At 37.6% G+C, this 132,755-nt stretch overlaps 12 protein-coding genes, 2 non-coding genes and 3 pseudogenes across 18 annotated transcripts; 5 read left to right on the forward strand and 12 right to left on the reverse strand.

Moving 5' to 3' along the window:
* The window catches only part of LOC147949971 (F-box protein At1g11270 pseudogene), a 1,078-nt pseudogene extending 399 nt beyond the window's left edge, over positions 1 to 679 (reverse strand).
* A 10,126-nt stretch (positions 680 to 10,805) lies between these two features.
* On the reverse strand, positions 10,806 to 11,937 carry LOC104708939 (MADS-box transcription factor PHERES 1-like; annotated as a pseudogene).
* A 286-nt stretch (positions 11,938 to 12,223) lies between these two features.
* LOC104792797 (pentatricopeptide repeat-containing protein At2g15630, mitochondrial-like) lies at positions 12,224 to 14,383 on the reverse strand. Of its 2 annotated transcripts, XM_087459625.1 has the most exons (2): positions 13,247 to 14,372; positions 12,224 to 12,984 (listed from the first exon to the last, which is right to left on the reverse strand). In XM_087459625.1, exons 1-2 carry the CDS (start codon positions 14,298 to 14,300, stop codon positions 12,938 to 12,940), a joined length of 1,101 nt encoding a protein of 366 aa, XP_087315751.1. In that variant the 5' UTR covers positions 14,301 to 14,372; the 3' UTR covers positions 12,224 to 12,937. The 2 variants fall into 2 exon arrangements, with proteins under 2 accessions (XP_087315751.1, XP_010517324.1); XM_010519022.3 differs by having other exon boundaries at positions 12,224 to 14,383.
* Positions 14,384 to 17,328: 2,945 nt separating this feature from the next.
* Positions 17,329 to 19,750, reverse strand: LOC104792805 (ferredoxin--nitrite reductase, chloroplastic). The gene is made up of 4 exons (XM_010519034.3): positions 19,211 to 19,750; positions 18,740 to 19,094; positions 18,365 to 18,653; positions 17,329 to 18,281 (listed from the first exon to the last, which is right to left on the reverse strand). Exons 1-4 carry the CDS (start codon positions 19,578 to 19,580, stop codon positions 17,541 to 17,543), a joined length of 1,755 nt encoding a protein of 584 aa, XP_010517336.2. The 5' UTR covers positions 19,581 to 19,750; the 3' UTR covers positions 17,329 to 17,540.
* Positions 19,751 to 22,195: 2,445 nt separating this feature from the next.
* On the reverse strand, positions 22,196 to 23,024 carry LOC104792814 (uncharacterized). The gene is made up of 2 exons (XM_010519046.2): positions 22,621 to 23,024; positions 22,196 to 22,535 (listed from the first exon to the last, which is right to left on the reverse strand). Exons 1-2 carry the CDS (start codon positions 22,982 to 22,984, stop codon positions 22,444 to 22,446), a joined length of 456 nt encoding a protein of 151 aa, XP_010517348.1. The 5' UTR covers positions 22,985 to 23,024; the 3' UTR covers positions 22,196 to 22,443.
* Positions 23,025 to 28,355: 5,331 nt separating this feature from the next.
* Positions 28,356 to 29,159, reverse strand: LOC104708961 (uncharacterized). Its single transcript, XM_010425618.2, has 2 exons — positions 28,699 to 29,159; positions 28,356 to 28,605 (listed from the first exon to the last, which is right to left on the reverse strand). Exons 1-2 carry the CDS (start codon positions 29,075 to 29,077, stop codon positions 28,514 to 28,516), a joined length of 471 nt encoding a protein of 156 aa, XP_010423920.1. The 5' UTR covers positions 29,078 to 29,159; the 3' UTR covers positions 28,356 to 28,513.
* Positions 29,160 to 31,352: 2,193 nt separating this feature from the next.
* LOC104708970 (uncharacterized) lies at positions 31,353 to 32,261 on the forward strand. The gene has a single exon (XM_010425628.2). It carries the CDS (start codon positions 31,353 to 31,355, stop codon positions 32,259 to 32,261), a length of 909 nt encoding a protein of 302 aa, XP_010423930.2.
* A 9,546-nt stretch (positions 32,262 to 41,807) lies between these two features.
* Positions 41,808 to 42,779, reverse strand: LOC147949972 (uncharacterized). Its single transcript, XM_087511627.1, has 3 exons — positions 42,577 to 42,779; positions 42,206 to 42,399; positions 41,808 to 41,914 (listed from the first exon to the last, which is right to left on the reverse strand). Exons 1-3 carry the CDS (start codon positions 42,777 to 42,779, stop codon positions 41,808 to 41,810), a joined length of 504 nt encoding a protein of 167 aa, XP_087367753.1.
* A 2,567-nt stretch (positions 42,780 to 45,346) lies between these two features.
* LOC147949973 (uncharacterized) lies at positions 45,347 to 50,293 on the forward strand (annotated as a pseudogene).
* A 36-nt stretch (positions 50,294 to 50,329) lies between these two features.
* On the reverse strand, positions 50,330 to 51,636 carry LOC104792820 (uncharacterized). Of its 2 annotated transcripts, none has more exons than XM_010519052.3 (3): positions 51,296 to 51,636; positions 51,026 to 51,138; positions 50,330 to 50,640 (listed from the first exon to the last, which is right to left on the reverse strand). In XM_010519052.3, the coding sequence occupies exons 1-3, from the start codon at positions 51,476 to 51,478 to the stop codon at positions 50,352 to 50,354; spliced, it is 585 nt and encodes a 194-aa protein (XP_010517354.1). In that variant the 5' UTR covers positions 51,479 to 51,636; the 3' UTR covers positions 50,330 to 50,351. The 2 variants fall into 2 exon arrangements, with proteins under 2 accessions (XP_010517354.1, XP_019084099.1); XM_019228554.2 differs by having other exon boundaries at positions 50,330 to 50,645; positions 51,296 to 51,571.
* An 11,120-nt stretch (positions 51,637 to 62,756) lies between these two features.
* On the forward strand, positions 62,757 to 64,230 carry LOC104792826 (thioredoxin M3, chloroplastic). Of its 2 annotated transcripts, none has more exons than XM_087459644.1 (2): positions 62,757 to 63,139; positions 63,588 to 64,230. In XM_087459644.1, the coding sequence occupies exons 1-2, from the start codon at positions 62,845 to 62,847 to the stop codon at positions 63,902 to 63,904; spliced, it is 612 nt and encodes a 203-aa protein (XP_087315770.1). In that variant the 5' UTR covers positions 62,757 to 62,844; the 3' UTR covers positions 63,905 to 64,230. The 2 variants fall into 2 exon arrangements, with proteins under 2 accessions (XP_087315770.1, XP_010517366.2); XM_010519064.3 differs by having other exon boundaries at positions 62,808 to 63,139; positions 63,585 to 64,230.
* A 497-nt stretch (positions 64,231 to 64,727) lies between these two features.
* Positions 64,728 to 67,182, forward strand: LOC104792841 (uncharacterized). The gene is made up of 2 exons (XM_010519085.3): positions 64,728 to 64,979; positions 65,067 to 67,182. The coding sequence occupies exon 2, from the start codon at positions 65,077 to 65,079 to the stop codon at positions 66,547 to 66,549; it is 1,473 nt and encodes a 490-aa protein (XP_010517387.2). The 5' UTR covers positions 64,728 to 64,979; positions 65,067 to 65,076; the 3' UTR covers positions 66,550 to 67,182.
* A 3,828-nt stretch (positions 67,183 to 71,010) lies between these two features.
* LOC104792850 (E3 ubiquitin-protein ligase MBR1) lies at positions 71,011 to 76,392 on the reverse strand. 2 transcript variants are annotated; one of them, XM_087459669.1, is made up of 9 exons: positions 76,120 to 76,392; positions 75,846 to 75,987; positions 75,652 to 75,767; positions 75,168 to 75,234; positions 73,319 to 75,055; positions 72,507 to 72,557; positions 72,089 to 72,187; positions 71,871 to 72,017; positions 71,011 to 71,358 (listed from the first exon to the last, which is right to left on the reverse strand). In XM_087459669.1, exons 5-9 carry the CDS (start codon positions 74,987 to 74,989, stop codon positions 71,224 to 71,226), a joined length of 2,103 nt encoding a protein of 700 aa, XP_087315795.1. In that variant the 5' UTR covers positions 74,990 to 75,055; positions 75,168 to 75,234; positions 75,652 to 75,767; positions 75,846 to 75,987; positions 76,120 to 76,392; the 3' UTR covers positions 71,011 to 71,223. The 2 variants fall into 2 exon arrangements, with proteins under 2 accessions (XP_087315795.1, XP_087315792.1); XM_087459666.1 differs by having other exon boundaries at positions 75,846 to 76,392.
* A 1,409-nt stretch (positions 76,393 to 77,801) lies between these two features.
* Positions 77,802 to 79,817, reverse strand: LOC104792866 (UDP-glycosyltransferase 73B4). The gene is made up of 2 exons (XM_010519127.3): positions 78,559 to 79,817; positions 77,802 to 78,364 (listed from the first exon to the last, which is right to left on the reverse strand). The coding sequence occupies exons 1-2, from the start codon at positions 79,544 to 79,546 to the stop codon at positions 77,901 to 77,903; spliced, it is 1,452 nt and encodes a 483-aa protein (XP_010517429.1). The 5' UTR covers positions 79,547 to 79,817; the 3' UTR covers positions 77,802 to 77,900.
* A 17,079-nt stretch (positions 79,818 to 96,896) lies between these two features.
* LOC147949974 (small nucleolar RNA R71) lies at positions 96,897 to 97,003 on the forward strand. The gene has a single exon (XR_015565508.1). It is a non-coding gene; the product is annotated as a small nucleolar RNA R71 (small nucleolar RNA).
* A 7,181-nt stretch (positions 97,004 to 104,184) lies between these two features.
* LOC147949975 (uncharacterized) lies at positions 104,185 to 106,660 on the reverse strand. Its single transcript, XM_087511659.1, has 5 exons — positions 106,258 to 106,660; positions 105,466 to 105,993; positions 105,333 to 105,409; positions 104,900 to 105,276; positions 104,185 to 104,749 (listed from the first exon to the last, which is right to left on the reverse strand). The coding sequence occupies exons 1-5, from the start codon at positions 106,658 to 106,660 to the stop codon at positions 104,185 to 104,187; spliced, it is 1,950 nt and encodes a 649-aa protein (XP_087367785.1).
* Positions 106,661 to 110,059: 3,399 nt separating this feature from the next.
* Positions 110,060 to 110,165, reverse strand: LOC147949976 (small nucleolar RNA R71). The gene has a single exon (XR_015565467.1). It is a non-coding gene; the product is annotated as a small nucleolar RNA R71 (small nucleolar RNA).
* Positions 110,166 to 132,755: the final 22,590 nt, after the last annotated feature.

Here is a 132,755-nt window from a genome sequence, read left to right on the forward strand (position 1 = left end):
AAACATAGTACCTTGGGTTCTTCACAGTTGGTGAACCAATAAAGTGACCCATCTAAATACACGGGTTTATGGTAAGCGTTGATCTCATAAGAAGAAGAAGGGACAACGTACCTCCATGCATTGGTGGTAAATCGAAAAGCTCACACGTAGTAGCATTGTCTAGGCCAAATACGGATGAGTTATATAACCAAACCGGCTTGTACGTGCCGGTTACTTTGTCTCTACCGAGTCCAAGCTTAGCACTTGGGAAGTTGACCTTTTTTCTATCGAACAAAGGGATGTGGAGCTGTTGATAGCTGCAAAGAGGAAAACTTTGATACCATCCAGTTGCGGGATTCACCACGTAACTCGGATTGTGGATACTGGAGAGGCATAGCATACCGTCGCAGCTGCCATAGCAGAACAAGGGGCCCAAATATGGGAACCTTACCGTCCAAGCTATTGATGACCCGAACTTAAATGATTGATAATCTCTTAGTCTCACATTATCTTCACCATTGACAAAGATGAAAAGGACATCGACACCTCGTGATTGCCTACAATGGTCCAGACGTCGTTCCTTGAATTGTCGAGAATCGATTGTCGATATTCAATTCTTGCACACAGACCTGTATACAAGGAGAGACTGGATGGTAAGTCTCTCGAGGACGATGAGCTCTACAACATCGTTGGGTGGCAATTACACACACGGACGAAGTCTTTTCAACGACATTAAGACCCGTGCTACAGCACGGGTTGAAATTCATTTTATTTCTATTGTACTTTTTATATAAAACTAGATAAGAGCCCGCACGATGTGCGGATTTAACAATTGTTGAAGAAAATAAATCCTAAATCTTAAAAAAATATTTGAAAATATATAAAGAAATTTTATTTCCTAAAGTAAATTTATAGATCATTTAAGTTAGAGAATATATGTATTTATCTTCATACATTTATTTATATTTATATATTTTTAATATATTATAACAATTATTACAATAATCTAAAGCTAATTTATATCCCACTAAAACTTTTGCCAAATACTCATCCTTACAAATATTATATTGTCAAATTTCAAAAACGTTTCACAACTTATACAAAATATTTTACATGCAACATATTCATCAAAGTAACATTTAATAAGTAACCACGTATAATTTTACTCTATGTTTAACCATTAAAGATATGTTCTTACACCCAAAATTGTTTTATTGTTAAAGTATGCTCTTTATCACCACCTATAAAATGTCTTCTAAACAAATTAAACAAATTTTATGTTGCTTTACTTTCATTTTGGCATAATTATAGTTCTTATAATTACTAAAATTGTTTTGTGACATAATTTCTTTAACCATGAATTTTTTTTACTCCAAAAATATTATGGATGAACAACTGGTAAAAATTATCTACTCGATTACAATGATTTTCTGACTAACCCAATAAAAGTTGAGAAAGTGAAAAAAAGTTAATATAATATAATAAAAATAAAAGTTTGAAAATTATAATCAGGATGGTATATATAAGTCTTAGATGATTCAGATATACAAAATGGAAAATTTATATACAATCCAAAACATGACATATGTTATAATCACGTTAAGGATCAACAACCTATTTACTCTTCAGAAATATCCAATTGTACCAATACAACTTAAAGCTATGACCTCGTCTCAAATATTCTCGAATCATAAATTCTCAACTTATTTTTACCTTCATAAAAAATTTTCATATATTTCTCTATATACCTGGTTTAAACGGTTTTATGAACCTAATTCGATAGAAAACCACAAAAATCCAGTTTGAAACCAATTTTAAAATGGTATACCGTTCCAACTTCCCAAATTTGAAACTGCTTCTCAATTACTCGATCAAGCAGCTCTTGTCAATACCGGAATCACCAACATTATTCAGAAATAACAACTCTAAATTTTGACCAAAAACATCAACCACTGCCTTATCTTCCAAACTTATAATGTTAATAATTGTAGAATCACTTTTGGAACCTCCATCAGTGTCCTCATCCTCGATTAAATTAGCGGGCTTATATACTTCGATTTAATTGCATAGCTTTATTAAAAAACCCGCACGAATCAAAGACTCACGCAATAGATCAACAAAATTATAAAGGAAAAAAAATCAAAGATCTAAGCTTTCGATAAAAACATGTAATGTTATGTAGATATAATGTTATTTTCTTAATTAGCCCTCCTATTATGTTTCAAAAATAATAATTCTTTTGACATAACTTATGTTATTGTTTTAATATTTGTTATTTACTATTTATTTATTAATAATCTAATAATATACATTCTTAGTGAATAACTTTTTTGTTTATACATGTCAAAATCTTATTGAGAAAACACTTATAATATAAGTAACGTACAATGGAAAACAGATTAGTTTTCTTAATTTTCTTTTTTTGATTTAGAATTTTTTTAGATATAAATATGTAACTTTTTTTTAGTTTTGATGGTATTTTCTTAATTATCTGTTTGAGAAAATAATTTTTTTTTGACACTTGTCAACATCTCGTCAGTGTACTTGACACGTAAAAAACCCGCACGAATCAAAGACTCACACAATAGATCGACAAAATTATAAAGGAAAAAAAAATCAAAGATCAAAGCTTTCGATAAAAACATGTAATGTTATGTAGATATAATGTTATTTTCTTAATTAGCTCTCCTATTATGTTTCAAAAATAATAATTCTTTTTACATAACTTGTGTTATTCTTTTAATATTTGTTATTCACTATTTATTTATTAATAAGCTAATAATATACATTCTTAGTGAATCAATTTTTTGTTTATACATGTCAAAATCTTATTGAGAAAACACGTATAATATAAGTAACGTACAATGGAAAATAGATTAGTTTTCTTAATTTTTTTTTGATTTAGATTTTTTTAGATATAAATATGTAAATTTTATTTAGATTTGATGGTATTTTCTTAATTATCTGTTTTGAAAAATAATATTTTTGACACGTGTCAACATCTCATCAGTGTACTTGACACGTGTCATGATCATGTTAATAACTAATTTGGAAACCCTACTTTATATAGTAAAAGTTTTAATATAATAAAAAAAATTAGTTCAGACTTCAATTTAAACTTTTTTCCCAAGACTGTCAATCGGTTCTTCATGATTTTTGTTTTCTTCGTTTTTTTCGCATGTGCCTTCACAAATTTTGTTGCAGTACTCAGTGTCCGAAATTGGCTAACCATAGAGACATAAAATTTGTTTATTTATTTTTTGTGCAAACAAAGACATAAAATTTAATTTGTTAGGTTATATAGTATAATATAAGACCAAATATGGATGACACATAATATATTTATTTTACTATGTAGTGGTTGAGAATCTTTTGTAAAAGTGAAACTTTGATATGGATGACACATAGTATATTTATCATAGTTTTTTTTTGTGATTTCTGATCGTTAAAATTGACACGTGTCACGATCTGATGAGTTACTAACTTTGATATTTACTTCGTTAAAATTGACACATATCACGATCTAATGAATTTTTAATTTTGATCTCTAATTATTAAAACTAACATGTGTCACGATCTAGAGTTAGAGTTACTAACTTTGAGATACAAGGTTTATATAATAAGATATAATTTATATTATTTTTATTAAAAGTTTTTTTTGGATAAAACATTATGCAATAAAATCATATGCTAAATATGAAGGCTTGAAAAAAACACCTATTTTGTAAGTTTTATATCGTTAATGATTCTAGATGGGTTGTAACCATTTATAACATATTTGTAACCATTTATAACTATTTATTAAAAATATAAAATCTACAAAAACTATGTTGTGTACTTTCCTTTTATTAAAAAGGGATTTATAGGATACGGATTGAGCAAACCGACTCGGAAAAGGAAGTTTGAACACTTTCTCCCTTTCTAGCCTTTCTTTCTTTTCGTTTTTGTCAATAATTTAGTCGGAAAATACTCTACAATATATATTAAAGATTTTATCAATTCAATTCAATTCAATCAAATACTAGAATTATTATTATTATTATATTTAATTTTGTCGTCAGTCAAATACAAAAATTATTCAATTGAGTAGAAACTCTAAAAATTGATTATATATATTCGTAATGTTTATTAGATTAGTTACAGAGTACTATGATATTTTATTAGTTTACAGAGTAGTTAATTTAAGAAAATATTTTAAATTAGCATCAAACAAGTTTAAATACAATTATTCTAAATATATATATATATATATTAGGAGTTGTTCCGTGTTACGCACGGATTTGTCTTCGTATTTTTCCATAAGTTTTGTTTTTAGAATATAATTGTCATTTGTTCCATTGGTAATTTCTTTTTCTACTGTTAGATTTTCATTTTTTTTTTTTGCTTTTTTAATTGGAGTTCTTTTTCTATTGATAAAAATGGTTTATTTTTCGGGGAAAGAGTCATGTATCTTAAGTAACTAAAACTATATCCTCATGTATAATGAATACCATTAATCATGTTTACTTTATCTAATAACAAAATTAAATGTTTACAAGCTTAGACGGATTCTCTTCTATAATTAGGACGTGTTGTTTCGGGATGTAACCACTTTGCAATACATTCATGGTGAAATTTGTGATTACAAATTAGATGGTTTGTGTAATGTATTTGTAAACATTAAAATGACACTATTAAACATTAAATTGGTCGATCAATATTTAACCAACTTCGACAAAATTTAAATACAATAATTTTGAATAATATTATAAGGTTTATTCATGTGTCTTTACTCTCTAAAAACCATGAATTCAAACTTCAATAGTATTTTTATTTAGATTTAATTAAAATCCAAAAAATATGAGATTCCATAGAGATTATTTTTTCTATAGTTTTCTGTATTTTAACAATATATAAAATGCTATAATATTTATTTTTCTTTTATTCACTGATGTAACTGTAACCATAAATAGTAGTCTATTAAAAATAGCCTTCATAGCCTATCTAGTGGTTTTAAATGAAAAATTAAAAAAATAAAGATCACCTTTTGGTGATTTTATTGACTTCAACATTGTTAAAGGAAAATCCTCATCTTCTTTGTCTTGAAGACAAAGACATATATGCTAAAGTTGAATTGAAGTCCCATATCACAAGTTAACTGAAGTCGGAAGTCAGTTACAAATCACCTAGTAATTAAAACCTTGTTTCCTTCCACATATATTAGAGATCTGATCATCTATTTTAAGCATTGAGTCTCCCTATCCATAGTAGTAATCTTAAAAAATATCAAAGTTAGAATAATATATAAAATAAAGGAATTTATAATTTTATTTTAAACTCAAAAAAATCATTTTCTAAAACAAAATATACCTTTGTCTGGGATACATATCTTATGCTAAGTTGCATTGTTCATTTTTGATAGATGTCATCGTGAAACTCTGGTAAAATCTCTGTGAAATTGTAGGATGGAAAGAATTCTTCCCTATCAAGAAAAACTGTGACGGATTCCTTTGACTTTATAAATATGTCGTAGTGTACATGCACGTAGGCTTCATGGTGTCTTCATGTTGTAATTAACCTTTACGAACACGTTGAGGTAAAACAGACAAATGTCATTACACCTTACTCAATATGTTGAGAGAAAAAAGCTTAAGAGGAGAAAATAATAGTAACTAAATTTTTTACTTGATTGTTTGGTCATTCCGTAAAGGTTTTCTCCACCACCTAACCGTCCAGACTACTACTTTACATGCTTGCATAAACTTCAATTCCTTGTCTGAGATCTTGATCCTCCGTTTTCATTTAAAAAAGAACTGTGCAATGAGCAATTTCATTTACATGATCTAAAGAAAAAAAGTTTCAGAGACATGAGACTTTCCTAGAATCATAACAATAATTTGAGTACGAAACAGAATACAATCACATCAAAAACATATTAAGGAACCAGCCAGTCAACCACTAAAGTAGGCAATTTGCCGGTTTTAAATTAATGGGCATTATAGAATTTTAGATAAGAAAATTAAGAGATCAGAATATATATTTATGACTAAACATTGAAAAATAAGAGATTAGAATATATATTTATGACTAAATGTAAACTAATTTATTGGAATTTAAAGGTGATAATGGGACGTGACTAAAACAATATTTAGCCTTACACGGTTTATTGAATCGACGATAAAGAAGTCAATATTAACCATGTTATAAGTTTGAAATTGTGAAGAATACGCATGGCCCATTAGTAGCATTAATTCAGTTTTTTTGTGTCTTCCTCAAGACATTAGAATCCTTTTGTTTTTTTTAATTTTTGTCGTCTAATAAAAACCAAAACCAAAGAAACAGAATACATTGAGACTTAAAAAATAAAACACAAATACATTTAATCAGATTCAGCCCTCACTTGATCTTCAACCCAAGAAGGCCTTCCAAGTGTTAGGTAGGACTGAAACCTTCCATCACGAGTAACACTCTTTGCAATAGCTGCAACCACCTTATTTGCAGAAGATGCAACTTGATAGCATTTCCAAGAGGAGAATTTTGAAAGAGCTTCATAGATGTCCCCCAATACTAAGTAGTATCGTGGCCATTCTCTAGGATTGTTAATTGCGTCTATAGTTGTAGCACTATCCATAGCAACCTCTACTCCCGTTACCCGAAGGGTCAATAACGCTTCAAGAGACTATAAGACACAGCGCAATGCCGCTAGGATCCTATCATTCATGGCTAGTAACAAATTCATGGCATGATAAATTACTTGTCCTTGATCATTCCTTGCAATCCATGCGCCATGGAACAAGCTTATACTATTACGCCATGAAGAGCCGATATTGTATTTTTAACCATTCCTGGTGACGGTTTACACCAGTTAACCTCTAAAGTAGGAAGATTTTTCCGCCATTTGTTTATGTAATGTCCCGACTGTCACCTCTCAGTGGGCCTCATGTACACTCCCAGTACATGGGCCCACTTTCTTTAATGGGTCTCACGTCTTCTCACTAGGTCTGTGAGCCTATCTATATCCAACGGCCGGTTTGCTACGTCCGGGAAGTTTTAAAGACTTGTTACCATCCCTAAAAATCACTAAATGATCTTTCCTTGTGTTTTGTCCTCACTCGCACAATTCCGACAGTCACTTCCCGGAAGGTCACCCATCCTGAGACTACTCTAGCATAAGTACGCTTAACTGTGGAGTTCTCTCAGGATCCTTGAGCAAAAAGATAAGTGCACTTTGGTGACATAGGTGGCGAAATCAGTTCTTTTAAACCTCTCTGCAAGTCTCTGAAACCGGGGTGTCACAATTCACCCCCACTAACAGATCGTAACGTCCTCGTTACGCACCAAGACCACCATCCTCGATGGTGTGAGCCCACTCGACTCCACATTCGTCTGGGTTTGGCTCTGATACCACTTGTAACACCGTGACCATCACCTCTCAGTGGTCCTCATATCCAATCCCAGTCAATGGGCCCACATTTCTTAATGGGCCTCACGTCCTCTCATTGGGCTCAGAGGCCTATTTTATTTTTTCCCTGGCAACTACTCCACCAAAATTCACACATCGCACTTGTTATTTTATTACACTAGTTTTTACTTAATCGAAAGCACGATATAGCATAAACTAGTAATGTCATCGCCACAACCTTAAGTAAAACTTCCTTACCCCCCCCCCCCCCCCCCGAGAGATAAGGATTTAGCATACCAACCTTGGAGTCTGTTCTTCAACTTATCCCCAATGAAAGCAAGGTGGGCTTAATTTGATCCACTAAAAAAATTTGGCAGCCCTAAATAGGTTCTTGCTCCTCCCTCTATTGCAGTATTTAGAGTCTACTTAACCATATGTTTGACTTCATTAGAGGTTTTCTTCCCAAAAGTTATAGCAGATTTCAAGAAGTTAATCATTTGACCAGATGTCTTACAATATAGCGCCAGGTAATTGAGTATCTCTTCACATTCCTCCTTTGTTGCACGGCTGATGAAAAGGCTATCATCCGTAAACAAGAGGTGTTGGATTGTTGGACACTCCGTGTTAAAACGGAAATCAGTGATGCGAGATTGCATCTGTCGCCTATTCATTAAATGTACCAAAGCCTATGTGCAGATTATGAATAGTAAAAGTGACAAAGAGTCCCCTTGTCAGATTTCTCGCTCTGGTTTAATAAACCTTAATCGCTGCCATTGATTAGAACTGAGAAAGTTACTGAGCGAACACAATACATTTTCCCCTGTACCCATTGAGCATGAAAACCCATCTTGAGGAAGAGATGCTCCAGGAAGTACCACTCAACTCTATCATAGGCTTTCGACATGTCAGACTTGATAGCAATGAAATCTTCATTAAACTTTTTGTTTATTTTAGTGCATGAATTATCTCATGAGCGATCAAGATATTATCTGAGATCAGCCTTCCTGATACAAAAGCACCCTGAGTTTCCGACACCAGTGCTCGCAGACAATGCTTAAGACGAGTGCATAGAACCTTCGAGACTATTTTATACAACACCAAAAAAAGACTTATGGGTCGCATGTCCGACGTCTAGTTTGCATTTGGCTTCTTTGGTATAAGGCATAGTTGCGTATGATTCCATTATTGAGGAAAATTTCCTGTAGTAAAGAAGCCTTGCACCTCAGTAATAACATCTTCTCCTACAATTGAGCAATAACGTCTAAAGAAAGCTCCCGTCCAAACATCAACACATGGAGCATTGTCTCCTTTGATATTGAAAGTTGCTTGCTTAATTTCCTGAGCTGAAATTTTTGTTGTTAGTTGCCTATTCATTTCTTTTGTCACTCGCACTTCCATCCCATCCATCAACTCTCCAAAACTCTTTGGATTCCTCGAGAGGGAATTAGTAGAGTTTATTCTCTTCCAATATGAGAGTGCTATCCTAGATCTTGCCAGAACCTTTGTTACTGTCTTTCCTGAACTTGTACCCCCCCCCCCCCTCCACTGAGATTATCTCTTCAAACATAAATCTACCTCAAAACTGCACTTCATCTCCAACCAATCTAGTAATTATTGGTCTATGGTTCGAGCCCATAAGATCAAGATATTTTGTGTTTGTTCTTGGTAATAAGTCAATTCATCCACTGTTACCAAAACATCTATCCAAATGACATTGTACCCACACATCTTCCCATCTGCCACCTTAAGAAATTTGATTCCCAAAGCTTGGAACCTCCTTAATCCTGCAGCTTCTTGCCATCGTCCTAAATGGGAAAAAGGAACTCTCTCGGGTCTTGGACCTCCCAATTTCTATGAATTATCCATGATTTCGTTGAAATCCCCTGTACACATCCATGGTTCATATCTTTGTATGCTAATCCGTATGAGCCGCTCCCATACCTCCAATCTTAAGTGTCTTGCCAGATCGCCATAGAAAAAATTTAATGTTCCTTAAGTGATTTTTATATCAATCATCCTCGAGTTTGATTGTAGAACCTCCACTGAGTACATATCTTTCCAAAACAGGGCCAAACCCCCACTTAAACCAACTGGATCCACAATATGGACTTGGTCATACCCCAACCAATCATTAACTCCAAAAACATGATCACTTGAGTTTTATTCTCCAGGAGAAACAAAAAGTCCAAGAAATTTTCACGAAGCATTTCTTTCAGACGTCAAACTATCGAGGTGCTTCCAATTCCTTGGCAGTTCCAATTGGTTATACTCATTGATATGCAGGTGTTTTCTGGAGAACCACCAAACTAGCTTGTCGCGAGTCGCATACAGTCGTTTTATCCAAACCTTCAAACACATCCCTTAAACCGTCACCACTACCTAGATCCCCAACAGAGTCCTCAACCACACTCTCTCTGACAGTCATGTCTTGCTTCATGAGCTTTGCTGAACCTACATTCTCCTTTTCCACCTTCCTTTTAGGGATAGAAATTCCTTGTAATTATATCTAAGAGCTTCTGATCTGAAAACATCATTGTCTGTGACCATATCTTCCCTTTGTACCATGAATGGACTCAGTGAGTCCTCATTCCCCTGGATCTCCACTGTCCTATTTCTTGCCTTTGTACAGCTCTCTGAATTTGTATTTACACCAAGATGTTGGTATTCAAACACCAGAACTTTTCCTTTACTCAGACACTATATTAAAACCGGAGGAGACTCCAACCGCAACAATGAGTTTTGAACACGAGTATCAGACGCAATGGAGTCAAGAGTCATACACAAAATTTGTTCTCTTTGTCCTACTAGTGTAGGATCACCTGAAAATTGATATTTCTTCATCTCTGTTAAAACCTCCGATGTAACCACATTTGATTTAGGGGCAAAACCAGGGGGGACTGATTAGTGGAGAAGTGGGAGGATTGTACCAGCCAGATCCACTGGGAACCGATTATCCCGGGTAGAGATTTTGATTGAAGTCCCCACTTCCTCCCTTTGCTTGGAGATTTTGAAGTATATTTGTCAAATATCCATAGTAACAGATGATTTTGGTGAATCTTATGATATCCCGAGAAATACTCGGAACGTTTTTGCAAACATCTTTCTTTTTAACAACAAAACTATAAATTGATCCCTTCTTTTAGACATTTTTATGAAAATAAAAATAAAAATAATTATAAAAAAAGTTTAAGACACTCATATTGAGTATCACCAATAATGATGCTCTAATCAAAGATATGACCTCTATTTGGGTGTCCCAAAGTTACGTACTAGTTGATCATCATTATAAACAATACTGAAAATGAAATAATTTAATGGTTCATAATTTCACAAACAATCAAACACAATTTCAAATAAAGATCAAAAGTTTTCAAGGTAATCATTATTGAAGCAGAGAAAACATAGTTGAAAAACTTGCATACAAAACTTAAAACATATACCAGCTCTAAATCTAGAAATGTTGATTGTTAACAGATGGCCAAACCTTATTGATATCAAACGACCTCACATCAGCATTATCTTCCTCATCATTACACTCTCCAAAAAAATTTCCATTAAGAGGTGGCTCTTGGTGGGTATCGTTGTTGATTGATACATTGTTGCTCCTCTCGAGAAATTATGAATCGTCGATGCTAACAGTGCTTCCTCCATTTACTCCAAACTCATGGCTCATGAAATCAGAAAGGTGTTGCCTTGGTTGCCTCATAGACATAGTAGGATTATCAAGCATGGCATGATCTTTTAACTGTTGAGAGATTGGCCCATCAAAACCATGAAAGGTCAACATTGGGGACCCAACTGGGGCTATATCCAAATCAGGGTTTTCGTTGCTATTGTTTCCTTGGTATAGAACATGGTCATGGTTTTTGTTGTGAGATATCATACCCATCCTGATCTCTTGGTCGTTTCTTGGCTTAGGCGTTAAAGGATCTGGAAAAAACCCATTTATCAATCAAGTAATGGCTTTGATTTTCCCTTAGTGTATTACCAATGCTAATTATTTTTGTTTCTTCATCAGTCTTCCAAGATCTCTCATCATATCTGGTGTTCCTGGGTTCCTTGAAATGTGCCTCAAATGGAAGAATCGGTGGATAGCGAAGAGGAGAATATTGCACAAATTTTAGCTCTTTCCTGCGAAGTATGATATCATCCCTTGAGAAAGATATCAACGCGAAAATCTCACTTAAGTCAAGATCATCAATTCTTCGACCACGATGCAGTTGCACCATCAGCTGATCAATGACGTAACCCATGTGCTTCTTATTACTCTTCAAGAATTGCTCGTGAACCTTCTCTTTCTTTTCTTTCAGGTATGACTCAAGATTCATCTCTTTTTTCTTATTTTTGATCTCCGGTAAGGAAAAGAAAATTTCGAGGAGACCATGAGCCTTCTCAACAGACGGCCACACCATTGGCTCAACCTCCTTAGGGCTGAACATGATAATGCACGCCATTACATCACACAATATCATAAGTTCTTTTACCTTTTTCATTAACCCTACCCTCTTTTTCTTCAATTTCTCCTCTCTTGATTTCTCATTCTCTACCCATGCGAGTTTTAATTTTTTTATTGCCATGGTCACTCTTTGATTTTGATTTTTTTTACTGTATGTGAAGACACGCAAGAGTTTATTTAAATATTCTTTAAACTTTAAACAAGGAATAAAATCCGTAACACTAGTGCTAGTCAAAAGAAAAAGATACATTGAATAAATTTGAGAAGATGTAAAATTAATTATCATATATTTAACACTATTTAATTTTTATTTTCAAAATCAAACCAATAGAGTAACACTTAAATCCGAATTGAACCATCAACATGTTCTGATCTTTATGTGGTTGTGTTCTATGGAATTAAACTCATTTTACATAAAATTAATTTTACTTCTAAATTTTGCCAAATAGTAGTCATAGTCAATACATAATGAATATGATTTTTAATTCATACTTTTATGATTAGTTAGTGGAACCGCAGATCTTCCTTACTGACTTTTCAGCAGCTAAATATGCATCTCTTATGTAAAAAGATCATGGCCTAAGCTTACAATGGTCTTTAATTTGCCATGACCAATCAATTAGCAGATTTTTCTGCATCCAAATTAGACATTGCCTCAATGACAGAGCAGAAGGAGCTGTCATTAGGAGTAATGCCTTCACTTTTCATTTCCCTTAGTAGCTCCTCTGCGAGTTCACCATCCTGGTTTTTACTCAAACCTTTTAACAAAGCATTGTAGGTGAGAAGAGTAGGATTAAATCCGAGACTCAACATCTCATCCCGAACCATAAAAGCATGCTTTGTATCCCCTTTCTTACTATACCCACTTATTAGAGTGTTGTAACTAATGTGGTCAGGTTTGATTCCTCTTCTCTTCATCTCCCCCATCAGCTCACGAGCTTCCTCAAACTTTCCTTCTCCACAGAGCCCTCGCATCAAGCAATTGTATGTCACATCATCAGGATTGACATTCATCCTGTCCATCTCCTTAAGCAGTGAAAACGCACGGTCCATGTTGCCTGTAGCACAGTGACCATCCATCAAGGTGTTCATCATCACAAGATCAGGCTTCATTCTCATCCCTAGAACTTTCCCAAACAACTCATCGGCCTCCCTAGTTTTATTTCTTCTACAAAGGACATAAATAAGCGACGTATAAGTAAACTGCGTAGGCTGAACTCCATCAGTCAGCATTTCATCGTGCAAAGCAAATGCTTTCTTTGCATCTCCATGCTGGCAATATCCATTAATTAGTATATTGTAAGTAACAGAATCCAATGCAATACCCTTCTCTCTAATCTCCCTTATCAATATTTCAGCAGCTTCTATCTTATTCTCCATGAACAAACCATGAATCAATGTGTTGTAAGTATAAAACGTAGGCTCCATACCTTGTTTCACCATCTCATCCCTATAAGCAAAAGCAGTCTCCAAATCCCCATTGTTACTACAACCACGGATCAAAATATTATAGGAAACAGAGTCCGGAACCAACCCAATCCCTTTCATCTCCCTCAACATCTCAGAGGCTCTTCCTTCATTACACATCCAAGACAGAATCGGATTATATGTCTGCAAATCTGGTTGAAAGCCTTTAGATTTCATTTCATTGATAATCAAACGAGCTCCTTCGATTCGTCCTCTCAGAGAATACCCTTGAACAAGACTGTTGTAAGTGACAATGGTAGGCTTAGTTCCAAAACTCTCCATGATCCATAAAAACTCTTTGGCCTTCTTTAACTTCCCTTCTTTGCACAATGCATTGATCATTATATTGAAAGTGTATACATTTGACTTAATCTCCATCCTATACATATCAGCATAGAAGACCCAAGCACTCTCTGTACGATTCAACCTTGATAACAAACTCAAAATACAGTTACAAGTTTCAGTTTTGAGATCAAAACCTTTCTCCTTCATCAGGTAAAAGCACTCTATAGCTTCATCCACCATTCTCAGTTGACAGCAACATCTAACTAGAAGATCGAAAAGAATCGTGCTTTTCGTCTCCAATCGATCACGGGCAAGCACCAGTTCATCGAAAAGGTCTCTAACTGAGTTCTTATTAAGAGCTTCTTTCAGCAACTGAGTAACGGGTTTGGGAGAAGAGAGCTTAGAGACAACAGCGATGGCTAGACACTGTGTTTGAAAGTCCAGGCGACGCAGATCGATGTGGTTGACGAAGTTGAAGGCTAAATCAGGAGTCTTGACGAGGTTGAGCAGAGTTGTTGATACAAGCCAAGGTGTGAGTTTGTCTGCAAGGTGTTCGACGAAATGCCACTGAGAAGATCTTATCGAGTCGAGCAAAGTATGATAAGTTATCGGCGGTGAATCTGACTCGGTGATTGACGTTAGGGCCAAAGAAGAGATACATGAGGCGGTAGGACAATAGCCGGTGCCGGAAAGAATTGAGATTCGGTGGCGGGGGAATGTGAACCTTCTCATGGCGCAGGGGTAGACGAATTGAAGAGGTTCACGCGGTTTATAACTGATGATGCAATCTTTTGGTCCAATTCGCGGTTTAATTTGGGATTGGTTATTTCATTTTAATGTTGAGGTTGATTCCGAAGTTTTGGTTCAACTTCAAAGTAGATGTAATTACAAAACAAACCGAAATTAATTCAGTACATTTTGGTTTAAAAAGTATCTATTTAGATATACAATTAAAATGATACAACATTTTAATTGATTTTTTGTTAAGTAAATTATATAAACTTTTGCTTAAATATTTTAAAAATAATTTTATTAATATAGTAGTTCCGTAGCTTGTGGCATCCTCGTCATTATTTAATAATATAATTTATTTAATATTTTATAATAGTTAGAAGGTTACATCAATAGTGAATAAGACAAATATGGAATTAAAAACATGTCAACAAATACATTACTAACCATAAAAGTCAATGATGAATAAGTGAAATTACACCTGCTTTTATACGAGAGCCTTATTATTGGCTAACAAATAATTAAAATCTGTTAGTTTTGATTTTCATAATCAGTCTCGATCTAATGAAATTGTCATTCTTTTTTTTTTTTTGGACAAAAATATACTTCATTCGTTCAAGCCAAAACAAATACAAAGAAGCAAACATCAACTTTATAGTTGGATACAACAAAGATCAATACTAGAACTCTTTCAAGAGACTGATAGGTAACATAGATAGAGTAAAACGACCATAGATCCATACATCGGAGACAAGAACAAGATAGCAGCTTGTCACAAGCGATTGAATAGTGAGTCGAAACCAATTCCACGAAGATTTTGGGAGATTGTTGAATGGTCACATTCCAAATAGGAGATAGTGACGTTGATAAGGGATCCTTGGCCTTGGTCAGGAAGGAGGTCGAAGGTCTAGCAAATGTTCTTTCTATTGAAGAGGATAGTTGCAACAAAGGTTTCTTAGACGGATAAAAAGGTTTTGGGATTAGTACTAGAACACTAAGATTTTCTTTCACGAGGATTAGATGATTGTATTTGTCTAAACTAACTATTGGTTTCAACACAAAGTGAGGAAGGAGTCTTCGGCCATTCTCAACAAGGAAGTGAAGCAGCAATAAATTAGGGTTTGACAGCTAAATAAGTAGAGCAAACCTGGGTCAGCTTGTTGTAGAGGCCATATCCATAAGATCATTGTTGGACCGAGAAAGATAAATCAGTGGGCCAGAAAGTGATGGGCCTACCACAAAGGAGAAACCCAACTTAGCAATTAGGGTTTTGCCTTGTGCTTACTGCCTTTTCAACGGAACGAGCGGCTGTAAACTGTCCCGATTTAAAGTCACCAACGGCAACTGATCGGAGACGGAGGCCTCCGTCGGATATGAGGAGAGGTTGGATCTTGACAGAGTAGTTGTTGGAAAGGATCTGAAGCGTCCAATTGAATGGGTGATAACTCTCACCATCTTTCTCGAGTAAATGCATTCGGAGAAGCCTAAGCTTCCCGTCCAGAAGAGAGAACCGTCGTGTGCCGTCGACGACTCCACCGAACATGGCACATCTGATGGTCCAAGAGGGATGCCTCCTGCCATCAACGAAGTCCGGTGTGAGCGTTCTTCTGGGGACTTGGATCAGATTTGTAGGTATATGGTTGAGCGAAGAGAGTATGATTCACCTTGAAGCTTGCAACGCTTGAATAAAAAAATTGCCCTCATAGAAGTTGTGAACAGAGATGGAGATGGGAGGGCAAACGCCGGACCCCATTGTCTTCTGCCGTCGTTGAGGGACAAAGAGGGAAGGAAGGAAGGTTTGTGGTGGTTGAGACAAGGTTTGCAAGGATAACAATGAAGCTGAATGCATCGGAAACCAACTAAGAATAGCAAACACTAAACAAAGCAAGTAGATCAGAGGAGCAAACTCCCGACGCCGGCGTTTTGCGCCACCTCTGGCGTCAGAAACCATGTTCGGAGAGAGTTTCTCGATAGTTGTGTCTGGAAAAAAAAATCTACGTCTAAAGCAAACTCAATTAATAATCTATTTTGCCAATAACACATGAAATTGTCATTCTTAGTTATCATTTTCGTGATGACTTTCTAATCGTTTAAAGCTACTAATGATACTCAATATATATATATATATATATATAAAGTTTAATCAATTTGTTACGTCTATGTAAATATGATTTTCTTAAATCGTGTGTTAATCTAACACCAAAATATATTTGTCATTGTTTATATCTTGGTATTTTTTTATGAAGATTGTTTCTAAGAGTTTGGGGGATTTAACAAAGATGGCTAAAAACTGAGATAGATGATTACTGAGAAATTGAGATAGATAGATGATTTTGGGGAGATTTATGTTTCCAACAATGAACGTTTTAACCATGAGATAATATTAGTTGTCAATTAGAAAAGAAAATCATCACACATGATCAAAACGTCTTTAAAACTGAAATTAGATAATCATCTTTTTCACGTCTAAAGAAAATAAAAATTTTAATTATGTATGAGATTCATACATAAACAAATATATTTCTAATAATTTTAGTTTTTTAGTATTTACAAATTTTTCTCTTTGCTAATTATGCTTTCTTGTCTTTTATTTATTTTTAATACTAAGTACAATATAAGTTTGATATGATGCACATATTATTTTGATATGAAAGTTATGTCTTATTAATATTTTTTTTTTTGCACCAAATATGTCTTATCCATTAACAGGAAGTACAAGATTCAAATCTGATTTTAAATCCGATTTTCTGATTATGTAATATAAAGCTAAATTGTATTATAAGATGTAGTGCGTGAAATTTAAATTCGGTGAAAAAAATACCAAATAAAATATAAAATCAATATGCAATGTGTTACTTATTTTTCAACTAGTTTTAACTAGTTTTAAATATATTTTGTCTACCCACGTAAATAGTGTTTTATAAATTGTAGTATTAATTTAATTTTGGTTACTATATTTGATTTGGCTTTGATTCAAGTGATTAGGTCAATTAATTAAATCAAATGTGTAGGTTGCATCAAGACAGAATTACGGTAAAGAATCATAATTTATACTACATTAATAAAAACTAGATATTACAAAACAACCAAGGACAATGTTACAAAGTTACAACAAAGGGGAGCTACAAAACCCAAAATTATGGGCACAAATACAAGTATCAAGTATCAAAGTCTCAAACCAGTGAGAGAACCATTCATAGGCCTCTTTGACTTATTAAGAATCCCAATAGCCTTTTTGAATCAATCTTCATTCTCTTCTCTCTCTCTAGGCACGGCACCAAACTCTTTGATTAGGATCTCAGCCACCAATGGAACCAAATCCGTGACACGAACACCTTTCTTATAGATCTCTCCTATATGCGAGTCACTTCCTATACGTCCCCCGACATACACATCGGCTCCCTCAACTGGCTTTCCTTCATCACCACGTGTCAAGCATCCCATAAACCCGATATCTGCAACTTGGACTTGTCCGCAAGTGTTGGGACATCCTGTCCAATGCATCCTTATCGGTCTTGGCACAGATACAAGTCTCTCTACTTCTTCTGTCACTTTTAAAGCTCTTAGTTTTGTCTCGATGATAGCTTGTCCACAAAACTGGTTACCAGTACAAGCAACTAAGCCTTTCATAAGGATAGATGGCTCAGGTGAGAACCTGTTCTTGAGAAACGGCTCTTGAAGCAAAGCTTCAGTTTTCGAGGTTTCCACATTTGGGATAATGATGTTTTGCTCTACCGTGAGTCTAAGCTCCCCTGAGCCGTAGGTGTCAGCTAACCGAGCAAGCTCATCCATGTCATCAGCTTGTAGCCTACCAACCGGAACATGAAGGCCAATGAAGCTAAGACCTTCTTGTTTCTGAGGGTGGACTCCAAAATAGTCTCTCCTCTCCCATTGTTTATTCACAAGATCCTCTGAAGATCCTCTCTCAAGTTTCCCATTTGGCATTCTCTTCTCTACTTCAGCTCTAAATCCTTCAACACCCTATACATTTTCGTTTGCAGACAAAATCAACAATCAATAACTTCAAAACAAGTAAATGATTGCAAGAAGAAGAATGTACTTACAAGTTCATCGATAAGCCACATCATTCTTGTCTTCTGTCGGCTTCCTCGAGTTCCAAGATCTCTGTAGGCCTCTAGAACAGCTTTGCATAGTGGAAGAACATCATCAGCAGAGACCCAAGCATCAAGAGGAATAGCTTCTTCACATCTTTTGGGACTAAAGAATCCTCCAACAAGCAAATTGAATCCAAACCGGCCATCTTTAGTGGCAGGCATGTACGCTAGATCATTGATATGTGGATGCTCATAGAGATCATGAGTCCCCACCACACACACATTCCACTTTCTTGGCCTGCAATTAAACAAAAACAAAAACCCTTTTAGCTAATACATTCACATACTCAATCTTAGCATCAACAACCCAAAAATGTAACTCACAAGTTGGTGAAATCTGGATTGCCTTGAGAATTAGCAGTGATAAACTGAGAAAGAAGATTCGTGTAAGGCCTAGTATCAACAATCTCCTCCGGGTCAATCCCAGCTATAGGATTCCCAACAGGGTTCCTAACATTATCCATTCCACTTTGAAGACTCGTTAACCCGACAGAAGCAAGACCTTTCAAGATCTCAGGCACATCAGGCAACACAACACCACGGATCTGCCAGTTCTGTCTAGTTGTCACATCAGCACAACCATCTACACCATACTTCCTAATCACACTCGCTAAATACCGAGTCTGTGCACTTGTAGTCACACCATTTGGTAACTTCAACCTCATCATAAACTTACCATCTGCAACAACAACACCAAAAATAGATAAATCCAAATGTACTAAAGATTAAGAGTAAAGACAAAACCTTTCCACTATTAGATCCCACAACTCAAAAACAGAGGATTAGAGAACATACACTGATGCTTTCTACGGTGGAAGAGACCAAGCCACTTGAGTCTAACATCAATATCATCTTTAGAAGACTTTTCACTATCAAGCTCTTCCATTGACTTCTTAGCAAGCTCTTCAATACCATTCTCCATAAACAGCTTCATTGGCTCTCTCTCGATCTTAACCTTCTCCTGAGGATTGATCCCTTTTCGAAACTTCTCCTTGAGAATATAAAACCCATCTTTCAACTCAACCCTTGGCTCAAGCCGATCTGCGTCGACGGATGCGGTGGATTCGGCAGGAGCGGTGGTCTGAGCTGCAGCGACAAGAACGGATCTTTTGGGTTTGGAAGAAGGGAGGAGAGGAGCTGTGAAAGTGAGAGAGAAAGAAGTCATGGCGGAAGAAAGAGGTAGGAGAAGGTTTGAGACGTGCGGCCATTTTTGTAGAGGGAAGAGATGAGCTCTTGAGTAATCCAAAGGGTCAAGTCTCTCTGAATCGCGTATGTTGTGAGGATGAAACAGACACTTGTGATTTCTCTCTTTGTTTTTTATTCTTTTTGAAAAATATATTTAAAATTTTGTATTATTAATAATATAATTTATTCACTTCGTCCATTGACTTTGTGTCAATATACTAATTAGCACTTTTTCCTTTAATGATGAGTACTCCACATGAGATATTATTTGATGCTTCGATCTTTAATAATATTTTTTCTTATCTTATATCTCAAACATAAAATGTTACAAAAAATCATATAGAAATTTTAATAATAATATAACGTCGAAATTCAAAGGCGCAATACATTTTTTTTTTAAAAGATTGAATAATAATCGAGTTTAAATGAATATGATTTACTACAGTCTTTTACCAAAAAAATGTGTCTATGTGCTCATTAGGGATTTATAAAAGGTTTATGATTCAATGATTAGAGAAGATTCAAGGCTGATGTGCTCATAAGATTTAAAGTAAAAATGATTTATCACAAAATATCACAAGGTAGAAAAAAATAAAAGTGTTGATTAAACAACTAAGACAAGTTGTGAAGCAGCATCTCAATCTAGTCGTGTGTGGTATTATGAATGGACTACTTTGAATAAACAAATGATATATATATATATATATATTTTTTAATTAGGTATTAGTCATAGGCGTTCTTTAGCGTTATTCTAGAGACATGAACCAAACATCATCGCAACGTCTTCTTTCTTGACAACACCAAAACGTTAACATTGTTTATTTTCTCATACTTCTGCCTTTAGATTATTTGCACTATGCATGTGACTTCGGTTCTTTGGTTTGGTTGATTCGATTAACCGAGAAGATTAAAGACATGTCGAATTTTTATTATTTTTTTTTTCTAAAACAGACATGTCGAAATTATCTATAAATGAAAATATTCGGCTCAGTTCACGATTAATTTTGGTTCTGAATTTCAAAAACAAAATTCTGGTTAATTTCTATTATTTTTGATTAAATTCGAGTTTTTGAGTTATATTTGGTTTGATTCGATTCAGGTATTAGTGAAAATCGGTCTTAATTAGTGCTTTCGACCCAAATCTATTTCTCAGAAAGGAAATGATTATGTTGGTATAACTATTAAGGATTGAAAGAAAAATAAAATTTAGGTTTGTGTCATCCAAATTTTATCACTTAGGAATTAAAAAATAGCTAGTGGCTCTTGTAGCTATTAAAATCTTAAGGACATAACATATGACTTCTCAGGACGTCTAAATAACAAAAGAAACAAGTTGAGAAAGACCCTTCCCCGGTTCGGCCTAAGCCGCCAGCCATTCATCAATCCAAATTTATTCTCCACCGCTACTCCCACGTGTGGCTTCCACACTCCCTCCTCTCTCCTGGCTACTAAAATATCTCTATCACATCTTTTGGAATAATCTGACCACGTGAATATCCATAAATCAAAACTTGACCAAACATAAAATCTATAGAGAGCCTCAAGACTATATTATACACATCTCTACGTTTCGGTGTTTTATTATCTGGATTAATGTTCGAGTAGTAGAGTTAGACCATTCTCTAGGAGGCCCAAATAGTCTCCCCTGATATGCCCAATGCAATTATATGAAATAAATGCCACTTGAAAGTTTAAAGAAACTCTTGGTTCAAAAAAAAAAAAAAAAAAAAGAAAGTTTAAAGAAACCTAAATGCAGAATTGAATAAGCATCTCAAATAAAATACTTCTCTGCAACCAAAGCCAAGTTTCATTAATTAAGTCATTAAGACAGCAATACTAGCTCCCCAAAATACAATTTTGGAGCATTTGGCGTAAAAGTTCCTAAAGGATTATACAATTTTTTTTATTTTAAAAATTATGATTGAAAATTATATTATTTCTATCCAATTTAAATTTCTTCTTTTAAATTTTAATTTATTTTTTAATTTTCAGACTTTTCAGACATTTGATTTTTTTTAATTAATAAACTTTTATTCCGTTACTAAAAATATATTAATATAATAGTGACAACTTAACAGTAACTATTTGATATTATAGCGATGTATAGTAATCACTCGTTAACCAGTTGTGATACAATATAATTAATCATTTATGATCAACAATCGTCATTAATATTTGTGATTTATGAATTAACGATAACGGTATTTTGTCATTATACTTTTTGTCATTTATGTAATGTATATTCCTACGTCAAATAAGATTTGATGTATATGTCCAAAAAGATTATGTTTTGGAAAATTTTATAGTTAATATTGAATAGAAAATATAAAGAAGAAAAATCATTGAAAAAATTATTATATGAGTTATATATTTCATAAAATTAAAACGAAGTTTAAAGTACAGTACATAATTAATTATTCCTGATCGGTAATCATCATTAATATTTGTGATTTGTGAATTAGAGCTAACGGTATTTTGTCGTGATATTCTTTTATCATCTCTGTACTTTATATTCCTAATTCCGCAAATAAGAAATATTGTCTATGTACGAAAAAAAATTATGATAATTTTATAAATATTGAATATATAAAATAATGAAAAAGTTATATGTAAATTTTATATTCCATAATATTAATATGAACGTTGAAACAAAACAACAACAATATAATTAAGGTTTTTTTAACTCACATTAAGTTTGACCGTACTAGATATTGTCTTATCCTGAGTACTTCACAAATCTCACTTGACTTAGACTAACGGTTGAATACAAACATTAATTGAACACTTTGTTATATTACAAAAGTGCCATTCTTCGGACTTAACTAGAAGAAACTCTTATTTCATCAATTTGGTTTGCCGGAGGAGTGCCTCGCCGAACACGCGACCACCTTAGCCCATTGTTTCAGCTTCTTCTTCATCATCTTTCCATCATCACCTTTTCAAAATTAACTTACTTAAAATCAAACAAACGAAAAAAAAGAAAAGAAGAAGTGATTCAAAAAAAAAACTGACATATACACCTTTGTTGACAATAGTCATGGTGCTAGAGTTGCTGACGTGAGGTTCCGACGCTGATGACGAGGTCCGAGACAAATGGTTGTTGTACTGTCTGTGAATTGCGGTGTACAAATCCAGAGCTGGGATTGTTTTGGAGAGCCTCGGACTAAAATCAGGAGAATCTGGCTCAAACCCAAACCCTAGGTCGAAGCAGCCTTTAAGCTCCTCGATATCGTCGTTTGTGATGCAGCTCTTGCTGCGACGAAGGCGATCAGATGGATGCCTCTTCTTCATCCGCAGCCAAGCCTCGTCGCGGTTTACCTCCGCTGGCAAAGACTGTTGCTTCATCAGAGGTTTTGGCGGCTGTGGCTGGTTGTGGTTCGACATTGTAGCTGCTAGGTTTTTCTTTTGGTCTTTTGAGTGTATAAGAACCACTTCATATGAGGCTATATAAACTCTATTAGTCGTATAAGACTAATATAATATTGTTTATTGAAACGCTTATTCAATTTACTATATCATATACGACTCATTTATCACCACACATTTCCATATAATTTAGTAGAAACTCTATTAACCGTGCTGCTATGGAAAAAGCTTGATATATTTAACAATACTATTTAATTTCGTAATTAGATATCACAATATGCATTAAAAAATAGCTAGATGTTACAATCATCAAACACATAACAATTTATAAATACTGTATATATGTTTGTAATATGTTTTTGATTATTGATAGAAAATGTGTTCTTATTAGAATTTGTTAACTCTCCAAAACCAGAACTCTTCAATCCCATTTTTGGCTGTTCCGTAATCTGCTAGTTTAAAAATGAAAGAAGAGGAGGGACATCTTTTAGTTTTCGGGAATCATTATGGCTTAGAAGTATGAGAGAAGAGGAAAATACACTTGGGTAAGAAGAAATAAATTAATAAACAAAGGCACTTCTGGCTTTGAAAAATAGAAAGCATTTTAATTTTTTTTTTTAACAAACAAACTCTTATATTGAGAAAAAGAAAAACAAAATAACTTAATAAGAAAAAATAAATAAAAGTAATTAGAGGCTTGTATTGGGCTTGGAATTGGAAGTATTAATGGGTTATAATTAGTAACAAAAAAAAGTAGGTTGAATTCTAAAACGGAAATTGTAAACCAAAGAATACATTAAGGCTGGTGTATGGAACTAAGGATTTTAAGAGATTTTGGAATATTTTTAAATCCCATATTATTTAATTGATGATCTTTTAAAATCATTTGAAATCCTATGTTATTCAATGTGAAATTTATAAAAATTATTTACAATCTCTTGTTATTCAATCAATAATTTATAAATCTCATTTCAAATCTACTGTTATTCAAAAAATCACAAATTTTTTTTAAAAAATCTATTGAATGTGATTTTAGGAGATTTTTGTAACTTTTTTAGTTCAAAAATATGTTTTACAAAATCACACATTTAAAGGTGAAATTTCAAACTATTTCTTCGATATACAAAAAAAAAAAAACTTCTTCGACACCGGCAATTTTTTTTACAAAACGCCCTCTCTCTTTCTATCTTTCTATCTTTCTCTCTTTCTCTCTTTCTCACTTCTCTCTTCTCTCTTCTCTCTTTACTCTGGAAAAATCCTAAAATTTGTTGATGTGTAATTGAGTTCATCTTCTGTGTTTGACATGGGCTGCGCCCAATATGCCACTCGGTCCAACAAGACATATTAATTTTATTTGGCCCGATATAATTGGGAGAAAGTCACTAACACTCCGCAGAGGGCAATCTCGGGAATTCACAACGAAAACCCTAGAGTCACCTATAAATAGCTCAAGACATTTATTGACAACCTCATTCTGATTCTCGGACATTACCCAGAGAGCAATACTTCACATCGAAAACAGAGTTTATTGCCTTTTGTAATTCGTTTCCATCTTTGAGATAGTCATTTTTCTGGTCGTCAGCTTGCCTGTAAGCTGACGAACTCTCACTCTTTGTAATTGACGACCTCATTTTGTTAATAAAGGACTTGCTCAATTCTTTCCCCGCAAAATCTTATTTATTAGTATTGTGCAATCTCCGGTACAAACATTCTGCAGGAATCAATGGATGGTATCTGGAACTTTATCATAGACAAAAGTAAATTGTCTTGTATCTTGATTCTTTTCATCATATACAAAGCTTCAAATTCTTTTGTAATTAACCTCTTGGGTACTTTTGATTTTGCAAAAACCCAAAAAAAACTGCAGATTTGATTCACATTTTGATGAAATTGGTGTTAATTTGATGGTATGATATCAAATTCATCAAACGTGAATCAAATCAAATTGGTGATAAAAAAAAAAACTTGTCTTTATATGAACCCATGATAGCAAATGCTTATACGAATCAAATTGGTGTTAAAAAAAACACAGCCAAACATGTGTAGCTTGTGGTAATCCAGTTACGGAAATCACTCCCGTTGTAATTGAGTCTGTCAAAGCTGTTCCTGAGTTCAGCATCCTTATTAGCTTGAGCTGCGTGTCTAGGTCTGTCTGAAGCTTAGCTGATTTCGATGTCCTGTGGTGGTTCCTCTCTCCAAAGCAGTGACCTCTGAAAAGAGCGAGCATGTTGATGAGACCTCAAACTTGGTCAAAAAGAAGTCTGAGAAAAACGGAGAGTGTCTTCCATCTCCGCGACTGGAAAAAAATAATAGTAAAGTGGTGGTTACTCTTTCAAGATCCGCTGCTGCAACAAGCAAAAAAGTTGAGAGCAACTTATCCAGTAGAAAATTTGGTGGTTACTCTTCCATCTATTATCCTTTTTGCATTATGTTTTTCGTCTCTTTTTAGTTAGATGAATCTTCTTGATGTATGCAGTGTCTTTTGCTGCCTGGTCCACCAGTTGTCCGAAGGACTTCATGGCTAAGTTGCTGCGGGTTGTTTGATGCTATAACATGATCTGATAGATAAACACAGGTTAGTCTTTATCTGGTCAAGACTCCTGATTACTAATAACTCCCATGGCCTACAATTTTTGATATTCTTCTGATGGTTTCCTTGAGAAATGTGATTCTTCACATGACGTACGTAATGCATATGTACTCCGATCACCATGTATTTCCGATCACCCAAATGTGATTCTTTTCTTTCCTTTGTATATTCTAAAATCACCTAAAATTTAATAATCAAATCTCTCCAAATCCCAAAATCCAAATCTCAAAATTCTGCCAAAATATCAGAATCTCCCAAAATAACACTCAAATCTCTCAAAATCTTGAAATATTAAAATCCCAGCAAATTCCGTAAAATGTCAAATTCAATACACCCCCTAAGAATCAATGAAGCTTTGATAGCATTTTGATAAAAAAAATTTCTTGTCAACAAAATATATTGATTAGCTCTGAACAGCCTATTGAGAGGAATGTTGTTTTACATATGTGATATAATGCAGGATGGTGCAAACTTTTTGTGCCACCGCTTTTACATTTGCACTATGGAGTGTAAGAGAGAAAAGCTAAATTTGTTAAATCTTTCTTATCAACTTTGATGAAAGTTGTATTATGAAATTTTTTATATTGAAGCTTAATAAAAGTATAAAATAAATTGCAAGTATATATTGAAGATAGTCTACATTTTTTAATGTGGTATACTGGTATGTAGTGATTTTATCAGTCATATATACTTATGTGTTGCAATTAGGCATATCAAGGGCTAACCTAGTCAATCCGCTTGAAATCCGTAAAATCCGCACATATTTGAGTTCGGCTCAATCTGGTCCAAACAAATTCCAAGCTTATATGTTAAAACCTGGTCTCGCTTTAACAGGATTATAGGATTTTTTCAAACATTTTAGGGTTTCTCTTTAAGAAAGAAAAATAAACTTTTAAGTTTATAACATCTCTTGAAACTAGTATTCATTAAACACAACTTATTTTTTTAAAAAAGTTTAAAACCAAATAAATTGTTTAAACTTACACGGACTCTTCTTAATGCACTCTAAATCTTTCTCTCTTTCTATGCATTCAAATTTTTTTTATCATCATCAAGTTTTGTATGGATAAATAATATTTAAATTTTCTTGAATATTAACATATAAATCATATAAAAACATCACATATAAAATTTATAAAAATATTAAGTAAATATGGCTAACATTATAAGATGTAAATCCATCCAACTAAGTCTAAAAGAGAAACAAAATATATTTAAAAAGTTTTTCTTAGCCTCAAAAATCTTTTAGCCTTAATGGATCAAAATTTCCGATTTGTTTTGGACATATATTTTTAAATCCGAATATGGTGGTTTTCACGATTATACTGAATTATCCCACAGGCTTGGCCCTACTAGATATGTCGGCCCTATTAGGTATGTCTAATCGCAATTGGTATCATTGTTATGAAGTCAATAATGTTTTCTGTAATAGATATATAACCGCATTATAAATAATTTCAAATTAATTTATAAAACTAAAGTTAAAAGATGTATAAATTGAATAGAACGTTAAAATAAAAACATTAAACTATTGTAACAATGCTTAAACAAAATTATTTAATATAAATCTAATATACAAATTATTTTATAATACTAATATAATTAGATAAAAGATTATAAATCACGAGATGTGATTCCAAGATCGAGACAATTAACCACGCCCTCTTTGTGTGTCCATGTTTACGTAACATTTGGGAGTTGCTTCTGGTTCCGGTAGATTCAGAGGGTATTCCTTACGATTCTGTGTTTTCAAATTTGGATTACACTTTTTTGAGGGAGCTATGAGAACGACGATAACATTTTCATCTACCATGGATTTTATGGTTGTTTCTGAAAAAATAGGAATAAAAAGGGTTTTTTCAAAGAACAAAGATAGAGTCATTTATATCATTTCTCAGGCCTTATGCAAAACGTTATTTTGGGAGGAGGCGTAAGCTTTCTCGGAGGTTTCCTTGGGCACCTCGGCCTTTTTGGCAGTCCCTGATCATTTACCTTGTTGTCAGATAGATGGTTCATGGAAAATAATAAATTTAAATTCTGGCTTGAGATGATAGTGTTGTGACGGGGAGGATCAAACTTTAATGTTGGGAGCAAAATTCCTTTGACAAAATCTTTCCCCTATATATTCGGAGTTAAAAGCAAACTGATATGAGCCATGGAGAGTATCCATGACCGTAGGATCTTAGATTAGGTTTCGAGACAATTGTGCAGAGCTAGTTGCAATGGTGCAGATCTCTGAAGATAACCGAGTGTTTTCCAACCTTGTAGATGAATTCAGCTTGTTCAAGGGTTCCTTTCTACTCATTATCTTATCTAAGATCCCACGATCATCCAATCTGAAAGCATATTGCCTTGTTCGGTCTTCCAGATCGCTTATCTCTGAAACTACTTTTGTAAAAAAATTTCCTCCGGTTTGACCACCAATTTTAAAGTTTGATTGACAAAAAAATATATATAAAAATTTTAAGCCCAAACTATAAATGAAATTGTGATCTTTTGTCTAGACTTTTGTTTTTTTAAGAACAAATTTCTTGGTTTTAACTTTAATTTTATTTCTCTAGTGAGGCTGGCAAAAAATTAATATTTTAAATTTAAACTTCTTTTGCTTCTATCATTCGATTCATATATTTCTTTTTTGATCATATATGACATTTTTTTACAATATTTTTGACTATCTATATATTAATATTTTTGATGTCCCTTAAATTAGGGACCCAACACGATTACTTCATCTCTTGTGCCTTAGGACCGGCTCTGGTGCTCGTTGCAGTTATTCAGCTAGAGACAAAATGGAGCACAGAAACAAACACTCATAACAAAATAACAATCGATAATTTTGTTTTAATTTGGTTCACATGAACTTGGAGAAGACAGTGTCTTCTCTAGTAACATTTAAATACGAAACATTTAAGACTATTTTTTTTGCATTATATCACAAAACTGTCATTCTTCTGACATCACTTTATTTTCCCGGAGGAGTGCCGCACTGAAAACCCTACCACCTTAGCCCATTGTTTAAGCTTCTGCTTCATCGTCTTCCGGTCATCACCTTTTTTAAGTTGCTCCTCAAAACCGGAGAATATTCAGACAAACAAACAACAAAAACTGATACCGAAACTAGAATTCACACATACTGACATACCTTTGTCGACGATTGTCGTGGTGCTGTTGGAGTTGCTGACTTCATGTTCTGACGCGAATGAAGACGTACGAGACAAATGGTTGCTGTACTGTCTATGAACGGCGCAATACAAATCGAGAGCGGGTATTGTTTGAGAGAGCCTTGGATTCAAATCAGGTGATTCTGTCTCAAACCCAAACCCAAGCTCGAAGCAGCCTTTAAGCTCCTCGATATCGTCGTTCGTAACGCTCTTGCTGCGACAAAAGAGATCTCCTGATGGCCGTTTCTTTTTCTTACGAAGCCAAGCCTCCTCGCGGTTCATGTCTGGTGACCACGAGTGCTGCTTCATTAGTGATCTCGGCGGTTGTGGGGCGTTGTGGTTCGACATTGTATTGGCCATGTTTTATTTTTCTTTTGGTTGTGTAAGAGCCATTTCTCTGATATGTAAAATAAAAATGTTAATGTTGTAAGAAAAAGTGAATGGTTTCGGAAAGAGTAGGCTCCTAAATTTTATATTAGTTTTTTAAAATGGTAAAGCCATATTAAAATCCATATTTTGGGGTTGTTTTAGTATTAATAAGAAACATATCGCCAGCACATTCCAGTTATATTACCTTTAATGGAGAAACTCTATCTCTAAAATGTGAATATATGAGGAAAAAATTAAATTTCAATATAGATTTTATTTGAACAACACAGTATGTGACGCATCAGCAATTATTTAAATTCTATATAGAGGGACATTTAAGAAATGAATTAACATCTTGTTGAGATATATTTATAAAGAAATTTTAGTATAAAGATAACCTTCTTAGTTTTTTTGTCAGACCGTTTAGGCAGTAAAAGATTTATGCATTCTATTTTTTTTAATATATCTATGCATTCTTAATGATTAAGAAAATGGTTTGCTGACCAAAAAAATAAATTCTATAAAAATCAGTTTCAATATATATATATTTTTTTTCTATTAAGTTATGACAACTTTGAGAGATGTGCAGGAAAAAAAAAGTTAAAATATATTTTATATTCTTTTGAGAATTGGGTTATATTATAATCCAAACGAAAGTTATGGTCAAGCGAGTAAAAAATATGTAAACTTGTCGTGTTTTTGCTGATTTGATTACCATTAGTTGTGTAACGACCATTGTGTCTGCCAAAGACAAACTTTTTTCGGAAGAGATGTAAAGCTAGGATTCAATAATATGGGGTTGGTTGTCACGGTCGTAAGTAAGTAAATAAACAAAAATAAAGTAAATAATATATATAAGACAAGCGTTGGGCATCAAGGGAAATCGCAGGGATTTGATGATCTATCTATCTAGGAAAGTTTAGGATTAGTTTGTTTATCTAAAACTCGGACTACGAAACACGAATGAACCGTTAACTTATAGTTCACAAGCTAACCGTCTAAGATCCCTTAACTTCGAGACTCAACTGTCGCAGGCAACGACGCATAGATTAAACCATTTTAAACAGGTTCGATTTTTAATCCATGAAGTTTCATAGGTAAGGGGTATGTGCTTCCTATGACACATCACACATCTAAGCTAAGTCAAGCAAACATGCAAGTTTTTTGCGACAAACACACACTTTAGATCATAGTTAGTTTATGACGCTAACTTAAAGCATTAAGCAAAAACTTAAAATTAAAGAATAGAATAAACTAAAATATAAATATAACAAACCCTAAAAATTGCCACCTAAACTAAGATCATCTCTCCCCTTTGATTATCCCTTTAAACCCAACTAGAAAAGTACTCTAGCATGTTTAAGAGAATCATCAAAGCTAGGTTTAAACAATTCATAAACTTAAAATAATAAATAGAGAAAAGGGTTTTAGATATTACTTTAATGATTGTTAAACAAAGTGTAGGATCTTCTTCCTTTAGAAAACTAAGAACAAAGCAAATAGAATGGAAAGAGTATAGTGGATCTTCAAAGGCTTCGAGAGAGGGAAGAGAGAGAGCTTCTGGACGTCGGCTGCTCCTCTGGTTGTGTCTCTTGGCTGCTCCAATGATTGCACACCAGGTACTTTTTCGGCACACTCTAAAACCTAGGTTTAGAAGAGTATTTATAGGGTTTTTGAAGTACTAGGGTTTTGTAAGGGTAAAAACGTCTTTTTTTGTTGAGTGCAGGACAAGGGGCGGCTGAAGAAGAATCTGGACCGTCGTGACTCCTCCGGGCCGGGCCATCGTGATGGTTGCTTAATCGGGCCGTCATTAAAGTCCACTTGGCTTCAAAGTTATCCTCTCGTCGGTTTATAGCACATCTCGGTAAATCGGACATAACTTCCTGGTGAGTGAATGGATTGAATTTGTTCAACTTCGAGGAGAAAGATGACTCTCTCAGATTTCCATAGATACCAAGAACGTTAAAATATGAGTTCTTGAAGTTCTTCAAAAGTGTCCCGTACTATAAAGCTCTGAATCTGCCCTGAAACGTATTTTCCTTGTCTTTTGGTTCTTTTTGCTATAAAAACTGTAAAACATTCTTGCAACCTAAAATACTTGATAATAGTCATTAAAGCCTTAAAATCATACTAAACTCTATCTAAATGCATACTAAAACTATAGCTAAAATGGGAAAAAGAATGATGTTATCATGCTTCATCACCTAGTAGAAGGAGTGACTTTTGGAATAGCTTAAGTGACACAGTACGGGGTGTGGATGGTCCAATGATAGTTGGGCGTGATTTTAATAATATTCTAAGGGTAGATGAACGGTATGGGGATAATGGTCGATTGTCGTCAAATTCTCTATTTTTTGGGGAATGGATCAATGAACTTTCCTTGATTGATATGAGCTTTCAAGGCAACCAGTTCAATTGGAGGAGAGGTAGGGCAGAAAGGTTCTTTGTAGCCAAGCGTTTGGATCGGATATTGTGTTGTGCTCATGCTATGCTGAAATGGCAGGAGGAAACGACCACCTTCCTTTTTTTGGCGTCGCATCATGCACCTCTGTATGTGCAAATGTCACCAAAGAGGAGAAGTGATCCGAGGAGGCACCCATTTCTTTTCGGAGCAGCTTGTTTGACACATTCGAGGTTTAAAGAGATGTTGGTTAACTCTTGGGATGAGAGCAAGACAACTCTGGAGGCGCTTCAGGGTTTGGAGAGGACCTTATGGAAGTGGAATAGGGAAGTTTTTGGAGATGTTCAAAGGAAAAAGAAGGTATTGATGAGGGAACTAACAGAGGTCCAGTTGGAGTTGGATATTGTGCAGACAGATGTTTGTTTAGCCCTTGAGGTAGAGCTTCTAAAGAAGTTTGACTTAGTTCTGAAGCAAGAAGAGATCATCTGGTTTCAGAAGTCCAGAGAGAAATGGTTTGCACTTGGTTATCGCAATACCAAGTTTGTCCATACCTCGACTATCATTCGTAGGAGGAGGAACAAGATAGATATTCTGAAGAATGATGCAGGTCAGTGGATGTCGAATGCAGTGGAGTTGGAGGGGCTGGCTACAACTTATTATCAGTGGTTGTACTCTTTAGAAGATGTTGATCCTGTGGTGGAGCGGCTGCCTGATGAGGGTTTTCTGCGAGTGCCTACTGAACACCAAGATGCTTTGACTAAGCCTTTCTCATAGATGGATGATAACATCATTATTTTACTCATATTAGCTAGAGTTTTAATATGCATTTAGGAAAGATTTTGATAAGATTTCAAGTATAAAAGGTCTATTACCAAGTATTTCAGGTTTCAACAATGTTTTACAAGTTTTATAGCAATTTGGACAAAAAGACAAGGAAAACATGTATCAGGACAGATTCAGAACTCTTCAGTACGAGCCACTTTTGAAAAACTTCCAGAACTCACATTTTGACGTTCTTGGTGTCTATGAAAATCTGAAAGAGTCATCTTTCTCCTCGAAGTGGAATCAAGTCCCATAAAGCCATCCGAAAGATATACCTGATTTATCGAGACGTACGATAAACCGACGTAAGGAGAACAATCCAGCCGATGGACTTTAGACCTGACCAGCGACCATCACGGGCCCAGTCCAAGTTTCCACCACGGTCTAGAAGCCTATCTCGCCACCCCTTGTCCTGCACTCAAGAAAAAAATACGCTTTTACCATTACAAAACCCTAATCCAAGACAAAACTCTATAAATACTCTTCAAGACTTAGGGTTTTGGTGTGCTTCCTTGGTGCCTCCTTTGTGCCTCTTAGTTATTCACCTACGCATCTAGAAGCAGCCCTAGAGACATCCCTAGACCTCAAATCAGCCATCGAAGTTGGTTTATATACAGCTCTCTTGGAAGTCATCACTGTTGCCTTTGAAGTCATCAAAATCTTTCTAGTTTTCATTAATTTTGGTTTCCTACTTGTTTAAGGAAGAAGAATCATCCACTTTGTATCCCAAATAAGATCTCTAAGCTCTTTTCTTATACTTCTAATCTTTTATCCAATATTTTATTCATTTCGTTTTGATTTGCATTAGTATGTGTGAGTAGTTTACTTGTTGGGCGTTAGGGTTTCAAAGGGGATTCAAGTTATCGTTTGTTTAAGGGTGCTTAGATTTGGTTTAGTTCATCTTAGTTCTTTGTTCTAGGTTTATTCTTAATGCATATTGCTTGATTAGCTAACTAGTGATTGATCATAGCCGTTTTACACATCACAAGTGTTATAAAATCGCTAGCAATAGCCTAGACAAGTATTGTGTTATAACTTGCGTCAGTTGAGTTATAGAACTTTACAGATTAAAATCAAACTTGCTTTAATTTCTAGGATATATGCGTTGTTGCCTGTGTAAGTTGAGTAACAAAGTATATAGACTTTAGATAGGTGATTAGCGAGTAGCTTATCCTCGTTCTTTCGTGTTTTGTAGTCCACGAATGTGTAGCCATTGAACTTCCATACCTATTCCCTTTAGGCTTAGACCGGTACTTGATACCTTGAGAATTCCCTACAGCCCAACATTTCGTCCATTTATATTTTCTTAGTTTATTCGCATTTAGTTATTTTTTTCTTTAGTAACAAACCCGACCAAAAATCCCCATCTTATTATTGTTTTTTTTGCCATATTCCTCTCTACGCAAACTCTTAACGTGATTTATTCTTCTCTGTGGGATTAATCCTTAAATACTACTACCGATCAACTGTGCACTTGCAATATTCGTGTGGTCTTTTGAGGTAAAAGATTGAAGTGAAATTCCACACACATCAATGGAAATAGAAAATGATATTTGTAGTATTGGTCCGTATAAAGCTCCTGGTCCAGACGGGTTCTACCAACACAACTGGGAGGTAGTTAAGGCGTCAGTGACATGCTTTTCCCTAGAGTTCTTTCGGACAGGTTGTTTACCACAAGGTACAAATGACGCAATTCTGGTTCTTATAAAAAAAGTGTTAAAACCGGAGAAGATCACGCAGTTCCGCCCCATAAGTCTATACAATATGCTTTTTAAAATAATTACAAAGACTCTTGTGGGTAGAATCAAGGGGGTGATGACGATAGTTATTGGACCAACGCAAAAAAGTTATATCCCAAAGAGGTTGGAGACAGATAATATTATCATAGTTCAGGAGGCGGTGCATTCAATGAGGAGGAAGAAGGGGAGGAAAGGATGGATTCTCTTGAAACTAGATTTGGAGAAGGCTTATAATAGAGTTTGATGAGACTTTTTGGAGGATACTTTACAGGCAGTAGCATTGTCTAAGGAGTGGGTTCATTTGATTATGTAGTGTGTTGCAGGACCTTCAATGAGCCTGTTGGGGAATGGGGAACGAACAGAACCATTTAAGACATCTCGAGCTCTGCGCCAGGGTGATTCATTATCACCATATCTATTTGTGCTCTGTATCGAACATTTGTATCAAATGATTGAAGTTTTAGTTGTGCAGAAGTAGTGGAAACCGATTAAGTTGTCAGGTTCAGGCCCCCATCTGTCTCATATCTGTTTTACAGATGATTTGATCCTATTTGCTAAGGCCTTTGTGGCACAAATCAGAGTGATACAGGGTGTGTTGGAAAAATTATGCAATACCTCAGGTCAAAATGTTAGTCTTGAGAAGTCGAAGATTTTTTATTCAGACAATATGTCTAGGGAGTTAGGGGAGTTGATTAGTGATGCAAGTGGGATTCAATCATCCATGGATTTGGGGAAGTACCTTGGTATGCATGTCTTTCATAAGAGGATTAATAATGAGGTGTTTGGTGAGGTATTGGCAAAGGTTACTTCGAGGTTGCGAGGTTGGAAAGGACGTATGCTGAGCTTTGCGGGTAGGTTAACATTGATGAAATCAGTCCTCTCATCGATTCCTTTGCATAGGATGAGCACTATTAAACTTCCTCAGTAGACTTTGGAGAGACTAGATAGAGTATCTAGAGATTTTACATGGGGGAGCACTATTGAAAAGAGAAAACAACACTTGCTAGCTTGGAAACAAGTTTTGTCGCCCCAACAATGAAGGGGGCTGGGGGATTAGAGTAGTGAAGGATATGAATAAGGCTCTAATAGCAAAGGTGGGATGGAGAGTTTTACATGATCATACTAGTCTATGGGCACATGTTGTGAGGAAGAAGTATAAGGTTGGGAGTGTTCAGAACCCTACTTGGATGAACTCCAAGAGTAATTGGTCCTCTACATGGCGAAGTGTGGGGCTAGGTCTGCGGGAAGTAGTCAATAGAAGCCTGAGTTGGGTGGTGGAAGATGGGTGAACATTCTAGTTCTGGAAGGACAAATGGCTATAAGGGGAGTCGTTGGTGAAGTTGGGGTGTTGCCCCCAGGTCATGAAAAGTTAACGGTTCGAGATCTATGGCAAGATGGTCTGGGATGGGATGTTGCTCGCATAGCGCTTTTTGTGTCTGATAATATAAAACTTGAGCTGGTAACAATTGTTCTAGATAGCTTCACGGGAGCTATAGATAGGATGTCTTGGGTTGAGACTACTAATGGTTGTTTTATTGTGGGATCTGCTTATCGTCTGTTAACAAAAGTGGAGAAACTTGGTCAAAATATGAGTTCTTTTTATAAACGTATTTGGCAAGTTGTAGTGCCAGAGAGAGTTAAAAAATTTTGTGGTTTGTTGCACAGCAGACAATAATGACTAACACAGAGAGAAAGCAACACCACCTTTGTGATTCTGATGTCTGTACAGTGTGTAGCGGTGGGATGGAAACGATTATGCATCTCCTGCGTGATTGTCCTGCCATGGCTGGTTTATGTAGCCACATCATACCACCAAGCAAGCGGGTGCGTTTTTTACAATGTCTTTACTTGAATGGTTTTACCATAATTTGGGGCAAGGGATGAGTACTAGAGAGGGGGATTGGTCTACTATGTTTGCAATGGCCGTTTGGTGGAGATGGAAATGGAGATGTTGTGATGTCTTTTGGGTGCAAATGATTTGCAGGGATAGGGTCGGTTTTGTTAAGAAGCTTGCGGTAGAGGTGACGGAGGCACAATCGCTCACTCTTACTCATGCAGGTCCAGGGGCACTTGTGATCAGAGAAGTTGGATAGGTTGTATCTCCTCAAGGTTAGTTTAAACTTAATACGGATGGGGGTAAAGAGGTAATCTAGGTCTGGCATTTGCAGGAGGGGTCTTGAGGAACAGCGAGGGTGCATGGTGTGGAGGTTTTGCAGTAAGAATTGGGTTATGCTCAGCTCCGCTTGCGAAGCTTTGGGAATATATTATGGTTTGAAATTTGCTTGGGAGACGAAAGTTACGCGGTTGTAGGTGGAAGTGGACTCGCAACTTATTGTTGGTTATCTCACGACAGGGATTGGTGATTCTCATCCTCTGTCCTTCATGGTACGCATGTCCCATGGATTTCTTACGAAAGACTGGATAGTCCGTTTTCTTCATGTATGTTTAGCTACCTATGTTTTCTCTCTTTCTTTAAGTTTTTTTTTTTTTTTAATACAATTTCGGAGTTTGTTGACGGTATGCCACATGCAGATGTTGCTGGTCATTGTGTCAAAGATATATCCATGTGTAATTGTTCTTTGGTCTTTTAATAAAATCTGAGGTAATACCTAAGGTCCGTTACCAAAAAAAAAGTCTCTTCATCTAAATTTTGGATTTATCTTTAACCTTCAACAATTTTAGGTAATTTATTGCTTTATTAAGTTTACTAAACATTTTTTATTTAATGTGGGCCTTACAAGCCCAAATCAAAATTTCATTTGTATAACATTATTCGCTATGGGTCATGTGGCGAAGCTCACACATATGTTTTTGACTACTAATTTGAATTGGGATTGACTTAACGTTCAATAACTCTCCCTTCAAACCATGAAACATATTATTTTGACAATATCTGCCAGATTATTTTCAGTATGAATCTTCACAATACTTACACATCTCTTATAGTGAAATCATGTATCAGATTAAGTGAAGTCAAACGTTTATATGTTTTTCTTCCTCGTGGTGAAAATATTGGTAGAAAAAGCTTATAGAACTCTGGCTGTGACAAACACATCCACTATCTTTTGTTTAAAACTCATTTTATGTCATTAAACAATTTAACTAGAAATTTTCTTTGGTTATTTGAACAAGAGCCATACGTTAAGATCCGGTGGTCGATAGAGAGCAACTTGAAGAAATGAAAAGCCCAACTATGCATCCACCTATGTTTGTCATGAAGAAATGAAAAGCTCAACTTGAATGGCATGCTTGCAGTGCTGGCTTAACTACAAGGTAGAGCAGTGCCATCGCCTCATATCAAAGATCCAAAATATTATTTTGTATGAATAGAAGAGGTCCAAATTTGTTTAATATGAATAAAAGGAGGTCCATATAATTTTTTTATAGGAATAAAAGGATTTCAAAAAAAAGTTGTGCAAAAATGATGCATAAAATAGTACTAAATTTTCTTTCGGTAGAAATAAATAGAATTTTCATAAAAAAATTATATATATTAAAACGTCTATTTTAAAATTTGCGCAGAGATAAATGTTTGAGCCGGCACTGTGTACGGGATGCTGAGAAAGGGAGAGCATATGTGTCGTTATGAGGCTACCTTGTAGGCTTGCAAGTGCAGGTTTGCAGAATATATAGAGATATTTAATAGTAAATGAGATCCCATCATATGGCTAAAAGACAAAAAATTTGTTGTAAACTAGAGAATTTAGGAAGTGAAATCTCTTAGTCTTATTGATTAATGTCGAGCATACAAGTATATATAGTAGGAGTACAAGGGCTAAAGCCCATAAAACAATCGAGTACATAAGATAGGCCATGGGCCGCGAAGCAATGGCCATGGGCCGTAAAGCTATGGCCGATGGGCCGTACATGTGCGGACAGTAAATGGGCCGTAAGGCCATGTCCTAACGGACTGTGAGCGGGCCGGTCTATGGAGTCCACAAGTGTTTTACAACACTCCCCCTTGGACGAGATGACCGTGCCATGTTGGATGGGATCGATGCAATGTGCTTAGGGGATGCTGCCTCATTAAAACCTTACCAGGAAAACCCAATGGGACAAAACCTTGGTGAAGGAAAAAGAGTACAGCACACATTGCTCCCCCTGATCCAAACATCACTCCAAGTCCTGAAGTCTCCGCATCCCAATCTTGTGCGTGAGCTTCCTGAACGTCAATGTCGGTAATGCTTTGGTGAAGAGATCGGCTGAGTTGTCGCAGGACTGTACTTGCACCACTTGAACTTCTCCGGCCTTTTGTAGTTCATGTGTGAAGAAGAACTTCGGCAGTATGTGCTTCGTCCGATCTCCCTTGATGTATCCTTCCTTGAGCTGGGCGATGCAAGCCGTATTGTCCTCGTAGATGACGGTTGCTCCCTTGCTGTCTTCTAAGCCGCTATCCGTCCGTATATGCTGAGTCATTGACCGCAACCAAACACACTCACGGCTGGCTTCATGGATGGCTAGGATCTCCGCGTGATTTGATGATGTGGCCACAAGAGTCTGCTTCATTGAACGCCAAGAGATCGCCGTACCGCCGTGCGTAAACACATAACCTGTTTGTGACTTACCGTTGTGTGGATCAGATAGGTAACCTGCATCAGCAAAACCAACTAGACAGTCTCGGTTATGGTTAGTATAAAATAAACCAAAATCAACCGTCCCTCGCAGGTACCGTAGTACGTGTTTAATACCATTCCAGTGTCGTATAGTTGGACAAGAACTATATCTTGCTAGGAGGTTCACGGCAAAGCATATGTCCGGCCTAGTATGACTAGCCAGGAACATTAACGCTCCTATAGCACTGAGGTAAGGCACTTCAGGTCCAAGAATTTCTTCATTGGCCTTCTTAGGAGCAAATGGATCTTTATCCAAGTCTAAGCTTCTCACAACCATTGGGCTAGTCAATGGGTGAGCTTGCTCCATATTAAATCTCTTGAGTACTTTTTCTGTGTATGCCTTTTGATGCACAAGGATCCCATTATTTACGTACTCAAGCTGCAATCCCAAACAGAATTTTGTTTTGCCTAGGTCTTTCATCTCAAATTCTTTCTTGAGGTATTCTACAGTTTGGGCGATTTCCCCAGAGGTACCGAGGATGTTTAAATCATCCACGTAAACTGCTATTATCACAAATCCTTTGTTTGCAAACTTCTTTATGAATATACATGGACTGATTGAGTCGTTCTTATAGCCTTTCTTAGCTAAATAATCACTTAAGCGATTATACCACATTCGACCACTTTGTTTCAGCCCATAAAGCGATTTGTCTAGCCTTATGCAGTATTGGTCTCGAGTACCATTTTTACATTTATGTTCTATACCCTCTGGTAATCTCATATAAATCTCATTATCCAGTGGACCATATAAATAGGCGGTTACAACATCCATTAACCGTAAATCCAAATTTTCTCTTATGGCCAGACTTATTAGATATCTAAAAGTCGTTGCATCCATCACAGGGGAGTATGTCTCCTCATAATCTATGCCGGGTCTTTGAGAGAATCCTTGTGCTACAAGCCGTGCTTTGTATCTCACTATCTCATTTTTCTCATTTCTCTTTCTTACAAAGACCCACTTTTGTCCAACTGGTTTAATGGTAGGTGTCGTCCTTAAGATCGGACCAAACACACTTCTCTTCTTTAAAGAGTTTAACTCCACATCAATGGCTTCTTTCCATTTAAGCCAATCTTTACTTTGAGTGCACTCTAATATGGATGTGGGTTCTAGATCCTCATTTATCTCAAGTGCTACCTTGTTTATAAATATTTCATCAATGTCGACATTTTTCCGGTTCCATTTTATTCCAGACATTATGTAATTGATTGATACTTCATTGTTATCAATTCCTTCAGGTTCTTGAAGTTCAGCGTCCTGAACTTCACCTGGTACATTAATTATTTCCGCGGTCATGTCTGGTTTGTCTATAATTCCCTGAACCTCGGTCTGTTTTGCACCTTTAGACTTTCGAGGATTTTTATCTTTGGAACCTAATGGTCTACCTCGTTTCAAACGTGGTTTAGACTCTGTAGCAACTTGTTTATTGTGTTCCTTTTGAACATCAATACGTACTGGTGCATTGCAAGCTGGTATGTACGATTTTGTTACTCTTTTTGGGTCAGCAAAAGAATCTGGCAATTGATTAGCTAGCTGTTGTAAATGTATAATCTTTTGAACCTCTGCATCACATGCTAGAGTTCGAGGATCTTGCCAATTTAAGGATGTTTGATTCCATTTTAATTCTTTGACCAGCTTGCCGGTCTCACCACCTATAGTAGGGAATTCGGACTCAACGAATTGACAGTCCGCGTATCTGGCCTTAAATAGATCCCCTGTCAATGGCTCAAGATACTTTATTATGGTGGGAGACTCATATCCCACATATATTCCCATCCTCCTTTGAGGTCCCATCTTAGTTCTCTGTGGTGGAGCAACGGGTGTATAAACGGCACAACCAAATGTTTTGAGATGGGATAAGTCTGGCTCTTGACCCAATAATAGTTGGGATGGTGAATATATGTGTTCACTAGATGGCCTGATGCGTATGAGTTCTGCTGCATGTAAGACCGCGTGTCCCCAAGCCGACACAGGAAGCTTCGATCTCATTAACAATGGTCGAGCTATTAATTGTATACGTTTAATGAAGGATTCAGCTAATCCGTTTTGTGTATGGACATGTGCCACAGGATGTTCCACACTCACCCCCATGGACATACAGTAATCATTAAACGCTTGGGATGAAAATTCACCAGCATTATCTAGACGTATAGTCTTTAGTGGAAAGTCTGGAAAATGTGCTCTTAATCTTATGATTTGAGCCAACACCCTAGCAAATGCTAGGTTCCTTGTGGATAACAAGCATACGTGAGACCATCTGGTTGATGCATCGATCATAACCATGAAATATCTAAACGACCCACAAGGTGGGTGTATTGGTCCACATATGTCACCTTGTATCCTTTCCAGAAAATGCAAAGTCTCTTTTGTGACTTTTACTGGTGATGGTCTTGTAATGAGTTTCCCTTGTGCACATGCTACACAAGTGAGATTTTTAGGGAAAACTCTTTTCTCTTTAAGGTTGTGCCCATTTGAACTCTTAATTACTTTACGCATCATGTTCGAACCCGGGTGGCCTAACCGGTCATGCCATAGAGTGAATTGTTCAGTGAACATTTTGTGCTTAGCCATGTTAGCTTCTATCATGTTTATCTTAGCATGGTATAAACCAGTGGCTAGTGCAGGTATAGTCTCTAGGACCTTCTTTTGGCCATTTACATTTTCAGTAATGTATAGGAACTCTTTAGTTCCTTCACCCTTGGTTTCAACATGATAACCATTTAATCTTATATCTTTAAAGCTCAATAAGTTTCTCTTAGAGCTGGGTGAGTATAGGGCATCACTTAGTTCAATATGTGTGCCGTTAGGCAACAAAATGTGAGCCTGGCCGTAGCCTTCTATCATGTTGGCTATACCCGCAATTGTACTAACATTTGCACTTTTCATTTTAAGATCTATGAAATATCTTTTGTCTCTTAGTATAGTGTGGCTGGATCCACTGTCCACTACTAGTTCACTCATGTCCTTGGCCATTTCTATAAAATAGGACATAATTTTGTATTTTAATGAGACAATTATAAAATAAAAGAACCATTGCATTTAAATTAAATAATCATCCAATACAATAAAAGAAAATAAAGCATAAAAGCATTGAAATTAAAGCGCATTAAAACGAAAATCAATAGTCATCTTGAAGGCAATCGGAAGTCTATAGCAAGTCGTCATTCTCATGATCGAAGTCTCCTTCATCATCGATGTACGCATAGTTGGCTTCCGGATTTTTCTTTAGAACTTCTTGGTATGCATCAATGAGGTCTTTGGGAGTTCTACAAGTCTTGGACCAGTGGTTTGACATACCACATCTGTGGCAGACCGATTTGACCTTGGTACGTGGTTTAAAGGACGTATGGCCCTTACCACCACGTCCGCGGCCTCCTCGGCCGGCCTGTCCGCCACGGCCACTACGTCCTCTGCCACCACGGCCTTGGCCGTAGTGTCTTTCTCTGTGGACATAGTTGGTCTCATGGGGCATTTTGGGCTCCTTAGGCTCCATTGTAGTTTTCTTTCCCAAATCAACCTTATTTGCTTCCGGTAATGGGGCTGTACCGGGAGGTCTCATAGCAGAGTTCATCAGCAGCAACTCATCATTCTGCTCAGCTAGCAGTAAACATTCAATGAGTGCCCCATAATCGGCAAAGCCTTGGTGCCGATACTGTTGCTGAAGAACTCTATTGTTAGGGCTGAAAGTAGACAAAGTCTTTTCTATCAGCTCCCTTTCAGTCACCTCTTTTTCACATAACCTAAGGAGTGAGACAATCCTAAAAAGCTCAGAGTTATACTCCTCCACGGATTTGTAATCCTGGATCCTTAGGTTCTTCCAATCAAACTCGGCCTTTGGAAGGAGCACCGTCTTTTGGTGCCCGTAACGGCGTTTAAGCTGTGTCCAAAGGGCGAGTGGATTGTCTATAAAGAGGTACTGGCTCTTGAGACTCTCTGCAATGTGATGGTGCATATGTTGGAGACACTTATTCTTTTTCTTATCAGTGCTCTCAACTTCCTCATCAATGCAACCAGCTAGGCCATTGGACCTTAGGTGGATTTCGGTGTCTTTGACCCATTCCAAGTAGTTCTTTCCAGAAGCTTGCAAGATGGGATAGTCAAGGCTTTTGAGGTTTGCCATCTGCATATAATATAGACAACCGATAGTTAGCATGCAATATTTGAGACCGAATCATGCAACAAACATTTATTCAGGTCATGCGGTATTTGAGACCGAAACATGCCTTGGGCCATGCGGTATTTGAGACCGAAACATGTCCTTGCCCATTATAGATTTCGTATGGTTTAAATTCATGCATGCAAAGACAACAAAATCAAATATGTATGCATGCAATAATCTCCTTATTTCTAGATAGGATTTTTTTTTTTTTTTCTTAAATTTCCTTTTAGTCTAGGATTTAGTAAATTTGTTTTAAGAGTTTTAGATGATTAGGAACTTGTCCTAACCAATATTTAATTTCCGATTTCATGTTTTAATTTTATAGAAGCTTAACAAAAGTTTTTAATTTAATCGGATATACTCTTAGAACATTAAAGTTAATTTTATTTAAATTTTAGGATAATGATTAAAGGTTTATAGAAGTTATCCTAATAATCCTAGAACAAGTTTCATGCTTGATTTTTATGTTTTCATGGCCGAAAATTTGCAGGAAATTTATGTTCAAATTTATGCTTAAGGAATCCTAAGAATTAGTTCATGCAGCCGATTTTTCTAACATCCTATACATGATCCAATTTTTTTTTTTTTAGCTATGATGCATGAATGATCCAAGTTTTAAATCCTAGAACAGTTTAACAATATTCAATTTTAACAAGTTCATGTTCTAGGCTCTTATGCAACAAGCAATCCAAACAACCAAATTCGATTTCATGTTTGACAAAGTTTGGTGCAATTTACAAACAACCTAACAGCCCTATGCAATCCGATTTTAAGATTTACATGGATATAACTTTATGGTTTGTTTGTTTATGTACTTGGGTATGTTAGGGTTTAATAGTTTGTTAATGTTCATGTTCAATATTAGGGTTCTAAGAGGGTTCAGCCATGTTTTTACCTTTCACCGGTTTGGATCTGACTGGATATGGACCGGGAGCTAACAGACCTCGGTTTTAACTCTCTCTCATTCACGGACCACGAACAGAATCACGAACCAGATCTCGGACAGAACCACGAACCAGATCTCGGACAGAACCACGTACTGGATCACGTACAGCGTCCGCGGACAGAACAACGAACAGGTTCCGCAGATGATGAACAGCTTCCCACGAACCGCTTCGTACTTCTCTCGTCCGGTATCACGAACCACGAACAGACGAACTCACCCCCGAACACGGACCAAGATCCTCGATCAAGCTGTCGATAGAAGCTTGATCACGAGCTTAAGGTATGCTCGTGAACAAGGAGATCTTCGAACAGAAAAGGTTTGATCTCGGATGGGAGCAAGAAAGAAAGATGGTTTAGGGTTTGTGGAAGAGAGAAGAAGATCGGCGGCTGCCTTAGGGTTTTAGGGTTTAGGAAGCGGCGGCTGCTTTTTTAGGGTTTAGGGTTAGAGACTATCGTGCTGATAACGTGTTGTAAACTAGAGAATTTAGGAAGTGAAATCTCTTAGTCTTATTGATTAATGTCGAGCATACAAGTATATATAGTAGGAGTACAAGGGCTAAAGCCCATAAAACAATCGAGTACATAAGATAGGCCATGGGCCGCGAAGAAATGGCCATGGGCCGTAAAGCTATGGCCGATGGGCCGTACATGTGCGGACAGTAAATGGGCCGTAAGGCCATGTCCTAACGGACTGTGAGCGGGCCGGTCTATGGAGTCCACAAGTGTTTTACAACAAAATTAACTTTGTATTCACCCAACCGTCCCAATTTTAAAGCTTTAAAAAACCAGCGAGACACATGTTGTAGACTTGTAGTTGTACATCTCATTTGTCTCGAGAATTAGCGCTAGAAAAAATAAAGATTCATCTAAACATATATTTTTTATTCTCTAGAAAAGTGGAAATGACAGTTGGCACAAAGTGCTTTGTGGATGAACTTACAAATTATTTTTAAGTTTCAATTTCTAGAGTCTAGCTTTTAAAAAAAAAACGTTGTTAATAACAAGAGAAAAATAATTGAGCTACAAAGACCGATTTTTAAATAAGGAAAGTGCGATTTGTGGCGATTCTAGGGTTTGCAGAATATCCTTTAAGTTACGGTTTGTGTGATGGCCATCATTTGTGTGCTTTCATGTCGGAGCTAGATTCAACGGATCCTTCTCAAGGGGATGCCTCTTCTACACAAAACAAGCAACAATTTTATGCAGTAGTCATGAATAAGCGTCAATCGTTTAAGAAACACGATTTTGAAGTTAGTATGATTGATGGTGTTCCAACGATTGTGGTTTCTGACGTGGTGCTTCAAGACTCGGTTCCCCTCTGGGATGATTTTTTGGTGGGTAGGTTCCCTTCTGCAGCTCCACACGTCGCCAAGATTCATGTGATTGTCAATAAAATTTGGCCATTAGGAGTTAAGTCTGTTCGAATTGATGATTATGAAAACTCTGCAACATCGGTCCGGTTTTGTATTCGTGATGGAACTACGAGACAGCGAGTTCTACGTAGGGGAATGTGGAATATTGCGGGTGTGCCTATGATGCTGGCTAAATGGTCACCCCTCCCAGAAGATGCACAGCCAGTGATTTCCTCTATGCCCTTGTGGGTAACTTTGAAGAATGTTCCCCATTCTCTTTTTTCATGGGAAGGTCTTGGATTTTTAACTAATCCAATAGGTAATCCTATTCGGCTGCATTCGGATACAGAGCTATGCAGTAAATTCGATGAGGCCAAGGTATTTGTGGAAGTCAATCTAACAAAAGCCTTGCCTACCACGTTTCGGTTTCAGCTGACAAAGGAGGAGGATGTAACCGTGGAGTTCTTATATCCATGGCTCCCACCGAAGTGTTCTCGATGTCAGATGTGGGGGCACGTTGGTGATGGGTGTATAACCACTTCTCCAATGTCTCCGAAGAAGGTTTCAGAAGCTGTTATCGAAGAGGGTGAAATAGTTTCTCCTAAGAAAGCTCAAGCGGTAGAGGTCCCCCCTCCCATGCTTTCGGCTCAACTGGCTGAAAATGAGGGTGTGACAAAATCAATCCCACCTCCGGACGATACTACTGCCGGTTGGTCAGTTGTTTCTCCTGGGACGGGTTGTAAAAGCTCTGAAAAAGGTCGTAGTCCTTCTGTAGGTGGTCAAGATACTCTGCTAGGTTCTTCTCGGTTCTCTGTTTTGGATAACTCTGAGGATGTGGGTGACTCTGAGACGGCTACGGCTGTTCATAAGAAACCAGATACTGTCTCGAAAGTTGTAGTGGATGCAACTGTTCCGGGTAAGCCAGTCCCTGGGATGGACGCTCCCATTAGAGCTTTTTGCCTCGACAATCGAAACAAATGCAAAAGACTACTTCAGAGTCTTCTTCTTACCAAGCTAAGGGGTTTCCTCCTTGCGTATCGAGCAAGAAGAACTCCCGAAATCGTCATTAATCTATGGTTTTTCCTGGAACATGCGTGGCTTCAATAAATTTAAGAAACATTTTATTGTTCGTGATTGGGTACACACTGAATCTTTGCAGTTTGGATGTTTGCTTGAAACGCGTGTTCAGAAAAGTAAGGCTTCTCGGATCATCTCTAATGTGTTCCATGGTTGGTCTTCGATTACAAATTATGAATTTAATCCTCTTGGGAGAATATGGGTGGTATAGAAGGAAGATGTGAGAGTTACACCAGTCTTTAAGAGTGGTCAGGTTATCACTTGCTCCGTCTTACTGCCTGGACATACTATGGAGTTTTTTGTCTCTTTTGTTTATGCGTATAATCTGGCTGATGCAAGGAAAGAACTCTGGGAGGATCTCAGGCATCACTTTGATTCTCCTCTCTTTGCTAATAAGGCTTAGTTGATTGTCGGTGATTTTAATGAAATCCTTGATGGCGAAGCACATTCTAATTATGAACATTGCCCCACTGTAACTTGTGGTATGAGAGATTTTCAGAATGTTGTGCGTCACTGTGCTTTAACAGATATGCATACTCACGGTCCTTTGTTTACTTAAGGCAATAAGCGAGATGACGGTCAAGTTTGTAAGAAATTAGATCGTGTCTTGGTTAGTGAGGCTTGGAATCGCCACTTTGTCGATGCTTATGGTGTGTTCGAATCTGGAGGATGTTCTGACCATCTTCGTTGCCGGTTTTCAGTGGGAAGTCAGGTTTGTAGACCACGAGGACCTTCTAAGTTTTTAAATGCCATCATGTCATGTCCGGAGTTTATGTCAACAGTCCAAACTTTTTGGGACGGCTCAGAGAGACTTTTCCACTCAACCTCTGCTATGTACCGTTTTGCCAAAAAGCTTAAGGAGCTAAAACCAGTTTTGCGGTCATTAGGACGTCGAAAGCTTAGCAAGCTCTCCGAACAGGTGGATGAAGCTCACAAAACCCTCTGGGAGTGTCAGCTCTCCACTCTTTTAAAATTAACAGCTGAAACAGCAGAGGCTGAGGACCAGGCTTTCCAGCGTTGGGATCACGTCTCTGACTTGGAGGAGAGTTTTTTGAAGCAACGATCCAAGTTACACTGGCTACTGGTGGGTGACAAAAAAAATAAATTTTTCTGTAATGAGTTAAATCTCGACAAGCCCTCAATGCGATTCGAGAGATACTCTATCCTGATGGTTCCGTGGCTAAAACTCAGTCAGAGATTAAAACAGAGGCGATGCGTTTTTTTAAGGAGTTCCTCACACACTCGCCAACAAATTTTGTGGGTATGAGTGTTGATCAGTTGGTGGAATTGATACCATTTCGTTGCTCCGCTGCAGACAGTGAGGGATTATTAAAGGTGGTTTCTGAGGAGGAGATTCGTCAAACTCTGTTTAAGATGCCAAGAGATAAAGCACCTGGTCCGGATGGCTACACAGTTGAATTCTTTAAGCAAGCCTGGTCAATATTGGGTAAGGATTTTGTCACTGCTGTTCAATCTTTTTTTCTTAAAGGCTTCCTTCCTAAATGTGTAAATTCGACTATCCTGGCTCTTATACCTAAGAAGACTGATTCAACGGAGATGAAGGACTACCGTCCCATTTCATGCTGCAATGTGCTTTACAAGGTAGTTTCGAAGATCATTGCTAACCGTCTGAAGGTTCTTTTGCCCTCATTCATCGCTCCAAACCAGTCCGCTTTTATCAAGGATAGGCTTATGATGGAAAATATGTTACTTGCCTCAGAATTGGTTAAAGACTACCATAAAGAATCCATTTCTCCTCGTTGTATGATGAAGATTGATATCTCCAAGGAATTTAACTCAGTGCAATGGCCGTTCTTAATCAGTATTCTCAAGGCCATTAACATTCCTGCTGATTTTATCCACTGGATTGAGCTCTGTACTAGCTCGACATCTTTCTCTGTGCAAGTTAACAGGGAACTAGCTGGCTATTTTCAAAGCACAAGAGGTTTGCGGCAGGGTTGTTCTCTGTCTCCGTATCTCTTCGTCATTTGCATGAATGTGCTATCTCTTATGCTTGACAAGGCTGCAATTGCTCATCAAATTGGTTATCACCCTCGCTGCAAAACTATGAGTCTCACCCACCTTTATTTTGCAGACGATATCCTGATTTTTTCAGATGGGAGCTCGAGTTCTGTTGAAGAAACTCTTGCAGTTTTTGACAACTTTGTTGTTGCTTCTGGCCTCCATATTAGCCTTGAGAAATCAACCCTCTTCATGGCCGGTTCTTCTCAGCAACATCAGCATGACATTCTTCAGCATTTCCCGTTTATGGTAGGCTCTCTCCCTGTCTGGTACTTGGGACTCCCACTTCTCACTCATTCTATGACGCATTCTGACTATTTTCCACTCATTGAGCGCATTCGCCAACGTATCACCTGTTGGACGGGTCGGTTCTTGTCCTTTGCAGGCAGGCTTCAGTTGCTCAAATTAGTGCTTTCCAATCTAACAAACTTTTGGCTCTCAGCATTTTGCTTGCCAAAGAAGTGTCTTCAGGAGATAGACAGCCTTTTCTCGGCTTTCTTGTGGTCAGGTCCGGACCTCAATTTGAAAAAGGCAAAGATCTCTTGGCTTGATGTGTGTAAACCGAAGCATGAGGGTGGTATGGGGCTTCGTCAGTTGCGAGACACCAACATAGTCTACATTTTGAAACTAATTTGGTGCCTTATATCTGCTAGAAACTCCCTTTGGGTCAGCTGGGTCAAGTGTAACTTGATACGAACTGGTTCCCTCTGGTCAGTTAATGAGAAGAGTGCTAGAGGTTCTTGGATGTGGCGTAAGATTTTAAAATATCGTGATCTTGCTGCCAACTTACATCAAAAAGAGGTGAAAACAGGGGATGACACATTGTTTTGGTTTGATGTTTGGACCCCTCTTGGCCAGCTATTTGCACATCTCGGGTTCCGGGGTAGTATTGATATGGGGATCCCGCAGCAGAGTACTGTGGCAGAGGCTCTTACACACCAGAGGCGTCGACACCGTGTCGACATACTAAACCAAATCGAAGATGTCCTTGACTCTATTCGTCCTTCAGTGCAGTACCAAGGCTCTGATCGCTCCCTTTGGAAGCAGAAAAATGGCTCCTTTAAGAGTAAATTTTTGTCGCATGATACTTGGTGTTTGACATGACAACCAAGCCCTACCTGTGACTGGTCTGCAGGAGTTTGGTTTCATCATTCAACGCCTAAGTACTCCTTCATTGCTTGGCTTGCTTTCCACAATAGACTCTCTACTGGCGACAAACTAGTTAAATGGAATGCTTCCGCAAATGGAGCTTGTGTCCTCTGTCACGGACATGGGGAAACAAGGGACCACATCTGCTTCTCCTGCGCTTATTCCTCGACTGTATGGTCTGCTCTGGCTCAAGGGCTATTAGGTGTCAGGTTCACACATAACTGGGCAACTTTGGCCCCTCTGCTTCAGGACTCTTCAACACCTCGGCTTCACCTGTTTGTTCTTCGATATGCTTTTCAGTCTGCTATCCATAGCCTATGGCGGGAACGTAACGCTCGACGGCATGGAGAAGCTCAAACTACAACATCCAACCTCTTAAGCTTCATCTCCAAGAATGTATGTAATCGACTGCTTACACTGACAACCACCTCTGGATATGAGAATGGTATTCGGTATTGGTTTCAGACACATCCAAATTAATATTTTTTTTAGTCTCGGTTATATATTCAAAGAGTTCTCTAAGTTGTAAACTTTTTTGGACCACAGTCTTTTTTTGGTGAATATAATTTAACATTCATACAAAAAAAAGAACATTGTTGTTTTAGCGCAAGGGATTGAGAGCAATTCTGATCACTATTGCAATGTTATAGTTGGGAAACTTTGGATCACTTATGCGAAAAGAAGGAAAGTACCAATCAAGAGAATTTGTATATTCTTATGCTAAATGATTGATATCTCAAGTTATGATTCAAAAGACACGTGAGAGTATTTCCAAATTATAAATCATTTTGTCGTACTATTTCAATAAGCCCAATAAAAACAAAAAGGGTGTGCGTGAGTTTTTGGGTTTGTGTTAACGGATGCGTAGGATTTGAGACTCTTGGCGATGAAGTTGAAGTTGTCGATCAGTGTTCGTTCATTTATGTTTAAACTCCTAAAAACTATGATATAAACAAGACCTAGAAATATGACATAAATTTTTTGACATTTAATTCCAAATATCCGTTCTACAATAAGGGCAATAAACATTGGTGTCTAGCCAAGGCAATAAGCATATAGAGTGAAACTTATGGGCACATGGTAAGTGTACCAATTTTTCACCCTTCTTGAACCGATCTAGACATATAGCACAGTCTTGTTGTTCCCTGACCCGCCACTTGAACCATTCCATTAGCCTTCCTCGGCTCTTTTTCAACCCGACCACTTCGGTCAGTAACTCCCCGTGAGGTTTACCTTTCACTTGCTCCGATTTATTTCCTTTGTCTTTACCATTTTGCCTGAACTTAAAAATCGAAAACAAAATTCAAGAGGGAGTAATGTCAAAAGTTTTGGTTTTCTTGGAAGCTGCCTAGTAGTTTCCGGGAAGTTTCCACTATCAAAACAAAACACCACGCAACTTATAACACTTGCTAAAATGCGCCCAAAACCTGACCCAACGTGGGGCTAACTCTAAAGAGATAATAAAATAATTTGTCCGACAAAAGGCGATCTCACAATTATATCTTCATGTGATACCACATGTTTAGAATTAGAATACATCATCATGCGTCCTTATCATGAAAAATATAGAGCTATAAAAAGGCTTTGAAGCTTCTACGGCGCATTTCAAGGTGATTTATGAGTTGAGTGTACTATCATACGCCGTTTTTTACTAAATCGAACCTTGTGCGCGGGACTCTCAGCCGCTCGTTCAGCCTCTGCTTCGCCTCTTTGGCTGCTCCGTCCAGCTTCTCATCGTTGTCCTCTCCATAAGACTTGCTTCTAACACTTCTCTCCTATAAATTTTTTATAAACTTAAGAGTCCAATCTCTCCCAAAGAAATGTCTTTTTTTTTGGGTAAAAGATCCCAAGAAATGTTTTAACTACATACTATATTATTTTTAAGACCATAAAAATTTCAAAACATACATATTATACTATTCATTTTATTACCGAGAAGGAGACATGTGCCTGGTGGCTCTCATGATTGGTAGTGTAGAGAGAGAACGATGGTCGTCGAGTCCACACGTGTCCTGCCGTCGCCGCCACAGCCGTGTTGAGAGATTCAATCGGTGGAGCACCGCCGTGGAAGCGTCGCCTCCTTGCGCACTCAACTCCAGGAAGCATACCAGCCATAGCTTTGTGTTGTTTTGGTTTCGCTCAGAGAGAAAGAGAGAAAGGGAGAGAAAGAAAAAATGACCGGCAGCTAATATTTATATTTGTATATTACTAATAATTGAGGATAGCAAATATTGGTATATATAAAGATGGGTTAATTAGGCAGACAAGTCGACAAGTTTTAGACTTTTAGTACTTCATTAGATATATCTATTACTTTTAGTACCACAAACTATGATTAACGAGTTCGTCAAATTGCTTAAATGTGTAACGTTAAGATGAGAAAAAAAAACTTAGAATTCATCAAATGTAGCAACTTTGATGTGATAATTAACATTATTATTTAGGAAAAGAGTATCAAGGTGCTAATTAACATTTAGATAAATAATGTCGGAATATCTAAATGTTATAAATAGAACGAATTTTTTTATTATTAAATTAATTCTATGAGGAGAATTGCAAAAAAAAAAAAGAAAAAACTAAATGGAAGTTAGGTAGATGTGATTTCAAGTGAATGTTTGATGTGTTTCCCATTTATAATCAAGTGCTTAATTTTTTTTTATAATCTTTAGATGTGAAGCGTTGTCCTTGTTTAGTATTACAAGTTGCTAACTCTAACTAATGTTGGGATTTCTTTTTTAGTTTTTATAAATAACACCTAAAATTATATTATGAAATAATTTTTTATAAGGATAAGTGCATAAGAAGAAAAGAAAACCTAGATGGTGGTTAAGTCGATCTGATTTAAGTGTATGTTTTTCTGTCCATGTTGTGTTCCATGTATTATTAATTCTGGGGTTGCATGATTAACAAATTTATGTTAATACGAAATAAAGCATACGATATAGAGAAAATGGATTTAAACCATACCAAATATGAACAAAAAAAAGTTGATGAAAATACTTCTACACTTTTCTCTTGACTGACACAGTGTCCATTTGTTCTTTTTGTTAATATTGTTACTTGACATGATAATATTACAATATACTAGTATTTTATATATAATTTAATTAGGCTTCATTTTCTAGTATTTTAAATAAAATGAAGTATACTATTTACGTGTATTAAAAAATTATAGATTTATTTTAATACACGTTAATAGTGTGAGCATCTGGCTGAATAAGTAAGGGAAAAACAAATGCTGCTAATTAATGTTGGGTTTTTTTCTTTTCTTTTGATAAGGTGTTGTTACATGTTCGGTGCAAAACGTTAAAATCGTTTTGTATTGTTAAATCAAGTTAAACTGACAAGTACGTAGTCCGTGAATTCTTGTAAAATTGAAAACCATTCACGTGTAGTGATATTGAAAAATATTTCTATTATGTAGAGAATTTGAATTATTTTGTTTCCTTTAATGACATAAAATGAAAAGAAATATATTGTTTCCTAACAAATAATCTCTGATATGAAGTTTAGACCACATATATTATATATGGTCACTGGCTCACTCATTTGAAAGAATAATTTAGACAATGTGAAGATTTTTTCTGTGGACCAAGAAATGGACGAAACAATGCTCGCGGCAAATTATCATACACACAACACAGCGTCACAGCCCATGCATTCGTCTAGATCTAGACGTCTCTTCTTTTCTTAGAAATAACTATGGATTTGATTAGTAACTATATCATTAATTACCATTCAAATTTCTAAGAAAAAAAATGATTGATTGGATTGTAATATTTTGAATCAAATAAGAGTTGAAAAACTACAAGGAAGAAAGACAAATCAAAATGAAGGTTTTTTTTTACCATATAAATTTTAGGTTTGTGGCCCATTTATTCTCCGCGCCAGCTCTCGTTATGACTTATCTCTCTTATCGATATATATATTTGGTTAACAACATTCTTCTACTGTTTTATCACTTTTATGTCACAGATTAGGTCTGATATATTTTCAGTTATAACTATTTGACAAAAGAAACATATATTTAATTATTTGACATAGAACTTCCGTAGATAGTTCCCTTATAACGTGAATTGTGTAGAACATGCATGCCTTCTCTGGTTCCCTTATAACGTGAACTGAGTTCATTGGCTATACGATATATCATTGTCAGTTTGTTAATGTCACGCTTTTTCTGATGGATGCCAAGTGGCTAGCGAGGCCATCGAAACTAGTGTGCATACACCCTGAATCTTGGATGTTGAATAGTATTGTGGGAGTGGGATGATCCACACTTTTATTCTAGCTAAAATAATCGTCAAAATGTCACACATATTACCAAATAATAGACAAATGTCACTCGTTTACACCAAGTATAAAATGAATTATTTCTTCTTTCCATTAATCATATTATAAATATTGTATTTGCTTTTCTGAAGGTTTTGCGAGACCTATAGCAAAAAAATCTATTTAGTCTGGTGGTCTTTCATCTCGCATCGAAATAACAATCCTACATCTCATGTTTTGAGTATATTATTCTTTTGATAAAGTCTCTAACAAGTACAATAAATTTCTCTATACAATTACACTAGAAGAAAATTATTTGACTAGAAGAAATTGAACTTATCACCAGAAGAAAATTACTTGGCCAGCCTTGAACGTTTGTCTCTTCCAAGACAAGCGACCTCCTCTGAATCGTATCTGTTTAGGTGGTTTAGATACATCCAGTACTCAGGCTATCTATGGTTGACCTTTATTCTCATCCAGTAGTTTCACTATATAGTTGGATTATTTACTTGCATGCATCATCCACTGTTTAATAAGTTTTTCCTTCTCACTACATTTTTCATCTTGTATTCTCAAAAATAATAATAATAATTATTATTATTATTGTTATTATTATTACTATTATTATTATTATTATTATTATTATTATTATTATTATTATTATTATTATTATTATTATTATTATTATTATTATTATTATGCTCTTCAAATTATACATTTTTTATTAAAAGAATATAATATAACAAAAGAAAAATTATAATATAATATCTCTATTATGAAGGTGATCAAAACAAGTGCTCCTCTGACTATACTTGCAATGATTATCCAAATACTCATTTCATTATCTCTTGGCCTCTGTCCAAGCAACTGATTTCCAAGTATGTAAATGAATTTTACATGTCTTAGAAGTCTCGGTATTTTGCCAATAAGCTGTTTGTTTTAGAGGTTAACCTCAATCTGGGAGAGAACTGATTGCTGGTGAAATCTTGCCACCTAAAGATAAACCAGAAAGGTTAAGAGATATAACCTAGTGGTTGATGCGGTTGCACTCCTCCCCTTTCCACTTGAAGTATGCAAAGGAAGACCGAGTGGACTAGTGAGGTGGATGCGGTTGAAAGCCCTTCATCATCTTGTGAAGCAATAACAACCACCAAGAAAGAGAAAACAATGAAGTGAATCACCTTCATGGTACATATCCAAAACAAAGTGGAGTATATTAAAAGGTTGGAAATAATACATGTACTAATATAGGTATATAATTAAAGTGGAGTAAAATGTTTTTTACACTGACCAAATTATGCAAGTATGTTTTATCATTGTGCCGAAATCAAATGACCATATTAGATATAGCCAAAATATGGTCATAACTTAATCAGCAAAATATGGTTAGTTGTCAGTTTAAAGATATACATGCGGTTGGGATGAGATACATAGATAGCGGCAAATTTCAAAAATATATCTATTTATCAAAATTTGATCAATTCACTATGTTTTATAACAAACTACATTGAACTTACAAATATATAACACTTTACAAACACATTTCTTTCAATTTGTTAACTTATAAATTTGTAATTTTTGTATTTTTTTATATTTAACTTATGTTTTGCTCATATTTTTCTTATTTTTTGCTTACTTTTGATTATTTAAATGTTTTAAACAACTATAACATATTGATAGTTAAAAGTGTAGTCACATTGAAAATCATTCAAACAACTTAATTTGTTGTCTTGGATATATATTTGATATAATTATATTGAAGTGATCAAATTAATACCATTGACTTTAAATTTGAAAATGATAAGAATAACAAATTTTAGTTTGGATTTTTGTCCTAATACACATTACATTCAATATATATATGAACCTAGAGATTTAGGGGGATGACTTTCAAAAATAACAAAATGAAAAATAATAAATGTATTTATTTATTTATGAACCTTTTCACATATTTTATTAAATTTCATATTCTATCACATATTTGTAACTCTCATATTAATCTGATTAGGTTGAAATTCCTGTCAAATATGAAAGTTGATTGCATATTAGTTCTTTGAAATATGACAATTGATTGCATATTAATTATTTAAAATAATGATATTTTGTTTTCCTTAATAATAATAAAGTAAGTTTCTCTTTTGACAAACTCTAAGAAGTTGTCATGTGACACTCTCTTATTACTTTTAACAAAAAAAAGACATTCTCTTACTACAACATGTGTCATTTTCTTTATAATATTATATTTCTACATATGACATACATTACTTATGGCAATATGCATCATTTTTTATTTAATACTTTAGTGTATTTTTTTCAATTGACTTTATATGACATACATTATCTTAACTCTCTTATTACAACATATGTCATTTTCTTTATAATATTGTAGTGTATTTTTTCAATTGATTTTATATAACATACAATGTATTATTTATTACGACATTTGTCATATTTTCTTTAACATTTTAGTGTCTTTTATTTCAATTGACTTTATATGACATACATTATCTTATTTATATTTTTATTCAAGACGAAATCTAATTTGATATTATACATTATAAGATGTTCAATTTATTTTTATTTTGTGTAGCATATTGTTCAAAATAAGGATTTTCTCTTCTATTTCATTACTTTAATAGAAATACTTTTTTTGATATACCATTTTTAAAAAGACCCTTTTTTTTGCTATTTTCATTTTTGAACTCCTTTAACTTTTAATGACGATTTTACCCTTACATGAAAATATTTAATCAATAAAGTGAAAAAAAATTTCTGCCAAAAAAATTTCCAACATATTTTCCCGCAAAAAAAAAAAATTTCCAAAAAAAATTCCTGCAAAAAAAAATTTTACGAGGTTTTTATAAAGTTTTAAACGATTTAAAAACCTTATAAAATCCTTATAAAACCTTGTCAAAACTTTGTAAATGCCTTATAAAAACGTTTACAAGGTTTTTATAAAAAAATTTTAAGGTGTTTAAAAATATTCTAAAAGCGTTTTTAAGGTTTTTATAATTATATTTGTTCTTGTGAAGGTCTTGCGAGACCTATGGCAAAAAATTCTATTTAAAGTCTGGTCGTCTTTTATCTGGCATCGAGATAACAAACCCTTCATCTCATCTTTTGAGGATATTATCCTTTTGGATAAAGTCTCCAACAAGTACGTACAATAAATTTCTCGATACAATTACACAAGAAGAAAATTACTTGGCTAGAAAAATTGAACTTATCACCAGAAAAAAATTACTTGGCCATCCTTGATCGTTTGTCTCCTCCAAGACAAGCGACCTCCTCTGGAACCAGAATTGCTGAATCGTATCTGTTTAGGTGGTTTAGATACATCTAGTACTAAAGCTATCTATGGTTGACCTTTATTCTCATCCAGTAGCTTCACTATATAGTTGGATTTTTTACTTGCAGGCATGAGCCACTGTTTAATAAGTTTTTCCTTCTCACTACATTTTTCATCTTGTATTCTCAAAAGCCAAAACGTTATCCCTTAGTGACAAACAGAAGATAATAATTTATTATTATTATTATTATTATAAAAATTATTATTATTATTATTATTATTATTATTATTATAATTATTATTATTATTATTATTACAATTATAGTGCTCTTCAAATTATACATTTTGAGTAAAAGAATATAATGTAACAAAAGAAAAAATATAATACAATATCTCTTTTATACTCCTTATGTTTAATTTCTTTTAAACACTAACTAGATCATTATATTAGATATATAGAGAAATTATGATGTAGCTCGTTTTATATTACTGAAACACCCGACCCATTTTTAAAAAATAAATAATAATAATAATAATAATAATAATAATAAATACTCTACAGCTAGTGGTCTCATACCCACTAGCCACCTAACCACAACACACAACAACGGATAACATAAATCATAACATTAAACCAACATCATTCAATAATTAAATACCAATAACCAAAGTATAACAATTCCAATAACCAACATCAGGAAACATAGAACCAGCAACCTAGCAATGTTCTAATGACCCAACTCTAGCAACCTAGCAATGCCAGACAATAACCAATCGAGTCCCTACAACACCCTCCTCTTCATTGCCTTGATTCCACGACCACAAACACAAATTGAGATGCATGAGTATTTGATAAACACTCAGTGAGGCAATCCTCCCATCTATTGGGCTATACACACAAGCAAATGTGATACCAGTGTCCAAAAAATCAACACAAACAAACATACAAACCAGGAAAACAAACATCATCTCGCTGGAAGGGAGGTGTCGACCGACACCAGCCAAATGTCGATCGACACTGGCCTTAGTGTCGACCGAAACTACCCCACAGTGTCGATCGATGCTGCTTCACTGGTGTCGTCTGACACTAATTGGTGTCGATTGACACTACCTCTGTAACCGTGATCCGCACGAAGCCGAGAGTCGAGTCTCCCTTCCAAACTCCACCAAATCGCCCAATACTCAAAACCCAAGCCATATACGTCCGTAGGAACCTATAACAATCAATCCCAGCAAGAAAAACACACAAAAACAGCAACAAACAAGCAAGAACAAGGAATCACAGGCTTAGATCAGCCATGATCATGCACTCACCTATTTGCAGGAAGATTCTGAACCACAGAAACGAATCCAACCCTCCTAGCAAGCTTCTAGCACCTTACTAACCTTGGATCTCTCAAGAAACAGCCAAAAATCTCACCAATCTCTCTCAAAAGCTCAAGAACAATGTTTTCTTATTTGTTTGCCCTCAAGCAAAATAAAAACTTAGACCTGTGAAAGAGGGTTGAAAACACAGAAACTCATTTTCTCTCTATGGTAATGCCATGATCATTCAAACCACAATCCATATGCTTAGCAAATTAATCCAAATCGAACCACCATGTACTTCTCCGTTGACATTCGTAGCTTCCCAAATTCAAACCAAATTCCACTACTTCCTCCATTAAGCCTTCACCGGTGGGCCTCATCAATTTAATCAATGTCAAGAACCTTCTAGACTCATTCTCGTACTATACCATAACAAGCAAGATATATCTTTACAACATATGGTATTCTTCCTCTCCCCCAGACTTATTCTATTCTTATCCTCCTTTGAGCTTTGCTTTGCTGTTTTTTTGTATCATATATATATATTTTTTTCTTTTAACCAAAGGTATAGGTGAATAATGGGGTCATTGGTAATTTACCTACCCCTTGCTTCCAAGCTTTGTGTGATCATTTGACTCAAAAATAGAATAATGAGGTCACAGGTAACTAATCAAAATCATCTCATCTTTTATTTTATTTAAAAAAAAAAAAAAAAAAACTCTCGGGAGTGATCTTTTCAACTTAAATAAGGGAGAGGAGTACCATTTCTTTTGAAAATCTTACTTGTCAGGCATGGACAAGGAGTCAAGCTCAATGAACATCAATTTCCTTGATGAGTTAAAAAGAAAAGTACAGAAGTTACCTCAGGCTTTTATGGATTCTGTTGGAAATTTGGATCTCTGGTTTACTAGTCAGCCATTAGATTTTTCATTAGTCGGATTAGTGGATTCAATCTGCAGCATTAATCAACCACGACAATACACCTAAAAAGAAAAATCATAGTCCCCAACACAATTTTGAAAAATTTGACTCAATAAAAACAAAAATCGGTTTTGACACACTACAAACAAAAACTATGTTAGTACTTAGTACTAACCTCCCCTAGACTTAAAAGACACTGTCCCCACTGTTTTCAAATAAGAGGAAAGCAAAAAGAAACAAAAATATATTGAAAATTATAATGAAAAGATGAACTGTTTTCGGGTTACCAGCTGGTGTCGACCGACACCATTTCAATGTCGATCGACACTCATCACGAATGGTGTTTTGTTGGCCAAAATTCCTTGTTAGTTGCAGATAGTTGTGTTGATGTGTTGTTGGATCAATCCTTCTGTTAAGAGACACTCAAACACAAGTTAAAAGCAACATGATAGATAGATAGTTCATAATTTCAAACAAATTTCAAACAAAAACTGACTCAATGCAAAAAGAAAAATGACTCAAAAGGAAAAGCAAAACCTAGAAGTGGGTTGTCTCCCACTAAGCGCTTGTTTTCAGTCATTCGCTTGACTGTTTTGAAGCTCAGGCATCGGGTCGAGCAGAACATGGCAATGCATGCTTCCGAGAGAATGTCCTCTTCATCCAAGGTGGTGTATAAGTGTTAGGTGCATGAGGTCTGCCAAGGATGTGAGGAACAAGACTTGGGTGGGATTTTGGGATCATTTTGCTTTTTTTATGTCCTGCACAATCATCAATAGAAAAAACAAGCGCTCTACGATAATCTCGTGGCTTGGTTAACTACGAAACAGTTTTTGTACCTTTGAAAGTCTTATTGATGATTTGAGGAGGATTAGGTAAAGAAGATGCATACCTTTGTCTTACCTGAGGACTATGGAGTGTGGAAGTGTGAGGTTTCTGTTTGGGAACAGTTTTCTGACTTGGAGCATCAGTTGTAGATAAGTGCAGGCTCGGATGTGGAGGTGAAACCATTCTCTATAGAGGTAGTTGTTATAGTAACGCAAGAGAATCTTCTGTTATGGTCTCGCAGTTTCACAATGAATGTAATGGCAATGCAGTGTCGTGTTGTCCATCCAAGGTGGATTCTGTTGGAAATTTGGATGTCTCTGGTTTACTGGTCAGCCATTGGATTTTTCATTAGTCGGATTAGTGGATTCAACCCCTAATTTAAACAAAGTTCACAAAAGATAAATAGTTTTAATCATTCTAATTTGAAAATTAGAATTTTGCACCCTTCTAAGATCTCTTGCTTTCAAAGTATACCGAGAACTTTCATGAACCAAGATCGAAATCATCCTCCGGTTTGCAAGCAATTTGTTAGAAAATATATATTAACGCTTGAAATTTGTTCTAAATCTTTTCCGCTTAAGAACATGTAAATACTATAGTAATAGAGATCCATAATATAAACCTATACAACTCAACTAATTATAGTGTCTCAGACTCTTCAAAATGAAAAAAAAAATTCAGTAGATTATAGTTTCTTCGTCTATTGCTTTGTACACTTTTCCTTAATAGGTTTACTCCATTGCATGCTACAAAATCCTTACTTTCAATTCACCTAATAGACAACATGTAACAATATCATCATGGAGCATAAAAATAATACATTATTATAGTTAACGTATATATGTACTAACATATAAAAAAAAAAAAAAAATCAAAAAGAATGATAAGAGAAAATCGATTAGAAATATTTGATCCTTTAACCTGCACCACTATTTTAAAAGTTTTACAATCTTGACTTTTATATTTCACATGTTTCTGAAGAGTTCCAAATCTGAAAGTCTGAAACACTTAAAACCAATATGAAAAATAAAAGTTCGAAAATTCAAAAACTCAAAACTTTGATGCTCGAAAACATTTTTGTGAATGAATGAAATAGAAGAGTTTGATACGTCTTATATAGTGATTAGATTAGTTAGGGTTTCCTAACACAATTTTTTTTAATATATTATCACAAAAAGATATTCGTTATTATTTTAGATTTCGTTCATTTAAGTTTGGTATATAGATTTTAGGAAAAGAAAAGAAAATCATAATTTATCTAAAAGTATATAACTAAATTAAATATGTTTACATATATAAGTTTAAATTTAAATGCCCGATTTTGATAGTAACAAATTTATTTTTTATAAATTTGAATTTTAAATTAGTTGTTTGTAATTGGATAGTTTCATTTAAATGCATTAAATAGTTTGAGTGATTTTAGGGATTAAATATAGTTGTAGTTAGTATGATTATTTTCCACTGCTGGGTAGGATCGGAATCCTTTCAAACCGGATAGCATAGGATCCGCGTATTTTTTATTTAACCCGACTACAAACGAACCGGGTCACTTTAGGATCCGCGAGTTTTTAAGTTTTTATTTTGACCAAACTACCATTTTCTCTGTTAATAATAGAGAAGTTTATGACTATATAGTGAAAAAATTTTCTCTTTTAATATTATAAATATAGTTAGCCAATGTGAGACTCTAAATACACTTTTCTATATATTTTAATATATAATCAGATTAAATTTTTTTACATATATAAAATTTCGATTTTTAATTCTTTCTATCTTAACTAATCATGATAAATTACTTAAATTTCATTTAGGAAATATTGCAAAATCTAAACTAAATAATTATTTCTTTTTATCTAATTTTATTAAATTGATTTGTTATTTCCGTAAATATCTCACAATATAAAACCAAATCAAATATGTTTACATATATATATATAATTTTTGATTTTAATTCTTTGATTGTTATGGAACCAAACTTTAAATAACTTTCAAAGATATTGAGTAATTATCGGTTCTATTTATATGGCTGCAAAATTAAATTGTGATTTCCTTATATGTCAAACAAATTGATTAAATTCATTTTTTGAAAAAATCTGTTTGTATACGCATTTATAATTAATTCTTTCAATCACATTATACACAATCCGAATACAAATATTCTGGGTCAATCCGAGATCCGTGCGTTTTCAAAGGCTTAATCTTATGTCATTACATGTAATATTCTCTAACTTTGTGTGTACTTAGTTAAGAATATTTCCCTTTTAATAGTATAGATATATAGTAAATATATAATAAGGTTTTCATATTTTTTCTGTTTTTTCGATATGTATTAAGATGAATTAATTAACATAGTTTTTTTGGTTAAGAAAATTTTAAAAATCTAAAATAAAAGATTATATTCAAAAATTAAATTAGATTTATATAAATATCTTAAAATCTTGAACCATTTATGTTATATATATACAATTTCAAATTTAATAATTTGCTTTTATGGTAACAACTTTAAACTATTTCCAAAAATATCGGGTAAGTAATTATTATTTTCATAAATATTAGATTTTCGAATAAAAGTTTTTGTTTACCATATATTGTTTATTTTTGTATTTTTAAGTGTATAAACAATTAGGACAACATGGATTTATGATATATTTTTTTTTTCCAAAATGTTTTTTTTGTACTCCCGATTAATAGTATAGATTTAATTGGATTGTTGAATACCCAAATTAACTAGTACATATGTAGTTGATTCTGGTTTAAATCCGGTTCAACCGAGTCTTTTAAACGTACATTATTTGAAATTTATTATTTATTCATAGTTAAAATAAAGAAAACTAAAAAATATATATTGACAAGTGTAAGTTCGTTGTACATGGGGGACCCACCTCTCTCCATTTTGGTTTCCTTCTCTCTCTCATCAGATCTGAGAATTTTTTTGAGATTTTGCTCTTCTTCTTCTTCAATGGCGGTTTCTTCTTTCTCCATATGTTTCAAATCCACTCGATTTCACTCAGTTCGATCTACTTCATCTCCTTGGCGTCTCTTCCCAGTAGTAACCAGCTTCTCCCTTCGACCTCTCCTTATCTCCCAAAGACGATCTCTCCTATCTTCTTTTAATAACTCTTCTCACTTTCGTCTCTCACCTCTCTGCGCCCGTGATTCTCTAGGTACATACATATATACTGTTTAATTCTATTGATTGCTCCGATCCTCAAGTTCGGTTTTGATGAATGATGCGTATTTTTTCTTTGGTTCTTTGATCAGTGATCTCACACTTGACCTCTATGCTAAAATGTTTTCAATTTCTTGATCTAGATCATAATATGTAGTTCTAGCTAGGCTGATCTAGTATGAACTTTGAGTGATCTGCAAGGTTCAGGGAGATAAAGAAATAGAGTCAGAAAAGTGTAACAAACGTTGAAAAAAAAAAAGAAAAAAAAGTGTAACAAACAATGATGGATTAGGTTGACATGTTGTAGTATGTGATACACAGGACACTGCTTTCACTTCTTTGTGATAGCCTTTCGATTATTACTATGACACAAAGAACTATTAAGTTTAGCCATCCTCAAGTCTCGTTTTTTTGTTTCTTTTTGGTTTGACTATGTGCAGCAGCTGAAGTTACAGGACGGTCGTGGGAAGACTCAGTCTTGAAAAGTGAAACGCCGGTGCTAGTAGAATTCTACACGAGTTGGTGTGGTCCATGTCGGATGGTACACAGGCTAATAGACGAAATAGCAGGGGATTATGCCGGAAAACTAAACTGCTATGTCTTGAATGCAGACAGTGATTTGTTGGTAGCTGAAGAGTACGAGATCAAAGCTGTGCCAGTAGTTCTGCTCTTCAAGAACGGTGAGAAACGAGAGTCCATCATGGGTACAATGCCCAAAGAGTTCTACATTTCAGCCATTGAAAGAGTCTTGAACTCATGAAGAAGGTTAAAATCGTTGATGAGAAACTCTCTTCACTGCCAACTTTGATCAAAAGATATTGTTGGGATATTACAAATCGCTCCATTTCGATATGGTTAATATCTCGCTGAGACTCATTTATTGCTCTTAGGCTTTTTTCTTATGGTTGAACCTCTATCTTTTCTTTGTTTCTTCTTTTATACTCTTGTGAATATAACTGTTGGATTTGTGGAAAGATGGCTCAGGAAGTATTGTGAATATGTATATCTTCCTTCTTCTGTTGATGATCTTATTGTTCTGAATTTTCTTTTCGTTTGAATTTGAGTGATCTCAGACTATTTTTGGTATTGTAGTAAAGCCGTTCGGATTCATCGTTTGAGAAAGTAAGAATGAAGTGATCTTTGTCTGAAGTTATTCCAAATTAATTTTGGGTTGGAATAATCATTGTTCTCTCAACAGAGGAAAAGAAATCAAAAAGTTGTATTAATTTCTGAATAATAATAATAAAATAAAATTACTTCAAAATATCTTGGCAACAATTATCTTAGCCAAATAAATAAGTATAAAAGATAACCACAAATTTTAAATGAAAATACAAAACAAAGTTGATAGAAAAAATATAATAATAATAATTAGGTTTTAACTTTTTTTTTTTTTTCTCAACTCTAAATTATTAAGATATTTTCATTTGCTTCTCTCCAATTTTTTTTGTTTGAGTTTGTGTGATATTTAGATACCTTTTTGTAATATTTACTGAATTGTTAATTTTTAAATTAAGTACGATGTGGCATAATTAAAAACGAAATTCCTATATCTTATTGTATTATATTTTTTCTTTTTTAGTAATTTAAAAAATCAAAAAACATTTATTATTGGGATATCCTTTACGATGGAAGAGACTTTAATAGTAGTTTCACCGACTCTCTCTTGTCCCCTCCCATAAAAAAAAAAAAAAACCTAAAATCCGCCATTTCTGTATAATCTTACGCCGGAGAAGAAGAAGAAGAATTGAGAGGAGACTCAAACTATTAATCCTTTGTGCTTTCTGTATTCCATTCAATCTTCCAGATCCGTCTCTCTCTCCCCCCTGAATCAGGTATTTTCGGTTTCCGATCTGTAGCTAAACTCGCAATCCAGAAGAACCCTAATCGAGTTTTTTTTTTTTTTTTAATGATAATTCCAGAAACCTTTTGATGATAAGAAAAGCTATGTCAAGTTATTGTAATCCATCAGCAGCAACAGCTCTAGTCTCTGTTGATTCTCAACAAAAGTTAAACTACTCAACGGCGGACTTAAACATGATTGCTTCTCAGAGACGTGTTCTCACCGACGGTCCCGTGGCGGTTCTCTGGGACATTGAGAACTGCCCCGTTCCTAGCGACGTGCGTCCTGAAGATGTGGCTAGTAACGTAAGAACGGCTATTCAGTTGCATCCTTTGATATCAGGTCCAGTGGTTACATTCTCAGCTTATGGTGATTTCAATGGGTTTCCTCGTCGTGTTAGAGAAGGTTGTCAAAGAACTGGTGTGAAGCTTGTTGATGTACCAAACGGTAGGAAAGATGCGTCTGATAAGGCGATTTTGATTGATATGTTCTTGTTTGTTCTTGATAACAAGCCGCCTGCTACTATCGTTCTCATATCTGGAGATGTTGATTTCGCTCCTGCGCTTCATATATTGGGTCAGCGCGGGTACACTGTGATTCTTGTGTTACCTTCTGGTGTTTATGTGAATGCTGCTTTGTCTAGTGCTGGTAAGTTTGTTTGGGATTGGCACAGTATTGTTCACGGTGAAGGCTTTGTGCCGTTACCTAAACCTCGTGTTGTGCAAGTGCCATATCTCGTGGGATGCAATGGTAATGATAACGGTAACTTGGATGAAGGTGAAACCATTCTCTATAGAGGTAGTTGTTATAGTAACGCAAGAGAAATGGTCTCGCAGTTTCACAATGAATGTAATGGCAGTGCAGTGTCGTGTTGTCCATCCAATTCAAGGGAGTCTCTGGCTTGTCCTCCTCCTCCTGGTTACCTTGAGTCCACTATGTGGGTAGCGCCGGGAGATTTAAACGGTCTGAAGGGACAAATCATGAAGATGCTTGAGCTTTCAGGTGGGTGTATTCCTCTCATGCGTATTCCTTCTGAATACCAAAGAAATTTTAGCAAACCGTTGTTTGTATCGGACTATGGTGTGTCTAAGCTTGTGGATCTGTTCAAAAAGATGGGGGATGTGATTGCAGTGGATGGTAAAGGCAACAAGAGGGTTGTTTATCTGCGGATCTCCAAAATGAACTTCATCTCTCCCTCTTCCCCTGTGGTTCTACTGAGAAGAGAGAAGAAAGGGAAAGAGGCTAACGAGGAGACGACCTATGGAAGAGTCTCCTCTGATGAATTGTCAGACACGGGCTCGGTTGAGAGCGAGAGGAATCTGGACGAGTTCAAACTCGAGCTACAGGACATTTTGGTGAGCTATTGTTGTCGGGTACAGATGGATTGTTTTGAGGCGATATACAAGCTAAGGTACAAGAGGCCATTGGACTACAACAAGATGGGTGTGAATCACTTGGAGCAGCTCTTAGACAAGTTCAGGGATGTTGTTGCCATTTATGAAGATCCTGCTACAGGGAGCAAACTCATTGGGGCGCTTTACAGGACCCCGACTCATTCATAAAGATCAGGCAATGCGTTTTTTGAGCCGCTTCCAAGGTTCTCTATCATTGGTGACAAGCAATGTAAGCTCCTCGCCTAGAAGCTCTCCGTATTATGATATGCTCTCTACAGTCTACTCTTTCCCCAGGAAAAAATGTTCACACGGAACGGAAGTGTTGATTCTGCATTGCAAGCCGTAATGAGTCTGGCAGTGCGTTTTATGAGCCGTTTACGATGCGCTCTCTCGTTGGGAATAAGCTAGTATGTGCTCTTTGTACTCTTTCATTAGGACAAAAAGTTTCACAGAAAGCTTTGATTCTGCATTGCAAAAGCATTTCAGTAGTGTTTTTTTTTTTCCTCGAGAATATGGAAACAACGAACATAGTGAGAAAGGCATGTCAATGTTATCCCTCAACAATCAGTTTATCAACAGTTAGAGAGAAAATCTAGTAAATATGGGAGTTATGCCCAAGTTGCTAGATACAATGAGGCATGCATCAAGTTTGATTTTTTTCTTTCTTTTGTTTGAAGTTTTAAAACGTTTGTGAGCAACGCTTGTGTCTTTGTGTTTGGTTCGTCTTTGTTGCTTCTTTATCGTGTGTACTCCCTTCGAATCCGTTATTTCAAAGCCTCGAGTATATTGGGGTCAAGATCATCTCCAGCCCATTTCTCTATTTTTTTCCTAAAAATAGAATAATTCCCATTTTTGATATGGGTTTTTGGAAATTTTCATATTTTAGTGTAAATTAGAAATGGAGAATTTTTAAATATAGAAGAACAAATCGAGATTTTTATTGTAAAGATAAAAAGTAGAAATGCGTTAGAGCAAATTTGACTCTAAACTCCATTTTGTAGATGAATATAGAGATAAGTTGGGGATGAGCAGATGGCCTAAGTCACCATCATATGTATTTTATTAAGGAATTTCTGCAAAACAATCTTCTAAATCGCCAATTTTTACGATTTTTGAAAATAATACACAATATAAATCTATACATATTTTCCAAAACAATTTCATGGTGACATACTTGATACATTTATTAATTTACAAATTTGACAATATTGCATATTATTTTTGCTTTCGTATGATCAGTTTGCATTTTCTAGAAATGAACCGTAAAGGTAAAAAAATGATGATGATGAGGATCTTCTTAACATATATAGAGATGGATTCATGTGATGTGATATGTGTCTATTTATATCTAGAACAATAATCAATGTAAAACCAAATTTAATATAGATCAGCTTTAATATACATTCAATTCTAAATAACAAAACTATATTTGTTCATATTAGAGTTCAATTGAGGGGAATGACACAACCATATAAATATTTTTAACATTTTAGTGGTTCAATTGATGTTTTTGTTTGATTTTAAAAAATTAAAAGAAATTTCTTCAAATTATCACATTTTCAATTTATTGTCAAAAATACCGCTATTAGTTTAATGTTCCAACCAATATTTTTTATTTTTCATAATTAAGCTCAAAAACTACCTGATGAGAAGAATGAGGCCACCCTAGGCGCCATAACTTGGATAAAGGATTCATGCATACCACTCAACACAATCCAAACAAGCACTTTTTCATATAATTAAAGGAGACTCATCACTCATGTATAACCAAGAGCTACTGCAAAGCGTAAATGTATTCAGATTATATAAATCTAACTAGAACTGCTCGTTTTTTTTTCTTATTGCCTAAGAAAAAAGAGAGACGTGTAGATGATAGTTACCTGTTTGACTATATTATCTAAATCATTGTTTGGAAGATTCAGGAACGAAGAATCTCTAAAATCTATGAGTAACAAAATGGATAACTCATTATTACAAAAGATATACTTTGCTTTAATAATACCTTGCTTGAATGTACTCTTCTGTCTTTTCCTTACAAGAATATATCCATGGTATCATAGAAGGATAATTAATAAAAGCAGTGTGAGGCCAAGAATTTTACTAACAAGGCTTTCTTAGCTCAGTTAGCTGGGAGCTTGACATACACAAATGTCTCAGAAAATTGAAAAATTGACACAATTCTATCTTTTGTTTTCACAAATAATTGAGTCATATTCTCAACCAAATTTTGGCAAATAATTTAGTTGTACACTTAACCTAGAAAAAAAGACAAACAAACAGATCAAACAATATAACAAACACTGAAATCACCGGGTCTTCGAGAAAATACTTGACCTCTGAACTTCTTCTTCCTTAGACAAGAGGGATAGTAGACAAAATTATCCATAAGCTGAAATGGATATTTCATACTCACATCACATTCAACATGTTCAGTACGACTACCGAGGCACATCAACATAACTTAGACGGAAATCTTTATGGTTCCCTTGAAACCAAAGCCTTCACCCAGACTTAACCTAAACAAGAAAATATTTTCCCCATTTTCTTCTTTTACACCCTTACCAAGAAAGTTTCCAGAATGATATGACATATATCAGGAAATTCGAAAGTAGGTTCATGGTAAATTTTATGTAAAAAAAAAATAAGAAATTGATACGTAAAACAAATCTGATTTTTCAAGATACTTAGAATTTAATGTTTGATTTTTAAGATATTTAAAATTTACATCTCCTATTTACCATACTCTGGTTAAAAAATTGGAATATCACACGCAATGGGATGTTGCACTATAATGCTTAACAACTTCTTCAAATTTATTTAACGTGATCGCTTCTTTGATATATCATAGAAAGTTTGAAGATTCGGCTGTACTTACATCTTTTTTCACATCTTCTCTGTCAATTCTATTCTTGATGAAAAACTCCAATGCATCCTTTACATGTAGAGTATAGCAAAAGTGAGTTGACATTCTTGATAAACGACCTAATTACGATCTGGTGAAATCCACAAAATATTAACTTGAATACTCAACATAAGTTATGTCGTGCATCAAGAGGTGTCTCATAGTGGAAACAAGCTCTGTAGATGCAATTGCCCAACAACAATCTAAAGAAAGAAAAATGTTGGGATACTTTTATTTTATTTAAATATAAGATGTAAGATTAATTGAACATAGTATATTATTAGTGTATTGACATACCGTGGGTGAAAGGGCTCATCATTTTTAACCATAGACCGTCCTTTATTAATGGCATTTGTACATGATCTTTTTGTTTTTGGAACAACATTTGTACATGATCCTAAGAACCGAAAAATAAACAGTATTAAGAAAAAATTGAAGAATCTAGATAGACAAAGAAAACGGTTTAGAATTGGGAATCGGTCATGGTTAATAACATGAATTACCTAAAAAAAAATATAAACAATTAATAGTCAAAACTTTGTTTTATCAAATGGATGAAATGGAAATGGTAAGGTGACAAACAAAAAAAAACTCCACTAGGGAAGAAGCTAAGGCATCTGTGTAGCTCTTGATCTCCCTTTGTATATTAGGGATTTCTGCTTGGAAATGTTTTAGTCTTTTCATGGAGTTGTCTAAGGATATAAAAATCTCATATAGACGATCCTTCACGATAGCAAGAGTAGGTGGCATTTCGACTTTTAATGGGTTAACTCCAAGTTTTTTCAGTTCTTCATCATGTTGAAGATTAAAATTAGGGTTTGTTACACAGTTGGAAAAATCAAATCATTCAATGTGGGAGAAAATAAGGATGACTCAGTCACAATTTTCAGCAAATCGCTATAAATAGTTATAGTTGTCATTCTAATATGCTCCAGTGACTATTAGTTGTTGCAGAGAGTGAAGTAGGCTAGACATATTTGTAGACATCTCATCCGTTAGTCACACTAAGTCTATATAGCTCTTTATCTGTATCAAATCAACAATTCCGTCAAATCCCAAAAAACATTCAAACTACACAACACACACAAAAAAGGCCTTACTATCAAATTATTAAGGTGATTTTACTTATGAGACTCGGAGAGCTCAGCTAGTCGAACATCGAGAGTTTTATGACAGATTGCATTCTATGGTTGAAACAGCGAGAAAGCCCGCACGAGGAGATACAACTCCCTCGCATTACTATGATTGCATTACTATGATTGCATTTCTCAATCGCATGATATTAACAATAACTATGTTGATGATGAAGTGATTTAATATCTCTCCCATTTACATGATCTTTAGGATACTGAAAACTTGTCATGTACCGCGCGCGATGTATTATGTATGTCCTGAAGTGGCTAGTAACATAAGAATGGCTATTCAATTGTATCATATGATAAGTGGTGTGATGGTTATCGTCTCGACGTAGGGGGAATTAATGCGTTCATCGGGTTAGAAATGGGTGTCAGAGAACCGGTGTGAAACTTGTTGGTGTGCCAGATGGTAAGGAACATGCAGAAGACAATTCTGATAGACATGTTTTTGTTTGTACTTGACAACAATGTTGTTGTTCAAAGATGCAGCTGATACAGATATTATGATAGACTATGTACCGCTCCATTGCCAATTTTGGTACAAGTGTTATCCCTCAACCATCAGCTATTAGTAGTCATTACAAAGGATGCTAGTAAAAATGGGGATATTCTATTCTCCATGGATATTTATGAAATTGTCATAATGTTCTTTGAACAGTTTGAGTTAAGCATAGCAATTAATTCTCATGTGAGATATACGGATATAACAGAACTTTAAGATCTCTTTTTTTTTTTTTTTTTTGGTGTAGCAATGGTGATGAATGGGGCAGAGATTCTTGATGGAGATGGAGACATCCATACATACTATGGCGTCTTTAACGCCTCAGTCTTACAAATGGGGCAGAGATTCTTGATCATGACCCATTGCTTGATACAGTCCTTGTGGAACTCATGGCCACATTTCAAGGTTCCAAGATTATCACCTTCGACATACTCTTCCTGTCAAAATAGCAGCAACAGCTTTTTCACATCAGTTCTTCAGTTGAGACTTAGTGCTATGTCAACATAAAAATTGACACAGAAGAGACTAACTCAATAAACAAACCCTTCTATACTATATTGGTTCAGCTACTAATTCTGCTAGTTTCATTATGGCACATCATCATCTATGATGACAACAATATCAAAACAATATCAAGGAAGTGAAATTAATAGAAAACAAAGTAGCCTCAAGTAACAAAACAGATTGCGGAGGAGTATTATTAGATGAAACAAAACAGCTCAAAAGGTTCCTAACGAAAGACCAAACAGCCCGACACTCTAATCCAACCTATGTTATTTATAGTATCCTATTTCACTCCATAAGTAAAGAGAAATAATGGAAGCAAGCTCAGTAACACCAACTACTCTTTAACTTTATGCTTATAAATTAGTCGGTAAGATGGGTAAGTATCACACGAGAAAATGGTTACGGGAGTCAAAATACTTCTAGTTCATTCTTAATCAAATACCTGACAAATACAGCAAGGCTCTATGATGTCTTGATGCAATTCAGCAGAAGAAGACGTATGTTTGTGCTGTTTCATTGCTTTCAAAATGACCTCTTCACTTAGCCCAGTGCTCACATCTCCTATGCGTTCCCCAAGAGCCAATAGCTCCTACAATCATATTCACATGTTGTTGGAAAATGGGAAAATTAACATTAACAGGTCAAAGAAAGTAATACTACCTCATACGACATGTTGTCAACATCAAGCCGCATTTCCCGATGCCTATCATGCAGGTCAGTCATACCCTGGTAGATAAGTGGATCTAACACCATGTAATCCTTGTCGAATTAAAAAAAAAAGGATGATTAGCAATAGTGATAATGATTTAAAAAGGAAATAAATAGTGATAAGGAACCACAAATGCATAAAATTTTGTTCATAGTGTGAGCCCTATAATACTTTAAATTATGATATGCTGCAGCTTACAAAAATGTCAGACACAAGGGCTTAAAAGTAATAAAACAAACACTATTATTCAGGGCATGGAAAGACATTGCGTCTTGAAAAAGGTATACAGGACAACAGATATACCAAGAAATGGATATTAACAGGCAGGAGCGTTAGAAATCACTTGTGTCAAAATCATACGGTTCATACCTCAACACGTAAATTCTCCCCTCTTCTCATGGCGTGCAACACCTGACGTATCTGCGAACAAATAGAGGAATAAGAGCAACTCACTATTAATCTATTTATCAAAGTGCGTCAAACTTAAATACATCTCCAACTACAACGTACTAACTGCAAACGCACATTTTATCAAATCTCACGAGGAGTTGCTAAGGAGGTTTATAAACTAGATACAGAAAACAAGCATTCCCAAATCGTAAGACATCAAAACGGTTTGCATATGGAAGTCATATCAGAGTGCATCAAACTGCTCTAGCTCTAGCTCTCATATAGTTAAAGTTATACCTTTCAGAAGAGACATACATTAAAAACTCACTGGCAAAAAATGCTTTTATAGTAGTCTTTAGAAAAAAAAGTAGGGTATTATTTTGATTATAAAACTTATAATATCTCTTTCTTAAACTCTATATCTATATGAAGTTAGACCACAAAAACGTACAAAACCAGATAAATTCACACCCAACAGGTACGTACTCAAGCCTATTAAGATTCTACAAATATATCAAAAGAAACCCTTAAAACAAAAAGAAGACCAACTAAACCAAAAAAATCCATGACAACATCCTTAAAATGCACACTCTTAACAAACTAAAACCATGACAACATCCTTAAAATGCACACTCTTAACTCCCAGTTATTCATAACATATGATACTTATGTGGGAATGATTATCCTATCAAACCATTAGATAATAAAAGATAGTGAAAGATGCTACAAAGATTCATATATAGCATCGAGCAAATTTTCATACAAGAGCCAGTATTTTATAAAGCCGATACCTCGGAAATGATTTGATTTCTTCCGTTACTGTCAGCAGCTAAACTCCTCCCTATGTGACGGTGGAGAAGTTCATTTTGTCTCTCCAATAACATCCCTGATCTTCTTTGCCGTGAGCGATGGCTCCGGCTACTAGAACTCGATGGCACTGTCACCTCATTTGACGGAACAGAAGGGCCTGCGGGTAATAACGGAAGAGAGGCACCATGACTAGCAGATTGAGATTCAATACTAGGAAATAAAGACCAAGGAGAAAGTTCTGATGTTCTCGATGGAATATTTAGTGAGGCACTCTGAGGAGGAATCCATGAGGGACTAGGCTGTGGCACATGAATATCTGAACTCGGTCCTGCTCGAGGAACAAATGGAGGATCTATAGATGAACCAGGGTATCCACGTGTGAAACTCCAAAGATCATGCTCTGGATTTCTCATGTCAGTTGCAGGTGCAAACAAGGGCTGCTCAGGGTTGCTTCTCGATGTTTCCCACTGTGGTTCTACTCGTTCTGCAGGCATCCCAATACCCGAGGAACTGCTAGCTCTGGAACTGAAAGAAGCATCCCAAGCAAATTGGTGTATATTTCTGGTCAAAGCAGGGAGGTGGACTATATTTGTCTGATTCTCACCAGTGCTTCCACTAGTAATTGGTGTTGATCTCACATCTATAGGATCTACAAAAGGAGCGTTTAATGGTAAATTCTGTTGCAAAGAACCAGTGGGAGGCACAGAAGTTCCAGCATGTGATATGCTGAATGCTATGGACTCCTGAGGCTGCCTGGGATTTGATCGTCTACCAGCTCTAGATAAGGTGTCAGTGTTTCTTGTAGAATGAAAAGCACTGGCTGCAACAGCTCTTCCACCACCAGATCCAAACATTTGTTCTGTCCGGCCAAAATGATTAGTAACACTTGGAGAACTTTGTGAGGGTGTAGCCAAACTTAAGCTACTTGAAGCACCATACTGAGCAAGACCTCTATGCGAAGCGCTATTTTCACTCTGAACAATGCGGTTAGGAGTTTCACCAGAAAAAGAATGACTAGGGGATCCTTCAAGAGCTTTTCTTTTGCAGGATGAACCCCAACCACCAAATGAAGAAGCAGGACCACTGCTACTCTCACCAGCAGCCTGGATTGAGCTTCCTAATGAACTTCCATAGCTATTATGACGGTTAACTACCCCAGAAGACTGCGCAATACAATTATCGCTATCCATGTCCATACTCATATCTACATGCTGTGTCATAGGATTAGAGCTTGAACCGCGCAAGAAAGAAGGCCCATTTCTGATGTGACTGCCAGCATGAACCTCTCCATGTACCATCATACTATTCAAACCTAATTGCCTTCCCTCAGATCCATAGCCAATAAAGCGATGAGAAACATCTTGAGGCAGCTGGTGATTTGACTTCATTCCAATGGAATTGACCTGATTAGAGGGTCCAGATATGGAACTGGATTCCCCCAACCTCCACCAATTATGTTCTTGAGCAGCATGAGAAATCGAACTTGCATAAGTTGGTCGTCCTGAAGGATTACTGTTGTTTGGAAATCCAGTGTCTGCTGGATTCAGAATGTTATTCAAATTGGTCTCTGTGCAGTAAATCGATTCACCATCTGCCTGGTTCACTTCAGTAGATGAACCACCATTACTCCGTGGCCCTTGCATTGGATTCATACCTTTGACTAGAACACAAAGACTTTCCAGTAAATAGATCTAAAGTTACAAGGGTACTGACGAGACCTAGAGTCACAAAATCCGGAAGCAGACAAGAAAAAAAAATATGCATTAGAAATCCAGAAATGACAACTTAAGAAAAAAAGTAACACAACTGAAACAAGAGCACCCCATTTACCATTACTATCATAGGAGGCCAGCCAGCTATCTAGCTTCAGGCTTCGCTCAGGCTCCAACTATAGCTTCTGCATTATGGTACAGCAAAAAGGTAAGATCAGAAACTTTCACACAAATGTCAAATGAGGAACTAAGAACCAAAACCTCATCAAACTAGTTGATATACATTAGAGTAACAACTAACAAAGTAACAATAAAGAAACTCCTAAAGAGAACTAGCAAACTACCACTTCTGCCTAACTTGTAAACTTCATTAATGGATTCTTCAACATAAAACTCCAATCAAAAGATTAACAAAGTGTTTATATATCAAGCTATGCTCATTTTCGACACAACAAAGAGTAAATAAATATTGTCAATCTTCTTCAATAGCTAGCATTGAGAACTAAAAACCATAGGAGTTCTGATACTAATTACCTATTCACAAAAGAACCATGAGAAGCACATTTTCTGATTCAACACCAAACCAAAATCAAGTTACTTACAAATCCAATGCCAAAGTTGAAAATTTCCAATCTTGAGATGAAAACCTTAAGTGGGTCAATCCCGATCCGTCCAGCTAATGCAATGCATCAAAATCCCAAACCAAAAGCACAACGATCTGAACAACCAAACACCAATTAGAGACAAAACAAAAACAAAAAGGTGAGTTTTTTCATAAGATTGAGAGAAATGGTACCTGCAAATACCCCAAGAGAATCAAATAGGCCTCAAAAGTTTCAATTGAAATCAAATTTTAAAAAAAAAACTTTTGGTAGTTTCAATTTGTGGGTATGGTGGTGGTGGTGTCCTCTCCTCTGCACGATTCTGTAGGTTTCAGTCTGTTTCGATTATTACAACAGAAATTAAAAAAAGAAAACTTTTCTCAGAATACGTAGAGAAAGACGAAGAAGAAGAAGAAGCACATAAGCAATGGATGAGGAAGAGAAGAAGAGAAGGATTCAGAGACGTACAGATTTCATGTGACAAATTTTTTACCAAAAATCTCTTACATAATAATAAGTTATTGTAATAATAATAAAAAAGAAACTTTGGAAAGATATGATTTTTTTCTTTCTATAAGAAATTAATAAAATTAAAAAGTTTGGTGCTTTATAGAATGAATCATCTCTTTCATTAATTTAGCTGTAAGATTTTGCAGGACGTCACTTGTCTCAATGGTCTATATGGTGCTGTCCTAGGCTCCCCTCTTAGCTACCTTTCTTCTTTATTTTTAAATTAAATACAAAATTTGTAGAAGACAACTGTCACGGTAATAATAATTTGTATGCCTTAATTTTTCTATGCCACAAGGCCCACAACATTGTTGTTATCTTTCAATCAAGTTGCCAATTTCTCTTTAGTAGTTTTTGTTTGTTTTTAAATGTACGAATGGTAACATGAATTAGATTTTTTTAAAAAATGTTCAAATACGCACTTATACATGTTACTAAACCCTAAACACTTATACATGTTACTGTTCATTGCCTAAATCAAAGTGCATAATTGAAAAACACTGCATAATATCCTGTTTTTTAAAACAATAGCGGTCCACTAATAAAACCCAGCCTGAAAAAACGCAAACCACTTTTTTGTTTTTTTTTTTCAAATAACGCAAATCAAATACAAATGTGGTAATTGGTGACTGAACCAAGTTTTTACAAAATACTTCTTGAATTCTGCTTTCATATAGTTACCATTCAAGGCCTTATTTTCTGTAATTAATAAAAAATAAGTAATCAAATATATATTTTAAGAAATTACTTATTACCAAAATATTTTCAGTTGTGCAAGTAATTAATCCTTTAGATTAAGTAAATTTAGATAATTAAGGTTTGCAATTTTTTTTTGGGCAAATCTCACAATACTACCAGAATAATTAGTTTGTTTCCAAATTTAACATATTACCTCTAAAGTTCCAAAAAGGAATTATATTTCAAAATTAAACTATAATTTCTAAATACTAAATCATATCCATAAAAACTATTCTCTAAGGTCTTGAATGGAGGAAGACACTTATATAACTCAAATGTTGTTTAAAAAAGTTATAATATAATTATGATACTATTGTTAGTTAAACCAATTTGGAACTAAAGATTGATATTATGAATAGATATGTAAATCAAAGAGCTTGATAATGATTTTTTTTTACTGTTTTGTACTTTTTTTTATGATTGAACTAGTAACTGATTCAATAATAAATATGTATACTAAAAATTAATTTTAAATAACTTTTGGTATTTTAAATTTAAAAATTAAAATATATATTTGTTAATACAAGACAATTAAAAATATATACTTATACTAGTTATAATAAAATAACATGAAATCCGCACTATCAATTGTTTTTCACCAATCAAACATTATTTTATACCGCTTGTTTTGGAATAACCGCACTTGTCCCGCAAATACATTTGTCCCGCACGTACCGCAGTTAAACCGTACCGCACTAACAAATTTTTTACTCCGCACTATTAAATCCGTGGTTACCATTCGGACGCTAATTGTACGTCACTTTTTTCAATGGTCTAATAACTCTTCTAAGCATTGGTGGAGTAAAGTTCTCAAATAATGGCCTCTTGATTGTCACAAAAACATTAAACTCTTGAAAAGTAAATGAGAACACACCACATACTTTCTCTAACAAAACAATGGCTAAAGCTAATGTTCTCATGTATTACAGGAACTTCAAAAGATACACAAAGTCAAGAAAACAATCTCACATCAATACAACATTAAGCATGTTCTGTCTTTTTTACTTTAGACCATTCAACTCTTCCATAAACTTGCTAACATTATTATAAGAAGAACCTCCTTTCTCCACAGCTGCTTTAACCATCTCGCCTAGCTTCTTAGCCCGTATCCGCCTTTCTTCTACCTCTTCTCCAACTATCACTTCCCTCACTGCTTTCTCCACTTCCTTTCTACTAATTCGCTTTCCTTTTCTCACCAACTCGGTAGCTCCCACGTTCACTCCTATCCTCAAAACTTTTGTCAATTGCTTCTCGTTGTAAAACTGTTCCGCCCCCATCGGCCAAGTTACCATAGGCAGCCCTGCGGCAATGCCCTCCATAGCCGAGTTCCATCCACAATGCGTCACAAATCCTCCTACTGCTATGTGGTCAAGTATCAGCACTTGCGGGGCCCATCCGCGTATTATCAGCCCTTTTCCTCTAGTCCTCTCCTCAAACCCTTTAGGCAACCACTCATCATTTTCACCTATCCAAACCACACAAACACCAACTGTTAGGAGAACTATAAAAATAATATAAAAGTACACAAACCAATGTACTCGTTGCTATGGTATATTGTTATCATAGCATATTTGGCAATAGGAAAATATAAACACATGTTAACATTGATGAAGGAAATATATAGTGATATAGACCAATGTTTGAGGATGAAAAAATGACCTTGGTTTTCATTTTTCCTAACCACCCAGATGAAGTTTTGTCCAGAGCCTTCAAGACCGGAAGCGATCTCTAACAGCTGTTCGTTGGTGAAGCTAGTTCGGCTGCCAAAGGACATGTAAACTACTGAACCAGGTGTCTTAGAGTCGAGCCATTTGAGGCATTCTTCCTCATCAATGGTTGCCTTTTTCCCTCTTCCGGCTTTCTCGGCAAACTCTTTGTTAGATAGTGAAAGCGGACCAATATGCCAAACTCTTTTCGCCACAGAACTACTGTAAAAATCAGCATAAGCAGATTCCAGCTCGTAGAAGCTATTCACCAAAACACCAAAACTACTGATCTCTGATTCCCTGACCTCTTTCCAAAACTTTCCAAATAGAGTTTCTTCGTCAAAAACAACATTGGCTTGGTCTGTTGTCATTACTATCTCCTCCCCTGGAAGACCTGGGATTACAAAAGGAGTAGAACTCGTAGCGACTTTCTTGTGAGGCTTATGAATCCTCATGTTATACGAACAACACAAGGCAAAGACTGACGTGCCGTGGAACACAAGTCTTGGCACACCGAACTTCTCAGCAGATTCTGTCGCCCAAGGGAAGAACATATCGGCCACAAGAGCACTTGATTTGGTTGTTTCAATGAAATTCTCCAACTGATGTTTCATATACTTAGTAGAGAGAATAAACTTCACGAACAAGTCACCTGAGTCAGATTTTTGGTATGAGTTGATGAAGTCACCGTTCTCGCATCCTTCAGGCAATTCTAGCTCTACACAAGGGAAGTTGAAGATCTTGATTCCGATTTCGAAGTCAGGATTTTGAACTTTGAATGCTTCAATAGGTTTCTCCAAGATCTTAGCATTGATTGGAGTTGTGATGAGGGTTGATTTGGCTCCTCTGCTTGCGAAAAGCTTGGCCATGTCTAGAACTGGAATCATGTGACCATGAGCCATGAAGGGGAAGAACAAAATATGAATTTTCTCTCTGTTCATGTTTGGTTTGTAGTAACCAAAATTATTGGTTTTGGGATGAAGATAGAAAATCAAAAGAAAGCAAAACAAGAATGGAAAATTTTCTGAAGATTTAAGAACTGAAATATGTCATGTGATCAGACAAAACAAAGAGGGTTTCTTGTCTAGCTTGGGACTTTCTTTCTTTGTCTGAGTTGTTCTTCCAGTTTCGATCATATCGAGATATATAAACACACACGTGTACGTAAAAGAAGATATGAAGATTTTGGGAATGTACGTCTTTGCATACGCCATCTTTTGCTTTGGTGTTTTGTTATTCTATTTCGTCATATTTGGTTGGCTCTGTGTTTTGTCTCTATGCACATGTGTTGTATACTTGAATCTCGTAGAAGCAAACTTTGACTTCTCACTTAGCGATGAGTATCGAGCAAGCCTTAATTTTTCTTTTTATTATTTACTTTATACATTGTACAGTAAAATCTCTATGATTTAACAATAATGGGGCCATAATATTTCCTATTTTATAATTATATATAATTTTTAAAAATTATTGTATATAGTGATATTAATTAATGTATAAAATTTTATTTTAATTGTTAAGAATTTAAAAATATAAGTTAAAATAATTTGACTTATATTGATATATTATATATATATATATTATTACATCAATTTTAATTTTCAAAATTAGTAATTTATATAATTATAATACTTCCCAAATTCCCATTTGTACGAGTATATGATTTAGCTCTAAATTCATTACCATCCTTACCACATCACACATAAAGTAAAAAAGAGTCCGTAAAAGACTAAAGTAGATGACAAATAGGAATTTGGGAAGGACTTGCGAGAACAGAAACAAAAAGAGTGAGAATTCGGAGATAAAAAAAAGTTTCATTTAAAATTTGGGATAGGAATAAGATGAAATGGAGAGAAAAAAAGAATTCTAAAAAAAATAAAAAATAAAAACTAACCAAGAAGCAAATGAAAAAAATATTTTTGTGTTACTTAATATTGATAAACTTAAAATTCAAAGACAAAGTAACCTATATAGTCCATTAAATATAAACTTTATATTCATTATAAAATCAAAATAAATAAAAAGCTCTTGATTCATATAAGAGCAACTCCAACAGACCCTTAAACCCTCAAAATTTGAGGATTTTTTAGTTCCAAGAGACCCTTAAATCTTTAATTTTTAAGGGTTGGAATAGTGAACCTTCAAATTTGAGGGTGCACTATTATTCAACCCCTTAAAATTTTATATATATTTCATTTTAGTCTTTATAATTTTTCTATCTTACAAATATGTCTAAATAAGTTTAATTGTTTGAAATCTATCTATATAAATTCAATTGTTTTATTTAGATCTATATACATTCTATTATTTGAAATATATCTATATAAATTTATTATTTGAATATATCTATGGAAATAATTATATTGAATAACTTTATATTTTACATGTAGTTTTATTTTATATTTTTGATATATATATATATATATATTATATGTTGTTTTATCATAGAAGGTATTGTATTTTATTAATATTGTTTGATATATTTTTTCATTGTGTATTTTATAATTATCTATGAAAGTTTTGTGATTATAAAAAATTATTAGTAAGATTGTGGACTATAATGTAAATAGAAAATTTTTTAGAAATAAATTTGAGGGTGTACCATTGGAGTAAATCACCTTCAAACCTTTATTTTGAAGATGAACTCTCTTTAAAATGAAGGCATTGTTGGAGATGCCCTAAGACAAGATAGATTTAAATGACACGAAATATTATAATAAATAATTTATAATTTCTTAAAAAAATAGAATATATATTTTATTTATGATATTCTATTTTATTTATTTTTATTACTACAAGTCTACAAGATATAGACATTCTTGAATAACACCAAAATAAGTATTATTTTAAAATTTAGCACATCATCTCTAGAGTTTCAAAGGACCATTACCCTAAATTCTAAATATGAAACCATACACTCTCAAAACTATATCTTAAATGTAAAATAGAAAAATTTGAACATAAAAATAATCTTTTAAAAAAATTAAAAGTATTGTAATATGTCTTTTTTTTCACTTAAAGATTTTATATATATTGAAAGAAAAAAACCCATTACAATAACCGAAAGATCAAAGACAATCAACCCAACAAAAACCAGCTAATACAACCTTATATTCTAGCCATATCCTCCACAAAAAGCTGATGTAACCAACATGAGAAACCAGTTGCTACATACGATTGGCGACGATCCTGCCTTGTTAAACTCCTAGCGATTAGGTGAGCTCCAAGATTTGAGGTCCTGCTTTCCAAAACCAATTCTGAATCCAAATTTTTTTCCAAACTAGCTCTCAAAAGATGGGACTGCAATTTAAAAGAAGGCCAAGCATTTTGAAACGACCTGACCCGTTTTTTTTAAATAAATAATAATAATAATTACTAACTACACGACTAGTGGTCCCATACCTACTAGCCACCTAACCACAATCACAAATAACAGCGGAATAACAATACCAAATAAATAACCAATAATAATCCATAATAGAATAACCAATATCCAATTCTAACCATTTCAATGTCAAACAATAAGAAACACCAAACCGGCAATCCTAGCAATGTTTCTAATGACCCAACTCTAGCAACCTAGCAATGCCAGACAACATCCAATCGAGTCCCTAGAACATCTTCCTCTTCATTGCCTTGATTCCACGATCACACTTTGCCTTTACCTGCACCACAAACACAAATTGAGATGCATGAGTATTTGATAAATACTCAGTGAGGCAATCCTCCCATCTACTGGGCTATACACACAAGCAATAAGATCTCTCATGCCACAAACAACAACAATAAAACAAATCAGGAACATGAACAAGTGACCCGACACGATCCGGTTACTGTCGGAAGAGTGTCGACCGATACCAGAAGGTGTGGACCGACACTGGACATCTGGTGTCGACCAACACCACTTGGGTGTCGACCGACACCTGCTCGACACCCCCGAAACCCTAACGGTGTCGACCGACACTCGCTAAGTTCCCGAGCCGTCCTCGCGTTAGTGTCGACCAACACCACATTGGTGTCGACCGACACCACTGTCGAGCAGTGATTTCCTTCGAGCAGAACCTCCGAATCTCGCCTCCAAACTTCTCTTCTTTGTTTCACACAATCCCAGGAACGAATCCAAGCCTCAGGAGCTACGAAAAACTCACAAACAACCAAAAACAAACAACCAAACAACACACAATATCACAAAAACAGAGATCTTAGCTTAGATAAGCCATGGTCATGAACTCACCTTAGCCAACAAAGAGATCTAAGCCCAAAGGACGAAGATACCACCACAGAACCCTTCCCACCATGTTCCTAGCCTTGGATTTTCACTCTCACAGCAAGATCTCTCCAAAAATGACTTCAAATCTCACAAACTCTCACAAGAACTCTTAGAAACTGTTTTATCCTCTTTCTCTCTCAAAAACAACAAACGGCGACCAAGACAAAAATAAAACACGACCTAGGTCATTTTCCCACTTAAATATCTCGGTTCAATTGCTTTTCCTAAACCAAACCAGTCCAAATCGAAAATTAAATCAATCTGGTCGAACCAGAAATAAGTGGTGTCGACCGACACCACATGAGTGTCGATCGACACCCAACCCCAAAACGCAGAGTTTTGGTTCGCGGGCGTTACAATTCTCCCCCACCAAAATAGATTTGTCCTCGAATCTCGAACAACACTCAACCAAGGACTCATGTGCTACCGACTCCACGGCCCGCACTCCTCCGACTAATATACGAAAGGTCACCTCTAGGTGATAGACTCACGCTCTAGGCGTTATTTGCTCTCAACTTTTGGACTTTCCTTGTCTCATAGGCCTAAACCTTGAGTTTTTATTGGCTCTTCATCAGACCTAAGTCTGCATGCCATAATGTTGGCTCCTCATCGGGCCTAAACCCGCATGCCATAATGTATAAGGAGAAATCCAATATTCGTCTCTCGGGTCGTCACCCTACAACGCGCCTTCGAATCGTCATCCGAAGTCGATATACCAACCACACTCCCAAGCAACAAAGTCTTGGAATATGGCGGTACTAGGAGAACCGAAGTCCCCCAAGAGTCGCGAGCAAACAATTCTAAACACGTCTGAGTCCTATTCCTAACCAGGTTCCCTTCCCATGGCTCGCGTAAGAAAACACAATGCCCTACCAACCATATCTCCCCTCACTAGAATACCCCATGACCACACAAGGATCATCTCACTGCCCCACGGGCCGCCACGAAGGCCAAATAAATGTCCTAAACAGGACCGCCACAAAGGCCAAACAAATGTCCAAATAGGACCGCCACAAAGGCCAAACAAATGTCCTAAACAGGACCGCCACAAAGGCCAAACAAATGTCCTAAACAGGACCGCCATAAAGGCCAAACAAATGTCCTTAACAGGACCGCCACCAAGGCCACTCGTCCCGAAGGACCGTCACGAAGACCATCTGTCCCGAAGGACCGCCTCAACAGGCACTCTGGCTAAACAGCCCGCCACGAAGGCCACACAATGGCTAAACAGCCCACCACGAAGGCCACACAATGGCTAAACCAACCAACCACCCTAAGCGACCGAGTAACAAGAGAGATGGGCTGGAATAATCCATTCCCGCTCCAGCCACAGATTACAGATGGGACCAAGCTAGGCAAGCTCAAGTCGTAGCTTGCTTCTCATACCACTTCTTAAACCTTGCCTTCATCCTCGCCTCTGGCTCCCAAGTCTGCTCCTCAACACCATCACAGTCCCAAAGGACTCTCATCAAAGGAATCTTCTTCTTCCAAAGTTCCTTGATCCTCCTCTCGAGAACCCTCACTGGTCTCGCCTCCAAAATCATGTTAGGCTGAAGATCCTCAAGAATCTTAGCCAACAACTGATCATCCTCACAGAGACACTTCCGCAACATAGACACATGGAAAACCTTATGGAATGCTCGCATAACCTCAAGTTACTCCAGTCTATATGCCACTGGTCCAACTCGCTCAATCACTCGGAACAGACCCATATACCTCAGACTCAACTTAGTCTCAGTCAATGACCTGTTTGGACCCTGCAACATGGCCATCTTGAGGTACACTCTATCTCCAACCTGAAACTCAAGATCTCTCCTCCTCATATCAGCATAACTCCTCTGCCGATCCTGAGCTTCCTTCATGTTCAGCTTGAGAACCCGAATCTTCTCCGAGGCCTCCTGAACAAAATCTGCCCCGTACATGCTCCTCTCCCCCACCTGAGTCCAGCATAATGGTGTACGACACAGCCTCCCATACAAAGCCTCATAAGGAGCCATGCCAATACTCGCCTGGTAACTGTTGTTATAAGCAAACTCTACCAAGCTCAAGTGATCTGCCCAATGGCCACCCCAATCCAACACACACATCCTCAGCAAATCCTCCAACGTCTGGATCGTCCTCTCTGACTGTCCATCTGTCTGGGGATGATAAGCTGTACTCATATGCACTTTAGTGCCCATCTCTGCCTGAAATGCCCTCCAGAACACAGAAGTGAACTTGGAATCCCTATCAGACACAATACTCGCTGGCACCCCATGCAACCTGAATATCTCCTTCACATACTTTTTAGCCAAGACTGCTGCTCCATCAGTTTTCTTAATGGCCAGAAAATGTGCCGACTTAGTCAACCGGTCCACAATGACCCAAATAGCATCAAACATCCTGGACAATGGCAAACCAACCATGAAGTCCATAGTAATCATATCCCACTTCCACTCAGGAATGGGAAGACTCTTCAGCAAACCACCTGGTACCTGATGCTCAGCCTTCACTAGCTGACACACATCGCACCTCGCAACCCAACTAGCCACATCATTCTTCATCCCGACCCAGTGATAGTACCTCTTGAGATCTCGGTACATCTTAGTCGCTCATGGATGAATAGAGAACATGCTAGCATGAGCTTCTCTCAAAATCTCCTGCCTCAACTCCTCATCCTTGGGCACACAGATCCGCCCATGCACCAGAATAGTACCATTAGCTGAAATCTGATACTCTAAGTCAAGATCCTTTGAGGCATTCACCATCCCCAAATCCGACTCCTGAGCCAACCGCACTCTGCTCAACAGATCTGCTCTATCAGCTGAAACCAAACCCAACGGCTCCTGAAAAACCGCACACAAGCTCAACGCACTGATCTTTCCTACCAGAGAATCCATATCCTGCTCCTGAGCCGAAGCCGCCCGCTTCCGACTCAAAGCATCTGCAACCGAGTTAGCCTTACCGGTATGATAGGCTATCTCAAGATCATAATCCGCCACCAGCTCCATCCACCGCCTCTGCCTCAAGTTTAGCTCGGGCTGAGTGAATATATACTTCAGGCTCTTATGATCTGTAAACACCTGTACTTTTGCACCATAAAGATAAGATCTCCAAATCTTCAGGGCAAAAACTACAGCACCCATCTCCAAGTCATGAGTAGGATAGTTTTCCTCATGCTTCCGCAACTGCCGCGAATCATAGGAAATCACCTTTCCATGCTGCATCAACACACATCCCAAACCAACTCTGGATGCATCCGTATAAACCACATAGGGTTCTCCCTGCTTAGGCAAAGCCAACACCGGAGCAGTAGTCAACATCTCCTTCAGGCTTGCAAATCCCTACTCACACTCCTGTGACCAGACAAAAGGAACATCCTTCCCCGTCAACTTAGTCATAGGACGTGCTCTGCTCGCAAACCCCTGCACAAACCTCATGTAGTAACCTGCCAACACAAGAAAACTCCTGATATCTGTGGCATTCTGCGGTCAAGGCCAATCTCTGATAGCCTGAATCTCCTCCGGGTCTACAGAAACCCCATCTGCAGACACAATGTGACCCATAAAAACCATCTCACGCTGCCAGAAACTACACTTGCTCAACTTCGCAAACAAATTCTGCTCACGCAGCTTCTCCAGAACTGATCTCAAATGCACTGCATGCTCTTCATGACTCTTAGAATAGACCAGGATGTCGTCGATGAAGATGATGACAGACACGTCCAGAAACTCCTGAAACATGCTGTTCATCAACCTCATAAAAGCTGTTGGCGCATTTGTTAACCCAAACAGCATCTCCACGAACTCATAAACCCATACCTCGTCCTTCTACTTGACGAACAACACCGACGCTCCCCACGGTGAAGTGATAATCAAGTATGCTAACATCAACTCACCACCACCCGAAGATCAACACCTCTTGTCCATCCAAGAACCTCTAGTAACTTGTCTCTTAGGGAAATTTCCACAAGATAGCTTCTTATAAAGTTAGCTTTTCGCTTAGCAATTCTCCACAGCAAATCATCAATACGAACGTAATAAAACAAACAAGTACCATACGTTCACACATTCTGATTCACCGCATCAAATGCTTTGCAAGTCGCCAACTCAAATCACTTGCCTGGTTTCCCTCAACAAGCATACCAAAACCTTGAATCTAGAAACCTTGTCCATCCCCAATGAACGTAATCCAACATCGTCGCAATGGTTAGATTATCCTGCCATGAAGGCTTCTCATGAACTTATGTATCTGGCAAACATGCCTTTCCCGGCTCAAACCTGCTGCAATTCCCCTTCCCGGGACTCTAATACACAGAGTTTTAAACCCTATTTTCCTACTGCAAGTGCACAGCAAAGAAGTAGTACTTAGGGGTCGAATCCCACGAAGACTAAGTTTTACTCTATGGTTCTATTGGTTCAATTTCAAGCTAAGACAATTCAAAGTTGGGTTTGTTTGGTAACAGTAACACGATTAAAACGGTATAAAAAGGCAATAAGCAAAACACTAGATCAGGGGTAATTTTCGGGAATTTCAGAGATAACAACTAAACAACTATTCAGGGCATAGATTAAGTACCAGTCTAGAACTCAAACATAAATATAAACTGATCCACTGTCGTGGTATCAATAACTCTATCTGATCGATTCTGTGCGGAAACGCGGAGCACATGCTCAGACATCCGGAGCACATGCTCGGCGGTCCATAAACCCTAAACTGTCGTTTGAGCCCAGAATCGCAGACAAGCATTAAAGAACATGAATGATAAGTTCACAAATCACCTACACATCAACTTTCGCAGGTCTAGGATAATTTGCCCACTAATGTTTTTTTCTAGCAACCTATTACACTTTTGATGAACAGATAAACCTAGAATCATAGATTGGGTGATCAAATCAACCTAAGCATTAAGTCTAACAATAGTGAAGACAATCGATTATATAAAGCCCTATTTGTGTTCTGTTGCTAACCCATGAAACCCCTTTTGAAACCCCTAATCTAGCAAAGAAAACTACTCAGACATAGAGAAATGAATCATAGCAAAAGATGAGAAATTCAATAACATAAAAATAAAAAGGGTTCAGAGAATGCTTCACAAGGTAGCTGCTCTTCTCCCTCTCACCAAAAACGTCGCCCCAAAAACCCAAAAGAAAAGAGTATATTTTCTCTCCTAAAAACCCTAGGTTAAATAGCATACAAGTAGAGAAAAATAAGGAAAGAATCCAAATTCAAATCTTCCTATTAAAAAGCGATCTCAGCCCTCTTTCTCTCACAAAGGATCGCCTAAAATAAGGGGAATTAGGCAGGGAATCGGCGCCTAGATGCTTGCCATGTGTCGTCATGAATCCGGAGAGTTGGGAGCATGTGCTCGGAAATCGGGAGCATGTGCTCCTGGATCTAAAATCAGCTTTTCTGCTCCAATTCAACTCCTTTCTGCTCCGATTGCTCCTGCTGTTCCAATCCTTGTCTTTAGCTTCCTAGCCTCTTATTATAACCTGAAAAGGACTCAAACAACTACAAAACTATCAAATAAACGGGGTCAAAGTGAGTCAAAACCGTAACATATCAACTCCCCCGGACTTAGATCTTTGTTTGTCCTCAAACAAACTCAAACCAAGCGCCAAGAGAGCCAAGGTGGAAACTCGCAAAAATCTCAGAAACCGTGAGTAGACCATGACCTGCAGACCACATGTGTTAGAACAAGCTATACCAAAAACTTCTCCAGCAAACATCTCCAAAACCAGAACCATAATTGGCAATCAAACCCAGAAAAAGATCACTTTCCAGACAAAGACTCTTTACATTCAATTAAAATTGGCGTGAGCTTCTCATTAAAGGCATTAAGCTAGTGAAATCGAGGCTTGGTAGATAGAAGGCTGTTTTAATGGTGGAGCTATAAAGTGTTTAGGGGTTACCATTACTTCGAAAGAGATGCAAGATATCGCACAAAATGGTAAGGGAGAGTGGACTCATTGATGTCCACAACCTCTAATTACTCTCCTCTTCTTATCTTCTCAAACTCAGCCTTTCTTTTCTCCTCAGGGTACAACGCATGCTCGGGGTGTGTAACACTAGCTCTGGTCCCTTTCCATCATCCTTAAGCGTTTTTTTTTTTTTTTTTTTTTCATATGAAGGATGATGGGGGATCTTCTTCTGATATTGCCCCTGGAGCATGCGGACCGTATCCTAGGCTCTCTCTCTGCTCAAAACAACTCGCGGACTCGGATGTATATAATTTCGGAGCAGGTGCTCGCTGGGTTGGAGCACGTGCTCTGGCCTTCCGGCTCTTTCCTCTTTGGTTCTCCAGCAAGAGCAAGTTAGAGATTGTGTCAGTCCTGCTCTCCCCGACCGTTTTGCACATAGCTGCACAGAATGAGAAAACAAAAATGCAAGTGCAAGTGGTTTGAAAGGAAGTTAGGCTCGGGGTGGGTACTAACTTAAAATGAGCTAGCTATTCAGGATCAGCAAGATTGGCAAAATGAATAAGAAGTCCTGAATATGTGACACGTTCCCTATCCTAATGCCCAAAACGAGAAGAATTTAAATCCGGTTAGGTTCCAATAAAGTAGAGTCTAAGTCTTTCCGGTGAAACCTTAATGGGTTGAAGCTTTTCTGGCCAGGAGAAGGGTCCGAATGTGAAGAGGTATTAGCTCGTCTCTGTACTCTTAGTTCTGCAACAATGGTCACTAGGAAAAACGGTCAAACTCACAAATGGTTAAAAACATCACAGATTTCGGTCCTAATTCCCACAAGTTTTGGTTCGACTCACATGACAAACTGACTCAATAAAAAGAAAAATAAAGAAAACAAATGTCATAGGTGACCCTCCCCAGGACTTACCTCACACCGTCTCCGGTGTGAAAATAAGCCAAAGAGAGACCTAGACAAGAAGAAAAATAAAGATAACAATAAAAATGAAAAGAAAATAAGGCGGATAGGACAATGATGGTGTGTGTAACCGCGATCAGGCGTCGGAATCGTCTGGGCTCTCGCTCTCCGAACGGGCAAGGTGGCGCCTCCGACGTGGTGGTCTCACCGGTGGGCTTGGGTCGGCGGCGGTGGTAGTGTGGTGGCAGCAACCGCGAGATAGTGTCGTCAGGATCCTCCGCATCAAGCTGTTGTTCTTCTGCTGCGACTCGACCATCCATCTCCTGTACTCAGCGGTATCGGGCTCATCAGAGATCGGTGGGAGATCAAACTCACCCTGAGGATCGGATGATGTGAATGGTGGAACGCTGTCCTCGCGGTGGTGGGATGAGCTAGCAAAGTCCGCTGGTGGTGGATCAAACTGGGTAGGTGGAGGCGGAACATCTCCCAGAAGCAGTGGGGCGCGGGAGAAACGCAGATCATCCACCGTGGCTAGCTGCGTAAGCTCAGGAGCTGGGAGGCGAATGCTCCCCTGATTACCGTCAGGGCCACCGTACCGGTATGTGTAGAAGGGGTTGGCTAGCTGGATGACTCGGGAGTGGACCAGATGCTGTATGTCAATGCGCTCCCTCTGCTCTACACGAGAATACCTCGTCAGATCGATCCGCATGTGCTCAAAGAGATGAGTGAGAAGGCTGCCAATCCTCTCTGTACGGCCAGAAGTCTTGTGCCTAGCAGCACAGATCGTCTCAGCGAAGTGCATAGCCATGTTGCACCGCACATTAGATGGAGCAGGTGCTCTAGGAAACAGAGCATGTGCTCCGGGAGCCGCAGGTGTCAAAAAGCTGCACCCCAAGTACAACATCAGCAAGTCGTCGTGGTGGACTTTGTTCCCGATGTCACGGTTAAAGATGAGGTTTCTGAAGACGCGGGAGGCAATCCTGACTGCGGGATGCGAGATGCTCGTCTGGCTGGCCCTGTTGGAGCGGTAGGGCCCCAAAGCTATCAAGCTCCAAAAGGTGGCTGCCTCTAGGAACTTCCTCGGGAAGCTCATGTTCTCGTCCTCGAGATAGAACCCGTAATGGAGGCCGAAGTCATGCAGGGGCAATTCGTAACGGCGCCCGCCGGCCTTAAAAGAGAATGTGGCGCCGGCGATGGATTTCTTCTTGGGGTCAGCGTGTGTGAGTGTGGCGGAGGCGAGGCACTGCCGGACCAAGTCAGGGTATAAGTCTCCCTCTCAAGTGGTAAAGATCCCAACACGCGCTTGGTACAATATCTGGTAGACTTGGTCGTGCAAGCCGAGCATCTGGAGCGTGTCATCACAAAGAGTGCGGGTGGGCTCGATCTTTACGGACAGCAGCTTATTGTATTGGTTGGCGTCCCTCTGATCCCAAACTGTGTCAGACTCGGCGGGTAACGAGTCATCGTTCATGTTGAACGGTTCTCCCTCGCACCGTGGCCACGGGAATGATTGTGAATCGTCGGTTGGTCTCTTTGTTGTGATCTTTCTTCCCGAGGTAGAGCGTCTAGGGGCCATTTTGTACCTTGAGCGTGTGCTTAAATGGACTAGAGATCGAGGATTGTGGTGGATAATAAAGCAATCTAGTCTCAAAAATCACTGAAATCGGTCTATTTTTGAAAAAGTTAGCAATGGGAGAGAATGAGAGCTTCGACGGCGACGAGGAGAAGAAGAGAAGAAAGAAGGAAGAAGAAAAGAGAGAAGGGTTTGCGATTTGGTGGGTTACCTGGGCCTGGTGGGCCTGGGCCTGAAATTCATTAAACTTACCTGGCCCAATCGCTCTTCTCTTTTTCTTTTTTTGTTCTCAGTTTGCCGAGCATGTGCATCGGGTTGCTCGCGACCGGCGAGCATGTGCTCCGCATCTTTTTTTTTTTTTTTTTTTAGTTCGCCGAGCATGTGCATCGGGTTGCTTGCGTCCTGCGAGCATGTGCTCCGCATCTTCTTCCAACATTCCTGAAACCGAAAAGAGAAGAAACAAATCCTAAAAAGAAAAAGAAAAACCCAGCAATATATACCTAGTGGGTTGCCTCCCACCCAGCGCTTGTTTTAAGTCATTAGCTTGACTCGAAAGCTCCTTAGGCAATAGGAGGGTCGCCTAGGGCGAAGGTTTCACCCCTTGCGTGCTCAGAGGCGGCAAGATATTGTTTCAGCCTCTGTCCATTCACCACAAATTCTCCTCCTTTTGTGTCCAGCAACACAAATGCCCCATATGGTCTAATCTCCTTGATGGTGAAGGGTCCGGACCATCGTGATCTTAGCTTTCCGGGAAACAGTTTCAGCCTAGAGTTGAACAACAAGACTTGATCATTAGGAGCAAAGGTCCTAGTGAGGATCCGCTTGTCATGGTAGGCTTTGGTACGCTCCTTGTAGAGTTTTGAGTTTTCATAGGCGAGGTGCCTAATCTCCTCTAGCTCATGCAATTGCATCTTCCTCCTTTCATGGGCGCTCTTAGTGTCAAAGTTCAGCATTTTCACTGCCCAAGCAGCCTTGTACTCTAGCTCAACAGGAAGGTGACACGCCTTACCATACACCAAGTGAAACGGTGTAGTCCCCAGGGGTGTTTTGTAGGCGGTTCTATAAGCCCATAGAGCCTCATCTAGCTTCAGAGACCAATCCTTCCTTGTTGTGTTCACTGTTTTTTGCAAAATGCTCTTGATCTCCCGGTTAGAGATCTCAACTTGGCCGCTTGTTTGTGGGTGGTAGGGGGTGGCGACCTTGTGCCTCACTCCGTTCTTCTTGAGAAGACTCTCAAAGACCTTGTTAATGAAATGCGATCCACCATCGCTAATGACTACCCGTGGGACACCAAACCGTGGGAAAATAACCGACTTGAACATCTTGAGCACGGTCTTTGCATCATTATTGGGGCTGGCCAAAGCTTCTACCCACTTGGACACGTAATCGACAGCCACCAATATGTACTCATTGCCGAATGAGTTCGGGAAAGGTCCCATGAAGTCAATTCCCCAAGCATCAAATACCTCAACCTCCAAGATGAAATTCTGAGGCATTTCATTCCTCCTGCTGATGTTCCCTTGTCTCTGACATGTGTCGCAAGTAGACACGAACCGCTGCGCATCTCTGAACAAGGTAGGCCACCAATAACCCGCTTGAAGAGCTTTGGACACGGTTTTGAAAGTAGCAAAGTGTCCAGCATAGGGTGAGCTATGGCAATGAAACAAGACTCCAGGAACCTCCTCCTCAGTCACACACCTCCTGAAAACACCATCACACACCTCCTGAAAACACCATCCGAGCAATGCCTATAGAGGTAAGGCTCATCCCAAAAATACCGCCTAATGTCTTTTAGGAACTTCTTCTTCTTGTTCTCCACAAACTCAGTAGGTTCTTTCTCTGCTGCTAGGTAGTTTGCATACTCTCCAAACCAAGGAAAACTCGGCTGTTTGTTGGTGTCGATTGCCTTGCACGGGGTTTTCAGAGCATGTGCTCCCAGGCGGAGCATGTGCTCGGCGGGATCAAAGGTGACGATCGAGTAAACATGTTCTTCAGGAAGGCTATCATCCAAGGGTAGCTCTTCTTCTATCCTCATTCTTGATAAGTGATCTGTAACTCCATTCTCAATTCCCTTCTTGTCTTTAATCTCCAAGTCAAACTCTTGAAGCAACAAAATCCAACGGAGCAGCCTTGGTTTTGCATCCTTCTTGGTCAGTAGATACCTCAATGCTGCATGATCAGTGTGAACAACCACTTTGGAACCAACAAGGTATGATCGGAACTTCTCAAAAGCAAACACAACCGCTAAAAGTTCTTTCTCGGTTGTAGCGTACTTGCACTGAGCCTCATCCAAGGTGCGGCTGGCATAGTATATCACGTGCAGCTTCTTGTCTTTTCTCTGTCCCAGAACTTCTCCCACGGCATAATCACTCGCATCAGTCATGATCTCAAAGGGAAGGTCCCAATCTGGCGGTTGTACAATTGGAGCTCTAACCAAATCTCCTTTGATCGTGTGAAAGGCCTCCAAGCAAGCATAATCGAAATCAAACTTCACTTCCTTACACAACAGCTGGGTAAGTGGTCTTGCTATCTTGGAGAAATCCTTAATGAACCGTCTGTAGAAACCGGCATGGCCAAGGAAACTGCGGATCCCTTTTACCGAATTAGGCGGTTGTAAACTCATCATCACCTCAACCTTGGCTTTGTCAACCTCAATCCCCTTTTCAGAAATCTTGTGTCCCAGCACTATCCCATCTCTGACCATGAAGTGGCATTTCTCCCAATTCAGCACCAGATGTTTGTCTTCACACCGCTGCAACACCCTGCACAAATTAGACAAACAAACGGAAAAGGAGCTCCCATAGATGGAGAAATCGTCCATGAAAACTTCCATTATATCCTCAATCAGGTCAGTGAAAATGGACATCATGCATCATTGCAAGGTCGCTGGTGCATTGCACAAGCCAAACGGCATTCTGCGGTAAGCAAAGGTGCCGTAAGGAGATGTGAATGTGGTCTTCTCTTGATCGTCGGGATGGATTGGGATCTGAAAGAAACCTGAATAGCCATCTAAGAAACAGTAGTAAAGATGGTTAGCCAATCTCTCAAGCATTTGATCAATAAACGGCAAAGGAAAATGATCCTTACGGGTCGCAGCATTAAGTTTTCTATAGTCTATGCACATGCGATGTCCCGCAACTGTCCTAGTAGGAATCAACTCATCATTATCATTCTTAACCACTGTAATTCCACCTTTCTTAGGGACTACATGAACTGGACTAATCCAGGAACTATCAGAAATAGCATAAATTACACCCGCATCTAGAAGTTTCATTATCTCTTTCTTAACAACATCCTTTAGATTCGGGTTCAACCTCCTCTGATGTTCTACCGAAGTCATTGATTCATCTTCTAGATGTATCCTATGCATACAAAGTTCTGGTGAGATTCCTGGGATGTCATCTAGTGAATACCCTAGAGCATTTCTATACTTCCTAAGTTCACAAAGGAGCAAAGCGGTCTCTACATTGTTTAGTTCAGAGTTCACTATCACGGGGTATGTAGAGTTAGGACCTAGGAACGCGTACCTTAGCCCGGCTGGAAGTGGTTTTAGCTCTACCTTTGGAGCTCTTAACTCGCTCCAAGGACCGTCCGCTGACTTTACCGGAGCATGTGCTCTGGAATCCGGAGCAGGTGCTCCCTCGGCGGATTCCTCCCCTGATTGGTCCTCATCGTCTAGGATGGCGTAAGCTACCAGTTGCTGGAACCGTGTACCTGCATCCAAAATGCATGTAAAACCATCAGCTTCCTCATTCAAGAATCCATACTTACCCTCTGCCTTTGTCAAGGCAACCTCCAACGGGTCGAGAGTGAGAACTTCATCAGTAACCTCATGTGCAACCTCTGAACCATCATCAACCACAAAAGTCTGACCATCTATCATAGGTTTCTTGAGCAGCTTATTCATCTCAAACCTTGTGATCATATCCCCCAGCTGGAGATCGATCGCTCCCCCTTGCACATCTATAATCGCACCAGCTGTGCATAAGCATGATCTATCCAAGATCAGGGGGTCACGTGGTTCTTCTTCAAGTTCCAGAACCACAAAGTCTGCTGGTATAAGCGTGTCCCCTATCTGGACATGTAAATCCTCCAACACTCCTATGGGGCGCTTGGTGGATCTATCCGCGAATACTAACGAAATCCGTGTAGACTTGAACTTCGTGTATCCCAGCCTTTTAGCCACTGAGTACGACATAAGGTTCACACTGGAACCTAGATCACAGAGGGAGTTTGCAAAAATCGTTTTACCGATTCTCACGGATAAGACAAATTGCCCTGGGTAACCTCTCTTCTTTAGCACTTTGTTTTGCAGCACAGCACTGCACTCTCTTGAAACCATCATCACGTTCTCTTCCTCTGACACTCTCCCAGAAACTAACCCTTTCACATATCTCTTCAAAGCAGGTATCATCTGAACAGCATCAGCTAGGGGTAGTTTTACCGTCAATTCCCTCAACATCTCCTTGCACTTTGCATCCTCCAAATCCTTGCGAGATTTCTTAGGAGGAACATAGTAAGGAACCCTAGGGGTGTACACGCGTGCAGGAGGTACCTCAGTAGGAACGGTCTGATCGGGAGTCGGGAGCACGTGCTCGCTGGATGGGAGCACATGCTCGCCGGATGCTTCGGCTTCTTTTTGACTCAACGGTGGAGTCTCAGCAGCATGTTGAGGAAGGTATTCTTCAGCAATACCCTTGCCCTTGTCAATCCTAGCGGATGGTGCTTCTCTAGGGGGTAACTTCTTTCCTCCCCTTAGCTCAATCGCATTGACATACTCGTTCCGCGGGTTTGCTTCCCCTTTTCGGGCAGAGTCCCAGGAGGTCTTTTCATGGCTTCAGCAGTCTGTGCAACCTGAACATCAAGCTTCTTCACATGTGACATTACTGCCTCATACTTCCCATTAAGGTCATTGTACATGGTATCGACCTTAGCGTTGATTTCCACTGAAGCTTTTTGTTGATTCACCAAGAGTTGTTGCATCATGTTTTTCAGCTCATCCTGAGAGCTGCTAGCAGATGAAGGTCCCAACTGCTGGTTGGTGAAAGGCAGTGCTTGTTGAGCGCTTGTATATGCCTGCTGGTTCCCCCCTTGGAAACGGTTTTGAGTGGGCACAAACTGTTTGCCTTGGAAGTTGTTTGAGAAGGTTTTCTGATAACCCATCTGATTCTGAGCTCCTTGCTGCGGATACACTTGATCCTGAGGATTCTCCACGTTGGTGCTTCTGTAGGACAAATTCGGATGGCTTCTGTAGTTTGGGTTGAAACCCCTGTTCTGCACAAAACCTTGCCCACTCACATAATTAACCTCCATAGTTTCATCCTCTCCATCACAAATCTCCTTAGCGAGCGGCATGTCTCCGGTCTCATCGAAAAAATGGACAGTTTTCTGGCTCCCCTTCAGAAGAAGGTTCACCTTGGCTGTCAACTCGTCAATCTTTTGCGTATCAACACTGTTGACCTTCACGGACCTATCATACTCAGGAGCCTTGTTGCTGGAGCTTGCAGCTAGGTTCTCAATCAACTGATATGCTCCTTCCTTAGACTTTGTCATAAAATTCCCATTGCTGGCCGAGTTGAGAACGTTTCTGTAGTCCCAGTTAACTCCATCATAGAAAATGCCCAGGATCTGTTCATCACTGAATCCATGGTGCGGACACTCTCTACTGTACTCTTTGTACCTCTCCCAAGCCTCGCAGAAGGCTTCTCCAGTGTGCTGTTGGAACGATGAAATCTTGTTCCTCAGGGCAGCGGTCTTAGCCTTGGTGTAGAAATGGTCCAGAAACGCAGACCTACACTGTTCCCATGATGTCAGAGACCTAGGTGGCAATGACTTCAGCCAACGTGAAGCTCTATCCGCAAGAGAGAAGGGAAAGAGCTTGCACTTCAGAAAGTCTGGCGGTATCCCATTTGAACCAGTGGTGCTACATATCTCCTCAAAATTCTCGATGTGGTCCATCGGAATCTCAGCTGGGAGACCGTGAAATAGGTGCTGCTTCACTAGAGAGATCATCTGTGGCTTGATCTCAAAATCTTGGTTCGGGATGGTGGGAGGAACAATCGCCGCTCGGTTGGTGTAGGACACATGCGGGTTGTCCTTGTCCCCAATGGACGGTTGCGGCGGCGCGGCTCTTTCGTGTTGAGCACGGAGCAACTGCCCCAACTGTTGTCGAAGTTGCTGCAACTCGGCAGCCATATCCTCATTGTTTCTGTTGTCACCCATGTTGACGGATTGAAACTTTCTGTTCTTGCGGTTTGTTCTTTCTGCCAAAGAGAGCTCTGCGGCTGACAAAGCAACTAGTTCTTCGGTGTTGTTTCTTCTTGTTGATCTTCTTGACATGCACCTGAAACACACGCAAAGAAGAAGCAGAAAGACAAATCAGTAAAGTCTTAGTCTAGTAATTTTGCCGAAAACCAAAGGTAAAAATTTGGTCCCCGGCAACGGCGCCAAAAACTTGATACACAGAACTTTAAACCCTATGTTCCTACTGCAAGTGCACATCAAAGAAGTAGTACTTAGGGGTCGAATCCCACGAAGACCAAGTTTTACTCTATGGTTCTATTGGTTCAATTTCAAGCTAAGACAATTCAAAGTTGGGTTTGTTTGGTAACAGTAACGCGATTAAAACGGTATAAAAATGCAATAAGCAAAACACTAGATCAGGGGTAATTTTCGGGAATTTCAGAGATAGCAACTAAACAACTATTCAGGGCATAGATTAAGTACCAGTCTAGAACTCAAACATAAATATAAACTGATCCATTGTCGTGGTATCAATAACTCTATCTGATCGATTCTGTGCGGAAACGCGGAGCACATGCTCAGACATCCGGAGCACATGCTCGGCGGTCCATAAACCCTAAACTGTCGTTTGAGCCCAGAATCGCAGACAAGCATTAAAGAACAGGAATGATAAGTTCACAAATCACCTACACATCAACTTTCGCAGGTCTAAGATAATTTGCCCACTAATGTTTTTTTCTAGCAACTTATTACACTTTTGATGAACAGATAAACCTAGAATCATAGATTGGGTGATCAAATCAACCTAAGCATTAAGTCTAACAATAGTGAAGACAATCGATTATATAAAGCCCTATTTGTGTTCTGTTGCTAACCCATGAAACCCCTTTTGAAACCCCTAATCTAGCAAAGAAAACTACCCAGACATAGAGAAATGAATCATAGCAAAAGATGAGAAATTCAATGACATAAATATAAAAAGGGTTCAGAGAATGCTTCACAAGGTAGCCGCTCTTCTCCCTCTCACCAAAAACGTCGCCCCAAAAACCCAAAAGAAAAGAGTATATTTTCTCTCCTAAAAACCCTAGGTTAAATAGCATACAAGTAGAGAAAAATAAGGAAAGAATCCAAATTCAAATCTTCCTATTAAAAAGCGATCTCAGCCCTCTTTCTCTCACAAAGGATCGCCTAAAATAAGGGGAATTAGGCAGGGAATCGGCGCCTAGATGCTTGCCACGTGTCGTCATGAATCCGTAGAGTTGGGAGCATGTGCTCGGAAATCGGGAGCATGTGCTCCTGGATCTAAAATCAGCTTTTCTGCTCCAATTCAACTCCTTTCTGCTCCGATTGCTCCTGCTGTTCCAATCCTTGCTTTTAGCTTCCTAGCCTCTTATTATAACCTGAAAAGGACTCAAACAACTACAAAACTATCAAATAAACGGGGTCAAAGTGAGTCAAAACCGTAACATATCAGACTCCAACACCACCGGCCTCATAATCCTGGCGCAACAGCCACACATTAATAACTGCTCTGGTCATAAAACCTTGACCCATTGGTCAACACATCCAAAACCCGAGGTTAAACCACCGTCAACCTCTCGAAGTTTACATTTAATCGTTATGTTTATACTCACAACCAAGGTATTGCTTGCTCCCAACTTCTCCACCCTTAGGTTGCAACCTTTGAACCATACCGATCTCACTCTCAGACCAGCGTCTTCGAGTTATACCGTCTCACTCTTGGAACACAATCCTCCAGATCTCGGTATCAGGGGAACTAGTCATCCCGTCAAAGGAACTTAATCCCCTCTGCCACTCTCGGAGCCCCCAGCCCCTCGAGCTATCGGTATTCAGGAGAATCATCATCCCCTCAGGAACAACAATCCTTAATGACTATAAACATCTCCCGACCAAAAGTACCTCCTGTGGTCCAAGTATAACATTGCAATGTTACACCTGCCCACTCAACTTCTCATATAAACCTGGATTACCCACCAAACAGAGAAGTATTTGATCCAACTGCATATGAACACCTATATGCCCCTCTAGGCTCAACACTTCTAGAGAATCCCGTACCAATCATCTACAACTGCTCCATCCTCCTACAAAAGACGGATAGTCTGCAACATCCGCAGCCCTCAGCTGCACCCCACCTCATGCGGTACATTGGAGCCTGCACTGGTATCCCTCTCAGTAACCGCTCCCACAACACGCCAACAGATTCGCCAAGCGAACATCTCGAACCTGGGCTCCACCTGCTGCAACCCCACACTTGGGTTCCCAGCACCCCCGGCACGCTCACCGGCTAACCCCCTCTGGTCACTCCTGATACGCTTGCGATCCTACGGCATACCTCTTCGTGGAACTCTGGAACACACACTCGCTGGCCTTGGAAACCTGTCCGACCACGACCACGACAACGCCCACGTCCACGACCAACAACTCAAACACCTTTAACCACTGCACTTCCAAGAACAGAGGCTAACAAGCAATCTTAACATAACACAAAAACACAAACTCACCGTGGAATCACAATGTAGGCTCGAAGAGGATGTTCTAGGACTTGATGCCACACACAATTGACTAACTCACATAATCAATCAAGACATGCAATCCCAGACAACACAACAGAAACCTAGTGAACCCAAACCTAGAACCTTAAGGGCTCTTATACCAAACTGAAACGACCTGACCCGTTTTTTTTGTTTTTAATAAATAATAATAATAATAATACTAATAATAACTAACTACGACTAGTGGTCCCATACCCACTAGCCACCTAACCACAATCACAAATAACAGCGGAATAACAATACTAAATAAATAACCAATAATAATCCATAATAGAATAACCAATATCCAATCCTAACCATGCAATGTCAAACAACAAGAAACACCAAACCGGCAATCCTAGCAATGTTTTTAATGACCCAACTTTAGCAACCTAGCAATGCCAGACAACATCCAATCGAGTCACTAGAACATCTTCCTCTTCATTGCCTTGATTCCACGATCACACTTTGCCTTTACCTGCACCACAAACACAAATTGAGATGCATGAGTATTTGATAAATACTCAGTGAGGAAATCCTCCCATCTACTGGGCTATACACACAAGCAATAAGATCTCTCATGCCACAAACAACAACAATAAAACAAACCAGGAACATGAACAAGTGACCCGACACGATCCGGTTACTGTCGGAAGAGTGTCGACCGATACTAGAAGGTGTGGGGCGACATTGGACATCTGGTGTCGACCAACACCACTTGGGTGTCGACCAACACCACTTGGGTGTCGACCGACACCTGCTCGACACCCCCAAAACCCTAACGGTGTCGACCGACACCTCCACATGGTGTTGACCAACACTCGCTAAGTTCCGAATCTTGCCTCCAAACTTCTCCTCTTCGTCCCACACAATCCCATGAACGAATCCAAGCCTCAGGAGCTACGAAAAACTCACAAACAACCAAAAACAAACAACCAAAAAACACACAATATCACAGAAACAGAGATCTTAGCTTAGATAAGACATGGTCATGCACTCACCTTAGCCAACAAAGAGATCTAAGCGCAAAGGACAAAGCTACCACCACAAAAACCTTCCCACCATGTTCATAGCCTTGGATCTTCACTCTCACAGCAAGATCTCTCCAAAAATGCCTTCAAATCTCACAAACTCTCACAAGAACTCTTAGAAACTGTTTTCTCCTCTTTCTCTCTCAAAAACAACAAACGGCGACCAAGACAAAAATAAAACACGACCTAGGTCGTTTTCCCACTTAAATATCTCGGTTCAATGGTTTTTCCTAAACCAAACCGGTCCAAATCGATAATTAAATCAATCTGGTCGAACTTGAAATAAGTGGTGACGACCGACACCACATGAGTGTCGATCGACACCCACCCCCAAAACGCAGAGTTTTGGTTCGCAGGTGTTACACATTTGGTCTGAGAACAGCTCCGATAAGCTCAGAATCTTCAGAAGCAAAGATGATCTTATCGAAGTGAAGACTTAACATACTTTCAATGGACCAAAGCCAACCTCTGAGCATTGCATCCTGTTCCCATAACATCTGGGAAAAAGATACTCGACTATGCAGTAAAACAGCCTCAATATGATCTCTCAAAACCCAAGCCGCTCCACTCGAATTTGAAATTTTGTCCCATGACAAGGCAAAGTTGCATTTCAACCAACCAAGCGAGGGGGGGGCAACCTTTTTTAAGCTGTGAACGTTCCAACTTTACTCGCTCCACAGATTCCTCCACCAACGACTGTGCATGAAGCCATTCCTGAACATCTTCTCTGATTTTGATAATCGTTTCAAGAGGACTAAAGCTTTTCCGTTCAACGAAACACAGATTCCTATTTTTCCAAAGTTGCCAGAGAATCCATGGGAAAGTTTTTCTTATCTCAACCTGAACTTTAGTGTTTTTGCTTGCCAAAAACAGGAAGTACATGTTATGGTAAAGGGACTGAGAATCAAAACCATTTTCCGGAGTCGGGAAGTTGTAGAGAGCCCAAATTTGTCTAGCTACCGTACAAGAGAACAAGACATGATTTGTTGATTCACCTTCCAAACCACATTTTTGGCATCTGGAATCGAATTTAAGCCCTCTCTCTAGCATCTTATCTGCAACTGGGATGCAACCTGAAATTTCTTTCCACATAAAAGTCTTAATCTTTGTGACTGTACTGCACCTCCATATCTGGTCTTTTAAAGGAAGAATTGAAGGTTGCTTTAAAGCCTCTGTAACAAGCTCAATCTTCTCTCTTTGATAAGCCGACCAATACCCAGATTTAACTGAATAAGCCCCACTTTTAGTGTGTTCCCAAATAAAGAAATCTTTTGACAGAGGGAAAAGCTTCTGCTTACAAATCAACTCCACATCTCGAGGGTAAAAATGATGGTTCGGAACTGACAAATCCTAAGAAAGCGTTGAAGGATTAATCAGCTCTTTCACTTTGAGATCCAAATCAAAAATGATGTTCTTCATCAAGGGCGCTCTCATAACCCCATTAAGTAACCAACGGGATGACCAAACATAGGTAGACTCTCCATCACCAATCATTTGTCTCAAACCTCTTTTTAACAAATTCCTAACATGGAGAATGCTCCTCCAAGCATATGAAGGTCTATCTCCAAGATCCGCGGTTAAGAAATCTCCATCAAAATATCTACTTTTGAAGAAAGAAGCAAACAAGTTGTTTCCTTCTTCTAGAATCCTCCACACTTGTTTTGCCAGCAAAGCTTGATTAAAGATTTGAATATCTTTAAACCCAAGACCACCTAAATGTTTTGGCAAACACAATTTATCCCATCCCTGCCAATGCATTTTCCTTTTATCCTCTACTGAATCCCACCAAAAGGCTGGCATAGCCGATGTCAGTTTCTCACATGTCATTTTTTGTAACTTGAAACATGACATGGCGAACACAGGCATTGCCATTGCCACCAATTTCAACAGGATCTCTTTTCCACCCTGAGATAGCGAACGTGCAAACCAGCCTAACATCCTACTTTTCATGTTGTCGTAGATATAGGCTAGCAAGTCTACTTTGGAACCGCTAAAACACTCCAGTAAACCCAAATAAACACATGCCCCTCCTTCTTTAAAAATCCCCAACTTTTCTTGAATAAGGGCTCTGACTCCAATATCCACTTTGCTACCAAATGTAATTGAAGACTTGTCCAGATTGATCAACTGACCTTTAACTTTACCATAGTCAGCCAGAATTCCTTGAAGAGTCAATGCCTGGTGAACTGAAGCTTTGATTAGAAACAGAATGTCATCTGCAAACAGGAGATGATGAATCGAAGGACCAGTAGAAGAAAACTGTATCCCATTTATGCATCCATCCAATTCAGCCTTATTAAGCAAATGTGTCAAACCCTCATCGCAAAGGACAAATAAAACCGGAGAGAGTGGATCATCCTGTCTTAAACCACGTTGCGGATTAATAAGACCAAAAGACTGACCGTTAATTAGAACTGTGTAAGAGACTGATGACACATAGTACACGATCATATCCACCCATCTTCTTTGAAATCATAGAGCAATGAGCACTCCTTCAAGAAAACTGCACTCCATTCTATCATAAGACTTTGACATGTTAGTCTTTACCGCCATAAAACTCTTAGAAATGTCTTTATGAGTTCCATGAACTGCTTCATGAGCAAGAAGGATGTTGTCTGAAATCAACCTTTCTGGGATAAAGGCTGATTGATTAGGTGATACGATCTCAGACAATAGCGGTTGCAGTCCTGCCATCAAAACTTTTGCAATCACCTTATATAACACAGAACATAGACTGATCGGCCTTAAATCACTCATCAAAGGAGAATTGAGCTTTTTGGGTAACATACACAATTGAGTGAAGTTCCATTCTTTGGGGAAAGAACTAGTAACAAAGAAATTTAGAATCTCCTTGGTAACCTGGTCACCTACAACCTCCCAATACTGTTGGAAAAACAGCGCAATCATACCATCAGCACCCGGTGAACTGGAGGGCTTTATAGAGAACACAACATACTTAACTTCTTCTTTTGAAACCGAGGCTATTAACTCTTGATTCATTCCATCTGTGACTCTAGGTTGAAGACCAGAAAGCATCTCTTGCGGGTTGAAAGGCATAAACGTGGAGAACAGAGTTTGAAAATAAGAAGCCGCTATTTCACCTTTAGAGGCTTCCAACTCTATGCATTATCCCATTGATGTCAACTAGCTTATCTAAGCCATTCTTGTTCCTTGCATTCTTTACTGAAGCATGAAAGAATTTGATATTCTTATCACCCTCCAATATCCATTTAGCTCTACTTTTCTGTTGCCAATGACTTTCTTCTTCTCTATAAGCTTTAACCAACTTGCTTTTCAGATAATGCAACCTATCAGCACATGGATCCAAAGAGGATTGAACCAATTCCAATTCAGCCTCTAGCCTCGTAATCTTTTCCTTGGCATTAAGCTCGTTGGTCTTTTTCCACTTGCTAAGAGCTTTTCTGCAATTTCTAATTCTCGATGAAACCAAAACTTCAAGAAGTCTAGAAGACTGGTTCCAAGCAGTGATAATAGCTTCTTTAACCAAAGGTTTGTGCAACATACACTTGTCGAATCTGAAAGAGCCTTTATATACCTCTTGAGAAGAAACCAAATTCACCAGAACAGGGCGATGATCTGATCCTCTTTTAGGTAAGAAAGCTTGATTTGCAGGAAACTTCAATAGCCATTCTTTATTTGCGAAACACCTATCCAATTTTCATTGAATCCAGTGGCTCCATCGTCTTCCCCCAAGTGAAACAATTCCCTGAACTTGATAATTCACTCATCCCATAGTCTTTGAGCATACAAGAAAAAGGAATTTCTTCATTGTTTAAAATTTCATTGAAATCCCCAACCATACACCAACTTCCTTTCTAGAAATCCCTAATCTGGTAATGTGTTCCCAAACATCTTGTCTAAACTGCATATTCGGATTCCCATACACACACGAAAGAAAGAAACTATTAACTCCAAACTGTACAGACAAATCCAGCACATTCTTATCTTCATAAAGAACCACCATATCTACACTTTTCTTCCGGAATAATGCAAGACCACCACAAGTACCCACATGATCAACGATATAAACATTCTCATAACCCAACCAAACTTGAATATCTACAATAACATCTTTACAGTTCATTGTTTCCATCAAGAACATGATCTTAGGGAAATGCTTTTTACGCAATTCCATAAGACGAGGAATTGTCAGATCTTGAGGCCGCCCCAATCCCTGACAATTCCAACTCAGAATGCTCATCAGATAGTGGAGAGTCCCTCCTTTGGGACTATCAATGGTGCTTTAGCTCTTCCAGCCTTGGATACACCTTCCAAATCACCCTCTGCTTTCCTTTTTTCTATTGAACCTTTTGAGAGTCCCGGGGATTTGATCACATCTTCTGCCATAGTATCCCTCTCTTACCTTTCAACATTCTAGCTTTCTTTGGTTGCCTTTTCCTAGGCTTTTTCTTTTTATAACTATAGCCGGAAGGATTAGCTTCAGAGAACCCTATCCTATATACCAAAGAACTAGCCTTAAAAGAATCAGGAGCAGAAGAAGAACCAGACAATTCCCCTTTAAAGCTTTCCAAAGAACTATCACCCTCCCATTCATACGACGCAAAAGGATTAAGATCTCCTTCCAATCTTACATGTCCAACCTGATCAACCGATTTTGAATCTGCAGAAACTTCTTCTGATTCATAACTAAAAACACACCCTTTACCAACGTCAAGGCTATGCGTGATGATAGGCACCGACTCCAGACTAAGCACAGATTTTTGAGTGAAAGGGGATTTCTCTGCTTCAGCAACTGACTTTTTCACTCTTTCTCTTTTTATTATCAGATCTTCCCAATTTGCTGCAATAAGATACTGGCGCATTCCTTCCAGTACTTCAAGAGCAATACGAGGACGCCCAGAGATAGGGTTAATTCCTACTTGTTGCTCCTCTAAACTCCATACAATGGATCATAGGCTTTTAAGATAGGAGAAGGGATAAGTTTTGGTATTAAGACGTTGGTAGTTGTGACAACGATTTTGAACTCTTTCATAGTGAAACCTAATTTCTGCAGATTGGTTATGAGGTAGCCCTATAACTTTAGACTTCCTCAAAAGTTTCGATACATCTAAGTGGATTTGAGCTCTCACATAAGGATTGGCTTGAGTGATATCCGAATCCAAGGCCACTTGAATAACTTACCCAATAATTTCACCGATTGATGTTATCGCAGGAGTTGTATAGTGGTTTATTGGTATGTTACGGATTTGAACCAAGACAGTCACAAATTGAAGCGAGTTAGGAGGCGGAACTTCTGACCATCTCTCCACCACAATACCCCATTCATTATGCGTGTGAAATCCTTTCTGAAGAACATCCTCCAAATCATGTTCACTCGAGAAGATGAATTGGAATTTCTCGTTGGAGAAAGCAATTCCTCTAACTTTATCATACTTTTGCCATTTCCTCGGCATTTCGTGAATCGCTCCAGCCACTAACTGGCAATCTGGATTCAGGATTCTTCCAACAACACTCAGCTCATTTCGTTCACACAAACTGAATTCCGGAAGATTAGGAAGAAAAAACGGTACCTCCTCTTCTTCCAACGACATCGCCATTAACGTTTTATCCATTGCTGCCGACATTCTTCCCAAACAGAAAACAGGTTTTCCGAGAAGAGAAACAGCTAAACAGATCTACAACGGTACCAGAAAACAAGATTAAACTTTCTCAAAACCGACCAAGCAAACCTAGATCTACTATTCAATGAGCAAGAACAGTAGATAGACACTAGATTTGAGAAAAGGAAATGAGAATTAGGGTCTCTAAATAGATTAAACAGGATATAAAAGCTAAAGGGAAAGTGTTTTTCCACGCTCAAGCTCTATACACTAAAAGATCAAAACCTCTTTTAGAATAAGAGAGTCTTAACACAAAACTTTCTTTTTCCTCAGTGATACCATATCTTTCTCAAGATCAAAAGAAAACAAATTTTTAGGTGAATGTTATGTTGTAATATGTCAAATAGCGCTTATTTGGAAGTTTATAGAATATATGTTATAATTGCCCACAAACTTGTTTTAGAGAATATCATACTTGGTAAAGAACTTCTCCCAAATGAGAAATGAGAGTTCTTGTCTTCCAGAGTACATGTTTACATCCCATCATATAGTATATTCCCATGAAATTTAGGATCGGAAATGGGACGACGTAGCGGCCGAGCGGGACAAAACTTATAACATGGAGTATTTTGAGAATTGTAAGTTATCATATATGGTGAATTCTTATGTATGTGATTGGAGGTATTTGGTTATTTTTCTTTTATATGAGTTGTGTGTATTCTTGTAAACTCATTGTTGATAGTGGATATCAAACTAATCCTTGTGAGATGTATCATAAATCACAACAGGATGTATATTTCAAACTACTTAGTATAAGGTCTGAATAATTCTTATATTACCAAGTGAATGAGTTGCTACATATTTATCCAACAGAGGAGTATACTAGGGTTGAGATATTTACACTTAGATCCCTAAACTTATATTTACATATATTTATGTCCTATACGCCCCCTCAAGTTGGAGGGAGCTTTGCTACACCCGGCTTGAAACATGCGTCAGTGAACTTTGCTCGTGGGAGTGGTTTGGTGAGTGTGTCGGCCAGCTGATCATGAGTCGACACGTGAGACACTCGTAACATCTTGTATTGTATCTGATTACGAACAAAGTGATAATCTAGAACAATGTGTTTCATCCTTGAGTTGAAAACAGGATTTGCGCAAAGGTAGGTCGCTCCAATGTTGTCACAATATATGACCGGTGTGGTCGGTAAGTGATAACTATCTAATTTACATGTTTTTAGCATACTTTTTGTCCATTTTTTGCATTGTTCATACCCTTAACTTAGCATTTTTAGGTCATTAACTGTAGGAATTCACTTTTAGGCCATTTAGGGTGTTGCATTTTTTCATTTGCATATTTTGGATGAAAACAGGTGCTTAAGAGCCTCAAATGGGAAAAAACAAGGACAAACCCGAGCATGTACCCGAAGGAGCCATCGAGCTGGAAGAAAAAGTCCGAACCCCAACGCGATCGAGGAGGATCCAAGAGCATGAAGAACAACCCGAGGACGAACTCGACCACATCCTCGTGTACCACATCGTGTAGACCCTCGGGCAGGACTGAGAAGCTAGGTCAAAGGGGTTTCCATATATAAACCCCTCCTCCTCTTCCTCGCAAAGGAGCACGCTGCAGACCCTCAAACCAGAGAGCGAGAGCTTCTGTGAGAGAACTGAGCGACTCAAACACTTTTCCCATTTTTTTTGGATTTTATTTCATAACTTTTAATCATTTTCTTTAGATTTCTTTCTTGTACTCTTATCCCTCGACTTTATCGTTGAATATAATGCAATTTTCCTTCATATTTGTTGTTTTGTTTCTTGCTATGATTTCCGAGTAGTGAAGTAAAGTTTCTAGGGATGGGATAGATGATTTTTGTGTTCTTGATTGGTTAGGATGTCTTAGTTGATTGAATATGTTTAATACATTTCCTTCTAGATTGGTGTTCTTAATGTTGTCAACAAACCGAGAGGGTGAGATTAGATCTAAGGTGTTTTACCATCGAGAGGTGTAGATGAGAAGCCTGAATCAACCAATGCTAGAGGTTTACTCACTTAGCCTAAGAGATTAGATGAGTAAGGGGTTTACTGACAATAATGAATCGGATCTTAATGCCTGCTTGGTCATGTTTCTCCAACGAAAGTTGGGTAGGGGAGTGATCAATGTTGATTGTTTCTATCACGAGAGTGTTTTAACAAGATTTTAGAGATTCATTGTCTAGGAAATATTTGCTTGAGGCATGTAAGGCATCTGTACTGGTTAGGAACACTTAGGATTCGATTACCCCATCCTTAGAAGCTTTCGTATTTTAATTGCTTGCATTTTCATTCATCACTCGATATCTTACCCAATCAGGTACACGATACCCTGCATCGAGTAACCCCTTGAGTTGTTCATATTTCATTTGCTTAGTCGATCACCCCCACCCGATCCTGTACTCGAATGCTTGCATCGAGTGCTTAGGTCGTGTGGTTCTTTGTTTATACTCTTTTCTTTTATTATTTTAGGATTGTTAGATAAAACCCATAATTGTTTGGCTTGACTTGCATTGTTTTGATTGCATCCTTCCTGGTAGCATAAACAACCATTTGGATTGATAACCCTTTGTACTACAACTGCATAGGGAATTGATACCCTGGGTGAAAAAACTACTATCAATTTGGCGCCATTGCCATTTGGTTGATTTTATTTTGCTACGTTTAGGATTTCAGAACTTGCTAGATCAAGTTCTTTTGTTTATATTGGTTTGGAGTCTGACTAGTTTGCTTTCGTTCTTGTTTGTTTACAATCTCAGTTACAACCCGAGCACCCACCCGACCTGTCACTCTATCGCCTGGATCGAGTAGACCCTCGTATACACACTCGGTTACTTTCCTGTGCTTGCAAACATGATCCAAAGGTAGCCAGAACCTGAGTCCTTTCATTGATAACATCGACAGACCAAGGCTACTCAGACAACAACAAGTTCAACCGCAACCAGCAATCATTGAGGAGACAATGAACAATCAAAACGGTCCACCAGCTCCTCAAGCAAGGACCAACATAGGAGCAGGAGATGCTCCATCTACTCACACTCAAAGGGATGGTATTGTGCCACCTGCTGTCCAAAACAACAATTTTGAGATCAAGAGTAGTCTCATCCAGATGATACAGAGTAATAAGTTTCATGGATTGCCAATGGAGGACCCATTGGATCATCTGGATGAATTTGATAGGCTATGTAGCCTTAGAAAGATAAATGGAATTAGTGAGGACGGATTCAAACTCAGGCTTTTCCCAGTCTCTTTGGGATACAAAGCACACATCTGGGAGAAATCACTGCCCAAGGAATCCATCACCACTTGGGAAGCATGCAAGAAGGCATTCCTGGCCAAATTCTTCTCTAACTCCAGAACCGCAAGGCTGCGAAATGACATTTCCAGCTTTGTTCAGAAGAACAATGAAACGTTCAGTGAAGCTTGGGACGTTTCAAGGGATACACTACCAGATGTCCTCATCACGGTTTCAGCAATGCTTCATTGTTGAGTACACTTTACAGAGGAGTGGTCCCCAAGATACGGATGTTGCTGGACACCACAAGCAATGGTAACTTCCTCAACAAGGATGTTGATGAAGGTTGGGACCTAGTGGAGAACTTGGCTCAATCTAATGGCAATTACAATGAGGAATATGATCGCTCTGTGCGATCTACGGAAGAGGAAGATGCCAAGTACAACAGGGACATGAAAACCCTCAATGACAAGCTCGACAAGCTCCTCAACCAGCAGCAGCATGTTCAAGCAATATCAGAGGAAGAGCAGTTTTTACAACAAGATGGGGAGACTGTACAGATAGAGGATGTTCACTACATCAACAATCAGGGAGGTTACAATAAAGGGTACAACAACTACAAGCCCAATCCGAATCTGTCTTATTGGAACCCAAATGTTGCCAATCCTCAGGACAAAACTTACCCATCTGCGGTTCAAGGGAACCAGGTACAACAGAAGCCTTTCGTCTAGTACAATCAAGGCTATGTACCTAAGCAGTAGTACTCTGGCAACTACAACCAACCACCTGGATTCCAACAACCTCAAGGTCCGCAAAACCAATCACAAGAAGCTGAGTTACGCGGCCTACTTCAGCAAATGATTCAGAATCAGGCTTCAGCATCTATGGACATCGCAAAACGGTTCGTAGAGATGAGCAACAAGATCGACTCAGGATAGAATGATTTGAACGCAAAGTACGAATCGCTCAATACTAAGGTTAGATACCTAGAAGGCCACCACAATAACCAACCGGCTCCAAAGATCAACCAACTCCCAGGAAAAGCAGTTCAAAACCTTAAGGATTACGCCACTGCCCAAGTCATCTTCCTTGATGATGACTATGAGGATTACCTCACTGAGGACAGTGATGTTCAAGATGGGGAGGATAGGGATAACTCAATGATAAATGAGGCCAAGTACTACATATCCGAGCATGAACCCGAGCCTTCAACCGAAGAGACTGATCGAGTTGATGATGGAGCACTGGTTGGGAGATCACAAATCGAAGAACGACCCGAAGCAGAACCCGATGACCTACCCGATGAGGGTGATCGGATGATTCATCTATTAGATGTTGAAACGAGAGGTCAGCCTCAACCACCTGTAGCAGCAGAAGGGGAACAAGAAGAAAGGTTCAATACTGCACTTGACATCCAACTGGAGGCGCTTGCAGAGCGTATTGCAAAGCGTAGAACTCCACCTCCTAAGCTTCTGCCACCACACGAACTTCGAGAGGAATCCGCCAAGGAGGCAGCTCGGCTAGAGAATGAGGTTAAGGAGGCTGTCAAGGAGATTGGGTTTGAAATTCTCAGGAGTGGAGTGTGCTTAGATCCTGAGCTGCGAATCGAGGAAAAATTAGAGGATCCTGGTTCTAGCTGATAGAACAGTCAGACATCCTATTGGGATCATAGAAGACTTGCCACTCAGGACTGGAAGGGTGGAAGTTCCTACTGATTTCATGATCCTTGATATGGACAAGGAACCAGACGATCCACCAATTCTAGGAAGGTCATTCTTGGCAACAGTAGGCACTGTGATTGAGGTGAAGCAAGGAAAGATCAGAATTGAGCATGGTGAGCACTTCAAGATGGAGTTTGATGTGAAGAAGGGGATTAAGCGGCCAACCATTGATGGTCAAGCTTTTTCCACTAAGACAAAGCAGAGAAAACTCAAACATCTTGAGGAATTCAACACCGCATTTGCCTTGGAACCTGGACAAAACCTGGAGAATCAGTTGAACCAGCCTGCTACAGTGGAGAGGACTCCAGAACCTCTCCCTGAAAGAACCCATGCTTAAGGAGCATGAAAAGTCAAGCTTAGTGACTTTAAACAAGCTCACCTTGGAGGAAGTCCCAAAGGTATCTTTTAATTCTAGTTTATTTGTTTTATTTATTTTTCTCTTTTTGCGAATTTAAAAAAAAAATGGAAAAGTTAGAAAGGGAAATTGAGGAACCCGAGGGTCAACCCGACACCGTACTCGACGCGCCTAATCGTGTCCCTGCTTGGGTGGCGAGTGGAGTCCGAATTCCACAAGCAAGCCCGCTCTCGGCGAAGCCCAACCACCAACCCTAGCTTATTTAAGGGTTTCGAAACCCTTCTCCGTCATTATCACCGATAAATCTTCTCTAAACCCTAAAGCTTTAAGTTTCCATAGTTTCTACTCTCTCTCGATCTCAAGTCTCATTCGATTTCTTTGGGAACTAACCCTATTAACCTCGAGGCTTAGCTTTTTCTTCTCAAGGATTCAAACATGGAGTCAAACGTGAAAATCTACCAAAGGAAGGGGAGAAGATCAACCTCCGCTGCTGCTACAACCGGAGTTTATACCGCTGAATCTCGAGAGTCCCAAGGGAGAGGAAACATTCTGCATTCCCAACTGAAGGCTGGAAGTTTTGCTTCCCCCACCCGATGCTCAACCCGATCCGGTGCTCGAGCAACCGATCGAGTAGACCACCGAGTTCACTCACCGAATCCAATGGCGAGTGCTGTTCGCCGATCTCCTCAGCGTAGGGACCTGTCTACATCCGAAAGAACCCTTACCGACCCATGGAGGTCGATTCTGATGCTGGTGGAGAAGAGCAAGGGGACATCCAAACCTCTCGATCAAGGAGCAGAGCTGCGGTTGCAAGAGGAAAAAGACCGGCTTCAGAGAAGGCTGAGAAGGTAGCTGAGAGAGCAGCTGAGGAAGAGGATCAACAAGAAGAGGAGGAGAACCGAGAGAGAGAAGAGGAGCAGAGAGAGAGAACACGCCAAGCCTCGCGGAGGCTGAAGCAAAAGGAGGTGGAGACTCCGGCAAGACTCTTCAAAGTCTTCCGGAAGATGAGCTTCGTTGGTACCCGATACCCTCATCGTGAGACCATGAAGCAGTTGGGGATCGCTAGAGATGTTGAGTTCTTGTTTGACATGTGCCACCTGGGCCAAATGATGCGATCCCACCTTGAAGCCTATGAGGAGGAGACGGTCCACTTTCTCTCCACTTTGAAGCTGCACTACTTTGAGGACTACCCCAACCTGCTACTCGATGGGGGGGATCGGGTTCATCACCTTCTCCGTGAGAAACAAGGAGTAACGTCTCACTTTCAAGGAAATTGAGAAGTTGTATGGTTTCAATGCTGGTAATGGAGAAGGAATGGAGGTTAGCAAGGAGGAAATGAGGTCCCTATGGCTGACAATAGGAGACAAGCTCCCCTACAAGTCCACAAGCTCCAAATCCGCTCAAATAAGGAGCCATGTCTTGAGGTATTTTCACAAGTCCCTCGCATGCACTCTTTTTGCTAGAAAGGAGACTGGGAATGTGAATGACCACGAGCTCCAGCTGCTGGATGTTGCATTGTGTGGAGTTTTGGACAATGCTAGGGATGGTACACCGCTAGTTGGAGATGTTGCGGATACTAGCATGGTGTTTGTGCTGCTCGATCAGTTCCTTTACCTCAAGTCATGGGCCGTTAAGAGAAGAGAAGGAGGCGGAGAGATCTCCATTGGAGGATTGGTCACACCGATCTTGGTGGCATGCGATGTGCCCTTGAAAGGAGTGGTACACAATCTGAGATGGCGGGACGTAGACTACTTCATGCTGGCGAGATTTTTGGCCTATGAGAGGCCTAACGACATGATGCTCTTCAAGTTCATCCACCCCACCGCTGGAGCCGCCCAAATGATCCTACCCAATGTAATATGCACCAAGGTTTGGCTAGGAGACAACATCGACTTTGCACCGCCTTTCGAGGAGTTGTACAACCCGGAGGAGGAGTCCGAAGCTGAGAAGAGAGAGGAAACCGGTCAAAGACAGGGAGATAGCTCGGAATATTTCGATTTTGAGGAGTATGTGTGCTCTCAAAAGCAACCAGTTGGGATGAGGGAATCCCACAAGAGAATCGGATGGCTGAAGAGGATGAACAAGTATTTGGTGAGAAAGGTGAAGGATCTCACCGGTTCGGTGAAGACTATGGGAGGTCAGATCAAGGAGCTGCAAGACAAGGCAAGCTGTGCCTCAGCTCCTAACTCGGCATACGCACCAACTTGGATGGGGAGGAGCGGACCGCTAGGAGGAACTCGAGGACTGCCACCTCCAGAGCCCTACCGAGCATCATCATACGAACCCCAAGCAGAGGGAGATGTCACCCGACCAGAAGCATCGCGGAAAATCCATTCAGACGCCTATCCGACGCCTAACCCGATGGGATACACGATGCACTACCCGATGCACCCATCGAGCACACAATCGGGTGATCACTCAGGATTTTTCCCTCCGCCTTACCAGATGCCATACACGATGCCTTATACGATGCACCCTGCGAGTGGCTATACGGATGATCATTCTGGACCTCTTCCGCCATACCCATCATACTACACGATGCCCTACCCGATGAGCTACGTGTTACCCCCCTCGATCAACCCCTCGGATGCTGGTCCGACTAAGTCGTCCGTGCATATCACCGAGCTCTCTGACGAGCAAACACCGGCACCTGCTGAAGCCGGAGACGACCCTGGCTACATGTTGGCGAGTATGGAGGCTGCTGCATCCTCCTTCTTCACCAACCCATGAGGTAGCCAATTCATTCGATCTTTGTATATAACATTGCATTTAGTTTCTTTCATTTTGTGTCATATTTGGATTCTTTTTCTAACTTTTATTTACACATAGACTGTGTAATTTAAGTTTGGGGGAGAGTCCAAATTTATTTCAAATTTTTAACGTTATATTTTTATTTCAAAATATTTTTAACATTATATTTTATTTTCTTAATTTTCTTATTTCAAATTTTTGCATGCTAGTTTTATTCATTTGAGTCTGCATCTATGTGCATCAAAAAACCCAAAAAACAAAAAAAAAAAACAAAAAAAAAAGTGTTCATGTAGTTGCATTTACATATTAGGATTGAGTCTAGTTTGCTTCATATAGGATTGTTGCATATGCATCTTAGGGGACAATGATTAAAATTACATTGTTTAAAATCAAACCTTAGGATTGAAGCTATAGCCCTTAATGACAGTTCATTGTTGCTAGATCAATCTTTGGAAAAAATGAAAAATCTTTGCTTAGAACCTTGTGTCTTTTGAATGCTTCCTCCACTTGTTTGAACTTTGGAACATCTCTATATTATTGGATTTAATTTGAACTTTAATTGTCTTGCTTATGGAACTTGAATACTTGCTCATGGTAACTCTAAATTCGGGTTAGCACTCCATTTTACCAATCTTTTTCGTTTAAACCGATTTATTTGTCCTACCCATGAACCCAAACCTTTATTGCAAACCTTGTTGTGAATTGTTGAGTGAGGCCTTTTTCATTGTGTTATAGGTTGTGAAACCTTGAGAGTATTGAGAACGACAAAGAACTGCCTCTTGATTTAGCTAAGTTAGAATTTGAACTAGCTAATATATTCGGTTTTGAAAGATAGGTGGTTAGTATGTTTATTTGGGGTTGGGTTGAGGAATAAAAAAAAAAAAAAGAGAAGTCCTAAGGTTAGAATCAATTAGCTCTAAGTCTCTAAGTGAAAAAAAATATAATAAGAGAAAAATTGTTTGCTATAGTCTCCTAGAAAGAAAAAAAAAACATATATACATATTAGGAGTTTAGCAAAGGAAGAAAAGAAAAAAAAAAGGGAGAGAGAGAAGAGAGCTAGAAGTTTAAAGTTTAAACCTTAGGGAGTAAAAAAAAAAAAATGAAGAAGAGTTAAAATCAAGGATGTGGGTAGTATAATTCTAGGGGTTTGATAAGAAAAAAGAGAAAGAAAGTGAATGAGAAAAAGGTAGATTATCAAGAGTTAAGCTTTGTATGCCCAAATTGTTCTCAATCTTAGATAGTTTTCACAATTGTCTAGCATTCCTTCTTTTGAGAGAAAACCACCCAAACAATTTGTTTGAAACCACCTTACTAAAAAGCCTTACCCTTGAAACCGATTGAGCTTGATTCACCTCCATTTGCAAGAATTCGCCAAACACTTAATTGAATGTGAAAGAGATGTTCTATACTTTTAGATGGAGGTTGAACTAGATCGATGCATGGTAATAAGCATAGAAAAATATTTGTAAGTATGTTGATTGATCTTAGCACCATTAAACTATCTTCAAGGACTATAGCTTGAATCCTTCGCTTAGCATATAAAGGTTATGAGTCCTCATTTCCAAACCGCACCCTCCTACTTCCTTGCTAGAGGACTAGCAAGATTTAAGTTTGGGGGTCTGATAACTCTCAAATTTACATGTTTTTAGCATCATTTTTTTCCATATTTTGCATTGTTCATACCCTTAACTTAGCATTTTTAGGTCATTAACTGTAGGAATTCACTTTTAGGCCATTTAGGGTGTTGCATTTTTGCATTTGCATATTTTGGATGAAAACAGGTGCTTAAGAGCCTCAAATGGGAAAAACCAAGGACAAACCCGAGCATGTACCCGAAGGAGCCATCGAGCTGGAAGAAAAAGTCTGAACCCCAACACGATCGAGGAGGATCCAAGAGCATGAAGAACAACCCGAGGATCTACCCGAGGACAAACTCGACCACATCCTCGTGTACCACATCGTGTAGACCCTCAGGCATGACTGGGAAGCTAGGTCAAAGGGGTTTCCATATATAAACCCCTCCTCCTCTTCCTCGCAAAGGAGCACGCCGCAGACCTTCAAACCAGAGAGCGAGAGCTTCTGTGAGAGAATTGAGCGACTCAAACACTTTTCACTTTTGTTTTGGATTTTATTTCATAACTTTTAATCATTTTCTTTAGATTTCTTTCTTGTACTCTTATTCCTCTACTTTATCGTTTAATATAATTCAATTTTCCTTCATATTTGTTGTTTTGTTTCTTGCTATGATTTCCGAGTAGTGAAGTAAAGTTTCTAGGGATGGGATAGATGATTTTGTGTTCTTGATTGGTTAGGATGTCTTAGTTGATTGAATATGTTTAATACATTTCCATCTAGATTGGTGTTCTTAATGTTGTCAACAAACCAAGAGGGTGAGATTAGATCTATGGTGTTTTACCACCGAGAGGTGTAGATGAGATGCTTGAATCAACCAATGCTAGAGGTTTACTCACTTAGCCTAAGAGATTAGATGAGTAAGGGGTTTACTGACAATAATGAATTGGCTCTTAATGCCTGCTTGGTCATGTTTCTCCAACGAGAGTTGGGTAGGAGAGTGATCAAGGTTGATTGTTTCTATCACGAGAGTGTTTTAACAAGATTTTAGAGATTCATTGTCTAGGAAATATTTGCTTGAGGCATGTAAGGCATATGTACTGGTTAGGAACACTTAGGATTCAACTACCCCATCCTTAGAAGCTTTCTTATTTTAATTGCTTGCATTTTTATTCATCACTCGATCTCTTACCCGATCAGGTACACAATACCTTGTATCGAGTAACCCCTCGAGTTGTTCATATTTCATTTGCTTACTCGATCACCCCCACCTGATCCTGTACTCAAATGCTTGCATCAAGTGCTTAGGTCGTGTGGTTCTTTGTTTATACTCTTTTCTTTTATTATTTTAGGATTGTTAGATAAAACCCATAATTGCTTGGCTTAACTTGCATTGTTCTGATTGCATCTTTCCTGCTAGCATAAACAACCATTTGGATTGATAACCCTTTGTACTACAACTGCATAGGGAATTGATACCCTGCGTGAAAAACCTACTATCAGTAAGACAATGTGGAGATCAGTGAGAAGAGAACATAACCATCGTACCTCAGTCGTCGTGTTAACTGCTTGATATTCAGCTTCTGTGGAGGAACGTGCAACACCCCTCTGTTTCTTTGAGGACCATGAGACCGGATTCCGACCATTGTAGACAACATAACCATTAGTAGAAACATAGTCATCCGTGTCACCAGCCCCATCTGCGTCGGAGAAGGCATGAAGAGTAACGGGAGAGGAAGCATGTATATACCATGTGTGGGAGTGCCAGCGAGATAGTGCAGGACTCGTTTTGCTGCAATCCAATGGTTTTGTGTCGGACAATGGATGAACTGAGACAGGCGGTTGACCGCATATGAGATGTCAGGTCGCGTGAAGGAGAGATATTGCAAACTTCCAACAACAGCCTGTACTGGGAGGCATCCTCAAGACGAGTACCACCATGAATGGTTACATTTGGATAAGTAGGAAGTGGTGTTGCAACGGGTTTTGCTTCAGACATGTTGTTTTTGACAAGAAGGTCCATGATATACTTACGTTGCATGAGATGGAGTCCACGGGAGTTATGATTCAAAATCATGAGGGGTAGAAAATTTTTTGGCATATCATCACCACACCTTCTTTCTTTTACATGCGAGTGTCCTTCACTGCTTCCCTCTCTAGTCATTTTACATTGGTCGATGGTAATTCACTTAATTTACATCATTAATTGGCTATATTCTTCGTTCATTTTTTTTGCTTTGGTTATAAGGCAAATTCGCCCATCTTCAAAATAATGGTTGAACATTTTTGCTGTAGGATTAGTTTATTTTTTCAATTTTTTAGGTTGAATGGGTTGAATAATTATTTTCAACTTCTTCAACCTCTTCCATTCAAATGATGAAATTTGGTTGAATAATTTTTTCAACTCCTTCAACCTTTTCAATTGTGCAACCATTTGCACCCTTAGTTTATTTTTTCAACTTTTTTTTTTTTGGCAAACAAGAGAATTTTCATTCAATCTAAAACCCCCTAAGGGGTGAGTTCTTACAACTTGAATCAAGGTAGACAAAGAAAGCTAAAGATAGAGGTTCCATGAGCTTAACATAGAGATTTTCAAACTGAAACAGTTTAACAATATTTGAGAAGTCTATTGGATCCAGAGCGGATTCGTACTTGAGGTGGTCATAAACGGCTCTAGCGGATGACGCGATTGAGCTTGTTACAGGATGTTCCACCAGGGAAACACTTGTGGGGTTTGTCGCCAACATGAGAGGGTTCAAGAGCATAGGATCATAGACCTTTAAACTTTTAGGAAGAGACCTGAGGATACTAGATAAAAGCTATAATCGGGAGTCGCATGGAATGGGAGGCAAACCGTAACAAAGCAGGTGGGTCATCCCTCACATGGCAATAGAGGTAAATGAGTTCCACACAAAGCTGGTAATCAGTTTGGTCCTGGAAAGTATCAACATACTCAAGCTTTCGATCTAATGGCAGTGGATAATACAGGGGATCAAAGGGTTTAGGGGTAAGTTTCAAGCAAACTCGACAAGAAATTATATCAAGCAACTTTGAAGACACCAATGTTCTGCTACCAAGAAAAACTCGTCTTGACCAAGCAGAGATAATTGGTACGTCCATGGAGATGTAAGTTAGTTCTTTATTGGGTTCATGGAGAGGGTGAGACGGAGCAGGGCACTTGAAAAGGTTTCGGTAACCCCAACTTCTACAAGGTGGGGTCATAATGCCGTTATTTTTCAAGCTAATCCAACCATGAGTAACAACCCTAGGTGAATCTAAAGGCAAGGTTCTCAGATAGCTTTTGTACCAACCTCGCGACAATGAGCGATCATGTTCTAGATGTAGTCTTTGGACAATTAGAACCATGATTTGACACAAAGAGAAGCTAAAGAGAGAGTACAAAGAAGAGTTTGGAGCAAACCTGGGCTTTAGGAGAAAAAACTTTGTATCACACCTTTTATAAATGGGCCTCAATGGGATTCTAAGTGGGCCTAAAACCAGCAGGTGAGAGGGGTAGGTCAAATGGGGAACACCACGAGAGATTAGGTTCTCCCTGCCGTCAATCCGCATCTTTGTCATCGCTGGAGCAGGTATCGGTCGGAAACCCTTGGACAAGAAACTTTCCGAGAGCTCACAAAAGAGTTTGGAGAGGTCTGGGTGAAGCGCAGTGAGGGGGGGGGGGGTGGAGACCACTACCAGTGACGAGAACCAGAGAGGAAATGTTTTAATGAAGACCAGGAGAGAGCCAGTTTCTTTAGATCTAAGCAAATCGAGTAGATCTGCGTCAGATTCGGAAGTTGGAGCACGGCTGGTTAAGGAGAGTTCTCTTGGTTTCAGGTTCGACGGAGAAAAGGTGAGACGAGTTTGAAGCGAGATAGATTTTGTCAGAAAGCACCTCTCTCCTCTCATCGATGATAATAAGCTGTCGTCGAACAGTGGTATACATGCGGTGGGAGGAAGCGATAGAGAAAAAGGCCAGAAACAAGTTGAAACAAAAAGCTTTTGGAAGCAGGGTATGGAAGAGAGCCGGGATTCCCGACGATGGCAAGCAAAGGCTTTGTCGGCGCCGGAGAGGGTGGTGTGGTGGGAGGTCTCGATAGTCGGAGCAGAGAGCGTTTTTTTTTTTTTTTTTTTTGATATACGTTTTCTGATAGTTTAGAGGTGATCTAATTATGATATTAGTATTAGCACACTCTAAAAAAAAAATATTATCGAACAAATTGCAACGTAGCTAGCACACTCTGACCAAAAAGATATCATCAACACTAGCTATCAGCACAGTGAAAATTTTCTTTGTATTTTTTCAACTTTTTAAGTTGAATGAGTTGAATAGTTTTTTTCAAATTCTTCCATTCAAATGGTGAAAATTGGTTGAATAATATTTTCAACTCCTTCAACCTTTACAATTGTGCAACCATTCGCAAGTCTCCTCCTTCTACCCAAAAAAAACAAAAAACCAAAATTTTCAGTGGTTTTGATCGGAAACCACCATGTATCTTCTTAACAAGAGTAATGAATGGTGACAGCCTGATCATTTTCAACTAGTTCATTAAATATCTACATTAAAACTTATGTGAATGAATATTTAATAAATTAATCATTTTTTCTTATCTCAAACTAAGCCAGATAAAAAACGTTAAGATAATAAGATGATAATTTTTTAAGAATCCTATATAAATATACTAGATAAGGACCCGCATGATGTGCGGGTTTCAATTTTTGTAAATAAAATCAAATTTAACAAAAATTTTTGTGAAAATTTATCGTACATTATTTACAAAAAATGTTTTTGCTATAGTACACTGATTTATATCTGTATACAAATATTTTATTCATGTTACCATTAAAAGTGTATTTTTTACACCTAGGTATAATGTATGTTACAATATATTATTTACCACCACCTAGAAAAACTGTATATGAAAAAATTAAGCCAACTATTATATTTCACTTTACTTTCACTTTTGCATAGTTTATTTAATCACTAAAATTGTTGGCTCAAAAAACATTTTGAATAAAAAAACAAATTACATCACAATAATATATGACTAACCATAGAGAGAACCTCGGTTCTGTCCTCTTCCCTTATGGAGAGAAACTTGCATCCAACCTCCTCCACCATGGAGAGAACCTTCGATCCGCCTTTCTCCCTTGGAGAGATAACCTTGCGTCCAACCTCCCCCACCTTTCTCCCTTAGGGAGATAACTTTTCGTCCAACCTCCTCAACCATAGAGAGAACCTCGGCTCTGCCCTCCTCCTGTGTGGAGAGAACATGTTCACGTCTTTTAGCTAACTCAAAGTGGTTTTCTCCAGCGGCCAATGAAACTAAAGATCCTTTTCCAATGTCACAAAATCTTCTGATAGTAACTTTCTTTGACACACCATGATGTAGCCTCTGTCTCCAAACTCCTATGGATCTATCAACAACGATTTATGTTTTTCCAATCTATCTATGTTTGTTGTAGACTTGTGTTTGATTAGCCTATTTTATCCAACCATTAGGTTGATGACCTTCTCCTCTTTATCTCCTTTTGAGATTGAACAAATGGTAACAATTATGTTTGCATAAAAAAAAAAGTTCTATGACCAACCAATCAAGGTTGAGAAATTAGAAGAAAATTAATTTGACATAATTAATGAAATAATAGAAAATTGTAAGCACAGTAATAAATGAATCTCAAATAATTCGACGTTGAAAATATAAATTAAATAAAACAATCTACTACAATAAATTTCAAAATACAGTATTGGAAAAATAAGATGCATATATTAATCTTCCATTTTTTTGGGTTAACTTATTAATCTTACCTGTCCCAAACTGACAAATAAGAAAGTAGGAGTATATTTTGGTTTAAAAAAATAAGGAAAATTTGTCTTCCCATTATAATGTTTGACCAATAGAACAAAGTTAAAAGCAATATTTTTGAATAAATTATTTTGTTAGATGAATAATATGAGACGATCTATGTTTTATATAGAAGTGAGTATTTACATTTTTTAGAATTAATAATTTTTTGTACATTTTCTTTAATCCCTTTTCTATTTTAAGAAAAAAATTATTTTAATGAGCTTATTGTTTTTGTTTTTTAGTTTCTTGCTTCCCACTTCTTGTAATACGTACTATCGCTCGACAATAAAAACGCTTTATGTTTAATTGATCTAGTATTATATAATCTCTGTTGTTATCTTGTATTTGTGTATGCGTCTTTTTTTATGCTACCTACCCTCCAAATTAATTGAAATAATAATAACACCGTGAGAAATTTGTTAATCCCAAAAACCTTAGTTATTATGCATAAAAACTTTGTTTACACTTCAAAGTCAAAGATTGCGTAGTATGCATTACGAAATTGAGAAACAAAACAAAATTCAAAGAAATGACGATGAAAACATGTGGTAATATCTAGGAATCTATTTATATAGTTACTTCGATTAGAAAACAAAAAAATTACCTTCGAGACTTGTTCAAGAACAATGATGTGTCAAACAAAAGGTTAATAAAAAACAAAAAAAAATTTTTTACCAAGATAAAAAAGCTAGTCGAATTTATTTTGTTTGGTGAAAAATATGTCATCATCTATTTGCTTATATAGAAGGGTGTATTTACAATCCTTTTCATTTTAGGATTAAAAATCTTTTTTTAATATAATAAGATTACAATTATCTTACGCATCGTTTTACCAAGCTTGAAAACTGTGATTTCTGATCGTTAAAATTGACACGTGTCACGATCTGATGAATTACTAACTTGGAATTTAATCGTTAAAACTGACACATGTCACGATCTGGTGAGTTTTTAACTTTGATCTCTAATCGTTGAAACTAACACGTGTCACGATCTGATGAGTTACTAACTTTGATTGATGAGTTACTAACTTTGAGAACCAAGCATTATATAATAAGATATAATTCTAATAACATCATATATATAATTTATCCAAAATGCAGCTAAGATATTTGATATACTATTTGGTGATTTTTTTTTTCTATACTAGTAGCCTTGTTCTTTTTTTTTGTAATCGGTATAAACTAAACATCAACAATAGTAAATAAATGGTGGAGAAATAGTAAAGGTGTCGGTGCGACCACTTTTACGTCTTCAGTGTCGCTAGAAAAAATGACGACAATTATTTTAGTCAGTGCAACTACTTTCATGACGACAATTATTTCCCCTCGCCGAACATAGCCGCAACGATTACAAAAAGAACAAGTCATTCTCTTTTTTTTTGTCAAACCACTTGCTTTTCATTAAAACTAATAAGAAACAAGTACACATAAATGGAAGAAGAGCTCCAAAGTTTAAGACATTACAAAAGAAGGCATTCGCCAATGTCCTAAAAGAAAATATAAAATTCATCAATTTCATTTCTAAGAGAGCTATGAACCAATGGCTTGGAAGTCCACTGGCACATGTGAGGTCATGGTGAATCGAGAGGTCATCCTCAAAATCTTCGAAGGACAAATGCTTGGTCACGGTCATAGGACATGGTGACATTGAGAAAGGAATCAATGCTTTGGTTCTCGTCAGAACGAGGTTCACTACCCAAGGTAAAAGCAAGCAAGGATCCGGGTGACTATGTTTTTGTAGTCTCGGAATGCTTTGAAATCCAAAGCATAAGGATTGGATCAAATCGATAAAACGAAATAAGAACTCCTTGGTATTGGATCCGGCTGATGGGAGTGGTTGGATAAAGATGCTTGATATCATCAGATGAATAGCTTGAATGCTAATAGTCATTGAACATATCTAGTTCAAGACTATATTTACCACTTTCACTATAACGATTTAGAATACTTAGACCATAAATCTGTAGGCTTAAATAATCATGGTTCAAGTCCTTAAGATTGACTAAAGCTAGGGTTCTTTCCTGATAAATGGATACACAAAGCAGCATTGGTGATACCTTTCTCCAATGGAGTCTTCGGCCATTGAGAAGAGAAAGTCGACGCAGAGCATAATCTTCAAAAAAATGGACCTGAAATTTGTCGTTCAGAAATTAGGTAAAGGTTTATGGATTTGGCCCTTTGGAAATTTGATGGGCCGACACATGAAACAAGGTCCACAGTGGAAAACCCTAGTTTCACTGTTGGAGGCCAGGGGAGAGGTTGGATGTGGCGATTGACAGGAAGTTGCAGAAAGATATTTGGTGCAGGGTATGTTTCCGGTGAGTGGAAGAGCGTTGAAAAATAATGGAGGTCGTGGCTTGATTCGAGGTTAAAGAATAAGTCCACTGGGAAAACATTAGTTTCACAAACAATTGCCAAATTAAGAACTGAGTGTACTGACTGCCCAAAATTGATGGAGAGATTGACAGTGCTATCATCTCTGGTACGCGAACGATCAGCAGCAGGAGCAGACGGTGGCCGTGAATTGAATCGAAATCAGAAATTAAGTCCACTCGGGAAAATCCTAGTTTCTCAAGCAAATGCCAAGATGAAGGAAAAGTACAGCGTTTACCCGAGTTATGTAGAGAGTTTTGCTGAGAAAAGAGCATCTCTGGTGAGTAAACAATCGGTAGGAGCATACTATGGTCGTGGTTTGGTTTGGGAAGAGAGGTCAAGAGAATTTAAAAGGGTTAAACAAGAGGAAAAACTGGGGAAATAAATTGCAAAATAGAAAATTAAAAAAAATAGATCAGAGACGAAAAGGAGCTGAAACAGTGGAATCCTGATGTCGGCGAATAGTAGCACCGCTGGTGTCGGAAATATTGGCCAGAAGAAGATTCTCGAAAATTGTGTCTGGAAGCTTTTTTATTAGACCGTCGAGAATTTTGAGCAAGTCACTCTCTTTCTTGTATATTATACAATTGTTTGGCAGAAGTCACAGATCTTAAAAAATAATAATATGATACCATTTAATAATTTAATTTGAAACAATACAATCAATCATAGAAAATATTGTATAAGAACATATGATGGCAAAATATTCATTTAAGACTGTGATTGGTGACATAGGCAAAGCGGAATTGAGAAGAATAAAGTAAAACCATATTTTGTACATTATTCAGATAAAAGATAACAATTTGCGGTTTTCAACAAAAAAAGAAAAGAAAAAGATGCGGATTTTTAGGTGTAATATTACACAGGAGCGCAAATCAACACCTCAACATACTTTTATCCAGCGGTTTTAGTTAAAATCCGCAACCATCATTGACGAGTGGATAAAAACCTTTTTTTTTGTTTACTAAAATTTGTTATGTGTATATATCTTTTCAAAAATCACATATACAAGTAAAAAAATCTTAAATATTTTTAATCTATTAATAATTTAATTAATATATAGTTATAACTTATTTATTATAATCACACTTTATAGAGTCTCATTCATTAAATATATGTTTTTTATATTTTGGAGTGTTTTTGTTCTCAATAATACAAAGGGGTCATGTGATTCAATACTTATCAATCTATACTTTCGTAATGCAAAATTTTATTATAGTAATAGGTTATCTATTCCATTTGTAAATAGATAAATATAACTAGTGTATTTAGTATTTTATTGTGATAATAATCTATTTTAATAATATTTAATGTATAAAATCAACTTAGTTAATAAAAATTAGAATTTCATTAAAACAAAACATACAACAATATACACTCAGACTAGTTATTATTTATTTTTATTTTTTTGAAACAAATTATTATTGATTTATTTATTTATAACATATTTATATATTATTGTGAACCGCAATTATTTACAGATTTCTAACATATTTAGATTTATTTTTTGAAACAATTGTATTGTGAACCGCAATTATTTTTCACCAATCAAGAGTCAGTCATTACCGCTAATTTTAAATAAACCACACTTGTCTCCCAAATTTATTTATCCCACATGAACCGCAGTTGAACTGTACTGCTTTATCAAACTTTTTGTTCCGAACAGCTAAATACGCGTTACCACTCGGAACCTATGTTTTGTGTATTTTTATAAACTGATGATGAAACCGCGCACAAATTTCTATAACTTACAAAAATGAAAACTTGTGTTCACTTTCTACCCATATGTAAATAGGTATGGTTTACTGAAAACCGCTTCTATTAGGTATTTCAATAATAAAAGTCAGTTCTATATATAAATAAATACGTGTTTGAGTTTGTATATACATTTGTACATCTATTTGTAAGAAGATATTGAGTTGAAACCACCCGACCCGTTTTTCTTTTTTTAAATATAATTATTAACTAATGGTCTCATACCCACTATCCACCTAACCACTGTAACATCCGGAATCCCGGTTTTGTGCACTTTGTGCATCGATCGATGCAAGGTCAGTTTTGTGCGGTTCGACTTAAGCTAAATGTTTCATTTTGTTTTAGGAGAACCCTTGAGTCGATTATAAAAGGGGATTTGTCATTTTGTGGCCGAGTTTTAGCCACTTTTGAGAGGAAAGAAGTTCTTGCTGTTCTTTAGGTTTTTGGTGAATTTTTTGGGAGTTTAAAGCTTTTCCTATAGAGATCTGTAGCTGGGATCATTGTAGGAGCTTCCTGGAAGTGTTTCTGTTCCTGTTTAAGGTTCAGAATCTTCTTGGCAAAAGTAATTGCATGACCATGGCTTATCTAAGCTTGAAATTTCTCTGATCTGCTTGCTTTATGTGTTTTATGTGTTTTATTGGCTTGCTAGTACATTGTTGAGTCGATAGAGGTTTTGGGAAGCTTTTTGTGGCTTTGGTTTGTGTGTTTTGGTGGTTTAGGGATGAAGATCCGGCGAGAAGCTTCGGGGAAAATGGTGTTCGACATGTGCATCGGTCTCTTGGACCGTCTTTATAATCAACCATGCCTTTTACCCATTGGATTTGAAACTGCAACAATACTACAATGTTTTTTTAAAATTTTAATACAGATATGCTTTCTCTTTTTTTTTGTGGCAAAACAAATACACAAAAAAATATTCTTCTTCTCTTCTTTCTCTATTAAACTATAAATAAAAAATAAAGAACCAAAATGTTAGGGGTGTCAAATTGGTTAAACCAAACCAAACCATTGAGTTTTAGTGTTTAATGGGTGATGATTCAACCCAACTCATTTAGCAAATGGTTTGGATCAAACCACAACCCATTTAGCTTAATGGATTAATGGGTTAAATGAGTTGACCCACTTTGTATCATCATGAGACTATGTATAATTTTACAAAATCAATAAATCATCAAAGCTTGTGTAATTTTATAGATAAACTGTTTATGATAAGCATGATATATGTCTCTGTTCAGATTTTGAAAACCATAAATTTTAAACAAAAATAATCCAGAAAATAATATCATTGTTTTCAGTTGTCTTCTAAAATCTTCTTCTAAGATATCTTCTTTAATCTTCTATTCTTCTTCAAGCTGTCTTTGACACCATTGCTTCCCTCACATTCCTTTATCTTCTTCTAAGCTGTCTTTGACACCCCATCATCTCCATCTAAAATCAAACTCTACACATGAGTTTAAAATTGTATCTACAAAGGCCGAAATCATCTCCATCTGAAAACAAATTCTACACATAAAATAAAACTCAAATGTGTAATTGTAAATAATTGAAAGACAAAAACAAGAAACAAACACTTGACGTTTGGCGTTTTCCACCATTCCTTAAAACCACAAAACTGAAACAAAAGATTCACTACGCATCAAACACTCAAACTCAAACATTCTAGATCATAACGTTCTTTACGCATCAAACACTCAAACTCAAAATTTCACTACACATCAAACACTCAAACTCAAACCCAAACAAAACTGAAATAAAAGAAAGACAAGAGAACCTCTGAATGGTGGTGGTTTTAAGTCTATGGTCTTGTGGGGAAGGAAGTACCAACAGAATGTTCTCCCGCAGAATTTGGATATGATTGAATAAGAACTGTCTCGCTATTTTCATCTACAATTTATAAGAGAAAAATTAAGTAATTTAAACTAATCCATGTAAAGCAAACTGATAAACTATACTTTCTCTTACCTTCACCATCCACCTTGTAACCATGTATCGAAGAACGGGTACTTAACAGATCTTCGACATTTCTTGGAAGAAGACGGCTCTTGTATTTTGCTAATCAAATGAGCTCCAATACTAAAGGAAGACTCAACAGCTACGGTGGTTATGGGAATGCTAAGAATGTCCATGGCCATGTAGGTTAAGGCACCAAAACGATGTATGTTCTCTCTCCAATAATGCAACACATTTAGATGAGGATGACTTTTCATCTCTAATTGGCTCCTCTGAGTACATACGCAAAGCTGACTTGCCTTCTTCAATATAATATGGGACATCATCCAAGTCAAACAAATCATGTTTCATTACAATTTAAACACATTAGAAACTTAAACAATTAAACATGTATCATTACAATTCAAACAAACTTAAAATTACAAGTACAGAAACTAAAATCTTGTATGTCTAAGCTTCCTCGACCTCTTTTAAGAACATAAGAATCTGATCTTGCAGAACTCACAACTGGAGTCAAAGGAATTTTTTTTCAATATTCTTGAAAGAGTTTATAAAGCTCACTCTCAAGGTGATTAATCTTTGCTTGTGAACTAAATGGATCAAGTTCATCATCACAACGCTTCAAAAAGTCTAAATTTCATTCGAGGATCTAGAATAGCTCCTAAAGCAAGTATAACACTGTATTGTTCCCAATATTTATCATATCTCAGCCTCATCTTAAATATCATCTCTCTAATTATGTTGTCATCATGATTCCTACTCACTTCCAACAAACACTGAATCTTCCATACATGCCCAAAGTACAAGTTGGAAGAAGACTAACTACTATGAATCGTTAAACTTACATCAGCTCTAGGCTAAAACAAATGGTCTAGTAAGCAGGTAATATTTGTGCTTCTGTCACAAACCCATATTGATGCAGCAAAATAGTGGAGGAGTGTTGATCAATAAAGTAAGCCTTATAGAAACGAGAAACAATATAAGATCTACTAACGAAGAGCATTTGTGAAAAACTATAATTCCAACATATACATAGGAACTGGATAACCAGAAATGATTGTAGACCAGATGATATATGGAGAGTAAAGTACTGACTTATAAGAAGAAGAAGAGGAAGAAGAATACGGAGGTGACACAAAGTGGAGCTCTCATCTTAAACCAAATTTAAGCGCTAAGTGTTTCCTATGAAAGAATTTTTTAGATCGCCAAGAAAAACAATCGGGATAATGAAAACAGAGAAAAATGAAGATGACAATCTAATACAAACAAAAACAATGTTAGACATTTGTCTTAAAACCCTCATCAAGCAATAAGTTCTAACAACTTAAAAGTCTCGTCCTCAACAAGATCTAGAGTATGGAGCAAAAATGATGTTAAGTTGTTACCACACAAAGGAGAAAAAATCTATGAATAATATTTTGAGTTGGGCATAAAAAATATTTACATAAGAAGCTAAATTTTAATTTAAATAAATCTGGGTATTTATGGTTCTAAATATTTTTTAATAACACAAAAGATATAGCAGTTTACGGTTATATTAATTATTTATATTTTTACTAATCTACTCATACAAATATTATAGTATCAATATATATATATAACTTTGTTATGAACCGCAATTATTCTTTTCATCAATCGAAAATTGCTTTGTACCACTAACTCAGTATAAACCGCACTTGTCCCGTAAATATATTTTTTACGCATGAACCGCAGTTGAACAATTCCGCACTATCAATTTTTTTGTCCCGCACAATCAAGTACGATGTTACCATTTGGACCCTTAACTGTCATCATTCACAACCTTTAATATGTAAAACCAAACTTATTCCACATAACGCATTTCCCGCAGTTGAACCATTTCGCACTTTTAGGCTTTGGTTGGCAACCACTAGATGCGGATTTTAAATATGAAAAACGCATTGCTTGCACCAATCACAAGTTTTTTCACAATTTGCGTTTTTTTCCTAAAAGAAAAAAAAACATATACAGTTTTCTCCAAAGAATATAGCCTTGTCCCGCTTTTTCCAAAAGATGCACCATTTACCCTACGGTTTTCGAGAAAAAACACTCATGTGTATAATTTTTAGATTTTTATTATAATAATTATTGTATATCTTTTTTTTGTCAACTATTGTATATCTTTTTATCTACATGATACATATGCAAATAAAAAATAAAAAATAACTTCTCAGTTTTCTTTCTCATATTAAAGTAATTTTTAGAATGCATTAAAAAAATCATTTTTAATAATAGATAGTAGTAATTTTAGTAATATATATGCATATATAACCAATTTTCCTAATAACAAATATATTTTTTTTTGAAACTTTTAATATAATAACAAATGGCTTTATATTTAAAAATTTTGGTATTTAAAATTTAGAAATTAAATATTTTATTTATTAATAAAAAATGAAAATATAAAATTATACTAGTTATTAATAAAAGAATATGAATTTCATACCGCAAATTATTTTTGTCCAATCAAACATTATTTTGTACCGCTTATTTTGGAGTAACCGCACTTGTACCGCAAATACATTTGTCCCGTACGTATCGCAATTGAACTGTACCGCACTATCAAATTATTTTTCCCGCACTACTAAATCTGCGGTTGTCATTCGGAACCTTAGTTTACCTTATCTGCACTTTCAAAATCGCAATTAATATTAGTATGTCCCGCACTAATAATAGAGTTATATATATATATATATTTTTTTGTATGAAAGACTTATTAAAAATAAGTCAAAAACATTACCTATAATACAATGAGAAATAATAGTGAGAGAGAGAGAAATTTGTTTTCTCTTTATAAATATACCTATTTGTTATATTAATCAAAAAGTGTAATATCCTGTGTTTTATAAATCCGCTGGGTAAATACTTGGTTGATTTGAAAAGCGGTTTGTGTAACGCCCGCGAACCAATTTCTGGGATTTTGGTTAGGGTGTCGATCGACACCACTTTTGGTGTCGGTCAACACCGTTTGCAGACGGTTTGATGGGTTCGATTTTAATCATCCGGTTTGCGTGGTTGGTTTAGGGGAAGCCCTAAACTCGAGTTTAAAGGGGGAACTCGACTTATTTCGTCCTTTTAGCCGTTTTTGACAGAGAAACAGAGAGAAGAAGGAGAAAACGTTTTTGAAAGAGATTTGTGAGATCCTTGGCTGTTCTTGAGAGATCTGTTACTGTGGAGTGAAGATCTTGTGCTAGGAACAAAGGAGAAGGCTTCTAAGTGTTGGATACGTCGTGGTTGAGTCAGAATCTTCCTGCAAAAGAGTGAGTGCATGACCATGGCTTATCTAAGCCTGATAATCCTTTGTTTGATTGATTTGCTGTGTTTTGTGGTGTTGTTCTTGCTTGTGGTGGTTGTGTTATGGTTGCTATAGGTTCTTGACGCTTTTGGGTGAGTTTGGAGCGGATTGGAGATGATTGGAAATGGAGATTCGTCGATCGGCTTTGCGCAGAACACGACTGCGGAGTCGGTGTCGGTCGACACCATGTTGGTTTCGGTCGACACCATGTTGGTTTCGGTCGACACCAACTTGTCTGATTCGTGATTTTCCTGGTTTGTTGTGTTTGTTTGTTGTTTGTTAAACATTGGAATCTCAGTTGCTTGTGTGTATAGCCCAGTAGATGGGAGGATTGTCTCACTAAGTATTTATGATAATACTTACACATCTCAATTGTTGTTTGTGGTGTGCAGGTATGTGACATAGAATCATGGCGATGAGGAGGATGATGATCTAGGGACTCGTTTGTGTGTTGGTGGTTACATTGTTTATGTTGGAACCTTGGATAGAGTTATGATAGGTTGTTGGATAGATCGGTTAGGAGTGTTATTGTATTGATGATGTATTGGTTTTGTATTATTGGTATGTTTCCGTTGTGCTTAATGGTTATTGCTGGTTTAATGATGAGTTGTGGTTTGGGGTGGTTAATTAAGTAGTATGGGATGTTTAATTATATATATTGTTTTTATTAAAAAAAAAGAACGGGTCGGGTTGTTTCAGTTAGGTATCAGAGCCTTTACGGTTCTAGGATGGTTAAGTGGATGGTTAAAGCGGTTAGGAATTTAATTGGGTGAATTATTTTCCTTTTTGCTTGATGCATGATGTTGTGTGATGGAATTGATTATGAGTAGTTAGTTAATTTGCATGCGGTATGGAGTCCTAGTATCATCCTCTTCGAGCCTTCAATGAGATTCCACGGTAAGATGTGTGTTTGTGTGTGGTTTGAATTGTGTACTTAGCTTTCTGTTCTGGGTAGTGCAGATGGTTATGGGCGGAGCTGTTGCTGGTCGTGGACGCGGACGTGATCGGGGATGCGGTCGTGGTCGTGGTTGTGGTAGGGGCAGAGTCCTAGTAGTGAGTGAGTCTGTTGAGCAGAGTGTGACAGCTGAGGGTGTCAGCGAGTCGTAGGACTTCCAGGAGGGGTCCATGAGTGTGGCCGGTGGTGGTACTGATAGGAACGTAGGCGCTGAGGGGGTCGGTGTGGGCGG

This window comes from Camelina sativa, chromosome 1 (genome assembly GCF_030686135.1).
Source record: "Camelina sativa cultivar CO46 ecotype springtype chromosome 1, ASM3068613v1".
NCBI lineage: Eukaryota > Viridiplantae > Streptophyta > Magnoliopsida > Brassicales > Brassicaceae > Camelina > Camelina sativa.

Coding starts and splice junctions, on each gene's coding strand:
- LOC104792826 (XM_010519064.3), top strand. CDS start 62,845: ATGGGGGACCCACCTCTCTCCATTTTGGTTTCCTTCTCTCTCTCATCA. Junction 63,140..63,584: donor CTGCGCCCGTGATTCTCTAG/GTACATACATAT, acceptor GACTATGTGCAG/CAGCTGAAGTTACAGGACGG.
- LOC104792797 (XM_010519022.3), bottom strand. CDS start 14,300: ATGAGAAGGTTCACATTCCCCCGCCACCGAATCTCAATTCTTTCCGGC.
- LOC147949975 (XM_087511659.1), bottom strand. CDS start 106,660: ATGGCGATGTCGTTGGAAGAAGAGGAGGTACCGTTTTTTCTTCCTAAT. Junction 105,410..105,465: donor GAAAGCTAGAATGTTGAAAG/GTAAGAGAGGGA, acceptor GACTCTCAAAAG/GTTCAATAGAAAAAAGGAAA. Junction 105,277..105,332: donor GAGCTAAAGCACCATTGATA/GTCCCAAAGGAG, acceptor TGGAATTGTCAG/GGATTGGGGCGGCCTCAAGA.
- LOC147949972 (XM_087511627.1), bottom strand. CDS start 42,779: ATGGCAAACCTCAAAAGCCTTGACTATCCCATCTTGCAAGCTTCTGGA. Junction 42,400..42,576: donor GCAGAGAGTCTCAAGAGCCA/GTACCTCTTTAT, acceptor CTCACTCCTTAG/GTTATGTGAAAAAGAGGTGA. Junction 41,915..42,205: donor CTCTGCTATGAGACCTCCCG/GTACAGCCCCAT, acceptor GAACTCCCAAAG/ACCTCATTGATGCATACCAA.
- LOC104708970 (XM_010425628.2), top strand. CDS start 31,353: ATGATAGTTGGGCGTGATTTTAATAATATTCTAAGGGTAGATGAACGG.
- LOC104792866 (XM_010519127.3), bottom strand. CDS start 79,546: ATGAACAGAGAGAAAATTCATATTTTGTTCTTCCCCTTCATGGCTCAT. Junction 78,365..78,558: donor TAGGAAAAATGAAAACCAAG/GTCATTTTTTCA, acceptor TGGTTTGGATAG/GTGAAAATGATGAGTGGTTG.
- LOC104708961 (XM_010425618.2), bottom strand. CDS start 29,077: ATGGCCAATACAATGTCGAACCACAACGCCCCACAACCGCCGAGATCA. Junction 28,606..28,698: donor CACGACAATCGTCGACAAAG/GTATGTCAGTAT, acceptor AACTTAAAAAAG/GTGATGACCGGAAGACGATG.
- LOC104792805 (XM_010519034.3), bottom strand. CDS start 19,580: ATGACTTCTTTCTCTCTCACTTTCACAGCTCCTCTCCTCCCTTCTTCC. Junction 18,654..18,739: donor AATCCAGATTTCACCAACTT/GTGAGTTACATT, acceptor GTTTAATTGCAG/GCCAAGAAAGTGGAATGTGT. Junction 18,282..18,364: donor TGTGGCTTATCGATGAACTT/GTAAGTACATTC, acceptor GAAAATGTATAG/GGTGTTGAAGGATTTAGAGC.
- LOC104792814 (XM_010519046.2), bottom strand. CDS start 22,984: ATGTCGAACCACAACCAGCCACAGCCGCCAAAACCTCTGATGAAGCAA. Junction 22,536..22,620: donor CATGACTATTGTCAACAAAG/GTGTATATGTCA, acceptor AATTTTGAAAAG/GTGATGATGGAAAGATGATG.
- LOC104792820 (XM_010519052.3), bottom strand. CDS start 51,478: ATGGCTGGTATGCTTCCTGGAGTTGAGTGCGCAAGGAGGCGACGCTTC. Junction 51,139..51,295: donor AGGCACATGTCTCCTTCTCG/GTAATAAAATGA, acceptor AAAAATTTATAG/GAGAGAAGTGTTAGAAGCAA. Junction 50,641..51,025: donor CTGAGAGTCCCGCGCACAAG/GTTCGATTTAGT, acceptor TTTTAAGTTCAG/GCAAAATGGTAAAGACAAAG.
- LOC104792841 (XM_010519085.3), top strand. CDS start 65,077: ATGATAAGAAAAGCTATGTCAAGTTATTGTAATCCATCAGCAGCAACA.
- LOC104792850 (XM_087459669.1), bottom strand. CDS start 74,989: ATGAATCCAATGCAAGGGCCACGGAGTAATGGTGGTTCATCTACTGAA. Junction 72,018..72,088: donor TTGACAACATGTCGTATGAG/GTAGTATTACTT, acceptor ATATGATTGTAG/GAGCTATTGGCTCTTGGGGA. Junction 71,359..71,870: donor AGCCTTGCTGTATTTGTCAG/GTATTTGATTAA, acceptor CTATTTTGACAG/GAAGAGTATGTCGAAGGTGA.